General features: G+C 35.7%; 2 protein-coding genes, 4 long non-coding RNA genes and 1 pseudogene across 6 annotated transcripts; 1 reads left to right on the top strand and 6 right to left on the bottom strand.

Annotated features, from left to right (window-relative positions):
• The first annotated feature begins 15,642 nt into the window (after nucleotides 1-15,642).
• On the top strand, nucleotides 15,643-80,565 carry LOC144350432 (A.superbus venom factor 1-like). The gene is made up of 37 exons (XM_085506023.1): nucleotides 15,643-15,662; nucleotides 16,252-16,412; nucleotides 16,723-16,917; nucleotides 17,459-17,511; nucleotides 20,955-21,104; nucleotides 21,564-21,606; nucleotides 23,399-23,483; nucleotides 24,670-24,769; nucleotides 26,126-26,368; nucleotides 26,928-27,113; nucleotides 28,031-28,141; nucleotides 31,715-31,909; nucleotides 33,145-33,294; nucleotides 34,790-34,864; nucleotides 44,894-44,948; nucleotides 45,302-45,334; nucleotides 46,266-46,419; nucleotides 48,066-48,294; nucleotides 48,992-49,201; nucleotides 49,477-49,597; nucleotides 50,727-50,828; nucleotides 51,091-51,282; nucleotides 51,569-51,647; nucleotides 52,106-52,262; nucleotides 52,587-52,673; nucleotides 53,936-54,101; nucleotides 65,026-65,240; nucleotides 73,311-73,478; nucleotides 73,574-73,773; nucleotides 74,504-74,591; nucleotides 74,833-74,904; nucleotides 76,030-76,135; nucleotides 76,299-76,388; nucleotides 76,728-76,820; nucleotides 77,281-77,364; nucleotides 79,943-80,084; nucleotides 80,439-80,565. The coding sequence occupies exons 1-37, from the start codon at nucleotides 15,643-15,645 to the stop codon at nucleotides 80,563-80,565; spliced, it is 4,737 nt and encodes a 1,578-aa protein (XP_085362149.1).
• LOC144356151 (uncharacterized) lies at nucleotides 54,756-55,890 on the bottom strand. Its single transcript, XR_013421395.2, has 2 exons — nucleotides 55,114-55,890; nucleotides 54,756-54,807 (listed from the first exon to the last, which is right to left on the bottom strand). It is a non-coding gene; the product is annotated as an uncharacterized LOC144356151 (long non-coding RNA).
• Nucleotides 62,089-62,581, bottom strand: LOC144356152 (uncharacterized). The gene is made up of 2 exons (XR_013421396.2): nucleotides 62,447-62,581; nucleotides 62,089-62,140 (listed from the first exon to the last, which is right to left on the bottom strand). It is a non-coding gene; the product is annotated as an uncharacterized LOC144356152 (long non-coding RNA).
• Nucleotides 80,566-84,567: 4,002 nt separating the features above from the next.
• On the bottom strand, nucleotides 84,568-97,695 carry LOC146735708 (folylpolyglutamate synthase, mitochondrial-like). The gene is made up of 9 exons (XM_085506024.1): nucleotides 97,646-97,695; nucleotides 95,259-95,325; nucleotides 94,175-94,294; nucleotides 93,312-93,390; nucleotides 93,116-93,150; nucleotides 92,387-92,551; nucleotides 92,072-92,149; nucleotides 91,635-91,721; nucleotides 84,568-84,780 (listed from the first exon to the last, which is right to left on the bottom strand). Exons 1-9 carry the CDS (start codon nucleotides 97,693-97,695, stop codon nucleotides 84,568-84,570), a joined length of 894 nt encoding a protein of 297 aa, XP_085362150.1.
• A 5,387-nt stretch (nucleotides 97,696-103,082) lies between these two features.
• LOC146735709 (uncharacterized) lies at nucleotides 103,083-105,350 on the bottom strand. The gene is made up of 3 exons (XR_014931188.1): nucleotides 105,295-105,350; nucleotides 104,324-104,386; nucleotides 103,083-103,185 (listed from the first exon to the last, which is right to left on the bottom strand). It is a non-coding gene; the product is annotated as an uncharacterized LOC146735709 (long non-coding RNA).
• Nucleotides 105,351-107,017: 1,667 nt separating this feature from the next.
• Nucleotides 107,018-110,363, bottom strand: LOC146735710 (uncharacterized; annotated as a pseudogene).
• Nucleotides 110,364-125,874: 15,511 nt separating this feature from the next.
• Nucleotides 125,875-126,468, bottom strand: LOC146735711 (uncharacterized). The gene is made up of 2 exons (XR_014931189.1): nucleotides 126,414-126,468; nucleotides 125,875-125,934 (listed from the first exon to the last, which is right to left on the bottom strand). It is a non-coding gene; the product is annotated as an uncharacterized LOC146735711 (long non-coding RNA).
• Between the last annotated feature and the right edge of the window lie 17,711 nt (nucleotides 126,469-144,179).

Genomic DNA, 144,179 nt, shown 5'->3' on the forward strand with positions numbered 1-144,179 from the left:
ACGAATTTTTTCAACATGGAGATGTTGAGTGATATTCCCTGTCTGTTAATTCACTCACAAGCTGTCTGTCGACAGCGTTCTGTTTCATATGGCACACTTTGAATAAAATGGCGAGATTGTCCACTCTTAGTGAGGTTACTGTTAAATAATGTCATTTCAGGAATTCAAGTACTTGTATTAACAATTTCATTTGATGAAAGAAGTAAGGGTGTGGCAATTGGGTGCATTCTTCGTATTATATATACATATATATATATATATATATATATATATATATATATATATATATATATATATATAACTAATTGCACACGCTTTACAGTTGAACGAAGTCCGATATAGACTGTTTAATGTATTCAAAAGTCGTTGATGACCACTCGTGATCGCGAACCTTTATGTTCGAAAGTTTGTGCCCAAGATATTCAAAATAAGTATAATCGTTTCGGACAAAAAAAAGTTTCACCCACATTATTTTACACATAATATATGTACATAATAATGGAAGGGACTGAAAGTATGAATGTTAATTATGCAGCCAAGACACTTCCACCTTTATTTATTTATTTTAATTAAAAACTTAATCAATTCGCTTTTCTAATAGATGCACTGATTAAGTGTATCAAATCCCGATTGCTACGTGATACATGTTGTAACCAAGTATACTAAAGGTTAAACATAACTCAAGCGTGTTAGTCAACAATCTAGCCTATCCTAATGACTTTCCTAGTGAATTACAAGGTTCGTGTCTCATGAACTATGTACGGGTAACTCTGAAGTGTACTGTGGCCCAGTTGTAAAGCCAGACAGACTAAACAAACCCATGTCTGAGTGTAGTTAGAGTTATATGTATTTTGATTACAAGAAAGCAAACACTATTGGGCAAATGTAATTAAACTTAACTATACTGAATATGTTGAACTAGTGCAAAATGAATCTTCGAAACTTTAGTAATAGCTGTAACCAAATTGCATCAACAATTTTAATTATTGCCGCTACTCTTGCAAAATCCAGTGTACATTGCTTCCGTTTTTTCCGAGTCAGTATTACTGCTAGAAACAAGTAGAAATTTCACTGATTGTATAAAATGCTTTTTGTTTAAATAAATGTCGACTGTGAGTCACCCGGGTATCGTACTCTGAACAACAGCATACGAAATGTATGCGAAGTTATGTGTCTTTTAACTACAACGAGCCTATATTCTAAGACGGTAAGGCATCTCAAAATAAGGTTCATCTTCGGTGATTTCCTGTTAAAATCATATCGCACACACTTCTATGGTGAGCTTGATGAGTGTGGCATCCGTACGCGATTCAGAATGTGTTATTTGTGTCATACCTCGGATACCCGTTTTGTATCCTCGTAATGAGGTTAGGATGCTATGGATGGCTTGTGTTGTTGAGTTATTCCGAGTCAGGAGAAAAGAGCAATGAACCCAAAGTCAACTAAAAATTCCTTAAGGTAGCGAGAAGGGAAATTTTCACTTTTTTCTTGATTCTTTATAAATTGATAAAACGTTCACTTTAGACCTTGATACATCATCCCAGGTTTACAAAAGATCGAAATTGCGAAATAACGTCGCTCAAATCAGTGTTTTAAAACGCTAGCAGAAAAGACTACAACTGCTGTTTCGTGGATATTTGCATATTGTTTATCTTTGAAAGGGTTTAAATGATAACATCTTATCTGTATACTCTGTTGTTGACGATTCTGATATAACGGGTGATAAGCTTCCAGTCGCAAACAATGCGTGTTTATCTAACGTTCATTGTCAGCATTATTGTCAGTCGAGACTTCGTCTTAGAAACATGGTCATACAGTACCCATTTCGCCCAACCTTCCGCTTTTACATCGACCGCTTAACGCTTAATTTCCGACCATGCGGTCTTGTCCGACCGGAAACCGACCGCATTTTAATCGCGTTTTTTTTTCCAAAATTAACGATACCGAATCCACGTCGGTCCATGTCTGGTAAAATTTGACATTCAATTTTTAAAATTAAGTCACGATCATTGAATGACTTCGGTCTAAACCGTATACGTATACGTAAAACTGTTCCCACAAAAATATTTTAGACTAAAAACGGCCACATGCCCTGAAAAAATCGAACAGAGCTTGACATGTATGAATAATTTATTGGGCTTAAAAATTTAGTTATAGCCATAAATATTTGGTGGCCTGTCGATGAACAATTTCGAAACTCAAGATTCACATGGCTGCGAAAGTAGAACATTCCGGAGGCGGTGAAACGGAAGAGCCAAACTTAACGCATAAAAATAGAACGCGTATTTTGACCTCTGTGTGGCCAACCAATGGCTGGATACGAAAACGTTTGCGGTCGTTGCCAAAGAACCCCGCGTCCATCGCCTGGCGATGCTCTTCGCCCCCTCCGGAATGTTCTACTTTCGCAGCCTAATCGCAGGTTTTTCGAAAAACGTCGAAAAAACACAAGAATTAGTAGAAATGTTCCTATTTTGGGCGGATTATTGATAGAAAAAAATGTCTTTATTACAAAAATGCTGAAAAACCGTGAGTTTTTGCTTCAGTTATTTTTTATCGGCGAAAAACTGCGAACTCGGCAAATTTGGTTGCACAACTTCCCTCTATCCACAGTGGAGGGACTGTGCTCTATCATATACACCCAGCGACACCAATGCCAGCTGACTGTGGGAGAAACCAACGGGGATCGACATTCCAAACAAATTATTGGGACACGGTCGACAGACATTCCAAACAATCGAAATTATCAACGAAAGACAAGGTTTTATTTTAGGCTTAGAAATATATTCTTTTAGTCAGCCCATGCATGAAACTGCCATTTAGCTTCATGGTCCTTCAGCTTGTCTTCGCCTCGGAGGAAAACAATAATAATAATACAAAACACATTGCGAAGACTCAATAATCAGGAAAGAAAACCCAGACAACCATGTCGTACTTGTGTTGAAATACATTTTGTAATTCACTTCAGAATATTGTTTAAAATAAAATATTCAGTCCAAGCCAAATCGAGGCCAAAGGGTCAGGTTGCGTGCATATAATTATAGATAGTTAAAACAGAAAGTATTTGAACTTTTGTCAGCTGTTCAACATCTATAAAAACCATAAAGACAATTATAAGACAATGTAAACCTCGGAAATGTTTCAGTTAGTCCGAATTTTAAATGTGTGCGAGCGAGTGGTGATATTTCGGGGTTTGCGCGGTCGAAAATAAAGCGGAAATTGTCCGGTCAAATTCAACAAGCGATCAAAAAAGCGAGAAAAAAGGTGATTGGAAAGCGGGAGCGGGCGGGAGGTAGTGCGAAATGAGTACTGTAAATTTGCGCAACTTTCTTTTAAATCGTTTTATTTTTCAAGTCAATATTCTATTTTACTAATACCATGTTTTCTAAAGAAAGAAAGCGTTGACAGATGAGGCAAAGAAAAATCTGCCACTCAGTGTCGCACTCTGACACAGCAATTTTTTTTTCACACATCGGCCATTTTGTTTCACCATGAAAACCGTTTTATTAGTTGTCTTATCAGAGACACTTGAAGGATTAGCTTGTTTGTAAACTGTCAGCGTGTACAGTGGAACAGTAATGTTTGTCAGAGGATTATCCCTCGTTGTTCGTTTGCATAACAATGGAAACCCGAACGTTCCTGGAGTACGGACTCAAATGCCAGCAGTTTTCTTCATTTTTCACGCTCCAGCTTGAAATTATTCATTATCTGACACTCTTTATGAGCTCTATGATATCAGTGGTTAATATTTTTGGCCATTTTTAGTGTATATTTATAATAATGCAGCAAATCTACAGTGTTTTATTAACCAAAACTGTTTTTCGCGTTTTTCTCGAAATGAAGTTTCGATTGAGTACGACTCATTGGGACCGCCGCCAAATCAAGTGCTTTCGGACTAGGACATTCAAACTCGCAGTTATCGTTCAAAAGATAATGATGGTGCGAAATATGTCTGGGTTTTTAAAGAAAATGCTTGGTCACAGAATAATAGTCTGTTAAAGGTGCCAAGTATGAAATAATTTGAGGACAAAAAAACAAACCTGCATAGAAATCGGAATAATAGGTCTTTTGATTATCGGAGACGCATTTCAATGGACTTGATTACGGACAATGTATGACGTAAATTTCACCAGGAAACTCCGCAGTGTGCTCTCGCAATCGAGGACTTAGTCATTTTTACAAGATTCGCCATTGTTGATGTCACATGATAATTATGTAAACAATGTCTGTCAAGTTTGTGCGAACTTGTACCTCTATACTTAGTCTTTTGAAATATTTAAACTAAATTACTCTTCTGAACAAGACAACAGACAGAGAATGTTTTATTCGAAAACGTCACAAAACCCTTCTCGCTACCTTAAGACATTCCTAATTCAAATATACTAATAAAACTCATACTTTATTATAACTGTCATTATATATTTGTGAGTCTATATATAATAACATATTGAGACCATGTGTTTTTTGCGGTTTCCGTACGTTTGTATACAAGTCGTGACCCCATTAGCAGGCACCGCCAGGTCAAACGAATCTCTATACTGGGTATGTGTAACAGGAAACGTTGCCAATTGAACTATAAAAGATGAGATTGAAGTCCTATAATATGAGATTAATTAAGTTATCCAAAACAATCTTTCCGGAGTAAAAAACACAAAATTTCTTTTAGTTTAAAATGCAGTCATATTGAGTTAATGACACAAATTCATTGATATGCACCAGTACTAAATGTTCTACGATTATACCAATGATCAGTGTACAGTGTACGAAATGTCTCAGTAAGTAGTTCATAAGAAATGCCATCCATCTAATCCCGAGAACTGGTAATTCTTATACCATTTCGATTGCAGGGATAAAATGACAGTTTTCACGTTGTTCAAAGAAGGAATAATTAATCTCATCTAATTAATATTCCGTCAAGTAGAGTACACATTGCAAGATAATGGGAATTCAAGTTCAAACCACAAGTGTCGTTAATTTGTGTTCCATCAATGTTTCCGTAAGGATGCAACACTGTGATGTTATTTATTGTTGCGAAATGACTAGCATGTACTAAATAGAGTTATCCGCTGTGTATATTTGGCATCGTGACTGAACAGTGGTATTCAGGTTTTGTTAATTACAGTAGTCCTGATAACTAAAAACACTGGCTACTCCCCGGGTAATTGGAGCTGTGTAAGTGTTTGTAAATTTGTCCTTTGTTGAAAGCTTTATTTTTATAGATGAATATCTGCCTGAATAGTAGAATTATTTCAATTCATTTCAAACCAATGGAAAGCCGTTCGGACCGATTGTCCATTCAAGGGCCCATAGAGGAACGTACAAACATTTACTTATATTTCAACTAAGGTATTTCCGAAGGTTAAATTTGTTTCTTATTATCATTGGAATTATCTGCTATTATGTTATATAAGACCGACATATATGAACATCTCGGGCGTAGTATGACACGTATAAATACTCGTTTAATAAAAGATTATACTAACTTCAAACGTTTCAGTACTGAATGAATTGTTGACATCGATACTATAGTTGTAATCATAGCTTAGCCTTGTATTTACGTAGCTCAAATTACGCGAGCCGGTTTAATAATATCAATCCTCTTTAGTACTATCGGAAAATCGCTGATAGTGAGCATTTATCTCTGTGAACGACCGAATGTCTTTAGTATCGAATATATAGACTGAATTGTTACTATTACTATCGGAAACACGACGACCAAGTTTTGTTATGAACCTCGAAGAAGCGGAGTGAATATTTTATATTACCATCGGAAACGCAGTCTCCTGTTTTGTTATTAGTGTCCTTGTTGTCGCCATCATTAATGCAGCATTTTTTCCCAGTTGTCACCAACGCACACTGAGCAAAAGCTCACGCATGTTCATATATACCAAGCAAATCACAATTGTAACCATCGCAGACTTTATGTTGTATGTATGTTTTATCGACTTTAGAAAGGTTTTCGGCAGTGTTTGTCATAATGGGCTATAATTGAAATTAATAAAATCTGGCATTTCTAGACAATGTATTACATGTATAGTTAAGTCCAATACAAAGCTAACCCATGAATCACTCCCAAATACAGGAGTTAATCAACGATGCTGGGCCCCAAGTGGTTCCCGACTAACGTTACCGCAACTTCTTTAATCCATCTGCAAATTAACGCAGAGAATTAAAAATGTCGACACGTGCTGAGATCCTGTAACGCGAACGTAGAAATTGTTCATGTCCCAGCTTGGGGCGGAAGCTCTCGATTAGTCTTTCAAAAAGATTTATTTGTTTGTGTGTTGTGAAACCATACAACAATATAAGACAAAGATAGTCGTTGGAAGGATTTTTGATGAAGCTTTTTGCAACACCATCGGATAAACTTATAACATTAGTAAGAGGACAGCCGTCAAACCGGTGGTTAGAAGATTATATCTGATACGTTGTCAATCGACACAACAACATAGGTGTACTATTATTTTTGCACTTGTGACAGTCTGCGGTTTCCGATATCGCAATAGTGTAAGTTTGACTATAATTATTACTACGCAGGTCATAGTTCATTTTAAATGAAATCAGTTCAATTACGCAGATATTGTTATACATGTATTATTTATACTATGTGAATTGATATCCGTTATATAAGTTTCGTTTTATTATTAAGGGCGCAGCAAAAAAGGGAGATAACGAAAACAGGAATGTGGCAACAAAACCAATTGAATATCTACTGAAGTCGTTCTACTGAGATCGTGTGTAGTCTTCTCAGTTGCCATGGCGTTACAATGATATTTTTAAAGCTGATGTATACAAAAACCGTCCCAGAGTCAAAATGATGTATATATCACAGCGTGTTCTCACTAGGCCAGACCGAAAACCATTGTTAACACTTGGATTCAAAGTCGTAATAAACAGACTCAAATAAACAAGACTACCTCAATTGTTTAAAGAATTTGGTGAAATTCCACAGCTTGTCAGATGAAGTCACTCATTGTCATACGTAGAGTCACCGGACCGACTGACTACTGTGATTCGATGCTCATTGTCCCAAAGAAAAAGGGTGTTAAGTGTCCGGAATTCACCAAAATAAATTAGTCTGTGAAACATGGACGACATCAACGTCCCACTATAGATTACGTTCTTGGACATATGACAGGAGCAAATGTATTTTCTAAGCTCGTGTTTACCATCAAAATCTTGCTTATAAGGGGCAATTACCTATCTAGTCATTACAATCAACTCAACTACGAAAAATTATCAAAACCAAATAATTATTGTGTTGTAGGCCATATATTCAAGGGCAAACTGACGGTGTGTGGTCTTCAAATAGCTGTCATATTTACGTTGAAGGCGTCTCCACTCGAGTTCATGACAAACGAAACACATTCCATAGATTGTGATAGAGGGCGCTGTAGCGACATTTCTAGATTTACCATTGAATTTACCTATGACGCTTACCACGGTTGTGCATGCGCATTTTGCTTTGTTGTGCTCGGGTGTCTATCGTGTACTGCTACTCTTGTTTTTCACTTTCTTTGTAAAGCCAAGCCAAACAACGTTGTCGATATCATCAGTATCCTAGACAATTCAAAATTGTTTTTCAAATAAGTCATCTTTGACACATGTGTCTTAGCTTCTAAAATGTTATCTCTGCTGTTTAAAACAAAAAACTTTCTCACAATCGCCTAGAATACAATAATAAATCAGGTAATCTCTAAACGTGGGTTATTGTGTGGTGTTTTATCTAGATTTTTCTAGATTTGATGTCAAAACGTGACCCAGATATTAATTTGAGTTTCCACCAAGCGTTTCTCAAACACTTCCACCCATGTGTTAGTAAGACAATAGTATATGATAGGGGGGTTGTCAGCGTTACACTATATCAGCAGCATGACTAACAGCATTATTTGCATGTATTTCGCCGCCATTGTGCAGTAAGTAATAGGTCATAACGAACAATCAGCAATAATAGCATTATATTTTCACACGTATGGATATTATAGTATAGAAGTATAGATAGTCTAATTATTCAATATGGCTGCTTGAAAAAAACATGATTTGATTGAATGCCATACCAATGCGAGTTTTGAAAACTTTAGCAGTATGAATGACTGAAAATGGAATGATATTGAGAATTTATGACACCAGGCAAATACTATGGGAAAAGCTCAAGTCAAATCTATATATGCCAAATTGGTAACAATGATTTGCTGTCACTGAAACACGTTTTAAAATATTTGCCTAATTTCAGGTAGTTTAGTCACATCCCCGAATCTTTTAATTTCAGATATCACATGTTGATATTGTATTGTTATTTGATATTTAGTGATATTTTAATGTGAAAGAGTAATTAGAAAAAAAACTAACATTTCATTTAAATACCAAATGCTGACTTAGGTAGGGGGATATGCGCAAAATTATCATGTATTATAATTCACATTCCGGTCTCCACACATATGAAAATTTGTGCTTACAACTGGTTTTTAATCCGTGTCGAAAACGTGCACAGAATGGTCGTTTTGTGCACGTTTTCGACACGGCTTATCAGCTACCTCAAGTGCCAAATCCATGAAATAAACAACCAATGTCAATAGAGTAGCCTAGGTGTTAAAAATGGATTAAGTACTGGCAAACCAACTTCTGCATAGGTATGTTTCTAAACGCTTGCTTTTTAGCTGATTTAGTCATCATTTTTGAACTCAGAAGCCCGCAAAACCTAGTATTACATGTGAGAACGAAACAAATCCGTCGAGATTTCACGTTTTCCCGTAAAAGGGATGCTGGCTGTTCCTTCTTTGGACTCCCTCCCCGCGTATACTAGTACTGGTACTACCATGGATTAGTACCTTCCATGGTACTACCATGGAGGTTGGTGACGCATGTCAAGCTATAAATGGGCATCAATACTCATTTCGCCCAATATTTCGCTTTTATAACATTTTATAACATATCACTTAATTTCCGACCGGAAATACGACCATGTTTTTATCCCTTTTTTTCTCACTCGCTTATTAAAAACACTGACCGCTTGTTCAAACACTGAACACTGGCACACGAGTTGTCGAAATGGTTGTTTTAGTGCTAAAGTTTGAGGATTCAATGAGCATTAACCATTATTTAATTGCGAACGACACTTCCAAACCATCATACTTTGTTTCGTTCGCGAACGTACAGCGGGACTGTGTTCCGTTTGAATCCAGGGCTGCTATATTGTTTCAACAACATGATTATCGAGACAATTACGTTATACATGCAATGCTAACTCCTTAGGGCAGAGAGCAGATATACCAGGAACATATTGATGCCACGGCCGTGTATTTAAAATGCGAGCATGCAGACGGGCGATATTTCTGGGTTCGCGCGGTCAAAAAAATAAGCGAAAGTTATTCAACAGGCGGTTGCGAAAGCGATTAAAAATGATAATCGAAAAGCAGAAGCGAGCAGGAGGTTGGGTGAAATTTGTGTTGTACATTCAGGTCCTTTGTAAAAATACGATCGGCCAAGATCTATATCATTCTGAGGCACGCTAGAGACGGACAAAATGCAGTTTTAAATATTGACACCGTTCGTATTTTTTAAATGAGTCAAAAAATAAATAAATTGTATGCTGCTTAAGCGATGATGGATCGAAACAGACTTGTTTTGCAAGTTTTAACGGCTACGTTCTGCTGAAGATATAAGACTTCACTTTCGAAGTTATTACCGAAGATAATGTACAACAGCAAAAAACAACAACATTTGGTTATGTGAAATAGAGTAGCATTCATGTAGGTCCAATCAGTACTGTTGTATCGTCCATTTCGTCAACCGAACGTTACTACCCAGACCTGCTCGTCGATTATTATTGCAAATGTCATTTTTTTCCAAAATCAATTGGGTATAAGTACGTTATTTTAGAATGATTTTCATTTGGTTTCAACAAAGACAATTGTCTTTGGTTTCACGTGATAGTTAATCTGATTTATCATATAGCATTACAAAGAGGAAGTCCTCGACATGGGTCAGAGTACTAGTATACCCCAGACCACTCGTTTTGATGAATGGTCTGGGTGTGGCTTGTGGGTAAGAATAGAAAATGAATTTCGGTGAGGTTGTGATTATTTGGATTTTTGAGAACGGATTTTTACTATTGAAATGAAATTATCACGTCTAGGGGTGAATTGTTAATAGGTGAAGTGATGTTAAAAACATAAGTAGTTCATCTTCTTGCGTACACCGCAACAACAAAGGTTTATTTTCTAACACAGATCTCCAGTCGTTTGGCGTTTGGACGTAACCCCGGAGTTAAACCATAGACAATATAGTAGGAAGGACAAGCGACTCCAGCGATTCTATTGTAGCAGGGTAGGCTGGAATGAAGATAAGCTGATTTAAACTAACCGTTAACATAAACTAAATATTTATTTCGATTTCTCGTTAAGGTAGAGATGCCTGACAGGTATTTTAATTAGTTAATTAGGCAACCAAGATGACCTCCCTTGTCCACAAAATACAGCCAAAACAAAGTCAGCTTGGACATTCAGTTGTGAGACATGACAAAATAAACACAGCCAGTGATAGATTTCGAGTATGAAAGAACAAAATAAACGCAATCAAAGGCGCCGACCACGCGCGTTCGAAATATATAGAAATGACGAGAAATTTCGCCTGCATCTTTCACTCACGCAAACGCACACACATGCTATTTCCGTATATTGAATACGTTGGTAACGGAAGGGACAAGTTTAAATCATCTTTGTATTAACACAACTTGAAAGCAACAGTCTCACACTGAATATATGTTTATAAATTATCAAACTAAACAATCAATGAAGCGGACTGCGTAATTTCGTTGATGAGAGTCGCCTACGGTATTCCATGGGTATTCTAAATGACCGTTGCTGATCACGAGTTCCCGTGTGTAGATGATTTGCTCGATGTTTTTTTTTTCGGATTTTGATGACGGTGGAAATGATAGTGAAGAAGATCCAAACGCAGTAGACACAGCAATTCATGTTAACAACTCTGTGTGTGTGATTCAGAGCCCGGGCATCAACATCGAAAATAGCGAAGATTTGCGTTTTCTTGATCGTCACGTAAAAGAAACCCTTTGAAACGCTAGCAAAAAACAGAAAATAGTGAAAATAAAACAATAAAGACAATCGTGCCTCATTTATTCACAAGTATTCGAGTTATTTTGTTGAAATTATTAATAAAAACAGAGTATAACGTAGGTAGACGTGCATTCAGGCTGAAAGACTGGACGTGTAGTCAAGATGGCGACAAACGTGAAAACGGAAAAAGGAATGAAAGTCTATTAAAAAAATGCGAGACAGACAACAACAAAAAACAAGTGTAGTCAGTGAAAATAACAATATTGGACGATTCATGCATCATGAAAACAATAATATTCGTGTATTTTGTCGAATACGGGGTACAAACTTACACATGCATTCCGTTTGAAAGAGTGTGAATAAGTAGTCAAAATGACGACAGACATGAAAACGAACGGATTGAAAGTTAATTTCAAAATAAGTGCAAGACAGAGAACAACAAAAAACGAGCACAGTCGGTGGAAAATAACATAATAAGAAGATTCATGCATCATGAAAACTAAAATATTCGAGTATTTTGTCGAAAACGGGGTACAACCTTAGACATGAATTCCCGTTGAAAGAGTGTGAGCTATTGTCAAGATGGTGACAGACGAGAGAACATACGGATTCAAAGTCTGTTTGAAAAAAAAAATGCGTGGCAGAGAAAAATAAAAAACGAGCATAGTCGGTAAACAATAACATAATAAGATTCATGCACCATGAAAACAAAAATATTCAAATATTTTGTCGAAAATGGGGTACAGACTGAATATAACATGTACGGAAACATTACTGCCGTCTGAAATTAACTTTTAATTTTATTCAATTAATTAGTGACATCGCATGGAAGTAAATATGACGTCATTGTTTACTTGCTCATCATAATATTCCAGCCCTGCTTACGTTGGGCATACGGCGTTTGACATTGGTATTACTATACTACTATACTGTCTATGGTTAAACAGTGCCCAAATTGATAGGGAGTAAAACACGGAAGTGGAAGAGCTGTCCATGCATTGACCAATCACACAAGAGCTCACAAACACCAACGAAATATTTGTTGTTGTACTTAACAAAGGGGTTTGGCACTAAAAACAATGGAACGTTTATAGGCTTAACGTTGGATTTAGATCGTGTTATAATCCAAATCCCCTACTAATACTTGTAAGCACCAATTTTCATATGCACATCGCGGACTCTATATAAAAAGCCGGAGAAAAACAACATATATGTCAATGTTGCCATCTCCGTGATCTATGATTCAAGATGTGGTTCGTTTGAGAATGTAGAAATTGCACGTAATTTTGAAAACAATCATTTCTCAAGCTTGTGCTTCAGATTACTGATCGACTTTTGACTGTTTTGTATTCTGTTATCATTGACAACTTGACACTTGTGGTTATGATATTTTATAGTATAATGCAAACCCCCACAGTGCATTGGGGGAAGTAGGAAGTGTAAATTTCAATGCCAATAGGGCTATATCTTTATTGCCATTGACACGTACAAGTATATCAACTCAACATTGCCTAGTCACCATAGGAAAATTCACTACTCGGTCCTACAAAACTTTCCACAAACCATGTTTTATATGATTAAGTAATAACTTAAACATTAATGTCATTGTTTTTATAGAAGACGTACTAACTTCTTCATAAACTTTCCCCCTTTCAGGCTATACACTATTGATACAATCTGAACTCTGGTAACCCTTCCTACAAACTTTTCATTTAAAACAATTTTGTCATTTTATTGTCTAGGTTGACTAAAATTCATATCAGTTGATTCTATCATGGCGAGTAAATACTTTTTTTATACATTAAATATATAACAAGAAACTCAGGAAAAAAAGAAAGCCTATAGGAACCAGTAAGTGAAAAAACATACGACTTTCAAGTTACTCAGTTAACAGTTGGGATGAGATCTATCGCTTCTAGACAAAAAATCACTAAATAGAAAAAGCTTTGCAGACAACAAATCGATACAAAAATAACATTAAATATTCTAGTTGACCCTGTACTGTACTGTAATGAAAATCGATATTGCATCAATGACGCGTGTACATAAAAATAGTGGCCGGATAAGCGGAGGTACATAAGTGCCATATTTTGCATGATAATAAGTATTCAATGTAAATAAACAGGGATCAATGTCACCGGTTCACGAGAAGTTTGAACATGTTTTGTACCTATCGTAATGAGGTGTTCATCTGTTTATTGCTTGTTGTTTCGTATTTATATGTTTTTTTTTTGTTTTGTTTTTTTGTAATGTTGTACCATTTTTTTCAACTATATAAAACATTACAAAACACAAAAGAATAAAAACACAAGATACACAGCTATTTGACGTCAGATAAAGAGAAGTAACCAATAACTTGGTGTAAGCATATTTAATATCTTCTTAAGAGGTATGTACTGTAGACTTTTGAGTTTCAATTTTAATCAACAACAATTTGCATACTTAATTTCAATTTTTTGCTAATATCCAGGTAAATATTCCTTCAAATGATATCAAAGTTGTTCTCAACCGTAACTTATGAAATTTGCACTATGTAATGAAGTTTTTTTAACCATATAAACAATACAAAACACAAGGTCAAAAGAATGAAGTAGATATCTTATTGGCAGATAAAGAAAAATTACATTTAAGAAAATAATCAGATTTCTATAAATTCAAATTTAAATTAGTGTGCAATTTTAAAATACAATAAAGCTTTCTTCCATTTATCTATAAACTCTCTATATTTTTGGGTTTTTTTTTGCCATACGTTTCTCCAGGTCTATTATTTGTTTTATACACTCAATATAAGTATTAAAATTTGGTTTGAGATTGTTAAATCTTACTCTGTACAATACATATTTTCCAAGTGCTTCCACAAGGCCTTTGATTGAAGTCCCTCTATCTTATTGAGAATAACATCTTTCTTTCCAAATGCAATGTCTATAAACGTGATTTTTGTCCATGAAGTTTTGAAAGAGTCCCAAAATGTTCTACTCTCTTTACATTCCCACAACAAATGTTTTTAAAATCCTCTGTTTGGTCACAGTGATTACATTTATCATCATCAATCTTTTGGTTGAGTTTCAGAAATGAATTTGTTGCGACAATACGATGGAGTATTTTATATTGAAAATTGCGCAATTTTTCTTGAACAGTTATTTGTTTCACGTTTAACCAAATTGCCCGCCAGTCAACGTGTCCAACATATCCCCTTTGTGTTTAAAGTGTCTATGACAGATGCTTTTTCAAATTTAATAGGTTTCAAATCGTTATAAAAATGTTTATTACATTTATATTTTGACAGTTTAAAGGTCACATTCTTTTTCTGTCTGTGATCCGCTTACTTAATGAAAGCGCCTGATTCTCATGGATAATATATGGCAAGGCATTTGCGATTCTATTAGCCATACAACGACTTGCTAGTTTATAATCTGTGTTTAATAATGAGATCGGCCTACAGTTATTAATCTGAAGTAGACCTTTTTCAGGTTTTGGTAGTAGGGTTACCACGGCCTGTATTTGTGTAACTGAGAGAGAGCCATTATTATATGCATAGTTTAACGAATTTAGGATCGAGTCGCCAAGATCTTCCCAAAAGAAAAGTTAGAACTCTGGTGGAATACCATCACTGCCAGGAGTTTTATATTTTGGGGTATTTTTTAAAGCCTTCAACAATTCCGTTTTAGTGATTTCACCTTCACACAGATTCAGTTCCTCAGTATTAAGAGTCGGAATAAAAGATACATTTAGGAAGTTATCATAACTGTCTAAATTAACTTCTGAATTCGATGAATAAGGCTTCACGTAAAAATCGCGCAAAATGGTTATGATTTGTCTGGGATCTGTGATTTCTTTACCTTCATGATTAAGTTTTGAAACAGATTTCTTATTATAATTTCGTTTTTCTAGATTCAGAAAAAAATGTATTACTATTTTCGCCTTGTTGGTAGCAATTAACGCGCGAACGAATTATAGACTCATTTACCTGTTGAGAGATTAGCTTCTCTAGATAATTTTTTACACCTTCGTACTGTGCCAAAATATTCTCGTCCAGAGTTTCATCGATCTGCTCTTCTAGTAGGAGAAGTTTTTGTTCAGATCATTTTCCAAAGTGAGGAGCTGTTTTTTTCATTTTCTTACTATAAAGTATTGTTTTTTCTCTAATTTTATATTTCAAATATTCAAAATTTTGCTGAGCATTATATGCTAAACTTTGGCTCTTTTTCAGTACATCAGATATCAGGGCTCACATTTCTTCAACAAAGTTTTCATCAGTCAGAAGGCTGCAGTTAAATGTCCAAAAACCGGGCCCTCTTGAGGTGTCGGGGGTATCACATGTAATTGTAACCATACTATGATCTGTACGTTAAAATCACCTGCAATGATTACATTGGAGTGGAGGAATTCTGGTTCAGTATATAATTGAAAGACGTGTAGAACATTTTTTGTTCTCTAGTACCGTTTGGGGCACATCCATTAGCGATGACAAATGAATAATTAATTACCTTTACAAAGTTCTAAAATAACATATCTACTTTGCACGTCTTTAACCAGTCTACCGATCTTCAGATCATCATTCTTTTTAAGCATGATAGCTGTACCAACACTGTGGGTTGTACCATGTGATAGAAATAGTTCTCCCTCCCAATCAGATTTCAATCTATTTTCGATACACTGATTAAATTACGTTTCCTGTAATAAGATATTATCTGCTTTTTGCCTACGCACATATTTAAAAACTTCTTTTCTTTTTTTGTTTTTCTCTAATACCTCGTACATTGAGTGATATAATTTTGACCTTTGACATTTAAAACACGATATACAAAAAAATGGGTACAACAAAAACAATTAAACACAAAAAAAAACTCGTTTAGTTTTTACAAGTTGCAAAAAAATGCAGCAGGTGTGCTCAAGATAATATGTGAATATGGATATAGATATTAATAAATATAATAAATATAATTGTTTCAATGGTCCCCCAAAAAGCGTGTTCTTATATATATTAAAGAGTTTTTATATGTTAATGTTAATAAACTATTTTATCACTACGACTGTTGTCATTGTTGAATTTACGGATGTTATCCAGTTCGTCATGATAGGATAATACGTATAAACATTCTAAATGATGTTATATAAAAGTGAAGTATGATGATTGGGTGATCTAATATTGACACATCCATGTATTTCTTGTTTTCAGATCAAATTATTTTATTGCTGCACCTAATGTCTTTAGGGTTGGCGTAGAAGAAACTGTATCCGTCACCATCTTCAATGCTGATAAAATAGAAGTCGAGTTGTATTTACAAAATTCTGGTGAGAATACGAGATTTTCTATGACGAAGGGTGTTTTTACTAAAGGTAAACAAACTATTGTTAACAAAAAAATGTTTGAACTAATAATATATTTATATGATAATCACAACCGTATGTTTCTATTGGTGGAGTTCTCCAAAAAGCAAATCATTTAGTCGATGCTATTTGCACAAAAACAGTTTCATAATCCGACACAAAAACAAGATAACTTCACGATTTTTGATATTGTTTGGAACGTAGTTGTCTAAGCTATTTTGACGAATAATAGAAAGTCAACCCAAGGATCACGATGCAACAATGAATGTTATCACGGTCGACGGTGAACTCATAGTTATATTGTGTGCCATATTTATAGATGAACCAGGAAAGTTGACAGTGCGAATAGATCAAGAAGACCTTCCTGAACCAACGAAAGTGAATCAATATGTGTATTTGGTAGCAAAATCTGATAAACTTGGATTAGAATATACAACTGCTGTATTGGTTAGTCAAAGAAGTGGACATATCTTCATTCAGACAGATAAACCCATTTATAATCCGGGGCAAGACGGTAATATATCAAGTTTAACTAATTTATTATTACATATGCACTGCAGTTTATCGTTTTGCACCCTTAGAAAATATACTGTAAATATGCGAATGAGCAAAAAATCAACAACAACATTATCCCGTTTGTTAATTTGGTGTTTGTGTAGTATTGCAAATCGCATGAACCGAAATTTTAGATGCCAGATGTTTGAAATACTCGGGATGCGGTGTATCCATGGTGCACTGTCACTCAAATCTCTCATAGAAATGCGACCGCAATATACGCCCATTCTTTCACAAATGTCGGGAACGACCATGGGGGTTTTGTCATAATATGTTTTATATTAAGTCATGAAATCAGGGGAAATAAATGTGCCTGTGTTAAACATAAAATGTCTGAAAATGTCGTGTCCAACGCAATATGTTGCTAATTGTAGTTGATAATGAGATACTTGTATATGCTTGGGATAACTCAAATGAATTGTACAATTCACATATTCCCTGCTGCCAATTAAAATAAGATGGCTCTAACTTATTCGTATTTTTTTTTTTTTACATTTAAGTGAAAGTACGAATCTTCCCACTTGATCATCGCATGAGACCTTCTAATATAACGGTAACGAACGAATAATCTTATATTTGTAAACTATTGTTTAAACCGTTTTTTTGTGGTCAAACTAGTGATGAGTGTGTTGCGCATTGTTAACTACACAGTCCCCGTTGCAATTATGGAAAAAGTTATCATGCCTAAGATAAAGTAATATGGCCAAAAAACAGGTTGGCTGGATGTTTGTCGCCTTTTATCTGAACACAAACTGAATTTCTGTGAACATTATTGCTACATGCATAATATATGCAATAACATTGGATATTCATTAACATTAACATTACATGCATAGTCGTAATTACGGACGTACTAAAATGAATCCTGCAAGAAATCTTATCATTTATGAATTGATGTGCCCCAGACTCATTCATGTTATCTCAAATGATCTATGTACATTTATTTATAATTATTATTTTAATTGTTTGATTTAATACAAGCATTTAAGGTAGAGATGCAGGTTCGTGGGCACAGACAGTCTTGGCTAGATCGTGTTGCAATTTCGGAGCATTGTCAATTTTGGAACATTATTAAAAATCAATTTTAAAATATAGGGAACGGAGGCACGCGTATGTGATTAAAAGTCCCGAAAGTTTGTTTGCGTTGCTCTTTGATTGACAAGTCACTGTTGATGTTATATGCAAATGATTGCTGGCCCAGTTACGGAGCAGCGGAGTGCGACTACCTGTCCTGTCTCTCTGCCACATTTTTTTTTGTTTTCTTGGTGCATAGATTTTAAGCTTTTCACATTGTGGGGAAAACTAAAAAATGTTTCCACAAACGGCATTTTAATAGTGAAGTAAAAATTTTTCGTTTCGCAGTAACGATTACCGTCCTGATAGAATTGTGATGCAATTGACAAACAACACAGCTGTTGCTGTCATCAATAACTAACCTTTCAGTGTCAAAATACACAAACGTAAAATGCTCGGTTAATTAAAAATAAATAAAATACCCTGGAAATTACAGAAAAATCTGCAACGAGATGCTGTTTTTAAACACCGCGAAATAATCATGCATTTTGCGATGCCATCTTGGTTACCTTAATCGGAAACCCCCTTGTCAGCTAGCACGCATCGGTAGCGATGTCGCAAACTACGTTGTTTGGCCGTGATCGGCGACCTCTGGTACTAAGGCATTGAGGTATTTCCAGAGGTCAGGGTTCGTTTACTTTTCAACGACCCGTTTCGTCTGTAGTGGAATGAAACCTGCCTCAATTTACAATAGTTCCCCTTCCAATGTGACCTCATTTCGAATTTGTTTCAACGGCATTTGAGTGATTGAGTAGTAAAAACTGCAATTAGCCGTTGTGTAGCAAAATATTACGGCCCATTTCAACCTAGTCGTCTAACTTCATTTCACCGGGGAACGCGGAAACGGCGTTTGGAGAAGGTTAATTTGGTCTCGATCCACCCAATGGCAATCGCTATGTTTATATAACTGTATGAATATTTCATTGGCTTTACGTAACCCATTGTGCCCTCCTTCAGTGGTAATGATAACACGACGCCATTACAGTTTTCACGCAAGGTTGTGACTTCGCGGACGATTGTTCGTTGTATGGTGTATTTCTATGAGTTTCTTTTACACATATGAAGCGATTGATTAGTTTTTTTTTGTCGCATACGACTTATGTACCACTTCCGTGTCACTGAGAATGTTCTAGAACCGTACTGTGTCTAGGTGGAATATTCTAGAATTTGTTTAGACACTGGTTGAATAGGTAATAGAACACTGTAGGAGGTAATAGAATGGTAATGGAACATTCTAGAAATTTATAGTAAATTCCAGACTCATTATGTATGCTGATGTAATGGTCTATTTATAGACAGTGTGGGTATATATAGGAGAGTTGTTAAGCACTGAGTTCTGATGGGAGATCTCGTTGAATTGTATTGGAGTTTAAGTATTTAGTTATTGGAGTAGTGGAGTTTTACCGCGTTATTGTACTTGATGTTTGCAGAGTGTAATAATACCAGTACCAGTTGAAACCTCATCTGTTGGCTCCGTGTTCGTATTTTATCATCGCCGCCAGGGAAGTCTTTCTGTTACTGTTGCCATTTTGGTATTTGAACCATCACACCTGTACTATACCAATTACGGTAATATTACGTTGCGTGTGACATTTTTACAAAATGACGATTATTTCAGTTTCATTTTTTACTCAACATTTCAAATTTAAAACTATTTAACTTCTAGACGGTTAATTTGTTTTTAATGAAATTTTCAGAGGTGATTATTCAGGTCTCTCTTAAGGTAATGGCTTCGTATGGTTTCACTCTCTTCACTGAAAATAAACAATAGTAGAGCTACCATTTAGCGGCTCTGTTAATTGTGAACGATTTGTAAAATGTGAATGTTTCAAAGTGCACATGACTGTGTAAAAACTTTTCAACGGACACACTAATAAATAAGCCATTATGTTCCTAGTAATCAGACATTTTAAATAAATGTTTCTAAATCAAAATATGGGTATGCATTCAAAAGTTAAATAGTTTTAAGTGCACTGTCATCTAAAATGCATGATTTTAACCCAAAAATCCAAACCACTTAATATGGTATCATAGTACATTATTGTAAAACATGAAACTCGAAAGTTTAAATAAAGGTCTTTCAAATGATATATAACTTAATTGGTAACAAATATTTTTGTACTCGTGCAATTACAGTAATTAGAGCCAATTAAAAATATAGTCTCCCAACCTGCATCTCTACCTTAATACAATCTGTAGAAGATTTTTCTACAACTAAAAATTGGCTCGTATTATAATGCAATGCTTTAACCGTTAGACACATCCCTGGTAATCATGTGATCGTGCCAACGACTGCAGCGATTGACTGATCGCATGATGAGATTTATGAAAGAGTTTGTAAGATTTATAAGAGGAAGAAAAGGAGAATTGGGCAGCGAGGGTTACCTCAGCTGACCGTTTGGATGAATAAAGCCAGACTATCTGTAATGAACTAACGTGTATATATTCCTTTGGGTCGAATCTTGTATCTCTACGTGTAAGGGTTATAAGTTAAGTGAGTCAAGTTCCCTGAACACAACCCTGGTGTTCACAAACGACAGATGGATGGAGATCGAAGTATCGGTATCTAAAGGACAAATAAATAAACTGAATGTGGATAGTTCTTTTCAACATTGTAGTGCACATTGTCATACAATTTTGTGGATTTCACTGCAGATATCAGAATGGATATAATTATGAAAAGAAATTGTCTACTAATGAGGGTGTGGAGTTATGGTGTATACCATTAGAAATAAAATAATTACCCTATACTACTGTATTGCCAGCTTTCATTTTTATTTACTATAATTTATAAATAAAATGAATGAGTATGAGAGAAAACGCCTGGAAAATTTGTGTAACTGTACTCGCCACTTCCTTAGGTACATAATTATTGATTTTGATTACAATATGTTACACATTTATGTAAATTATTCCTTACAGGTTCGAATGGAGATATTAAACCCACAAGGAGTTATTGTAGAACGCAGAGATGATCTAGGCAACAATACTGGGATTTTAGTCCAACATTTTCATTTTCCTATATTACCAATGTTTGGCCGATGGTCGGTTGTCGTTAGGTATGGGCCAAGGGTGAGTGTCTATTTCATTCATCAATGAAAAGTTTTTAAATGGTATTGATAAAAAGTGGCACAAGTGTTTCAGGCAAAATTAAAAAGCAAATCCAGAAAGCTTATGAAATGTACATGTAAATGAAGTAGACTAGCTGAGCTGCGAATGATAGTGGTGTAGCATAACATGTGTAGTTAAGTTGTTTATGTGGTACTGTACATTTGCACAGTTCTATTTCAAGATTACATCTGTTACCTGGGATAATAAATCGATGATTGCTGCTCGAAATAAAATAAATTAAAAATTTAATTAGATAGGCAATTTTGGATTCACTTGGCAAACCTCCAAGCAACTAAATACACAGTGACATACACAGTGAAAAGTGTTACCCGATGAATTAAATGAAATGCTTTCTACGACATACTTTATTTATACAATGTCAGTGAACGAATGTATAATATACCTGTTATATCGTTTTAGTATGTGTTGAACTCATCTGTGCAATTTGCAGTGAAGGAATATGGTAAGTCACATTTGAGTCATCGAGCATTTTACAGTGTCTTTGCTGTAACCTATCAGCAGTAGTGCTCTATCCACAAGCTACACTCCCTTCTGATAAGCTTAAAACTGGTATATTTGTAGAAAGTAAATGGAAGAATCTAGTTCATTTTACCTTGATTCTTAGCCATGTAGAGTTGATCGACCCAACAATGTTGTACTGATTGACATTACTTTTTAAGTCATTACTGCGTGGCAAAGATTGCAAGACATACACCCTAGTTCTTTGTTCTCAGTAGAATGGCAAATACATTGAATAGAGTCATGGTAATCCATGCTGAGTTTTGTCATCCAATATCATTGAACTCGCGTAAGTGATGGTGTTGAGGATCTCCATAATGTACCATAATGTTGCATCATGTAATGTCTCATACTGTGTAACCCAGGGGATCATTCTTGTTGAAAGGGTACTTACTGTGAAGGGAAGTTTTTCACCCATTTTGAGATAGGTGGCAATCACAAAATTGTCGCATTTTCGACTATTCTGCTAGGATTCGGTGGCAAAAAGTCTCTAGGTTGAGCAAATCCCTAATGATACACACATTTGCTCTTTCATTATTCCTGCTGAAAGGGTACTTATTGTGAAGGGAAGTTTTTCACCCATTTCGAGATAGGTGACAATCACGAAATTGTCGCATTTTCGTCTATTCTGCTACGATACGGTGGCAAAAAGTCTCTAGGTTGAGCAAATCCCTAATGATACACTATTTGCTCTTGGATATTGACTGCCATCGATATTCATAGAGGCAGTTATCGTACAAACTAACGGATTGGATGGACGGAACCTTAATCAGTCACTGGTTGGCTGCCCAAGTGGTACATTTGTGAAACATTTTTCAGGACCAGTGCCACTAGAAAATCGTTCGAAACTATCTTATAAAATGATCTGACATCTTGAACATCTTGGATCAATATCGTCACCAGCCTGAATTCGCCTATTGCCTTTCGTATTAGAAATACCTGTACTTAAAAACCAGGATTAGAGCCTGTGTAAATGAAAATTGCACTCAAACTACCAGGGTCACAATCTCCGTTTATAATACCCATGCCTTTTTTGAACAATTGACCATATTTCGTTGTCAAGCGAAGTGAAAGTTTACGAACATGGTATAGTTGTTATCAATCACGAATAATGCAAGTGTAACCATGTACTATGCATATTAGACATAGTTCTACTGAATTAGTGGAGGCTGGGCAAAATAGCTACGAGAGCAAAATCCCAATAAGTATTGTTGGCGGTGGTAATTGTGTCATGGTACATTAGTTTCAAGGTGTGTCTGGTCCTGGATTGAATGTTTGTGTTGGGTGTGATAACAAAAGAATCTGTATGGAGTGCATAGAATATTTATTTACCGAACAAGTTTCAGGTAAATAACCAGTATGGAGTTTGCAAACTACTGTCAGTAGCTAACAAACAATACTCAATCAAAGTTACCACATCGAATAGTGAGTGTAAATGTGCAAACTAACCTCAAGAAGAAACAAACAAATTACGTAAAAGGCAACTGGTGCATAAACATATACTTGACACAGACCTGTTGTATAGAAAGCTTGAACTAAAGGCAGAACAGCTATACAGTTTTTTATATCTGATTCTCATATTTTTCTCATTTAGACAATATCTTAAAATTGCAAAATTATTGGTTGTACTTAGTAACAATGACACACACCCTAACTGATTTTATCAGGCAGGTTTTTATTTAGCAGGTACAACAGTGTTCATTGCATTAAATTAAATTATTTTCTTATTTTCGTAGTGTTACGAACTTATTCAGTGGAAATCGAATCACCGAAGCACATTTTGCCTCAAAGCACTAGTATTGAAGGAAAAGTTAAAGCCAAGTAAGTATATGTATATATATATATATTTTCTATTTTTATAGAAGAACCTTTCCAAATAAAAGAAATTCTAATATTTAAAAAAATAAGAGTTTGTCACTAAACCATGTACTTTCACACTCAAGCAAAAGAAAAGACATGTTGGTTAACTGGCCTTGCACTGTTAATGTTTTATTTTTGAAGTCTTTAAAATACCAGTTTTTTCACAAATAAAAATAAATAAAAGAACTGCAGACCTCACATCTTTATATTTCCACATACAAAAATACACATAAAGCTGCATCTCCATCTACCAAAACAAATTTTAGCCATAATTGAACAACCAAGAAAGCAACAAATATCAGGCTGCATCCTGAAAACGAGATAGCACATTACAACCAGTCATTACAAACATGAAATCCTCCACCCCTACCAATACAGCATTAATGATTCCTATACTCATTTGCATATATGTACAAGCTTAGCCAATAGATGCACCTGACTCATCAAACTTTGGACCAACCACTCATTCTAATTATTGGTGAGTGATGGCGCTATTTACTAATGAGAGGAATCTTTTGAAAGAATTAAACAGATTTAACTTGTTTTTTTTCGGTATTGTCATGGTTGCCAAGAGTGAAACATTGATTTGCCTCAGAAAACATATACTGTACCCAAACTGTAGGGATATGGACCGATACGTAAAGATGTGATTTCATAGTGATCAAAACAATATTACATATATACAACATATATATGTAGGTGCACTGGGCAAACCTGTAATACAATAGTTTATTTAGAAGTTTAAATTTTCTATAAATATAAATTTTATTATTTCTAGTCAACTACTCATTACAATGCTTTTCCCATGGAATTTTTACTGATGCCATCATTGAATAAACATGGATTTTTATTTCACGGCCGCCTTGTAATTAACACAAATACAGTTATTAACATTTTTTTTTAAATTTAAACTGTAAAATTCGAGATTCTAACCAATTTCGAATAAGAATTTTTTTAAATCACTAACAGATGCATCACTTTTAAGGGACTTTTCTTATACTGGTATGCACTCTTATTTTTACTTACTTACTCCCGTGAATACATAACACAAGTCGTTGCATGTTGAGTACCTTTTTGATATCAAACTAAAAAAACATAATGTAATTTTCACAATCCTGATTGCTGTTTTCTTTTTCTTTTTTTATAGTTATGTGTATGGGAAACCTGTATCCGGAAATCTTTTCATGAAATTCAGTGTTGATCAAGGTCATGGTAAACTGGTAGATGTCAGTACGCATCATGGGTTGGTAAGCTGAAGATATTTGTATTATATAAACCATTCTATACATTAAAATGTAAACAATGCAACTAAGATTTTCTTGTTTTGGAAATGCAGATTTTATTCTACTATATTGTTATAAAAAATAGTGTCGAATTTTAAACGAAATGTTAGCTTGTTTTCTTTATGCACATGAACGTTTCATGGTCTTATTCAATTGACCCTTAATGTTAATCAAGAGAACGGAATATGAGGGGAAAATGCCTGTCTCGTTATAAACGTTGTCGGCGTGTTCTTCCCCTGTCACTAACTCTTGTGGTTTCTTATGGTTACAATAACTCATGCAATTTTCAATCATCTACTTCCATATGGGAATACAGAATGATAGTAAGTTTAATGTGTGTGATCCACTATGAGCTTTTGTACAGACAACATTGATGTAAATATAGTTAAGAAGTAGAACATTATTTTAGTGTTCGGTAATGTTCCATAGTGTCCATTTATTCTGATTTAGCCCCACTTGAAAATATATCTTCATAATTTTGCAAAGAATACATACAATGATAAATGAAAAATTTTCAAACATTAAATTATTCGTTTATATTTATTTTCAGTATACTGACGTGTAGAGACAACAAAAGTAATATTATCCATAGTGTCCCACTTCTTGAAATATTAAGAATCGTGATTTTTTTTCGTTTGTTTAAATGTTTAGATGTTTAGATTTTTTATTTATGCGACGTGGGTGTCCGTGTAGATTCGTTTTTCCACTCAGATATACTTTGTAATGTCTTTTTTATCATAAGATTTTAATCTATATTACAAAGCTGATGACACTTCCCCAGTAGCAGAGTTCTGTTTATATTTGCATATTGGTCTTTGTAGTATAATTTACTAATGGGGCTATTTTAGATTTATATACTAGTACGGTGGTTGTAAAGTGTTTTCATGGATGTTGTAGTATTAACACTATTGTCAATACTATTATTTTCTGTGCTATTGTGAACAATAATTTAACTTTGATAAATATCACTGTTTCTTTACGTACAACGAGTTGCTATATGACAAAAATGCTCTGAGTTGGTCTCTGTACAACAACTGTATAGCAGCTAGTCATTCTTCAATTTATACAAAAAGTAATCAAAATGGGCAGGCTGTTCTTACATTATGTTTTTAAATTATTACATAAATTTATCAATTTCTGTATTTGGTTGAATATATTTCTGTCTAGATAATGCAAAATTTCGATTGATCATATGGTGATAATTATGGTTTACATTACCCACGTGAGTCTATTTTATTGAAATTACAAATTTTTGACATGATTATATTTATGTACTTATATGGCCGTTTTGATTTTGCCTTAATTCTTATTTATTTGCAGGTGAGTGATGGAATTGCAGCATTTACTGTTCCAATTGATGAATTTAAAAAATCACTTGGAGTAGACTGGTTCGACGAAAATGAAGGGAAAAGGTTGCTCATCGAAGCTTCAGTGACGGAAGAAGCTACTGGGTCAATTGAGAACACGACAGACAACACAGCCGTGTTTGCAAGATCTCCATATAAAATTATATTTAACCAAACTGTGAAATATTTTAAACCTGGATTGTCTTATGACTTGAAGGTAAGCAATACAATTTCAAATTGAAACTCTGACACGGGAATATGCATTACTATCCACATAACCACATGTCAGTGTCGGTCAAACTTTGTCTATGTAATATAATAACCTTACTTATTTATAATATAATTTGCCTTTTTATATGATAAAATTGACTTATTTTTTTGTAACATAAATATGTTGTATACGTAATTTTATTACCTTATTTGTTTCATTAAATCACGAGTAAGACATTGTTTGCATAACAATTTATCCAAGTCTTGTTCATACCATAGCGAATGATTTCTGTCTTAATTACACACTATTGTCAATGTTAAAATTAATAACAAGCAAAAATTTAAAGCTATATGGTTTCAATATTCTCAGCTATGGTTTGTCTTAAATTTAATGTCACGTTTCTAATGTATTGTTGGTATGTCATTATTGTTAGTGGGTACTGTGTGAACAATGTTTAAATAAAGTATAATCTGAGATGCGAAACGTTATTGTCCATGACAAAACTGTTTTAAAATATATTAATATATACTTCTTTTTACGTTCTTTTTTATTCATATTTTAATAGTTAGCTGTTACACATGTCGATAATCGACCAGCAGGTGACATTCCTGTCATAATGAAACTGCAAGCCATCGATGAAAAAGGAGTTACGATTGACCTGAATGATGACATAAATGTAATTAGCGATGCATTTGGCGATGTTTATCTCACTATTGATGTACCACAACATACAAAGAAAGTCAATATTAGTGTGAGTATGTTGAAACACATATTGGTAATAATTTTCATTTAGCCATACATAAAGGAATTTACTTTTTTTATTTGCAGCGCAATAACAATCTGTAACAAAAAACAATTACACAACCGAATTTGTGTTATTGTTTTTAATTTGTTTACTATTGATTTTCTGTCAACACGAAAACTCAAACAGTACTAAACGAATGTTCATGTTTGATGGATCAGGTTGTCATGGAAAAATGGATTTCTTTATTTAGCAGAAGGGTAACGTTATGAACGAATGTTTGATTAAATAGTTTAGCAGGATTTGCTATTTAGATATAAGTTATATTGTAGCACTAAAAGTCATTTATTGATATTGAGAGCTCACACTTGACAGGGGTTCTTTCACTGCCAGAATGGAGTAGACAAGAGAATAGTACTGGAAATGAAATACACACACACCAACAGTTAAAGAACCTGGCTTCAATACTTAGTAGTGATTAAAATAGTGATTAGAAACACAACACAGAATAATAAAATAGGAGATTGTATAGGGAAGTATGCATCGGTAATAAGTCACAGTTCAAGGCGATGTTAATCTGGATATTCTGATACAAGTCTCACAGAATGATGATTTAAGCCCGTTTCAGAATATCACAGCAACAGAACACATGATGGTCCACAAATGTCCTCAATCTAGCCTATTTTAGAGCATATTCACGTATGAAAGTCAGTAGATCGTATGCATTCCTTGTCCTTGTAAAGTTTAAACAAGTCTGATCTGTCAATCACTTTTATGACAATTATCACACGGTAATACATACCGTTTATTCCCATGATTATATGCACACTTCTATTTGTAAGTTTTGAGGTAATATATACAGACACACAGTGCCAGCCATTGTATTATCTACGTGACGGTATTCATGCATTGATTCTATTTTACAGGTTAGAACAAATAAACAAGATATTTCACCGGAAGAGAACAAAAAGGAAACATTTACTGTCCATTCTTATGAATCATCTAGCGGAGGTTACTTGCTTGTGAGAGTGCAGAGTGTAAGTAAACATGTTGTGTAAAATATCTATAGATACACATTGCATATATGGCATTTTCAGTAGATAAAAATAAATTAAGATACGTGTTATATAAACAATACTTAATACATGTATGATTTTATAAGCAACGCTTCCACTGATATCTTGTTGTCACTCTCACTGCCTATCATTTGCGGTAGTAAATATTAAAATCTTCTAATCTTTGTGTTGGGAAATCACCTAGGGAACCTTTATTTCACAGTCTTGTTGTTAATGGATGTACATTATTGTGAGTCAATATACTCTGCTCAAGTGGATATAAAAAAAGTATGGATTTTTTGGCACCTTGGGTGGGTGGCTCAAATCCAACTAATGGGCTAATTAACAAAGTGGAATAGCAAATATACATATGTTACTATATATGCATATGTTACATATGTAAACTAATTATTTGTTCTAGATTAGATTGGATTGAACACGGGCAAACGATTTATAAATCTATTCTACAGTTAGAAATATCTAATGCTAAGTAAAATACAAATGAAATCGAAGATAGTGATAGGAAAACGGTTCATTCTTCAAAACGATAAACCAATAAATTACCCCCCCCCCCTCAGTAATATCTATTAGTAAAATTTATCCGTTTTGTAGGGGGAAATCGGGGATGATGAATTTACGTGAAGGTAATGTTAGTATTGTCGGCAAAGTAGCGGTTAGGTCGTTTCCAGCTAATACATCCCCTGAGAATATTGGTCTAAATTATTTAAACCTGGCGGCTCAACTGAACATTTTTTTTTTATTTTGGAAAACGCAAATAAGACAAGTAATAAGTTATACTTTGTAGCTCCATGGCTTTGTAAGCACATTAGTCGGGCAGTAAAGAAATTGATGCGTAACTTGGGTTGTCCGAGACGTTTTTATAGAGGTTTATAGAGGAAATTCATATAACTTTTGGGTTTTGGACAGAATAAGTGCTTTATCCCTTACATGGAATTATGCAAGACTTTCAATTTGCCTCATTTTTATGCCCTGCTTTACTTTTTATACAAATACGTTCATTCTTAAGTAAGCTGTTCATATATAACTTTAATCAATTGTAGCTCGGGTATTTCTCGCACCAAGTCCACCGCGAGATATTTCGTTTTACGCACAATGGGGAATGTGGATAACCGGATTTGGGCTTCGGTGCGAATCTCCAGATTTCACAAAAAATAATCTAATCGTATTCGTATCTTGGAATAACCAATTTGGCGTGGTGAGGAGCATACAGGCATTTATACCACCTTGGTTAACGACTAACTTGTCGAATAGAGATAAATAAAATACAAATTTAATATTTAAACTAGTAATTCACTCAATATAAGGATGCCATGGCAACAACATGTCTAACAACGGCAATTTCTGAACATTACAAAATATGTGCTTCACAGAAAAATAAACAAGAGGAGAGCTGAGTTTGTGTTGTGCCCCCGCCCGAGAAATGCTAGCGTCCAAACGTACCGCTATCCATTTTTACATTTACAGCGAGAATATATTGGTTTTAGCGCTTCTCATTATATGATACACACTACAATAATAAATTTATGTAAAAAAATATGTTGCGATGTCAAAAATCGCCAACCAGTTCACAACCTTCTGTACCACTGACCACGAGGCAAGTACAATTAGCGATGACGCAATGGTGTCGCCATAGAACACGGCCACTGTCAGAGAATTACAGCTACTTCCGCAGACTCTAGGCTCCACGGAGTGGCGGATCGTGGGTGGGGGCATGCCCCCCCCCCAAAAAAAAAAACAACGCACGTCATTCATATCATCCGGATTACGCATAGCTTCTCAGCGATTCACGCTCCGTAAATTTTAAGCGAAGTTTGGACCCCCCCCACCACCACCCCACCCGAATTGATGCTTTCTAAAACGCGTTCATGTTCACATTTCCAACACAATCCTGCTTTAAGCTCCTACCATCTTTTTCTCTGTCTTGCACCTTCTTCTGTTGCGCGTGAAGTGGCGTGACATTGTGGAACGCACCAATCACTGCAGCGCGTCTGAACGGGCGTCAATCATGAAGCCAAAACTTTTCCATGACGTCACAAATACGGGTTACCCTAATAACAACGCACGGGCCCGTAATAACAAGGAATGTAAAGAAAACTACATAGATTTAAAGAAACAGTAAAATTACCCTGGTTTCACAAAATTCGTGTAATATTCATTTGAGTAAATGTGCAAAGACCTCTTTAATCCTACGGGCATTATCTGTTTAAAGAATTAACCTTCTAAATCATGCTCCGTATTTATATATTCGATAGATTTAGAAGGGTATTTATATTTTTGACTAATCTTAGATTTGTTCAATTCTCTAATTTTGATGATTATTTTTATAAAACGTTATAGTTTCGACTTCTTGTTGAAAACAGCATATTCGATTACTGTGATATTTAACATATCGGTACTTCAAGTGGCCAGGTCTTAGATTTTTTCATTTCCTGATGTACAATTCTCTAGAAATGTAGAGCTACCTCAGCCGAGGGGCTGTTTGTTTGTAAATCAACTTAATGTATTCCACAGTTACTCCACCCTCCATACTACTCCAATGGGATAGATGATGAGTTTGAAATATCTGTTCTGTCTACACTTTACGACTAAGCAGAAACGTATCTCATAACATATCTAGGGCAAATTGCAGATAATATAACTGTTACTGTGCATAATATTATATCAGAATATTTATCAGATTATGTTTGCTAATGCAGATTCATCGTCATATTTTGGCTGAAATATTAGTAACTCGAGAGAGTGAAGTTAGTAAACTCACCTATTATGTAAGTATACATTATTGTTTGTCTGGTTACATAAGCTGAGGATATGACAAAGACATAGTGAAGACAAAATAAAGATACGTCATATAAATGTACCAGTGTCGAGCATCATGGTTAATCTATTTCAAAACACTTAGAAGTAGGCAAGGTTTTAAAATTATCTTTCACATGAAGTACCCCTGAGGAGAGTGTGATCTCGCTAAATTTGATGCTTAGTATGGAAGCGTGTTTGTGAATGTAAGATAGATAGGTGGGAGGGAAGACGACATGACTTCAAGTTCAAACAGACAAACATCCAAGTCAAGCAGTCATAGTTGAATTACGTTTGTAGAAAGTATCTAGTATAAGCTAGTCAAACACTCCAATCGTAGCTTAACTTTTTCCTTGGTGCGTAAGTAGCCATACTCAAACACGAACTATTTCTGAAATAATAGCGAATAAAAATAAATCATCTTGATTGCAAATTTCATGCAAAAGCCATTTCTACCATGAGCGGCAATTTCGTGATTTTTGCTCAAATTTTCTGTCATTTTTTTTCTTTGGCGGGGCTGAAACATAAGCACACATGAACTTTTCAAAGTCAAACACTGTTACCACAATCTGTAATTATTGGCCGAATAAAAACACAAAGCTACAGATAACCCTCAGGCAGCGCGTACAGTGAAAAAAAAAACTTTGGTGAACAATTTTCTATCTACACAGTGTGGTGATGGTAAAACCACATAAAAACACGATCATTTATATTAACATTCAGTAATACTTGTTTTCGCAGGTTGTTGCTCGAGGCCAAATTGTGCATCATGCTACGGTTGTAGGGAAAATTGAAAATAGTGTAACTAATGTGTTTTTTAAAGTTATTCCCGAAATGTCGCCATCATCTCGTCTGATTGTATATTATATAACTGATGCAGGTGATGTTGTGTCTGATTCAATTTGGTTGGACATCACAGATGAATGTGTGAAAAGTGTAAGTTAACCATGATTCGCACGCACGTAAATGTATTACCGTTGTTGTGATGACATTGGATTAACTTCTAATGTAGTTACGTTATTGTGATAGGTATTTTTGATGGTTAAAAACCTTTCACTTAGGTAACCGGGATTCGGTCGTCTCCACGCTAGGCTGACAAAAACACACACAAGCTTCGTTCATGTTCCCCAACGATTCTCTGCCAAGTCCCTGGTTTTCACCCGAGATAGCATTAAATCACTCTTTATTTCTTGTCACTCCTTAACCAATTACAATCAGTATAAGAGACTCCAAGGCCTTGCCTTCAAACAAACAACCAATCACATGAAAGTTTTACACATCATAATCAATTAATTACTCGTCAAACTATCTAGTAAAAACACTACTATATATTGTCAACACTAACTAATATTGATGGGGTAATAGTCTTGCACTAACATTCCACAAAGATACCGCCTTAGTTAGAATCGCAAACAAAATTGGTTTAGGATTACAGCTACTGTATTGTATCTTAAAAACTGCAGAGTCATAAGATGTTTTTGGTTGATTTCGACCAGCTCGCCATCTGGTCTTGTCATTAACCTTTATCAGTATATGTCATGGCAACCACTGTCAAACTGACTGAAATATAAATCATGATATTATGTTCGGATTAAAAGGAGATTCTATATAAGTTAGCATATTAATTGAAGTTTAATTAAACGTAATTTAATTACATTGCAATTTAATGTCGAATTGCGTTTTAATTCAGGTTTAATTAAATAAAAATGTAACAAAGTAGAAATCTCAAACATCCTGTGACTTAACATAAAAATGTTTGCGAACCTTATGGTTGACTTAAATTACGTATTGAATCTTAGTTCACATCTGTATTATCAAAGTCAAAACTATCGTTGCAGTGGCGAATATATTTGACATAATGTATATTATACACGTATATGATGAAATATCGTAATATGAAAACATGTGTTTACATGTAATATGAAACCATTTAATCGACTAAGCCCATATAAGTGAAGATATGTGTATAAGTAAAACTTGTGTATAAGAATATAATGTTTAACATTTTGACTCAAATGATATGCATAGCTTACGGTTGAAAAAATGTGGGGTATAGTTTGTAAATATAATGCCCTAAACACGAAACGTGGAGCGATATTCCAATTATTTCAAGTAGATGTCGCATATCTGCACGTGTATACGACTTTTCTTGTATCATTCTCATTTTCCAGTTAAGTGTACAGGCGGGCAGTAATGAATATGAGCCAGATAGTGAAGCAGTGATTACCGTAACTGGAGATCCTGGTACTCGTATAGGTGTATTAGCAGTTGATAAGGCTGTATACTTACTCAACGATGCGCATAAACTGACAGCACAAAAGGTATGTTGTGGTTATCACATTCATATGTTGAAACACAAGTCTTTTTCAGCTATTTTTAATAAATAATAACGGGACAAACCACTCTGTTTACAACCTTAGTTAACAGTGGTGGCTGATTTATATAACAAAAGGTTTACAAGTATACAACTTTAAAAAACATAGGATTACTTCAATTTTTCATTTCGTAATATATTCTAAGGATAATGATTTATTAAATCGGGCCACATTTGGCGCAGGAAAACAAAAAATGCGTCCAAACGACTCTCCCATTTCGATCGTATGGTGGCGCTTTCGACGTAGTAATTTATTCCCTAGAGGGGTCCCACAAAACGCCAGAAAACTTCATTGAATTTTGGAATTTGTCGGAACCCTGGTTGGGTACATGGACTGCCATGGACAGAAAACTCCGGCGATAGAATCAGTAGCTTTAGAAAATGCTGCTGTTCCAGCAGACACGCAAAATGCCGATGGTATTGAGTCTGGTAACGTAGCTGTGACTGTGGAGAGTGTCACTAATAAAAGCCAAGGAACATTGACGATTTAAACAAAGTTGGTTAACAACTCGTCCGTGGTTGAAATACAGGGGTGATGAAGATTTGTACTGTAGATTGTGTGTATTTTCAAAAAATAATAATTCTATGTCACGGGGAAGTTGTAATTTAAAAACTAATAGTAATGGAATAAACGTATGTTAAACTAATGTGTGTGATGATTTTATGATTATTTATAAACGTTAACTCAATAAGGGCTGCAATTTCACCTTGACCCAATTTTATTTACCCAATAATCGTTACACCATGGAAATTGTCATCCTTTGACATAACTAACTAAAACAGCATCAAAATCCATTCAGACCACTTCTAGTGGTGAATACTGGCTTCAAGTAACCGCTTGTCAATAACTAGACACCATATCATAAGGTGAGAAACAATGATCACAGACAAACTGTCATCAATTATGTAATGAAGCGATTTGTCTTGAATACAAGGACATTGGAAGAGTCAGAAATGTGTGTCGTAACATGCGGGTACATCGCATCACCTTCACTCATTTACTTGCTCAATCCCATCTTTACGGGTAGTTACCGTTCTGATTGCCTCTATAACACAGCTGGTAGTCAATCTTCCTTATAAAAATAGCAACTGCAATAATTTTGCAGAGTTCCTGTCATCATGGTCAGTTATATTAAGGAATTGTTTACCTCTCGTACGCTATATAATTAGTTATGTCAGCTGCGTCACAATTTTTTTTTTTTATAATTTCCAGTGAGTACTGCAAATAGATATACATAGATAAATGAAGACACATAAAGTACAAAATTGTACAATACCAGTTTATACAACTATTTTTTGCCACAATGTTTAAATCAAAATGTCCAGTATTGATTATTACTATTATCATCAGCTGCCATAAATTAATTGTTCTTGAGAACAAGATCTCAGTGGAAAAGATATTGTATAAAAATGTTGCTTAACAACTTTCTTTTTTGTTTTAGATGTTCCAAAGAATGGACACATTTGATCTTGGTTGTGGACCAGGTGGTGGCAAAAATGCAAAGCAGGTGTTTGAGGTAAAATGTTTAAAAATATATATTGTGGTTTAGAAATAATCAAGATTGAGATAATATTTTAAAGATGCAGTTACCAGATCGTAATTTACGCTAGTAAACCGACGAAAAGCCACCAATTGCATATATTCGCTGAATGAGTGAGTGAATGAGTGGGTGATCGTCCAGTGTAAAGCCTGCTTATTGCTATTGAGAGGGACACATGCATACTTCAAACTGCACAGGTGTACAGGTGTTCACTGCTGGTATGGGTAAAAAAGACAATAGTACTGGAAATGAAATACGACATGTTTGTCAGATATCTTGCTTCTCATCAAGACATTTTAAAACTAACTAATTGCGCAATACTATGTACATGCAAACTTTAGACTCATTGCGTCCAACATGACCCAAGAAAGAGGGGCTAGTCTGATATCATCAATATGTATAACTGTAATATCTCAAGCATTAGAGAGATGCAACCTGTGCAATTACGGATGCATTTGACAAGAAAACTAATTAATATGCATAACTGTCATATCTGAAACACTGTCACAGACTTGTAAATGAGCAATAAATATGTTCATATGTTCAATATATATTTAGAAAATTATATCTCGATCAACAAACTAGATAATTCCAAGAATCAACTGCATTTTAACCTTGGTTACATTAACACAGAACAATAACGGTCAATGGTATAACTCCCCCTACAATGCAATCCACACATTCATCCATACATTATACATAATAAGCTCATCAAAAATTCTGCAAAAAACGCATAACAACGCTAATATCACATTTACAACTATTGTAAGACATCGTCAAACACTCCATGTAGTTTCATGTGTCTACTTGTCTCTGTTACATCATATGCAGCTGTGCCCATCAGCTCATCATCATCAGCTGCGATTATTTTAAAGCAGGTAATGCTGAGATCTGTGTATTCCCTGTTACGTCATATCTTGTATGTGTGTCTCTTTCTGTAACCTTCTACATTGTTGGTTTCTTGATTCTAGCTTCATTATCTGAAAATAAACGTTGCCCGTCAGTTGGCAGAGTTTCTCATTCAGGCTACATGTTACTTTCAGTGAGTGAATCTGTAAAATGCAACACATAAGGTTCAACAGTATCAATCTCAGTTTCATCATCTATAGTTTATGTTGCTGAAGCTGTTGACGTATTAAAGGATTAACCCACTGATGACTTCTGTGTCATGTCTTGAAACCAGTCAAATCAAGTAACATGTGTCATATTATTCATACTCTTTGAATACTTGTTTCTTAACATGAATAATCGGTTGTGTGTGTTCTTGGATTTCTTTGAATGATGTTTGAGTAAGATTCAGACATAGATTCTGCGCAAGAAAATGTCGCACATTGAGCCCTGGCATTTCATTGCCTTGAGGTTGGAACTCCAATAGGTGGTCTGATTGGATTTTCATACGACAGTGAGGCATCAATCGATGTGGGCAGATTAAGATGGATGGTGCATTCAACTGGAAATATTAGCATAGATTATTTTCACTACTATTAGCCAATTTATTTTTACCTTAGATTTTCACATTTCGGATCAAGATTCAGTCTCCAATTTCCAGTTCAAATCACTTACTGGTTTTTTTTAGTCATAATGTACCTTGCTTTTTTACCCACTATCAGCTAATCTTTCCCCGGTGACTTTTATAAGTAGCATATAAGCTGTTTTTCCATTGCTCTACATACCCGTTCACGCTTTAACTTCATGACTCCAGTTTGACTTTTTATCTGGTCAAGATGACTAACACGTTGGCCAACATCTGGTTAAACTTTTAGGCAATGCTCTCGCTGTGTCTTTGTGTAATATGGACTGATCCTGGATTTCTTAACGGTCATATTATATCTTCTTAGACACCCAAATACAGTCATGAATGTAACACTTTGGCAATCATTGTGGACTGTCTACCATTTCGATTATACTTTGTAAATATACAAGTATCTGATCTACGTGGACTGTTACATCGTGAAAAAATTGGTTGTTCCTTAAAAAGTGACAGTGATAAATTGAACAAGATGGCCTACCGCGCAATTAATTTATTCAAGTCTCTTTGTTATGTTGAACAGCGTCAACAGTACAATGGGTTCTCTAAACACAGGGCGGGCCATCATGACACCATATATTTACTAACGGGATATACATGTCTGCAAGTACAGATATGTTTACTTTATGCTTATGGAGAGTGTACCGTTATCGGATTTGTTGTAATCAATTAGCTCCAAGTCAGCACTAGATAGTTGTTTTCCTACCGATGAAAAACGAAATGATGGTCATAGTCACAGCGAACCACGAGCGGGATGGTGTTGAAGAGTCTACTAGAGTGCAGTACTCATTTCGCCCAACCTCTCGCCCGCTCCCGCTTTCCAATCTCTTTTTTCGTTCGCTTTTGCGACCGCTTGTTGGATTCGACCGGAAAATTTCCTCTTTGCTTTCGACCGCGCAAAACCGCTCGCCCTTATTTAAAATTCGAACTCTCAAACATTTTCTTATAATTGTCTTTCTGGTTTTCATAGATGTTGAACAACCGTCAAAAGTTCAAATATTTGTTGTTGTTACTATCTATAATTATATGCACGCAATCTGATCCTTTGACTTCGATTTGGCTGGGATTGAAGATTTTATTTTAAACAATATTCTGACGTGAAATACAAAATGTATTTCAACACAAGTAGGACATGGTTGTCTGGATTTTCTTTCCTGTTTGTTGAGGCAATGTGTTTACGATTTGTATATCAAAACAATGTCCACTCTTTTTCGACGCCGGAAAAATGCCAGTCGCGGAGTTGCATTTTTGACTTGTGCACTCATAGTAAAAATGGCTCCCCCAGCCATGTCGAATGTTTGTGTTTTTTTCGAAGACGACATTCCCCTTTTTACACACCAATATGTCACTGCCAATTCTGTTTACAGACTGTAACTCTACCATGGTGAGTGAACCAGCGTCTGTACCCAAGATTTCCATCTTGTTGTCGTCTGAACTTTCGGTGTCACAATCACTCAGGACAATATTTTGCACAGAACTTTCGTTGTTACTGTCGATAGGCTCGTATTCAAACCAATCTGCGGGCTGACTGTATTATGAGCACAGGTCACTTTCATTTAGATATCTTTCAACGGCGTCGGACATTTTTCGGCGTCCAGTTTTAAATGATATATATGATATATTAGGTTTAAAAAAAACCAGAGAAAAGCTTGAAATATTATAGCGTAATGTTTATCTGTACTTCGATCGCGTAACGGACACTACTTATAAATTACACAAGATAGAATAAAGATAGATAGTCAACAAATCAGTATGCAAATTAAATCGTTTTTCTTCAGTCTTTCACTCAAGATGATATGTAAATGCATGAAGGGCTCGTTAACTCACAACTAGAGTTCCGGGAATAAACTGAAATTACGCAGCAAATGCATCGCGCGCTGTAAATTTGGACCAAAGATTAAGAAAGTATAGAATATAATGTTTCATGATTCGAAATTTTTTGAAAAATGTTTTTTCTAGTTGTTCCCCTCTCGCTACCTTAATGGGGGTAAGTTGATTAATGGGGTAATGGTCTGGTTACTTATCACTGTTGTGCCTTTTGAAACAGATGTTTAGCAGAAATTTATGTGATGAAATTAAAGTGATATATATATATATATTTATAATATTTAAGAAACATAAGTCACCAAACCGTGTACCGTGTACACACTCAAGCAAGAGAAGAGACATGTTGGTGAACTAGCCTATCACTGTGAGTGTTTGCAGTCTTTAAAATACCAGTTTTTTCACAAATAAAACAATTTAAAAAAAAAATCCAAAGAACTGCAGACCTCACATCTTTATATTTTTGAGTGGGCCAGCCAAGTTTCCACATACAAAAATACATATAATATTTCTATTTAATTTATTTTATAATATTTTCACTGAATTCGTTATAATAAATTTACCATATACAAATTAATTTGTTGGACATCATTTCATCGTAATATTTTACATTATTATACATCTGTCACCGTAACGCCATACGTTACAGCGTGCCATAATTTTGCGGTATTTTACGGGGCATCGGTCGATACTGCCGCTGTACTGTCTTCGTGCATATTTTGAGGTATCATCGTAATAATTTTTTAATCAATATCCTTATATTTGAATCTGTTTCAAGACATTTGAAAAAAAATATTTTAGAAGTATAATAATACAGTAACTAGATTTGGTGTCTCAGTTTGCTTCCAAATTATATTGGAATATTGCCAGCATTAATTAATAAAGCTTGTTCAGAATACCATTTATTCTCAACATTATACTCAGTGGCTAGTTCTCGGGATCTACTATTGTAATAAATAAACAGAAATCATATTGATGTCATGTTTTTAGAAGAAATCGCCATATAACATTTTGATTTGGACCATACCATTTCAAGCTGCAGGGTCTCAAAACATTGACTCAACAAACAATAAATACATCTTCCACCCACCACACAAATTTTAGTCTTGATTGAACAACCAAGAAAGCAACAAATATCAGGCTGCATCCTGTAAACAATGGGATAGCACATTACAACCAGTCATTACAAACATTAAATCCTCCACCCTCCCAATACATCCTACAGCATTAATGGTTCCTATACTCATTTGCATATATACAACACGCTTAGTCAATACATGTACCTGATTCATTACCAAACGCTTCAGCGTGGTATAAAGAGTTTGTTTTCAGGGGTGGGTGATACCAAGGTGGGAAATGGATGCACATATGGGGTTAATTCCTTGAATTGCAATATAGAGGGTTCAGGCTGAAATACAATATATAGTGTTTTCATGTTTCGTCTGATATTTCTGTGGTATTCTGCTGCTGTAAATAATGCACGATTTGTTTCGAAATTCAGTATATTGTGTGTATTCCAGGGTTATTCGTTTTTTGCTGAAAACACCCCTATTTTTTAGTGGCAGAGTCGAATAGTCTCACTCCCACTGGGAAATCTGCATTGTTGCTTGAATGTGAGTTAATTAAACACATTTTCCAGACCGGCGAAAGAGTATGCAACAGCCAATTTTAACAGCCTGTCACATGATTTTAGTCTGAATGTCAACATGAAAGAGGCTAGTCCATTTTACGCAGGAGTAATTGGGAGTAGAATATGTGAGGGATAGTATCAACAGAGATGTGTATAGTGAAAAGTAATATCTATCCTTCATTTGCATCTCTGAGCATTTCTGTTTTAGTATATTGGTTTGAAAATGTTGAACTTGCATGATTTGCAATGTGTGTTTTTTTTACTGGGACTCCCCTATTGATCGAATCCCGGGTTTGAACGAGAACGGCACACCACGTGATTCGTTTGAATACAATGCTGATGGCAAACATGCCGTGTTACTGCGGTACTCCACTGACGGGATGACTTACTAGTACCACAGGGAGCCCAGGAACTATGATCAACTGTACGCACTCCCTATGAGCGCGGGGGGGGGGGTATCGGCTGGTATCTAGTGTAAGAAATAGACAAGGGATGAAGGCTCCAGCCAGCTAACATTTTTTAAACTCGAAAAAACAGACGAAAAGAATGAAAAATAAAATCTAAAAAAAATACCAGGTTGAAGAATATTAGTTGCTCCTTCAAATTTCAGATCGAGGTCACGACTTGGTTAACCTTGCTCAACTGGTTCGTAACCAGTCTTGTGATTGGTTGTTGACAAATGCTGAACAGGCCACGCCTCCAACTGTGCCGTGCGTTCGGGCAAACCGTTAGGAAATCCTAAATGGAGTCAATTTGTGTAGTTTTCTTAATTTATTCTGCAGATATCGGTAAAATGTAGGTAGGGCTTTGGCGAAATTTGAAGAAGCAACTAATATTCTTCAACCTGGTATTTTTTTTTATATTTTATTTTTCATTCTTTTCGTCTGTTTTTTCGAGTTTAAAAAATGTGAGCTGGCTGGAGCCTTCATCCCTTGTCTATTTCTTACACTAGATACCAGCCGATACCCTCCCCCCCCCTCATAGAGACTGCGTATTACAGTTGATTATTATAGTTCCTGGGCTCCCTGTGGTGTTACTCAGTTCCAAATAAAGATTACCAACGCCAAATTAGCAAAATTTAACCGGTAACCAAGACTCAGTCTATCCACGACCAGCAAGCAACATCACAAACGAGGTTGTAGTGTGCAGCTCACGAGTCAGCGACGACCGATTTCAACGAAAGTCATTCCGTCAGTGGTGTACCGCAGTTGCACGGCATGTTCGCCAATGCACAGATCTGTGGAGGAACTTTTAACTTCAACATCTACCGTGTATCGTAGTCGCCCAGTTTAAGTTCTGGTTCTGTCGTGGTCCCAACTAAAGGGCGACAGTCGTCGTGTCGCGTCCTGTTCGATATGGGACTCATAGCGACGTATACAACGCGTGTAAAATACATTGTTTATTTACATGAAATTCGAACACGCGCTGCGCTACGACCACCGCGCTTAAACATCCACGAGTTATTTATTCGGACAATGACTCAAATTAGACGTCTGATTATGTTATTTTCACAAGTACAGCGACATGCGTTCTACACTGACAAGCGTTGCTAGGTCGCAGCACTGTCTTGGAGCATATTAAAGGGCAATTGGGTTCCCCGATCTAAATTTCTATCCCGGTTTGTTGCACGTTCTTTTTTTAATATGAAATACCCGGTAATCAAATATGGGACATATGTATAATAACAGAACCCCACACCCTCCCCGTGGCTTCGCTCGTGAATGTACGGCAGCAGGATACACCGCATCACTCGTGAAAATAACTTCCATACGCAATGAAAGCCACGGGGAGGGTATCTGTCATAATACTTCATTATCACTGAAAACATTTTTCCCCTGAAATAAATTCCAGTGAATATGCCATTTCCCTCATACTCTATTGAGACACAGCGCAGTGGAAATTGGATTCACATGTAATGCTTGAAAACATGTCAGCAAAAATAAATTAAGTGAAATTCTACATGACTTCATAATAGTTGGAAATGAACACATTACACCCGACCCTGCCACTCCATATACAATGTAAACTACACCCCAAAACATCCTTTCACCCACAGTTACTACCGTGTTTCACCAGTGTATTCTATTTGACGTCAGGAGAAATTGAAATAAACAAATTAATTATAATTTCAGCCTCTATTTGACCACTGATTAAATAAACTACCTCGTCTTTATGTCAACTTGCAGTTATTTGTTGCCTACATCAGTGACTTCAAAATATATGTTTCAATCCCAGGAATTTCACTCGCTGTTAATTGCATGCGGGAGTGCCAGTCTTTAATGAATTTCTATTGTCATGTCAATTTCTTGCGATTACTCGGAACATTAAGCTGTAACCACATACCGCCTAGGAGCTGTAATTAAATCCTGGTGTAAGCACCATATGAACTATGAACAATGCATGTGAAGCCAGCTGTGGGGTATATTCAATCCTATAGATTTCTCATTGTTTGGTAACTATTTGCTGCAAATGCAACAAAAATCGATATAAAAAATATTACCCACACAGTATTCTACAGGTTACTTGTTCTAATTAGTGTTGAGTGTGGCGCTATTTACTAATGTAAGGGATCTTTTAAAAGAATTAAACATATATATATATATATATATATATATATATATATATATATGTAAGTTCTTTTAATTAAAATTATGGCATTTTAGGTCAGAGCGCCCTCTAGTATTTGTGGGGAATCATGTTTATTTGGAATGCTCTGATTGGATGAAAGTTTGAGCCTAGAAAGTTGTGATAGAATTGGCCTGTTATGTTCAGATTCAAATACGCATGAACCACTAATTTGACAGGGTAGTGATACTTATAATGCAGCAAGCTGTTTTAATTGCTGTTGTGGTAGAGTTTTTATATTTCCTTGTCAAATGCATTTATCGGTCCACTGAAAAATCAAAATAATGTCACTTAGACTCTTATTGATCAAAGCATTTTTAAAAATCATGGATGTTAACTCCCTCAAGTTATGACCCGTTGTCGCCCATAAAATAATGGTTGCATCTAATATTAAAATAAAGATGGCGGACTATAACGTTGATTCATCTCGTTCTACTTTGGATTACTTGGAGCAAATAAAGCTCCTAGAACGTTAGTATTTATATGCCTGTGTGTTTTTGTTACTGTCTTTGACTTTCCCAATATGTTTGTTGCTATTGACAACAATTCAGTTCTTTGCAATGCTTCAGTCAATGTTTTCTTCACTACCCACCCAGCTCCTTGTTGGGCACAGTCAGGATACGCCAATGCAGATGGATGGGAGAACCACTCAACTAATGTGTCGAAGGCTGGCTGACATTCTGCCATACAATTGAAAACTGTAATTTTTTAACTTTCTAGATTACAGATACTGTAATTTATAAAATACTTTAGTAGCAATCTTCAAAAAAACCCTTGACACACTGGTGGTAATATCCGATCATGCCACTTAGTACAGGCCAGTTATTGATTGCTTTGGTTTTGTCTGGATTGGTTAAAATATTCATTTCCAGCACAATGTAACTGAGGTAGTATGAAATATGTTCATATTTGGAAGCTTTAGCCTTAAATTTATGTAATTCTAATGTTTTCAATATTTGTTCTACTAGTCAGTGTTCCTCAAATGTGCTCGTTTTTCAGTGGCTCATATAATACTATGCAGTTCAGCATAATTTCTTGGTCCAAGTCGATGATCTCGAACTTGAAGTGGGATATGTAGGATTTGTTATATGCTTCACTATCACACAATTTCCTGAAATACAAAAACACAACAGAATTGAGGCGAGGCAAGTTGGCATCTTGGTTGGTAACATTTTAAGTTTAATGATAAATAAACAATCATCGTCTGATTTGATTATCAATCTGTTGGGAATGACACCATGGTTTCAATACATTAGTGTCGAGAGTAATGGGAACTCAGATGATGCATTCATTGTCTGGTATAATAATCAGCAGTGGATACATTTCATGTGGGATACCGTACATCGATGTAGGAATCTATCCACCTCCACCTCTCTTTATCCATTAATCCCCCCAATCAGCGATTCTGCCAATGACGGAGAGATAGAATCTAGGTTATGACCCCAAGATTGTTTGAGTGCGGTGGTTGGGGGACCCAGAGTCTATGATCTATGGGTATGAACTATGTGAATAGGTGGGTTCGGAGAACTCTCTGCCTAAATTCACTACTTTCAATTACCCACCAGAGACTCCGGTCAGTCAAAATGACTATTTTGAACTGTAGGCAGAGTCAGACGCCGATAGGTGGCGGGTTTTCAGAGCAAACAGAAGATGATGAAGTCCCTTTTTGCCAGTGCGGGATGATACATTCTACAACCATCACTCATCACCTAGTTAAGACCCAAGAGAGGGTCGTGTCTTACCTTGCCTGTGCTGTCCCCGGAGCAAAAAGCCAAAAAATCTGCTACAGTGACAGGGGTCGGTGTGCCTGAGAAAGCTAGAACCAAAACCAAATCTGGGGGTAGTATGCTTTCAAAGTAAAGACCAAAACAGTTCTGCGTGAGGACATAGGCCAATAAGCGAGACCTGGAAACTTTCAAGGAGTGCTGATGGTAGAGAAATCTGTCTGCAAAAAATGCTGAGACCGACATATCGCCTATGTGCAGGGAACCTTGTGTTCGTTCTGGCTGGGTCAGCAAACAGAGTCTGACCCACTACGACGGGACCCAGCCTAAAATAGGCCCTCCTCAATGGATTAAGTGTCTCTTAGGTAGTAGTTGATGAAGATGTTTGCGTTCTCCAGAACCGTATAATATATTTAGCATGGAGAATTTGTTGGGGTTGGTCAAGTTTTTTTATTGTAATATTGGATTTCTTTTAAATGGTAATAAGTTTTACTTAGTTGTCGTATTTTTCGAAATGTTGCATCTCTCACTATAAACTACATTTTTGAAAAGAATGATTTAGTTTGAATATAGATGTGAATATTGCCGACCAATATCTAGATGTTTATGGCTTGATTGTGTTAATAGCTGATTATAGCTTGTTACATGACTAGTATATATTTTGTGTCCTACAGGATGCTGGCATGTTAGTTATAACCGATGCTAGTTTGAAAACAGAAAAAAGAAAAAGTAAGTCAAAACATTATTGGGGCAACTAATCCAAACACGTGTTCACATTCATACATCTTTACACACACATACACCCACGAGCACATACACACAGTTTTGATAACCTCTGTATGCGACAAAAAAGTGTTTTATGTTTCTAATACAATGTGCTAGATGATATCGCCTTTGTATAAGTTTGGTATTGTTTGTATAACTTGTTTGTTTATTTATTTATTTATTTATTTATTTATTTAAACTATCAAAACATCGTTTAATTACATTTCTAATCTATTTCTTTAATACATTATCCGTCTAATCTAATAACAATTCAACCTTCAGAAAATGTATGAGACGATATTTTTATTCATTGACAGGTTATGGATGTAGTACCGCTCTGAGCGCAAAAGGTTTGTTTTGATGAATATCACTGAACATGGTAGTATGATTCATTTTAGGATTGCGTAAAGGAAATGTTTTTACATCAGTATATTTACGGAGCAAGTGGCAGTATAGACCGAACCCCGTCAACTAACGTATGATATGAGCCCCTACTTCCGATAACAGAAGAATGACACACAATAAGAATTACAAAACTAGTCCATAAACAGCACAGACAGTAATAACAGACAGGCATAGATGAGATTGATAAATATTTATTATACATAACAAAATCATTTGATCAAGTGCAACCAAAAACTTCTAAAATACGGCTGTGCTGCGCGTAATTTTATCACAATTTAAATTACAGTAACTATTTGGCAAGGAAATTTAAATATTACCTTTCCCCTACACCATATTACAAAAAAATACATGTACTAAGAAGTATCAACGTATGGAAACGCCAAAATGATAAACAGGCCTATTGTGATTAATGTTGTGAATTTTCTTAGCTATAACCATATCATTAACATTTGAGCAGAACATATATGATGGACATTATGGCGGTGCAACAACATTATGATTTTGCTCCACAAGTTAAAATATCTTCATAACTGTAATAATTGATAGGCAATACTTATTTCTAAGACGTTTGAATCATTTTTTTGTTTCCAATTCTTTTAAGGAAAGGTGTTTTTTTTTTAAATTTCATTGCAATAGTATTTTATTTAAATGTTTATTTTATCGTTCGATACTATGATATCAAACTCGCTGAAAAATAAAACGTTACTTATTTGAAATTGATACTAAATACTACAAAATGCTTTTGGTATTCAATAATAAATTACGACACTTATTCTACATTTAGTGCAAGTGAATAACTGTCGATTGCTGTTGTGCGTGGCGAGGCAATACCGCAAAACAACGAACGTTTTGAAACATTTCTTGATTGCTGTTTAGGTGTCCCGGAGCCAGCAATTCAAGGTCGCATTGGTGGTGAATTTCAAGACGTTGGATTTACAGAAGACGAGACTATTGACGAAGAAGTCGAATTAGAGTTGCCAGTAAGATCTGATTTTCCAGAGACATGGATGTTTTCAGATGACTTTCTAGAGTAAGGCGGTATACTTTGTTATTACATAATTCACGGCAACCATAATGAGTTCAAGCACACTTTGTGCTCCTTATATGTCGCACAAAGTTGGCTTTCGCCCATCATGGGTTGGCGGGTCGTTCATTATTGTTTAAAAACAAGACCACTTATATTAATAAGTTATAACGTTTGCTTTTTGTTGTGCATTTATGACTTTAAACTGATGATGGTGACCAATCATGTCACATTCAGGAACATTCCTTACCCTTCTCCCTATACAAATATATATCTAACCTTTCTCCCATAAATAGGTCTTTCAATTTTGATTGAGGCCCTCTATAGTTGAGATAAGTTTCTTTGTTTCTGTTTAGTTTTTGATGCCGAGGACGCTCTTATGAAATTCATGGACAGTGATTAACCTGTATTCTAATGTGTGTATTCGAATGAAGTCTGTTTGAAGCTGTCTGATGCGTTATGCAGAATCAAAACAGTCTTATGACTTGTTTTTTACAGCCACTTAATGTGTGGCTCACATCTTGATATTTGTGACAGGACAGTCACTATGTGATTGTGCGTGCTGATCTGTGCCGCTTTGTTCAAACATTTGTGATTTCATTGTTCCTGGTTTGGATATGTGAATAGATTTCTTATCTCTGTTCACTGTTGTATGGTAAATTTCACGTGGTATATCTTACATATGCTACTCTAATGTTAAACTTTTGGTTTATTAAATAATTTTAGAATTGATTTCATTATGTATATAGTGTACCGAAAAGTCAATGTCATACTGGCCGATGGTTAAGTAGAATGATCAGAATTTCAGTTTCAATAGATGGACTAATGTTTTAAAATTTGTTAGACCTTTTGCAAAGTACCAGAACCAGTCTTTATATTAGAACCGTTTCTCAAGATTATTCAAAATATTGTTTATATATATGCTGCCGTCCATTTTAATCGTTTTCATCATGCGGGTCAGGCCTACTATTCATAGGAAATAGTAAGTGTATCAGAGGATATCGGTTTGATATAATGCAAGGCTTTACGGCGTTACAATATCAAGCAATAACTGGCTGTTATTTTTATTATTTTTTAACTTGTTATTGCGGATTAGCACATTTTGGTAGATAAAGTGTGTATCACAACATGGCGGCATCCTATGTAGTGATGTATTGATGTTTCAAAAAATAGTTTTTACTGTGAGAGAGCTAGCTCACACAATATTTCCAAACCATGCTTTGCATGCATGCTGGCATGTACTTGTAAATTATATTATCATTCAAACTGTGACCATATACCGTGACTTATTAAAATAGAAATAACAATCATATAACATAACAATCATCTAATACCCAAATCATATGTTGGGGGAAAGTGGACAAAAAAGCTCCACATGCTCCATATGCCCGCCATACACCAATCAAAGTTGTATTCAGGTAGTGGTCTTATTCCTGATAACAACATATCGATCATCATGGGAAGCCCCATCACATCAATACTTTGTCGTTCAATAATTGTCAGATATATCGCTCTATGTGTCGTTCACCTTTAACCATTATGTCGAGATTTTTCAGTTGAATGCTTGAAATTTATTGACGATAGAAGGGTAAATTTATTTCATTGTGTAAATGGATATTGGTGTATTGAATACTTACTTTATTTCGTTTCAGTGAAAATGGTCAGATGACATTGCCCGTGACTGTACCAAGTAGCCTAACTCAGTGGATTGTACAGGCGGTTGGAGTAAACCGTGATACAGGCATGTGTGTTGCACAGCCATTTGAGTTACTTGCATTCAAACAATTTTTTATTCAGCTTAGTCTACCATATTCTGTTATAATGAGAGAGCAGATTGAAATCAGAGCGACTGTATTCAACTATGGTGCACGGGATCTAGCTGTAAGTATCACAACTGCCACGGAATTCTTAACACATTATCACCCAAATATGTAATAGTGCTAAATCAATCCTTTATGATTTATACAAACACGGACGTCACTGTATAACATATGCATACCTTGTTTACCACGCAAAATGTTATAATGCTACTGAACATGACTAACAACAAATCAATGAAGATTAAAACACATTTCCAGATGAATATGTATGAAGAATTATTCCGATGAATACTGGAAAATATATTGATACTTTTTAATAACTAATTAAATGATCAAGCACAATAATTTATTTTATCTCATAGCAACAACTAACACAGATTCCAATATGTGCATGATAATGCAATACAAACCATCCCCAGACCGATGACATACAGACGTAACAATGCTAGTCTAAAAGATATGCACAATTTATGGTTTGAACAAACGTTAAATAACTAATGCTTCTTTCATTTGAGAATTATTATTTCTGTTAACAGTTCGCAAAACACGTACACGTAAATCTGGATTTATTTTACCACAAAACACTTAATAGTACACTTTGATAGTTTCTATTTTGCAGTGTGTAAGAAAAAGCTATATTGGTGGCCGTGTATAAGAACTGCAACGCTATGACCGTAAGAAAGTATGTGGGAAGCAACCCCTAATGATACATCATTTTTAGTGTAGTGATTTTTAACAAATTGTATCTTTCTTGTTAGGTACGTGCTTACATGTACGGTGTAGAAGGCATCTGTTCTGATGCCAAACCTGGGGAAAGAAGTGAGCGAAAAAGGTTCATCGTGAAGGCTAAGGACGCAACATCGTTTACATTTACAGTTATTCCACTGAAAGTTGGTGACTTTCCAATAAAAATCGTAGCATTCAGTCCAATTGGTGGTGATATTGTGGAAAGGATATTGAAAGTGGAAGTACGTAATATTATTGCTATCATTATCATATGACAAAACAACACTATAATTGGTTATACTAGCACATATGAAGTAAGTTGACACGAAACATAATGCAGTATATAACAAAATTAAAATAGGGAATATTGGGATTGCGCCAACTGGAGGTGTATATAGCATGTGTTAATCGTCATGAACATCAATACGTAGCAACACAACATACCCATTTCAGCGAAAATTTATTCCCACGGGAACTGTCATAGTTGCCATTAAGCATTTTATTCATTTCAATACAGCCTGCTGGTGTACAACGTTCCTTTGAACATTCAGTGTTGCTCGACCCTTCCGGTTTGCTGAGTAACAGAGTAGAAGTCGATAATACAGAAAATACTGACCAAGGACCAATTATGAACATTGGTAAGACCTTATGTTTCGATTTTTTTGGAAATGCATGTATGCGGTATGTAGTAATGAATAGCAACATTCCCATCAAATCAAATAATCAAATTACGATATTTCAAAAGGGAGTAATTCAATCTAAAATTTAATATTTGCATTCTACAGAACATCAAAACCATTAATAATTGGAATATTTTGACAATGTAGATCCTATAATTTCAAATTAAATCCCTAAAAACACACTACGCCCCCACATACATGAATCCTAATAATAAATCACCCATCAAACCATAATGCAGCAATTATAGATAATCAGGAACATATTCCAAATATGATATGAGCTAATATAAATACAATAGTCCCCACATACAATTAAAACTATAAGTTTATTATTGAAATTAAACGATACAATTTTATTTTTGCAGAGCTTGTTTCAAAAAATGACAGATCATATAATTACAAATTGCATAATTAAATCTTTAAAACACAAACTACACACACATATATATATCCTAATAACTACTCACCACCCATAATGCAGAAATTGTACATAATGATGATATCCCAGCTTTGTGAGGATATAGGAAAATGCCCTTCAATGCAGTCAACACCGTATTGCAAATTACATTTCAAACACTATATTGAGATTGAAATCCAGGTCATTCTAAATAGCATTCGGTCAATGTGACAGTGGTTCGTCGGTACAATATATACATAATAAACAGACAAGATGTCTAAAATCAATTATTTAATAAATCAGTTTGACAGTAATGTTACATATCAGCTCTTACCGAAATCACTGAAATACGATTTTGACCATACAACAGGACACAGAGACTAGAAATCAATTTGCATATTCAAACCCAGATTCAATAAAGCCATACTTGTTTGTTCACAGTGGCACAGATAAGTACCCAAATCCACTTAGTGGCTGTGCCACCGAAAATACCAAAGAGTGAGCAAAACATATTTTAAAAATATGTCATAGAAGTATTTTGATCTGTTATAGAATGTTGATTAGCCAAACCCAAGCGATATCACTCCCTAATCTTCTTTATACAATATCCAATATCCAATTCAAAGAACAGTAAATAGGTAAAGAATATGATTATGGTACTCGCATATATCATTTTTTATCTTTTTTCAGAGCATAAATATGTTGTGAAACATCGTCAATCTAATGTACTAGACATTAGGATGCCTGTTGATGTGATTCCAGATTCTCCGGAATGTCGTGTTAACATAGGTGGTGAGTATTTCAAATCAGTTCATTGTGCACAATTTACAAGTATTTCAAATAATGGACAAATAAAAATATGTACTATTACATCATATTAATCAAGATGCTCATGTGTTATAAACATGTAATGTTCCATATATGGCATCAATTATATGACATTTACATTGGATATATAATACGCATGCCTAGAATAAAAACACACGTACTCTAATATTATTAAATGTAACTTATCTACAATTGTTAACGTATACTTTGTATTATTCCGTTTAAGGTAATTTAATGGGTTCTACAGTAAGTGCAGTAATTAGTGATAATATACAAGATTTGATAAGAAAACCAAGAGGTTGTGGAGAGCAAACACTGATTCGCACAGCACCAAACTTATATACGTTAATGTATCTGAGTGCAGTAAACAGACTCACCCCGGATATTGAGCAAACGTTAAAAAGCCACATTAGAGACGGTGAGTATTATTTATAAGCATAAACTAATGTTTCATCTGTAATTCATATATGAGCTCGGTGTTATTGTAAATGCCCAGGTATAGTTTTGTTCTTGTAATTTAGTGGTCTGGTGTCCGTCTTTATATTTCTGTCGATTTTTTTATTGTATAAATGTGTTTAATACATCGTCCAATTACTCTCTGTAAAATAGTAAATATTATTCTTTAAGTAATGCATAAGACAACAGAATGATAATTGAGTTTTATCTTCCCCATAATTGATGCAGATGTGATGTTTATTTTACAGGATATAATCATGAACTTAGTTACTATAAGAAGGAGTTAGGATGTTTCTCTATCTGGACGCATAAACCATGCAGTACATGGTATGTGTGGTATTATCTTATTACAAGTAAGCTCAATCAAGTGATGCAGCTATCATATACCCAAAAAAATGCCTGTTCTGTTACACTCGACAAAAATCCCTGTTTCTCCCGTTCTAAAACGATTATTTTGAAACACACCAATGTTGAACATTTCAACGACGTTAGTTTTGAAGCCGTGATATGTCAGGACAAAAATATGTTTATCTCTTCGTCATAGCAAGTGAATTTGTGATTGCGTCAGCTTCTAATGATGTCGAAAGTCGTTCACAGACTTGATTTGTTTCGAAGTAAACATAATTATTTTATAATAGCTATATATTGCTGACATGTTAGTCTACTTCTTTGTGCTCCCGACACGAGCATGGCTGGCTTAGTTGGATGCATATGAAAAACAGCGGCTATACTATATGTAATTGATTAACAAGCTACTCGTGCATTGGCTTATTATACAATTCTAGGTTGACCGCTTTTGCAATGAAGGTGTTCTGCCAAGCGAGTAAATTCATATTTATTGAGCCGACTGTCTTATGTGACACCGCAAGCTGGTTGTTAACAATGCAAAATGACGATGGCTATTTCAGGGAAAACTATAGGGTGTATCACAAGGAAATGAGTGTGAGTTGTTTTTTTCCATTATCTTCTTCACAATTTATTATTTACACTTAATTATGATTTGGGTATTGAAAATAAATGAAATACATTCTCAAGGTACTAGTGATTCAGTCATGACTGAATATCTCATAAATACTTTGTTTCTCTGAAGGGAAATGTGTTTATAATTATTATTGAAATAACTAAAGATTGACTTAACTGGGTAATCAGTTGTTGCGAATATTCAGAATTCACTTTATATAACAATAATTTGTCAGTGAGTTAAATAATGAGGTTGAAGAAAGTGTACGTACTATGCACGTTGTTTACGTAGCATTGTATTTTCAGGGTGGCGTACATGGCGATGCCACTTTTACAGCATATGTGTTGATTTCTCTGTTAGAATGTGATGTACTCGCACAATCCAATTGTCAAGTAAGTACAACTCACAAATTTATTTTTTTATTTTTATTGTTGTTCATGACTTTTGAACTTATATTACTGATAATGTGAGCCATTGTCATGGTTATACTGTTAGTATAGCTAATTGTACATGTGACTGTAAACGACACAGTTGTGATCAGCATCTTGTAAATGTAGGAAAGCCGAGCGGAAAGTGGAAAGCCGAGTGGATTTTAAGATGATGACTAAGATTTTTAAATTTATAATTAAAAAAAATCAGCAATCAGTTGCGCTGCCCATGAATTTGCATAGAACCTCAAACGGAATCTTCAATTAAGCAGTCGGCGGGAGCTGCATGCTATTATTGATGTAGTCTAGCATAGACTTCCATTTTTCATTAGAAGAAATGTAGCACCTTGTGGTCTCTGGATGTTGAACCTTGACTGAGGCTGCATTGTCGTAACCAGGTGCAAGGTAATATGTTCAATACCGGTTTACAAATTGCATATATTGGGTTGAGCAACAACAAGTCTTGCGAATTCAAGAGAGTAATCGTACAACCATACAATTAGGACAGAGTGGTTTAAATCGTGCTATACAACACTTTGCCCCATCTCTATTGCTCTATTGTTCCCAGAATCTGTATATTTCATTCCAGACAACTTTCGAGGTTCACAAGTGAAAAATATAGTTTCTTTATTGCAAATTATCCGAGTTCACGGATTGTTTAAATGGATTCGAAACAAGATTTCTCACATGTGAAAAACGTGTGAGTGTATGATCATTTCGACTTTTAGCGATTTTCTAGAGGTATAACTTTCTTTTATCAGATCCGCATAGTCGTTGAGTAGTCACTATACTGTCTGAAATAAAATTGTTGAAGAGAACGCAATGTTTAACCAACAACACAGCCCTCCATGATTTGTATCCTTGGACACTGATTTCTCTAAAACTTGTTTTGGTTTGAGAGCCTATAAAATTCCCAAGAACTCTATTATATTTGTTTTTCAAAATTGTATTTTGTGTCTGGTGAGGGACAATTTAGAGATGTTCTAACAATGATGTTCCTGTCATTATATAGATTATAAAAGGCTATGACAGTATACATACCGTGATTGCTTGGAATAACTGTATATAACTTGTAAACCAGCATTACAAATTACATTTCGCACCGTCATGTAATCCAATAGCCCCTCTTTGTATTCGTTTAACTATAAACTATCTACAGTGTCTATAATGTGTGTATTATGTGGTGTAGAATTTATCGTATTTGTAAATTGTTTTCGTACCAACAGAAAAGCGGCCCACTTTCTGAGTCAATTCCGTATCTGGAGGGGAGAATTAAAGATATTAATAGACCATATGCTGTGGCTATAATAACGTATGCATTGGTCTTGGCTAACAGTGTAAAAAAACATGAGGCAAATGAACAATTGAGGGCGCTTGCTACATATGATGAAGGTAATGCTATTTTATAATAATGTTATAGTAATTATTATTATTAGTATGGTTTTATTTCAAACATAGTTCATATATAAAGAAAAAGATACAAACAAATATGTAATAATATAAAATTACAAACCATACAGATTTGAAAACTATAGTAAACTAAGTAGACTACCTTTGTCCAATGCTGCACTAAAGTAGATTTCCATCTCACATCACTATTGAGCAAGGCACACACAAGCGTATTGTTTGATGTTCGTAATCGAACCATAAAAGCATAAATTAGCTTTCTGTATTAACTGGTAAATGTGTTTGTACGATTTTCAACGAACATAGTGCTTGCGCTACAGCCACGTGCGTACCCCAACAGTTTACGAAAAGCATTATTATAACTGACCCGAAGGGCATTAACAGTAGATTTTCTATACATACACCATAATTGGCAGCAATACAAACTAGAACAAAATGTTTTAAATAGCAAAAGTTCTGACAATCAATGTCCGCATCGTCTTTCAGGTCACGAGCTATTTTATGTCCTGGATAATTAAGCTGGTCAACAAAGTCAACATTATTATTATTGTAGGACGCAAACAAAAAGGCTAATGATCGGTCCCTTGTTGGATTATTGGGAGTTGTCAATGCGCTCTCCAAAAATATTAGAAACAAATGTCCGAACATAAACTTGACACTTTATTCCTTTCCACCACTGAGAAACGATTGACTGAAAGGTATACAGAGAAATAAAGCACATAAGTAAACAATACATTTCACGTAATCGATTGATATGCATAGTATACATGTACATTTTGTACAGTAATATTACTATCATCACAGTTAGCGACTACCTCACAAAAGGTAAAGATATCACAACACATCTTAGAAATACATGGAATTACACGCAGTAGATCGTAAAGCGTAAAGACTAGCGTAATCGGTAAACACGAGTCACATGTATACGAAGCAATGACCTCAAACAAACGTCGCAAAAGTCAGCAGTTCGTAACAAAGAAATCATATTTATGCTCACCGTAATATTAGACCCCAACAACCAACAACCTAAACTTCGCTTAGTGTAGTTCACTCGACTGCTGTAATTCATGCAAATGCGTCAAAACACCAGCAAGACATGATGCGATCCGCCATTTCTCTCTGCTTTTTCCCGGTGCTATAAATAGCCACCTTACCAAATCTCAACTACAGAGGGCGATGGACTGTACAATAGCAAATTAGTATAACGTTATTTGGCCATAACATCCCGGCCTCCTAATTGTGTAAATACTTGAAACAATTACAAATAAGAAAGAAGGACAAATAAATCAACATGAATACGATGAGTCCATCGCATGTAACAACATGTGTTGATGCCAAAAAAGGAACGCTGCGAGCAAAAACGGGTACATAGTGCACACAACGCAAACAACGCAAACAACACAAACAGCGCGCAAAACACACACAGCCAGGATAGCCCACACAGCAATCCGACCCACAGGCTCCCAGATCTCCAAACCGGATATCCTGAAACAGTCATCCTGGAAAGTCAGAAAGTCAAGTACCACCACAGACAACATCAGCTTCCAAAATTATGCACAACTTGTCAATAGGACGTTCAAGGACATTTGAGCTTGTTTTCACTTTGGCTACTCTGACCAAGTCATTGCGGTCCCTCATAACTTCAATAACTCTTCCCATCGGCCAGGAGTTCCTTGGTGATGAGTTGTCTACCACCAGAACTATATCATCTACTGCCAGGTTTCTCCGAGGTTTTAACCACTTCTGGCGCTCTTGAAGCATTGGTAGATACTCTCTTAACCATCGTTTCCAAAACATGTCTGCGAGATATTGGATCTGGCGCCACCTACGACGTACATAATTATCATGACTTTGGAACACTCCTGGTGGTAAACTCTGATTGGACTGAAGAAGTAGCAAATGATTTGGCGTAAGTGGTTCTAAGTCATTCGGGTCATCGGAAAGCTGTGTTATTGGCCGACTATTTATAATGTTTTCCACTTCACAGAACAATGTAGCAAGACCCTCGTCATCCAAGTGAATGACTTGTTCTTTCAACAATCCAAATAGAACCTTCCGCACCGTTCTGACTTGTCGCTCCCACACTCCACCGAAATGGGACCCAGCTGGAGGGTTAAACTCCCATCTAATATTGCTTTGTTGTAATGTTCCAGAGATTCTACTATGGTTCCACCTATTTATTTCATCACGTAACTCATGATTGGCTCCAACCAAATTTGTTCCATTATCCGACCGCACAATCTTGACCTGACCTCTTCGTGCCATGAATCTGCGCAATGCATTAATGCATGAGTCAGTAGTAAGCGAATGAGCCACTTCTAAGTGTATAGCTCTGGTTGCCGAGCACGTGAAAACAACACCGTATCTCTTGATAACACTCCGAGCACGTTTAACTAATATAGGTCCAAAATAATCCACACCACTACGTGTGAAAGGGGGTTCATCTGGTGTTAAACGGTCCACAGGCAAACTTGCCATCTTTTGCTCACCAGCTTTGGCTCGATATCTGCGGCATATAACACATTTCGAGATAATTCTCCGAATGATTGTATTTGCACAAAGGATCCAAAAGTGTTGCCTTAGCTTAGCTAACATCGAATTCCTTCCTAGGTGCCCAACAGTTTTGTGTACGTCTTGCAAAATTAGATTTGCTACAGGAGAATCCTTAGGTATAATAATTGGATGCTTCTCATCATCTGACAGTGCTGCACGATGCAGGCGTCCACCAACTCTGATAAGACCATCTTCCAGAATTGGATCAAGTTTATAGACACGGCTTGTCTTCTTAACAGTCATTCTAGTCTCATTATGAAGACCTTTGAGAAGTATATCCAACTCATCTTGGAAGTGACTTCTGTGTACATAAGTCACAATGCATCTTTCTGCCTCTTGTAGTATGTCGATATCAAGAGATGCAGACTTGAGGTTTACTCTGGACCTCATTTTTCTCATCTTGTCATCAACAAGCTGCTCTTGTTTTTTAGGATCTACATCTGCAGAGATACTTTTTCGCACTTGTTTTCGCAGATTGGCCCAATGTTGAATATTTCTCTTACCAGTTAAGATCCATCCAACTGTCCGCTTCAGTGACATCCAGCTTGAAAAACGAGAAATGAGACTACTCATGAAGCTAGATTGCTCATCTATCAGAACAACATTTGAGAGCTTTTTCACTTCAGGATCCTCATCATGAATCCTCTCTAAGACTACTTGATTCTCTGGCCATTTCGATTCTGGAGACCACAGAAAATCAGGACCAGTAACCCATCTCTTGCATTTTATGAAGTCAGTTATTATCAAACCCCTTGAAGCATCATCTGCTGGGTTTAATTTCGTATTTATGTACCTCCACTGAGACACTTCTGATCCCTCACGAATTGTAGACACACGGTTAGAGACAAACGTATGGAAGCGTGTAGTCTCATTAGTGATGTATCTCAGCACTGACATGCTATCTGTCCAAAAATAGGACTTGTCAATGTTGTAATCCAACTCTCTCTTCAGTTTCTCATTCATTCGTACTGAAAGCGTTGCTGCAGTCAGTTCCATGCGGGGTATCGTCACCTTTTTAAGGGGTGCAACCCTAGATTTTCCCAGAAGTATGGAGCAATGAATTTCTCCTCTCTTATTGACCAGACGCAGATACGATACCATCCCATATCCTTGTTCACTGGCATCACTGAAATTATGTACTTGACATGAAAGTACTTCGCCAAAATGTTTAGGTTTATAACACCTCGCAACTGAGAATGACTCCAATTTTGGCAAGCCAGACAGCCATTTATGCCACACCTGAAGACCAGCCCCTTCAATAGGCCTATCCCATCCACTGCCTTGCTGCCACAAGCTTTGTAAAAGTATTCTTGCTGGGAGTATAAATGGTGACACAAGGCCGAGAGGATCATAGATGGAACTGACGATGGACAATATTCCCCTCCTAGTGGTTGGTCGGTCTTGCACAATAATTTTGAAGCCAAGCATGTCTGGTTCAACCAACCAAAACACCCCTAAAGCACGCTCAACAGGAAGATCATCATAGTCGAGGTTAAGGTGCTTAACTTCCTTAGAACGCTCTTCAGTCTGAATCGATTCTAAGACAACGCGACTGTTACTCATCCATTTTGTTAGGTTAAACCCACCTCGTTGACACAGATCTCTCAGGTCATGTACCAAACTTATAGCCTTAGTTTCAGATTCTACAGACTTTAAACAGTTATCAACATAGAAGTTTCTGAGGACTGTATTCACGACATCTGCACCAAAGAAGTTTTTGTTGTCTTCAGCGGTTCTTTGAAGTGCAGTATTGGCACAGCTGGGGGAAGATACCGCCCCAAACAAATGAACTGTCATGGCATATACTTCCGGTTGTCTGTCTAAGTCACCATTAGGCCACCACAAAAACCGCAGACAGTCACAGTCACCTTTTGGGATCCATACCTGATGAAACATTGCTTCAATGTCAGCCATCAAAGCGACGGGCACTTGTCTAAAGCGTAGCAACACACCAAGTAAGTTGTTTGTTAAATCTGGCCCTTGTAACAGATGATCATTCAATGCTGTTCCCTGGAACCTGGCTGCACAGTCAAAAACAACACGTATCTTCCCTGGTTTTCGTGGGTGGTAAACACCGTGATGAGGAACATACCAAACTTTACCATCACTTCTACCAAGTTTATCTTCATGAACTTTCACTGCATATCCTTTACTAATAATACTTTCCATGAAGGCTGTGTAATCCATGTAGAATTCAGGATACTTTCTCAACTTCTTCTCAATACCTTTAAGTCGTTTGGTAGCATATTCTTTGTTGTTTGGCAGCTTCACATCATCATCTCGAAACGGTAAACTTATCTGATAATGTCCATTAACATGACTGATGGATTCATTCACTTTCATTGTGAACATCTTGTCTTCCTGGGAGGGCTCCCTCTTGTCGTCAACTGCACGCTCAGGAAAATCAAAATTGATAGAGCTTCTTACCATGAGGTCCAACTGCTTCAGCTCTTCTGATTCCTGTACAGCAATAATATCAGCTCTGTTAACTGTGTAGCTACCTTGCTCTCTGTTATCTTCACCGCGAACTACATTCCACAAAGTCCACCCAAGACGAGTTCTGGAGGCATGAGGACTACCTTGTGGGCCGGTGACTATTTCCAGAGGCGTGTATGCATCTGGTATCGCATTCCCAATCAACAAACCCACATCAGCGTTAATCTGGGGGACATGAACTCCCTGAAGATGGGACCAATGAGAAATATCATCCTGGGTTGGAATGTAATGTCGAGACACTGGCATCTTATCCTTTGTGTAAACCTTTGGAAGATCAATAGCATTTTTACATTGGAGATCACACACTTCAAGACCATGAACAATATAGGTGTTCATGACATGTGGTACTCCCATAGTGTCAAGTGTAATCTTCACTTTTCTTCCGCTCAAACCAAGTTTCCTTACTAAACTTTCAGTACAGAAATTGATGCTGCTCCCAGGGTCGAGAAATGCGTAAGTTTCAATTGCCCGGCTACTATGCTTAACTCGTATTTTCACAGGAACAATTGTCATGGTACATTCACCATTTCCGGCCCCCATATAACACTGTTCCTTTGAAGCCATACTTGCCCAGGCACTCACAGGTCCAGGCTCAACCTTTGAGTTACCACCATTTCGTCTATCACCATTCTGAGATTTATCTTTTTCTTTAATATGTAAAAGTGTGGGATGCAGTCTTTTGCAATGTACACACGTCTCTTTAAACCGACAGTACTTCTTCTGGTGACCTATTTTGAGACATCCAAAGCAGAGTCCCTTGGACTTCAGGAAACTGATTCTGTCATCATGTGATTGTGCTGCCAACAGGCGACAGGCTTCCATAGCATGACTTGTACCATCACAATATATACATGGCTTGTCTTGAGGCTTCCTTGCTTGCTGAACATCAGTAGCACTCTTCTCATTCTCTTTATAACAAGAAGTTTCCTTTGGGTCTTGTTTCTGAGTATTTTGTTGTGCATCTGTAACCGTAGCAAAACTTGCCTTAGATGCTCTAGATTGTTGTCGTCTTTGGTTGCCGTCCTTGTTTTTGCCCTCTTCATGGTCAGTCCTGAGTGCATCTTTGCCATATATAGGGTCATTTACCTTTTTGGCTTCTTTCTTAATGAACTTTACAAGGACTCCAAACTCAACAATATCACCCCTTTCTTTAATGCCCTGCACAACACCTCTCCACTTCTCCTGCAGACTGGATGGTAACTTCTTAACTAGACTTGCCATGTTTTGGGGAAATTGTATTATTTTCACTGCATCAATACTTTGAACAGCATATTCGCATTCTTGTAGAAAAATGGAAAACGCATCCAATGCCTTCACATCATGAGCCTTTATGCTTGGCCAGCGTAAAGCTTCTTCCACATATGAGTTGGCAATCACCTCATTATCACCATACCTTTCTTCCAGTTCCCTGCGGGCAGCTGGATATCCCTGTTCTGGACTCAGATTACCATACCCAGTTACAATCTTATTTGCTTCTCCCACTGTGTATAATTCTAAATAATTCATCAGCTCCTCTGCGTTACTTGTGTTAGCTACAACTCTGGAAGTGAACTGACGCATAAACTTTCTATATTGCATAGGGTTACCACTAAATTTGTTGATGTCGGATTGGGGTTTCTTTAATTCCCGCACAACTGCCAAAATGACTTCATCAGATGATTTGTGATTAGAGACAAGGGAACCGGAATCACAATCACTCCGAAGACCACCCACGCGGCGCATGTCATGCACACTGCCCGCAAAGCCAGGGCCGCAATTATTGTGCACACTATCACCCCGCGCATAATGCATAGAATTCGCGCTGCGCTCATCAACACGCCTGTCACATGAAATGAACTCACCTCTATCCAGTGGTGGTGCCTTCACAACCGGTGGTGACTCATCATGTTTCCAATCTTTGGCAGGCTGTTCATCAATGCAAACATTATCTTGACATCTTGAATCATATTGTTCTTGTTTTATCACTTGATGTCTGTATGGTATATAGTCTCTACTCTGCTGATCATATCCACTTAATTCAAATTTATCGAGAACTTTGGTCTTTGCCTCTGCGATGGCCATCTCTGTTTCCAAGGCTAATTTTTCCTCTCGCAACTTTAAAGCTATTTTTGCTTCCTCTTGTTGAATTCTTTCAATCTCCAGTTTCTTGCGCTGGTCTAATGCAGCAACCCTAGCCAACAGTTCTGCTTTACGCTGTTCTTCCTTCAATCTAGCAGCAGATAGTGAACTGGATCGAGAAGAGGCTACACTACTTTGATATCTTCCTAATCTATTTCGTGTATAAGTACCAACACTGGAAACGCTGTCTTCTGGACTTATTCCGTGTGTCTTCCTTGATTGAGAATCTTGTTTACTAATCCAGTCACTCACTTTACGGTTAAAGCCTTGAAACGCCCTTTCATGCTTTTCAAACCAACTTGACTGAAATTCCCACTGCTCTTGGCCGGACAGGTATTTGACATATGCATCATGGGTATCCAGAAATTCTTCATATACTTCCATCCACGCTGTATATTTTTCTCTCACAACGTTTACATCTGTGGGTGTTTCCATTTGACCCAGTATTTGTTCTGTCATGGCATGCAGCTGCGTGCACAGTGACTTCAGTTTCTTTCTATTAATTTCCATTGCATATTCAAAACCCTTATCAGTGGGTATTTTTATCCGGGTACTGCGACGGACATCTGAATGATCACTACTCACGTGACTTCCCTTTCTGGCGGACCCTTGTGCACCAAGTGTTTCTTTGATGAAACTACGCATACTCAAATTTGGGTCAGTATATCGATGATCCATGTTCAAGACAACAACTTGCCTATTACGTCAATAGAATGTAGGACGCAAACAAAAAGGCTAATGATCGGTCCCTTGTTGGATTATTGGGAGTTGTCAATGCGCTCTCCAAAAATATAAGAAACAAATGTCCGAACATAAACTTGACACTTTATTCCTTTCCACCACTGAGAAACGATTGACTGAAAGGTATACAGAGAAATAAAGCACATAAGTAAACAATACATTTCACGTAATCGATTGATATGCATAGTATACATGTACATTTTGTACAGTAATATTACTATCATCACAGTTAGCGACTACCTCACAAAAGGTAAAGTTATCACAACACATCTTAGAAATACATGGAATTACACGCAGTAGATCGTAAAGCGTAAAGAATAGCGTAATCGGTAAACACGAGTCACATGTATACGAAGCAATGACCTCAAACAAACGTCGCAAAAGTCAGCAGTTCGTAACAAAGAAATCATATTTATGCTCACCGTAATATTAGACCCCAACAACCAACAACCTAAACTTCGCTTAGTGTAGTTCACTCGACTGCTGTAATTCATGCAAATGCGTCAAAACACCAGCAAGACATGATGCGATCCGCCATTTCTCTCTGCTTTTTCCCGGTGCTATAAATAGCCACATTACCAAATCTCAACTACAGAGGGCGATGGACTGTACAATAGCAAATTAGTATAACGTTATTTGGCCATAACAATTATATAAATACAATGGTGGGCAAATGTCCATGCAATTACGACCATAGAAATGCATAGATTTAGACTTGGTTGAGTTGTTAGTAATGTCATTTTGCGCAAACCTTTAATAGAGGGCGCAATTATACACATATCATCTGCGTAGCTCAAATTGTTTATAACTTTATCGCCAATAAGACAGCCACACGGCATGCTATTGAGTGATACACTGAGATTATCCATATAAATACTAAACAGCGCTGGAGACATTACTCCTCCCTGTCGAACTCCATTGGAAACATTAAAAAATGGTGACATGGTACTTACCCCATCTAACACAGTACAACTGGTTGCAATACCAATTTACAAGAACACGAATGATATACGCTGGAACATTACGTTCAATACACTTGTTAAATAACGTTCAATGGTTAACTCTGTCGAAAGCCTTGGACGCGTCAAGAAAACACACAAATACACTGCTACCAAGGCTATTATACTGGCGAATGGTTTCTTTTATGAGCAGAATACAGAGATCTGTGGAATGTTTCTTTTTAAAACCAAACTGGTAGTCTGTAGTGTCAAAAACCTTATCACACGTTTTGAGTAATATATGTTCAAAAACTTTTGACAAAAAAATGTTATTGCAATAGGACGATAATTGTCTGTACTGGTAATATCTCCAGTTTTATTTTTCAAGAGTGGCACTATAACAACTTCCATCATAGAGCGAGGGAGTGTGCCGTGCACACAGAATGACAACATACACATTGACAAATGCGTACTAACACTGGGAGCCGCATACTTCAAGTGTTCTGCACATAAACCATCCAGACCATTATATTTCTCTAGCGGCAGGTTTTTAATAATCCCATAAATTTCCACAGAGGACACATGATGACTATTTTCGTTAATTTCAGTAATATTATTTAGCATTTTAGACTTATATGTTATTCGATGATATGATTCAAAATATTTCGCCCACATTTTTGTAATGTCCGTCTCCCCAGACGCATTCCCAACAAAAGATTGAATAAAAGTGGCGTATGATTTCGTGACTTCCTTCCAGAACGAACGTTCGTCTTTATTTAAAAGGTGAGTGGCTAATTTGTCTGCAGTCATACGAAAATATGCAGATTTGCAGTTGGGCAGTGTAAGTTTGAATTTGGTCCTCGTCGACCTCATCGTGTCATGAACAGCGCCCTCTCTTGGTTTGCCAGCAAGACGCCACAACTAAAAGCACTCACGTGCAAAGCTATGCTCATCCTTAGCAATGTCATTCCATCCGGGGACAGGTTTGAAAGACGCAAAGGCCTTCTTGCGCACGAATGTTAAGTCTGTCGCTTTTTTAAGAGAGTTGACAATATTCTCGTAATAATCATGAATATTTCTTTTATGGTCAGTATTCTGACAGTTAACATGCGTACAACCAAAGGCGTCCACTGGTAAAACAATGTTATGCAGGCCAATATCCGTGTTGTGAGCGTATTGGTTCATTTGTTCCGTCGTGATATTGGACCAGTCAAGACGTATTGTTCGCTCCTTACAATTCCCAATTATTAAGTCGCATGATTTCATGCTACTACGCTGGAAGGCAATGATCATAGGCACATGATCTGATGTAACATAGTCATACATAATGTTAATATCAATTATTGCACAATATGCAGTATTATAAGCAATGCAGTGATCCAATATCTGGGAAGTAATAATATGCGAGAAGTTAATATTAAAAAAATTGTGCCAAAAGTGCCACCAGTGTTTGTCACTAGTGTTTTCATTAATTCTGTGGTTTTCACAAATTTTCTGCAACCATCCTCAAAGTTCTAGGGAAGACATCATTTTAGCTTATGTTCTTAATATTTGTTGGGGTAATGTTGACATTCGGTTCCGTTTGATCTTTGCCAAAATGCCAAAGCTAAACATTTTCATCTATGTTTGGCACTTGACTTTATTGTCGTTCATATTTTTCAAATATGTTATAAATTGTATATTCCAAGTGGGAATAAAACACTCAAACGTATGAATATTATTTACGACTGAAAAACAAACAAAACAAACCTTGTCGTGTACATGAAATAGTGTCAACGGATTCGAACAGAATTGGCGCATTCTGCTCCACATTCGGATTTATAGTCATTTATCTATTCATATTTTTCGTACGTGTATTGCAGACAAAATATTGCTATGAATAATATGAACTTGAATTATATTTGTTAGTCAACATTGTGTTTACATGTGCAAAAAAGACAGGGCAGTATGTCATTATCATCAAAACTCTTTTTCTATGATTATACATTATTTCTAAGATGTTTGAAGATTGAAGTTGTCTTGAGGTATGGTTCAAACTGAACAACTATGTTTTCTCAACACAGAAACAAATTCTCGACACTGGACAACAGACGCAGCAATCTTTGGTGATGGAAATAAACCATATTGGTACACCCACAATCCATCAGCAATTGAAGTAGAAACAACTGCGTATGCCTTATTAACACAAGTGGAACTTGATGATATTGCATATAGCAATGCAATAGTCGTTTGGTTAACATCGCAGAGAAATTCACATGGGGGATTCATTTCTACACAAGTAAGTATGAATTTTAAAAAGTTATGGTTAAACACTGACCGGCCAAACCCTTTTCACTACAACAATGTTCTTAACTATTGTTGTTGCTCAACCGGTAGTTTATATCTTCTCAATTGTTCTCTGTCAGCTACGAACAGGAATAGGTTTGTGATATTGCAGGTGATAAAAAAAGATTAAATATTATAAGACTAAACCCCGAACCAGGAGGTCAAAGGTTACTGGCATGTAAGCAAGATCTTTGACTGGCCTGCTCCGTGGGCTCCGGTGAAGTTTTACAGGTAATAAGTACAGGACAATCAAGCGAATCACTTTATCTGGGATGTAAAATTCTGGTCGCCGGATGGAAGTGAGTTTTTGTTGAAATTATGCCGCCGAAGACCGTGAAAAGCAAGGTTTCCAAAACGAAACAACAAAATGTCTTACAGGGTTTTGCGACCCAAACATCACGTGACCAAGTTTCGGGAAAAATCGGAACACGAGAGCAAGGTGAAAGCGATGGTGAATCTCCCAATATGCATGACGAGGTCGATCCGGACTTCCAATCGTATATAAAAAACGCTCTTAGCAGAATTGAGAAGAAGGTGGACGCGCTTAATGAGGAACAACACGCTATAACTGAAAGATTTGAGAATATGGAGAGGAAGCAGGCGGATTTCGAGAGAGCGTTAACTGCGTCATCAGATGAAATGACCACATTGCGCAATAGCCATGAGGCGGTAGAAGGCAGACTCGGTGAATTCGATAGAAAGATCAAGGAGTTGGAAGCCAAGACCAGGGAAAATGAGGAAGAGGCGTTTCGGCTTGCTAGATACTCAAGAGCTTTCAACCTTAGGTTTGGTGGATTCCAGATACAGCAGGGCGAGAACTGCATGGAAATAATTGCGGATTTATTAAAGGAGAAGTTGGGGTTCGAGAGCGCAGCCGCCATGATCGAAAATGCACATCGAGTTGGGATAAATGGTCGCCGGAGCGGTGCGAGGCCTGCACCTCATATAATCGTTACATTCATGAGGAGACCGGACCGCATCGCTGTTCTACGAAAAGCCAAAAGTTTATTAAAGCAAGGTGAAATATTTGCAACTGAAGATTATACGCAAGCTGATTACAAAAGGAAATGTGAGCTGCGTCCAGTCATGCAGAAAGCGTTTGAACAAGGTAAACGTCCACGTTTTGCCGACGGTAGACTTTTCATTGATGGGAAATTATTTAAGGACTGAAGATATTTCGGCTGACAGGCAGTGTCCCAGATTTGGATGATTTAATGAACGCGGTAGGCTATTCTCGCTTGTCGTGGTGTACGGGGCAGTAGGAAACTTTCGTACGAACTGTTGTTTCTGTACTGTTATTTTGAACTGTTGAACGGAAATATGGTTGGTGAATGGTGAGTTTTGATTTTTTGAACAGTAATGTTATTTTTGATAAATGTTAACCTGAACTTGTAAAGTTATGCGGTTTGAGTGTTGTTGTTGTTGTTTTGTTTTTGTTTGTGAAAAGCGTTTGTTTCTTTTAAAGTTGTTTGAGAGCTCGCGGGGCGGGTGTTTTTTCATGATGCAACAATCCATTGGCTTTATTCAGATGTGGATGCATCCGATATGGGGAAATTTGGGAACTTTTGTGGCCCACCTTTTACAGGCAAGTTTTTGGTCTGGGGGGCAGATTCCTTTGTTTTGTTTTTTGTTGGATTTTTATGAGAAAAGAGTCAAATTTTATTATAAGTGGTGTACCAGGGAGTATGTTACAATTCAACTGCCATGTTTTCTGAACTTAAAATTTTGCCATTAAATGTGAGGGGATTGGGTCGTTGCAAGAAAAGGAAAAATGTGTTTAGGTGGGTTAATAATCAAGGCTCTAGTATTGCTTTTTTGCAAGAAACGCAAAGCAGTACAGATGTGGTTAAATTTTGGAGTAAGCAGTGTAGGGGAAAGATGTTTTTTAGCCATGGTGTTTCCAACAGTAAGGGGGTGTTGACTATCTTTCGAAACATCGACTATGAGGTTTTAAATACAATATGTGACCCAGGCGGCAGGTATTTAATTCATGATGTTATGCTATATGGGAAACATTTTCTTTTGGTTAATTCATATGCCCCAAATGAAGAAAAACTGTACATAAATTTTCTGAAGAATTTACTCAGTGAGATCAGGGGGAGCATGTCAGACCCAGATATCCAAATTGTGTGTGGGGGGGGGGGGGCGATCACAACATTGTATTGGACATGGTTAAAGATAGGAAAGGTGGTAACCCCCAGAAATGGGTTCGTGTTTCGGAAATGTTTCATGGCTTTTTGGAGGCGGTTGATCTGGTAGATGTATGGAGAATTGTACATCCGGAGAAAAGTAGCTTTACATGGAAACGCTTTAATCCTGTATTGATCCAAAGTAGACTAGACTATTTTCTGGTAAGCCAGTCACTTATTAGTGATGTAGTTCAAACAGAAATTGTTCCCTGTGTGCTGTCTGATCATTCGGCGGTCGTCATTAGCTTGAAATATGACGAAACTGTACGTGGTCCCTCATATTGGAAATTGAATACTAGCTTATTGAGAGACACTGATTATATTGAGCTTATTGAAACCCAGTTCCCTAGTTGGCTAAAAGAAGGCGAGGATATTGAGGACCCGCGTATGGTATGGGACTGGCTTAAATATTGTATTAAGAAAACCTCAATAACTTTTAGTAAAGAAAAAAAGAAAAAACAAACAGTAAAAATAGAAAATCTGGAGCGAAAATTAAAAATTCTAGATGATCAAATTTGCCTAAACCCTACTGCTGAAGTATTACATGAATTTAGTCAAATAAAACAATCATTACAACAGGAATACGACGAAATAGCAGAGGGGCAGATTGTTAGAGCGAGGGCCAACTGGCATGAGTTAGGTGAGAAAAATACTAAGTATTTTTTGCAATTAGAAAAAATGAACGCTAGGAGATCTCAAATAAACAAACTTACTAGAGCAAATGGGTTAGAGGTGAGGTCCCAGAAGGAAATAAATAATGAAATTAAAATGTATTATGAAAATTTGTATGCCTCTAAACTTGACCAAAATGAAAGGGCGAGGAAGGAAAATGCTTACTTTTTTGATAATCCAGACATTCCAAAACTCACTGAAGATCAGGCAAACATTTGTGAAGGCCTCATCTCTGTCGAAGAAGCCTGGGAGGTGATTAAAACTTTTGTACCAAATAAAACTCCAGGTAATGACGGTCTGCCAGCAGATTTTTATAAAAAATTTTGGCCATTGGTTAAAAAATTTATGGTGAAGGCTCTAAATACGTCCTTTGAGAAAGGCAGGCTATCCACATCTCAACGACAAGCTGTAATAATATTGCTGGAGAAAAAAGGAAGGGATAATAGCAAGATCCAAAATTGGCGGCCTATATCACTCCTCAATTCAGATTATAAGATTGGTACAAAATGTATAGCTAAAAGATTAGAAAAAGTCCTTCCACAGTTAATACATATAACCCAATCGGCTTTTGTCAAAAATAGATTTATAGGAGATGTTGTGAGATTGGTTGACTGTGTAATGGAGTACATGGACGAGGAGGACATCCCTGATTTGTTACTAACAGTAGACTTTGAAAAAGCTTTTGATACTGTGGAGTGGCCTTTCCTCTTTAGAGCATTGGAGACTTATAATTTTGGCCCAAGTTTTATAAAATGGATAAAAGTATTTTACTCTGACATCTCCAGTTGTGTTATGAACAAAGGCATCAGTACAGGATATTTCTCTCTGGGGCGAGGAGTTAGGCAGGGGGATCCAATTTCTCCCCTGTTGTTCATTTTGGGGTTGGAGATATTTCTGTGCTCACTGCGGTCCAGTCAGGATATTGAAGGGGTTGTGGTTCCGGGTTTTGGTTCTTTTAAAAGTGCAGCGTTTGCAGATGATCTGACATGCTTCCTTAGTGACCTCCCCTCATGTAGAAAACTGTTTGAAATATTGGGCAATTTCAAAAAATATCTGGGTTAGCAATTAACCAGGATAAGTGCGAAGCAATGTGGATTGGAAACAAAAGCAAATGTAAAGAGAAACCCCTTGCGGTAAAATGGCCAAATATGATTCAAATTGTTGGTGTTTACTTTTCAAATGACAGAAAAATGGCAACGGATAGAAATGTCACAATCCCCATAGAGAAACTAAAAGTATCTTTACACTTCTGGAAAATGAGAGACCTAACACTGCTTGGCAGAATCCAAATTATTAAAGCTATGGGTATTTCAAGAGTTCAGTATGTTCTTAGTCTCTCAGATTGCCCTAATAGATACCTGAAAGAAATAAACAAAATGCTATTTGCATTTCTTTGGAAAGGGAAAGATAAGGTGGCCAGGAAAACAATGATAGGGGACATTTGTGTAGGTGGCCTAAAAGTACCGGATATTTTTGCAATAGTGAAGGCTCAACGAATAGATTGGCTACGTCGTCTGTTTGACAATGATATAGTCCACCCTTGGAAATGGATTTTGCAGAAGAAACTGTCTCGACTTGGGGGAATAGAAACTCTTTTAAAGAGTAATTTTTAATATTAGTGTTCTTCCCATTACTGTGAGGGGTTTCTTTCGTAGTATGTTAGAGTCGTGGCTAGCAGTCACGGGTCCGCCAGATGGTGAAAAGCATCCCCTAAATCAAAGTATTTGGAACAACAAACATATTTTACAAGGAGGCAGAAGTATATTTTGGGGAGATTTCAGTGAGGCTGGTTTCCACTATGTTGGAAATCTTTTTGATAATAAGGGCCAACTTCTTCAGTGGGGTGAAGTGGAAAAAAGGGGAATACCTCGCAAGAGATTTTTGGATCGGTTTGGAATTGTGGCCGCACTACCACGAGAATGGAAAAGGGAAGTAGATATAAACAAATTTGCTAACCCTGAGGATGATATGTTGGGTATCAGATTTGTGGGCGTTCAAATTCATTTGAAACAATGTAAAACTAAGTTGGTGACCCCTGAAGTGATAAAGCAATATTTTATTTCGCCAAGATCTGAAATTTATCATGTTAAAACATTAAACTCCAATATTACTGAATGGGAAAGTATTTACTTAGCACCATTTAGACTTACAATAGAGTCAAAGCTCAGGGAATTTCAATGGAAAATCAGCCACAATATCCTGGTAACCAACTCTGTTCTTTGTAAGATGACCCCACCAAAGATTGAATCAGGAGCCTGTACGTTCTGTAAGGGGCCTGATGAAAATCTGCTTCATCTTTTCTATGAATGTCCAGTAGTAAAATTATTTTGGGATACATTCTTTGAGATATGGGGGACAAAACTGAGTTTCCCTCGGGTGAACGACCCAGAATGCTTCTTGTTTGGTGATAGTCTTCTCCCCCTCCTGTTAAACTTTTTGCTTTTGGTAGCCAGGAGGTTTATTTATATTTGCAGATGTCGGGGTAACAAACCAAAATTTGAGGAATTTAAAGACTTCGTGCAGAGGGTACAGAAAACTGAGTACTTGATTGCAAACAGAAAAGGTATATTGGGAAAACATTTAAAAAAATGGGGAAAATTTATGAAAATTGTAGCAACGACCCAGCATATCAGCATGAATTCCTGAAAAAATTGTAATATTTTTGTGAAGACTTTGTACTTTGTTGTGCAATGTAATTGTTTGGTACACATACATGTAACTACGTAAAGTGCTTATGTAAATTGACTCAATAAAAAATGTTTTAAATACAAAAAAACCCGAACCAAAGTAAATAAGATGTTATATATTTCTGTCCATGAAATGGGCAATTATGGTGTTCAAGTAAAAAATAATGCAGCCTTGTTGAAGTCGAAGTTTAGGTAAATCAAAATAACCATTTTACCGTGGTTAGACTGTTTATCATAACATACAATCTATAAGATAATCTAGCATCTAGACATGAAATATGTTTCCCAAAATCTCTATTCACTATTTATTTACAACATACTAAACGTAGTAGTCACTAAATTGACTAAAATTCACATCATTCTTTACATATGAATAAACAGCATCCACTGCGACTCAATTATGATTGAATCACTAATATGTACTTGTCTTGTTTTGATAATATAACAAGATTACACAAAGATGATGAACACTATGATAAAGATATTCCGTTTTCGACATTGTGAAATGTTTTCCTCTTGGGGACAACCGAAAAACAAATGATTTTGTAAATTTAGAATTATATTTTAAACGTGTTCCATGAACACACCATAGTTTAAATCGTAGTCTAAATTATCCCTGTTACCCGAATTGTGTGATTTTTAACCCGCACATGAGTTGGTAAAGGTATGGAGGCAGCCATGTTTGTTTTTATTATTAGGCGATGCTTACGCGCGTAGTCATTCCATATTTGGAATTTGTTTTTCCTAATATGGTAGAATGAAAATACCCAGTGCAATATCGCAAAATTACGGCACGCTGTAACTTATAGCGTTACGGTGACAGATGTGTAATAATAATTATTATTGGGACACCCTTTTTCCTTCATTATGCCGATTCATAAGTAGTATATTGCAAGGTAACACAATAGCATGTTTTGTCTTGAGATTTGATTAAATTTGTCGAATAGTGGCCATTTTGTCCAGAAAATGAAAAGTATCATTCTGTAACATGTCCGGAACTGTTTATTGGAGATGAACAGGGCGATTTAAATCAAACTTTGTATATTTTTTTTTCGAAAGCTGAACCAAAATGGCCGACTCACAGTACCACAACAACATGTTTTGTCCTGATATTTTATCAAATTTGTACAATTCAGTTCAAAGTTTCCATATAGGTATTATTCTGACAGTAACACAATATATAATCTGTGTTAGTGTTAAAAAAACATCTTTCATTTCTACATGTCACTTGTACTGAACATTTACATCGACTACAGCTAATGGGGACTATGCATTATCAATGTTTGTTAGTTTGGGGTCAAAATCCATGCATATTAATTGTCTAATTTGCATAATGATTATGCAGTGGTTTTTACACTGATATCTCGAGTACTAATCATCACAACTTCACATATATGGCACCGACATTGTAGGGTTATATACGTGCATATTAATTTCCTGGTCTGTATAATTTTCCGCCTTTACTAATCATTACTTTTCAATGAAACTGGGCACATAGATACTCTAGGAAATGTACAGACCTGAATTTGTTGGGGTTAAAATATTTGCATATTATTTACCTAATTTGCATAATTAGCCAATTTTCAGCATTCACACTAATATCACAAATATATATTATTCCATGTCAATGAAACTTAGTACATAGATGCTGTAGAATAATGCATAGACCTGCTTAGCTTTGGGTTGAAATGAGATAATATTAATTACTTAATTTGTATAATAATTCATAAGTGTTTTGTTCTAATCAAATTTCAATAAAACTTATGTACCATAGATTGCATCTCAAATCGCAGACAAATATGCCAAGCTTATCGTTTGAAAGGCAAATCTTGAATTATTTTTTCTAAGCTTTCTCTGATCTGAATTAAAACGAAAGAATTTCACAATGTTGAATACATAAATTTGTTTTAGTATTGCTGATGGTATGCAATCATTCTTAAAGAATAGCTTTAATAATTAGGAGATGTGACAATGTACACCATCCCACAACTCTTAGTGAATGGTGGAAGATGTTGGTGATGAACATAAACCAATTATTATAAACCATTTTCAACAAGTGTCTGGGAGCAATACTGGATTGAAATTGCCTAATTTGCCTAATCATCAAATTTATTTGGTTCCTGCATGCTCATGGGGATTTCCACAGACGTGATTTATTTAATAATAATAATAAACATGCATATTGTTTATCTAATTATTATTAGCCAATTTCTGATATCTCAAAAAACAGATTTACATTGAACTTGTGGCAAAGATGTAAAATGTACTCCAATACTGTGGATAACACTGTTTTTTTGGGGGGAAGTACATCTCAAATAGCAAACAAATATTAGCTCTTTCTAAGCTTTCTTTAAATAAAAAATCATGAATTGGTATCTAATAATCAATGAAAAGCCATTTCTTTGATAATACTGTCATACTATTTCAAAGTCATGCATAATATACTCCATCCAATATAATTTTAATATATTATAGGACACAATTATTGCTCTAGATGCCCTGGTTAAGTATTCAGCAGCAGCTAGAAATGTGATTGAGACACCGGTACACATGAATTGCACAATAACAAAAGAAGCTGATGATGCCTATAACGAAGTAATTCCTTTAAATGATGAAGGATCCATGGTACAGTACATTAGAGAGGTACATAATATTGTTATCATCTTTCAAATTAGTGTAGCCGTACACACAAGTGATAAGCTTTCCGCAAACTTCAATTCCAAAATTGCATCTATTAGGTACCTGTCGGTGGCAAGCTGTATGTTGAAACTACTGGAAAGGGTATTGGAAATCTACAAGTGAAAGTTAAGTATAACACGCAGGCACTTTATGCAGAAACGTGTGCATTTAACATCACCGTGAATGTGGTAGAACCACGCCCACGTAGAAGAGAAAACACACTCAGTAATTCGGTCATCCAATTGACTGTTTCTGTAAGGTAATTGCATTTTATTTTATCACTGTAACAATTATATAATGACAAACTCTGTGTTAATCACATAATCTCAAATTATTTATCAATTACAATGTATATTACAAAATTCGTTATTTGTCGTTTTGACTATCAAACAAATAAGAAATAATACAAATATGAATTTATGTGTTTATGTACCGGTTTTCCTGTTTTACATTGACTTTATTGCGTTAGGGGGTTGTCGCTAAGCATAATGCAATTAACACAAACCTCTTTTTATTCATTTGGCATGGAATGTAGTAACGTGGTTCAGTGACCCTAATCTGAAGTTTTTATTTTATTCCTCCAAAGTAAATCATTTGGTTTTATTTAACCTGTTTTAAAATAGACTCTAAAATGGTTAAATTATTTTGTTCATTGAGTTACCTGAAAAGATACTATTAAAAGTTTAGAAGAATGTGGAGAATGTGCTGATCCCATGATGTGTGGGAAATACACCTTATCAATGGGAAATTGTTCAATCAGATCATGGACGAACTATGAAATATAGGTTTACGGGGTCAGCGAACTATGAGATATATATTATGATTATTGATTTGTATAATTAGTGTTCTATACTCATATGTATATATAGATACAAATTTTGTTATTTGACATTGTAAATAAATGAAACAATTCACAGAAATCAGTATTTAAAATATAAAACAAAAAGCTATTTTATTATTTTTCAAATTGTTATTTTATTATTTTTCAGGTACAACAAACCTGGCAGTACAGGAATGGCAATTATCGATGTTGGACTGTTTTCAGGATTTGAGCCAATCAAAACGCATTTGGAGAAGGTGAATGAATTTTGAATGTCTGATAATATGTAATCGTGAACAACCTTAAAAGTCAATTTTTACATATTGTTTCATTGTGCAATTAAAGATGGCCAAATGGTTATTCGAAAGTCATATCTCTGGCATGGCTTGACTGTGACGTGGAAACACTCACACAATATTTGTTTCATACTTTGGTTCGACAAGTCTGATTCTGAAATAATACAACTAGTTTTATTAACACTTTTATGTTTGTTTACAGATGAAAGATAATGAGGCGCCATTCCAAAGTTACGACATCAACAAACGTTCGGTTATATTCTACATTGATCAGGTAATACATTCTTGTTTAGTAATCTTCGTCTGTCCGTACCTGGAGACTAAAGATTGGGTTTCGTCTGTTTAGCCACTCAAAGTCATTGTCAAATATGAATGGCAAACTATTTGAAATAATATATAGTATATATTTCATAAATCAAAATCTGGCGGCTAATTTAAATTAACAAAAATGTACCCTGGACAAACAATATACAACCTGTAATGGCGTATTGGTGTGTGTCAGTGATATCAGTTTTTTAAGTCATCCTTAGTTATTACCAATTATATAGAGATCGGCAGAATTAGTGTTTCTTGAAAATGTTTATCAGTTCTCCTTTGTTAATACAATAATTTTTATGGATGTAAGTAAAATATAGTGTTGCAGGCTGGGTCGGCGTTTGTCCAACATGGCTGCTTTTTAAAGTTGGCATTAGTGCGCAAACCGTTAGTGTGGGATTACAGGCCAAGGTGGCCAAGGTTTTTAACGATAGCTTTTGCTTGGTATCTGAGCTGTGAGTTCCAGGCCATGCGGAATACTTTCATTCATCTATTGAATATCTATTATAAGAGTATTAATTTTCAGCGATAATGATTGGTTGAATAAACACACACCATGCTTGTTTATTTGTAAACATAAATCATAATGAGAGCAATTTGTAAGGCACTAGTCTCTAAATAAGGAGGGGTTCACGTCTGAATGTAAGTCTGACACAGTCCATTGTTCGAACTATATATGTCTTGTTTGTAACTATATATGTCTTAAGTTTATAGAACTCTGACATGAGTTTTTATACTTGGTAATACAACCTAGATTTTACTTGCCACCCACACCCCCACCCCGTCTTTCTTTTCGAATTATGGCAATAAGTTTGGGGAAAAAGCCATGTATAATTGGAACATGGGCTGATGCCCTCGTCATCCATTTGCACATGCCGCGGGACAAGTTCAATGTTCAAAAATGCGTTCGACTAAATGTGCCTTGTTCTATTCAATGGTTACATTTGGCAACACTGGTAATAGACGACATCATTGTCAATTGAAACCATTTGATTGTGACTAAGAATATGTGGCGGATGCTACATATGGGGCAGAGTGTGTAATAGTTTAGTTTAACGTCTTTCTCTCGTTAATTTATTTTTAGATAACAAACCAGACCGATGTTACAATTGAATTTGACATCAAGCAAGTATATAATGTAGGGAAGATTCAACCAGTTGCGGTCAAGGTATATGACTATTATTCACCAGGTAAGTTGAGCTATGTATGGTAAATGTTGATTCACAATTGTGCATTTTTTTGTATTCACACGGTGAAAAGAGAATTGAGAATGTAATAATGTCATGGTGTTTATGTTTTATAAATTTGCATTATCTAGGTTATTTCATTTTCAGTCTGTTATTATATTTCCAGATGTACAATGCACCAAGTTCTATCAGGCTGAAGAAGGAAGTGCACTACTTGACACTTTGTGTGAAGGTTACATATGTGTTTGTGCTGAAGGTTCGTACCATACATCATAGTGTATATGCTCTCAAACATAAATAGAAGGAACAGGACAGTTTATTTTCAATACTTTGTCAATGTTTTTGATACCATAATAATTTATTACTGGTAAAATAATTGCATTCATTTCCAGCTCATACGAAATGATTGATGTCACAATTTACAATGACAATACTGCATCCCCTGAACAAATCGAATCTCAGATTTTCTTTGGCTATTCATTGTCAATCTGCTTCGTGTACTTGCTTTTCAACGTATAATAGTTCAAAAAGAATGAATTTGTGTATAACCACGTGACCTCACCTAATATATTATATTCATATGTATATATGGCAGGGAAATGTGGTAAATGCTTAGATAAACAACCTATTGAAACATTGGAGAATAAAGGCGATTTAGTCGAAAAGGCATGTCACGACATGGGCTATGGTGAGTTGATTAACATACATGATGTTTTTAAATGACAAAACATATTTCTCCACTTCGCCATCCACTCAAGCAACCAATTAATAGATTGAAAGACGCGCTATGACAGGTAGCTGGCCAATTCGGTACTGTACGTGTTCGCCAGTTTGAGTCACATACGCAGACATGTTTACTTTGATTTCACCCTCAATTTGCCCAGTCAAGTATATTGTGTTATTAACCTAATCAACCATTTGTCCTTTAATGAGTATGCAAGTATTTAAATTCGGTTGAAATATTTACATTAAAGCTTACAATAGAGCACGCACAAGTTGATTTGTAAATCGAATCTAAAATGCTGGCCTCGTAGACTAAATGAAGTTATTTAGATTAGTTACTTCTTGTTCTGGAAATTAATTGTTTTTGTAATTGTTTCATACATACAACAATATAACAACATAACAGAATAATGTTTACTTTCCAGCATTTAAAATATATGTATTGAGTGTGAAGTTTGAAAACGGATGGGAACATATCACTGCCATGATTGAAGTCATAGCTAAACACGGTATGTTTGTCTCTTAAGCACAATAGTTTAAGTTGTACAAACGTTACGTGTGCTTGCAAGTATGTCACGTGTGGTCTGAGGAGATTTTGAGGACAAAGATTACAGTTCACAAATATGCAAACATGACGCCTAAAGATGTTGTGTGTATATTAATATTAAAGAAATCTAGCGCTGGTACTGTCAATTTGTTTGATTTATAATTCAAAAAAAAAATATTAAATATATAACACATGCCATATATAATTATGCTGTAGATAGTTTGTAGTAAGCTAGGTACCGACAACCACTACTTGCAATGGAATGGAATTTTAAAGTTGCATTCTAATTAATCTAATATATGAGGTACTATCCCATGACTATTATATACACCATCAAATGCTACAACTTATGGAGAATATTTACAATGTAGTGGCAAGTGAGGAATAATACTTTGTATCTTGTTTTGACAAATGTTGATCAAAATTGAAATGTTTTGAATCCATGCATACAACTGGCATTTTTTTTAACAATTTCAAAGCAGTATCATAAATGAAGCTTACGTATAACTGTGCCTGCGATTGATGATATAATCATAAAATTTGAAGAAATTCATTTCTATAAGGATTTGTTTAACCTCAATTTTGGAGCCGTCTACTCTAGATATTCATTTCCCCCACAATAAGGCACAATGTTTATGTTAATTATGACAGTACAAATAATTGTTCTCAATTAATGTTCTGAATTTTAATTATAATAAAATAAAAAACGTGTTAATAAATCGAGTTATAATATTTATTTGCTTATTACAGTCAGCAATTGAATTTTGTGATCTGGATTGCGAATTTGTTTTGAAATTGTCATGTTTATTGCACAATTCACAGGATATTGTTCAATAATCGTGATCGCCTTCTATAAATGAATCTGTGTCCGAAGTTAGCCGGACTTGTGTCCCAGCAAAAACTATTTATTTCCCCCAAAATAATATGACAGAACCCCACACCCTCCCCGTGGCTTTCTTAGCGTATGGAAGTTATTTTCATGAGTGATGCTGTGTATCCTGCGGCCGTACTTTCACGAGCGAAGCGAGTGGAAGTACAGCAGAATGCACCGCATCTCGAGTTGGTAATTTTTATTTGGAACTGAGTAACGCCGCAACGCCGCCAGCAGAAACCTGGTATCTCGATGCTGATGGTTGTGGCTGCATAGTAATCGCTGAGTTTACTGCTGGTGGATCTTCTGAGAGCCCTTCAAGGTTTATAAAACTCAGTTTCCAGGTGGTCAACATACATTAAGTTCTCCCAATCGTAGTATTCCATGTGATGTACACCTAACACGCCAACAATGTTGACGATTTGAACCGGACAAAAATAGCAGACGAAAATGCGTTTACAAAATAAAAATAGTTCGGTAGCCGAAGGTAATACCATGTTCATTTGCATATCGACCGTGAAAATACCGAAAACATTATTGCATAGGTGATATGCAAATTAGTTTTTGTCAAAATAAGTAACTGGCTAAAGGTACTATTACTGTTGTTCAAATTTCATTTCACTCGACAAGTATATTCATGTACCCCAAGAGAAAAATATCCTCAGCGAATACTATGCAGCCGCAACCATCAGCATCGAGATACCAGGTTTCTGCTGGTGGCGTTGCGGCGTTACTCAGTTCCAAATAAAAATTGCCAACGCCAAAAGAGCAACATTTTAACCGGTAATCAAGACTCAGTCAATCCACGACCAGCAAGCAACATCACACACGAAGTTGTAGCGTGCAGCTCAGTGACAACCGCTGTCGACGAAAGTCATCCCGTCAGTGGAGTACCCGGCGCAGTTGCACGGCATGTTTGCCAATGCACAATTCTGTGGCGAAACTTTTAACTTCAACATAAACTGTGCATCATAGTCGTCCAGTTCAAGTTCTGTCGTGGTCCAAACTAAACGTATACAAGTTATTTATTCTGACTATTTTAATTTCAAACAAACAGTGACACGCGTTCTCCGGGCGCGTTCTACACTGACACGCGCTTCTAGGGCGTAACACTTATATTGGAACATATTAATGGGCAATGGGGTTCCCCGACCTAAATTCAATCCCGGTTTGCACTTTCTTTCTTTAATGCGAAATAATCAAATATGGAACATATGTAATAATAACAGAACCCCACACCCTCCCCGTGGCTTTCGTCGCGTATGAAAGTTATTTTCACTCGAGATGCGGTGTATTCTGCTGTACTTTCACTCGCTTCGTTCGTGAAAGTACGGCCGCAGGATACACCACATCACTCGTGAAAATAATTCCACACGCAACGAAAGCCACGGGGAGGGTGTGGGGTTCTGTCATATTGTTTTCAAACTTGCATATATTTCTAAGTCAAAAGCAACCGAATTCGTATGCTCGTAGGTTTAAACAAAACATTGCAGATTCTTGATTTCAAACAGTGCAAATTACCGTACCCTTAAACGGTTTAGATTGTCATATAAGATCGGAAACTTATTGCATTATTTATTGCGTTATCAGTGAAAATGATCAACTTTATAATAATAAATTTATATTGTAATTGTAAAAATAAAAGTGAATACAATTTCATTATTGATAGGCATCGAAGATGTGTCCATTAATGATCAAATACATATCTGGAAGAGTTCCACCTGTGATTGTCCTAAAATCGAACCAGACGTCAAATATTTCATTATGGGAAGAGATCCTGTATCATTTGTAGATGAAAATGGCTTTGAAAGGTTGGTAATTCGTTATTGATTACACAGCTCAAATTAAATAATGTGTTACTATGTCACCGTAACGCCATAAGTTACAGCGTCCCGTAATTTTGCGGTATTTTACTGTGTATTTTCATTCTACTTTACAAGGAAATACGAATTCCAAATAATAATAATAAAAAACAAACATGGCTGCCACCAGGGTTTGGCTGGTCTCCACACAAAGAAGTTTGCTGATTCTGTTCTAAACATTTCGGCATTCCCTTGATGTATTCTTCGAAGTATAAAATGTATAATAATAAGGTTATTACGAAGATACCTCACTTCGAGGTATTGTGATGGGTTAAATTTGATGTCTTTAAACCCTTCACTTAGGTACCCGGGATTCGGATATTCTCCACGTTGGACTAACAAAACACCAGAAGCTGAATTCGTGTCACCTTCAATTCTCCAACTGCCTCGTGGCCCGTTCGCCAAGACAGCTTCAAACCAGTTTTATTAACCTCTGAACTCTTAGCCAATTACAAGGGAGTATAAAGACTATAATGCGTAGCCTTCAATCATACGGCCAATCACACAAAGTTTTTAACACGTCATAACACAATTGATTAATCGTTACTATATTAGGAAAACTACTACCATACTGCCAGCCAGCCGTAATCAGTGATTGTCATGGCAACTACTAACAAGCAGAAATATAAATCATGACAGTATCTTCGTAATAACCTCATATTATTATTACCTTTTACACACAATAGATAAAAGTGTGTGATTTTAGAAACATCAACACGTGTGAATAATAAAATGTATTCCCACTGGTTGATGTGTGACTTATCAACCAATATTTTATTTCACGTGGCTTTAGCGAGGTATAATGTATCATTTATATTTTTTGTCGATTTCAATAAATTGACCTCCCACCTAGATAATTAAATCGTAATCAAATGTAATACATTGAGTATAATAACGCCTTGACCTTTCAATGCACACATGCATTCCCCATGTTTCATGCGAGTCTCGTCCCTTCACTCAAATGGGTAAACGGACATACAAGCATAATTGGCCAATGAATACATGGCTTGGGGTGAAAGCACCCCTTGAATTGTCTCATTTACATATTTACTGGAACCATCCCTGTCCACAGTACACGGTCCCGAAAAGTGAATGAGAAATTGTAGCTGCTACAATTGTTTTAAAAATATGTATTCCACCACAAATGTGCAATTAATTATTAATGGAATTATAACTGAAACCTTAAACTTCTCTGTCAAATATAGAATTTTTTTTGGAAACCCGTTTTCTTTAGTAGAAGTAATCGCTTTGCATAAAAACAACCACTATAATGTGATCTTCCCAAATGTTGTGAAATTTAGATTGACCATAGACTTATGAGGAACATATGGATGTCTTTGGCAAATTATAAGAATTCGAAGGTATATCTCAGGTCAATATGTGTTCAATAATGTTAAAGGTAGACCTCGTCGAGATCGCCAAATATTTCAAAAACGAGTTAGACATTTAAAATAACCAGATACAAATAATTCTGGTTAATTTTGGTTAAACATTCTTTGACACTTAAGTACATGTCCAGCGACACTTGCTTCATAAGCTATATACATCTCATCTAACCCTATATTTAATAATAGTAGGTGACTCAAACCGACGCTTTAATATTTTACAACAGTATCTCTGGTGCCACTTGATGTGTAGGCTGCTTACTAAATTCTTAACCGTTACCACAGTAAGCCTTTGACATCACCAATCATATGTTTTTGACTTCTTCTCGAGACCTCAGCTTAAAGTGTTAACTGAACTGTCTTTACTACATTTTTTTCACGCGTGACACAGATTTTGGCTACAGATTCGTGATTTACTAATTGTTGTTTTTTCTACCTTGTAGTTACAAATACCTGATTGATGAAACAAGCTACATTGAAGCATTTCCAGCAGGGGGACGTCGGCATAAAACTCTTCAACGTGTAGTGAACAGTTTGACTGGCAGGGCTTGCACTGTCTGACGTTACAGTTTGTAATTACAAGGAAACTTATCCATAACACATTGTCAGTTTCCTTTCTGTTTTAATTTCGTATGTTAAAGGTTAATATGAATAACATTAATTATATAATGTAAATTAGTGTAGGTTTTAGTTGGGAGTTAATATGTTAATGTTACATTCCCATCTTAACGCTCAGGTAGATTAATACGGTATGTATTGAAAATTACAATATTTTGCTTTTTCTTTTCTTCAACAATCAATAACATTATCGTCTGAACACGCCAACTTATTTTATTAAAATGCACAGAAACAATTGTTCTTTGTACACGGTATTCTACGAAGTTGTAGGGGTTTTGACATTTATGGATATGCATTTCGGGGGCGTTTCATAAAGCATGTATGGATTCACATTGCACAAAGGAATATGCTATAAACGTACTGGGACTGTTATTATGCAATGCGTGAATGCAGTGCCAGAACTTGATCTTCGAAATTTGTAGTCATTTTTCTTATAAAATAAAAATTGTTTGTCTTATTGCCAGTCTGTCAAGGTATACAAACAAATATTAAAATATATGCAATTCACACTAACGAGTAGTATATTTCTGTTATCAGTAATTTATTTCAACGGTTTAGTCGGAAATCACAAGTTTCACAAGTTCATTGCCGATCGTCACACAAAAACACTGCGCACAAAAATATTCATCTAAACACAGTCTAAATAATGTAATGTAGGAAAGGAAACATTTATAATGTATTTAGAAAAATACAAACATGAAAACTGGGCTTGTGATTGGGGTAATAATATTCCCTTCGCCAAGGAGTTCATGTTTTCGATAGTATTGGTAAAGTGTTCGCTTATTAATTTGTTGCAATTTATCATAGTTCCTCGTAAATGTATAAAGAGGTTTTTTTCTTGACACCAGGACGAACCCATTACACCTTGGTCAAGATGCGGGTACTATGAAGACAGCAATTTCTGAAGTGATTTTTCATTTATAACTTAAAAATACAGGCTGATTTTTATTAAATTGACATGAGAGTTTGCCGTCGACTCTAATATCATTAAATATTGGCTATACTACCACGGATTCTGAACTTTCTATATCAGCAGCTACTATGAGTTTACAATAATTTCTCAATGCGTATTTACTGTTATAATACTAGTACAGACAGATCAGAGAATCGTTGCCAAAATGTTTGCTTTGTGTCGGTTCGAGTCACCTACTAACACATATACTATATATTTATGAGGTGGAAAAATATATTTAACACAGCTGCTTAAGGTATACACTATTGTGGAGGAAAGTATCTTTGAGACTTATCCGGGGAAATAATGGCATGAGAAAGATGCAAACCACAGTTAATTGACGTAAGGACAGCTATGCGACATTTTATCTTTACATTAAATATGAAATCTATATAAGGGTTTCACTATTAGCAACAAGCACAAACAGTGGTAAATAAAACAAATAATTACTGTAAAAATGTACCAAAGCTATTCACCATTTCACTCTGGAATACAATATCACTAACTTTCAACAAGGCATTGTTGACATTATTTATTTTATGACTGAACAATGTTATAACAAAATGAACTGTTACTATTTTATTTGAAATTTACATAGCAGTGAACGAGAGAACAATTGTCAATGATACGACTGCAATGTAAATGATTGTGTTTGCCTTTATTACACTCCTTTTCGTCTTAAACAACTCGTCCTACTCTCAACATTAACATACATAGTTGGAAACCCGTTTTTATAAAACGATACATCTATTCTTGATCTCCGAAGATAAAGTACTGTCATAATACCCTGATCTGATACCAGTCCATCAAACATTTCAACTTCTTACACTAATCAACAAACCTGACTTATGAACACGCTCAATATAATTTTGTTTTCTTTTCTTGAAATCAAACTCATGAGTATGTTATAAACTGGAGTAAGAAGATGTTTTCCTAGAAACAACACTGTCATTCGCAGACACACATCAATAGTACTGTATTGGATCGGTTTGTCAGTTTAAAATTTGCATTTAATAACACAAAAACGTGTATTTTCAAAACCATAATTCACTATAGTACCTAGAGATAATAAATAGAAAATATAGTGACGCTTTTGGTAGCCCTATTTAATCCAAATATACATTTCAGTTAGTATAACCATGATTGTATAGAAAACATTCTGATGTCATTTGTTGCTTACCCCAGTTTCTATTCCATCTCAGGGGTTTTATGATTGTATTCATGAGTGAGTTTGTAACTATATGTATGATGGGGGTAAATGGAAAATGGTAGTTTTACATATCCTATTTATTTCTGTATTTATTACGAAATGAAGACACACATCATAGAAATACGTCACCAATTACGTCTTTGAACTGAAATATTTAACTACATTATTTATTTTGTTTTGTTCATAGCTACACATTCAATTAAATGTTTAAAATAATTGTATTTTGACTATCTTCTAAATTAAAATCTAAATAGGTAAGTTCAACAGTTAATTAATGCACTGCTCAACGTGTTTCATATCCCCATCATGTGAATCGCCGTGTTCAGCGATATCCAGACCAAGAATTTCACTAACACAAGCAACTAAATATAGGCTTCCAGTAACCAGAACCTGTATATGATCGGCTTCCATCATGATTTGTGGTGGTGTTGGATCCTGGGCTCTTGGGTTTGCTATGCACGAGTTCTTCCCACAAGATACCTACTGTAGAGCGTGAAGAACATATTCCAAATTCAAAGATATGGTTTTGTGTGAAGTTGCAGTATTCCCTTTTTCTAATGACTGAAACGTGTCAATGCACACTTCACTCAGTGCACGGCTTTTCTCTTTATTCAGCATTGTTTCTACTGTGCCTGGTAAAATACAAAAACTGCATAATTTTGGCGGATAACGGTGAGTCAATGCCGAGGAAACGGGTTCGGGCGCACACATGAACAGACTTCAAATTATTAGTTGAGATAAAATGATAGTCATAAATTGCACTGACGTCATGTTATTAAACAAACAAACATAATGGTCAATCCACAGTTGAAAGGCTATGATCGCGTGTGTGAATTTCATGTAAACTAACAATGTATTTTACACGCGTCGTGTACGTCGCTATGGACGCGGCAGTACTGGAGTATATATTAAACGGATCATTTCTAAAAATTTGTACTACCATTGGTCGTTCAAGTATGTGTAGTTGTCACATAACCCAGGGTTACTTTGGATACAACTTTAGGTCACGGCAGTGGGTATCTATGTAGCGCTATACTTGTTAACACACACACCTTTAAATTATATAAGTTAGATCTATTTTTAGAAATTACTCAATGGCCTGATGTTAATTGTTACATACACAAAGCCAGGTTCTTAATAGATTAGGATTAGTAATGAATTTATTTGCCAAAACTACCTAAATAATGTTTTCGAAGGGATAGATAAATACCAAAAATGAAGCTTACGATAAAAAAATACACTTAGCAGGTTGAATTAAAGCAATCGAGTAAATACGTTTACAATTAAACGACAGATAATAATAGTCAAAATATAAAACAATAAAATTTTGGCCATTTTGTATTTCTAAAAAAAAATCACAAAGGCCAATAGTTTGAACCCATCTGAATATTTAATAGCATATTGTAGTGAACACATTATTGTGTTGGCAATCTGTCTATATAGCATGATTTCAAGTCTGATTGATTGATGTCACACACACTAGTGTAAGTCAGCCTCAGCGTACATTATACGACATAACCGAACAAACAGTCACGTCAAAACATGGAACAGATAAATCAAATAAATATTTTTTTTCTGGGGAAAATTAATAAACCTCAAAGAAACAAAACTCAAGTAACATTTTTACCTAGTGCGATAAAACGCATTGCAATTTTAATATTTATATATTGTAGTCGATTAATGTTAATCCAAATTTTAAAATTTCAATGACGAAAAGTAGTACTATGTAGAATGTTGTTCTAACCGTAATTCATAACTGTTCTGTGCCAGTAAAAATGCTTTTCTTTATGTGTCGCGTGCGACTCTTGTTAGAAGGTGTTGATTCTATTCCCAGGTATCATTGAAACTTCAAGAATACTAATATCATTTTTGAAGTGACACTTGAAACCACGGTAAGAATACAGTGTATCACTGCGACGGTCAACAACCAGACCAAAACAACATCCTGAAAATATCGTTTTGTGGTGGTCGAATTTCAAAACAAAACAATATCAGGTTTCTGATTCAATAGAAACTTTACTTTTCAGAAAAAATATACTAGTATTCACATTGTGTGCGAAGTTATTGATCAATTGCAAATTTCAGACCATAGATCGACTATTACACGAGATACAATGAAGTAGCGTGCATGCCAGAAACAACAATATTGCGGTTATTGCAAAACACCAAAACAAATATTGCATTGTGGGGGAAACCAAAACAAATTCAGACAAATTTAAAAAACTATGCTCGAATATATATGTATTCACACATGTTCAGTCAACAATATCTACAGGCAAATGTAATGACAGCCAGACAGCCAAATAAACCGTGATACAGAAATGGGTCCCACAGATACAGTCGGATTGAACTATTGATAAACCAGAAATCCGTACTACGTCACCATTGTAAAAATAAACCAAAGTAGAAGAAATTGACAAGAAGTACAAATTATACTTCAATCGCGATAATTCTGTTCGAGTCTTATCTAACTGATGCCAGGTGATATCATTATCATTAAAACAGAAGGCGACAAACAATAGACCGAACCTGCAAATGATGTAAACACTAGACAACCTGCATTGAATTCCAAATACAGTATATATTTAATATTCAAAGAAAGAGATTTTTACCAGGAATTCTCACACCAAAACATTTTATGTGAGTAGACACCACCAGCATTAGTTCAACTTAAAACCTTGCACGCCGCATCGATTTGTTTAAAGCGTCAAATAATGATCCAATAATGGAAACGCAACGGACAATTGTCCGGCTCAGTAACCTGTGTATATGTACATACCAAACAGTTAACAAATATATTAGTTTGTTCCTTAAAATGGTCATTATCTTTTTAATTAGCTTTGATTGCATGTTGTATCATCTTAAGCATGAATTGATTACTATATACTCACTATTATCCAAGATGATTGGACAAAAAACAGCGGCAGAGAAGTTACAATCAATAAGATTTTCTAGGAATACTCTAGGATCACGATCATGGGTAACATTGAATAGCAAAATACTGGCACAATTACCCCTGCAATAAATGAGTGGCAAGACAGTGTTAGTGACACAAGCGATACTTGGTAAAAAATTGAAATCTAATTCATATAGAAAAACTCCAATGAATTGTCTATGAAAAAAATGGCACCAGCCATACCAATATAAAACTTATACAAAGAACGTATTGTCAATATTCACAAAATAGTTTTATATACTTAATAACACAAAATAAAACATAACAGACAGTTTGTAGGGTATATTGATTAACAAAATCATTGGATAATTTGCCAGAATTATATCTGATCGACTGTGGGTAGTCCAAAGTGAACCACTGGCAGTCGAAATTCACGAGGCTGAGGTTTCTCAGATTACTATTGCCAGTTTAACCGTATAAGACTGAGGCTCCTTGGCTAACATTGCCAGTCAAAGCTTATGAGGTTACGGCTTCTCAGACTAGCATTGCAAGTCAAAACCTATGTGACTAAGGCTTCTCAAGTATCATTGCCAGTCAAAATACAGAAAATAATAAAGTAGTATATTTTATTGTCTTGTTCAGGATGTGCTTTGAAAGATGATGTGAAAAGTATGTCTAGATTGTATTATTAAATATAGAAACTAATCTGTGATGCACTTCTAGCTTGTAAGTAATTTTATTACAATTATTAAAAAAGCAATGGATCTAGTCTATTCTATGAAGTTCTGTGCATTTGGGTTTTTGTTTGCAAAAGTGGCGCCGGACGAAGAACATTAATAAATAAAATGATAATTACAACAGTTGGGAATAAACCCTGATAAGATAACCTAAGAGCTGAAGTGAAATACGCACTAAAAACATTAGCAAATGTCACAGACCCAGCCCAAAATAATCATCATAACAAATTTTGTTTGGCCTGGAAAAAATTATCTTGCACCAAGAACATGGGTAAATGACAGATAAAGTTATGAGGCATTTGCGAACTAAATTATTCAAGACCCTCCGGGTCCACGAGGCGCTGTCCACGACAATGGGACACAGGGTGCGCATGAAGAGATATTCCTTCAAATAACTGATGGTTAAGTCAATTCGCAGTGCCAGAAGCTTGTAGACAGAATTTAATCTATTGGGTCTTTAGCAGAGAAACAAGTATAGTAGTCCATTGCTGTGCCTGTATGAGGGTAAGGTCATAAACAAAACAATTTGAAGACCAAGCAGTGCATCTATGAAGGCTTCGTTGATTTTTTAAGGAGGTTAGGACTACAAAAAGCGACTGTGATGGCTATTGCAACTGAAAGGTTTTCAACTTATCATTGGTTATGTACTTAATGCTTGTGCATAGAAAACAAATGTATTGATTAATGTACACTTGATACAGTTTAAGTAAGATACGGTATAGCGTAAAGGAATAAGAGTCACTGAAACTGGGTTGCATAGTGGTATTCAAGGTGACCGGTAAACAATTATTCCTTGATGAAAATAATATTGAATTTTGATTTTAAGAAATACATTCACTCTTTAACGAAATATTTCTGGCGTTTTTCTACAGAAATGGGTTTGGAGTGTAATAGAACCTTTACACTTATAACATCATTTGGGTTTATTAATAATTAAGAATATATTAAATTTTATTATTTATCAGATGTTTGAATAATTCAGTTAAATTATATGATACACTTGTGGAAGTACAAGCAATTTTTGAAAGGGGTATTCCACTATTAATAACATACATGTTTTACAATCGCCTAAAATACCTAAAACATATGAATAGCATATACTTAATTTAGTTGACAAAATAGAGTCGTGATGTAATAATCTATTACAATCTCCCAATGTAAATTCTTTGGTCGAGAAAGGTATCTAGCTATAATTGACAATTCCTCTTGTCGAATTTCAGTCAACAAATTAAGTATTTAGGCGGATAGTCATCTCCACAAAATAGATCCGAGAAAATATGTATTTATTACAACGAAGCTGAATTTCATTATTTGCCTAATTTGTCAGAAGCAACATATTCATCAAGTTTCCAACATTTGATAAATTTATATCCTTATTTAATATAACAATCCATAATGAGAATCCTTTCTATATTTATTTACCATGATATAAATAAACGTGCTGCTGTGGCCTAAAACATGTAATTATATTTTTTTATATATTCAGCGCTATAGTAAAGGTACATCATTTATCCAGTTATCTATATTGTATTATTTTTCAATAATATATATATTATCTTACAATACATACCCCAGTACAAATTCTTCTTTTACTGACTCTTGTTGGAAACATTTAACACAAGCTTGAATACTCAGTCGTGTATGCGCTCCATCAATATAATATGTAACTTTATCACGTTTTATAGTCTGCGAACGCCCTGGCCAAGAACAGTTTTTAAGTCCTGTGAAATTAGGATTAAGTGATAACTGACCAACACAACGAATTAAATATCGATGGAAGGTCAGCATTCCACTTGACTTTCGTCTACAGATTTTTGTCAGATTTGAAAGTATATAATCTGAATACTCTGAATAATAGTTATGGTAATGTGTGATATAAAAATGTTATCCCAGCGATGTTTTGTAATTTACTAATACATTCAGAAGCCACAAATCACTCCAATAACAAGAACCCCAACGTACACGAGTTAAATGTGTTGATTATAAAAGTCTGCAACTACTGTTTGAGAATATTTATTTATTTAATATAAAACCGAAGGAAGGTTAACAAAAACATTAGATATAAATAAATGTATATTAGATATAAATAAGTATTAATGGAAGTTTAATGTGGTTGTCATTGATACAATATATTACAATCCAAAATTTGATTCAAATAAATTCAAATAATATAGTTTATTATTATATAATTGATCTGTGTACATCAAACAAATCAATGACGATGAATGTGACATCTTCAACAAATGAAACTCAATAAAGATAGATGTGAATTTCACATTTGACATTTTCCACATATTAAGTCCATGAATGGTATTATTTTTCTGTTGGTTTCTGTTTATAGACATGACTTATATATTAGCCATCTTTGATTTGGAAATAATTGACCTCCAACATCAGTGTACTAGTGTGTGGGATCGCGATCTTTATATCACAACTGTTAAATCTTTCCTGTGATACTTTCTATGGCTATATGGTATTTTCTGTCTGTTCGGAGAGATATAACAGTCAACAAATCTAGCAATGATTTATATAGCTGGTATCAAATATACAATTTGCTGTGCCTCGTTGCTCATTTCATGGCGACAATTTTATTGGTTATTACATTAGCATGCTTAGCTACCCTTGTAGAATGTCTGAATCAGAAATCATAAAAAAAATACAGGTTAACAAGTTTTCTGCCGTAAGCGATTCAAAATTATACTACTTACTATAATTGTTTTGCGACTACATAATTCATGTTTAAAAAGATAATTTCCAACTAGAAAACCGTCCCCTGGCTTAGCGACATTATTTATACATTTTCCATTTGCCAGAATATGAGATATATGCTTACCATATATGAAAGTGTCTGGTAACTTGAATGCTGGAGCTGTCCGGATATTTCCATGCATAACGTCCTCATGTATACTTTCAAAATCAGTTTTCTCACCACTTATGCCTAACAGTGTGGTGACATGAAGAATTGTTTCCACTTCGTGCATCATACATGTCGCAATATTTGTTTAACAAGTACGTACGCACATGCACTGTATAAAATGTGTTTCACCATTGCGTACTATATTCGTGGTAAGACACTGAGAATACAATGTTACACATCATATCCTCCAGTGTCTCATCAATCAGGGTATGACAATATACAGGTATATATCATGGTAGCATGACAGGGTGAATACTCGGTTAAATCATAATATGCGGTGTATTGTTTACATGTTATATGCATGTTATGGTTTACTACAACATTTTTATGATAATCACATGACTGAATTGAAATGTTTTTAGTAACTTTTCACTATATGGATATGCGATATAGACAGTAACACCAAGTTGCAATACCATGTTCAAGAAAATAATAATATTAAATAGCATGAAATACATATTCTCTGGCACGGTTTCAAAATGTTCAGAATACCTTTGCAGACACGTCAATTCTTTTTAACAAAATTATATTAAGTGTAGGTATCTGAAATGCCATATCTCATTTCACTATGCCAAACATTAAAAATGTTCAATAGCAAACCTATTTGAGTTCAAATTTCACAAAATAGTAACATAATGTAAAGTGTGAATTTCAATCAAAAGGTGAATAGATATGTACATCTTTTAACTCCATTATCATTAAAGATAGGAATACAAGATTTTCTTACGTGCTTTACGTTCTTTTATCCACTGACTACATAATTGTATTGCTAAACACGCATTACTTTTCTGATGATCCCCTGCTTTCCAAGTTCCATAGGTTCTCCCTGCCAATCGTAGTCCTTCAAGTCAGATACAAGCTCAAGTTGTGCCTGTACAGATATTTAAGTATGAAACACCATTTTATTGATCAGTGAACGTTTTGAACACCTCAACAATACATTAATAATTGTGAAATGAAAAACAAATGTATCTCATATATCTCAATGTTGGGTTGTTCAATCCGTGTCAATATTCACAACACAATCTCTCACAGGCCTTGATATTCTATGGTAGATAAGATATGGTTATTTACTCATCTCGTTACTCAGTAATTTCAATTCCTACTGATTATGTCATATTGTATTGGTGCATAAGTAATATCGATCGGACACCAATACACATTTTTAATTGTGTGTAATATTGCCACTCGCATTAATACGTATTATAAGTGCACACATACGTGTATTTCATTGGCTCTAGTAACCACGGTCTCCATGGCTATCTTTGCTTGTTGAATTGTTAAAGCTGGTCGACCAGGCTGAAAAAAATACAGATATTTGTTGCAAATTGTACTCATTTTGTTCTGTGTGTGATATAGTGAACAAGAATACGGATGGTTCTGTGAAGTACGAATACACGTATGTAAAGATAGTTGTCAATAATAATTTCATTTACATGATAAATTGCATATTAAAAAACAAATATGTTCGTAAAATATATCTCCAAAAAGGTTATATATCAACGGATTTTCTTGGATTGTAATTTATGTTTCCACCTTAAATATACCAGCTTTATGCCATGCTATTTTATCGAGCGTATCTCCCAACAAGTATGTATGATCAATATCCAACAAGCTGATACCGGTCACTGTAGGACATCGCAAGACATTAGTAGCGTCATAAGCACCACCAGCGCCTACTTCAAGAATAAGAACATCGACCTACAAGAGAAGTTGAAGTGTACCTTTTATATACCGTTATTTACACTGTATATTGTTATATTTCAACGAAAACAAGGTTCTATCAAATGTGGTGAACTGAGAAGAAGACAAATGACATTCACAATTAAGCTACATTTATTTTCTTATCGTGGGATATGCATACGTTTTCCGATATATTATCATCACAATACTACATTATCATACATTTCGTGCATAAATAAAATAAACATGGACAACATAATTCCATTTTGAAAAAATAAAGTGTTGGACCTGAATCTTATATCTTTTAATATATTGATGATTTACGTCAATGTGCGTTTGTTTTAGTTATGCATTTATAGGCCTTCTTTGATAGGAGCTCATTTGTTTATCTGGTAGCCCGTTATAATATTTGATTTGTGGGTATGAACAAAATAAAATAAGTCTGTCGAACCAACATGACGTAATAATTAAACATTGTATTCAACGTGTAATTAAGTGAAAATATTACACTATCATAAGCAATTACAGAAAAACTGATGTCGCTGGAGATTTGATATTTGTGACACATAATCCGTCACTCACTTTTCCTAGCTTTAAACCATGTTTCATGTCATGGCCTGTTTTTATACATGACAAAATTATTCCTAAATATTTGTTAACAATACAATTCAATGTGTGTGCAATTTTAACACATTAAGCATTGACGTGTGGGATTAACATGCTATCAACCAGACTCACCTGAGCAATCCAGTTTTAAATTCATTTGCACGTAATATACTTTCACAGAAAGCAGCTACATACCCTTTGCCCTTTGTACCAGCGATATGAATAATATTCAGTCTATCGATATCGTCAAGCTGAAAACAACATAACACGTATATTTCAATAGAAAGGTAGATGGAGTGATTACATCGGCATGCCAGGTGTAGTATACGTCTTCATATTAGACAGATAGGTTATTTAATTCTCAAAACACAAGGTTCTAATAAAATGACTCCCTTCAATATGTGGAAAAAGTCATGCATTTGTTGATTAAATTAGAAGGTTTCTGTTTTAGTGCTCCTACTCAGAAACCTTTTGAATATAATCTAAAATGATATATGGACGATGCCATTTGTCCAGCTCGCTTTGTCAAACAACTGACATATTGTTTATTTACATGTTTTGTAATGTTTATGTACTTCAGTTTTAGTTGTTTTGAATTCACTATACAAAAATTATTTGCAATACTGTGCAAAATATGACTCCTTTTCTAATATTCAAATTGCACCTTTATTAAAGGTAACTGTTTAATGAAAACAGTTGACATATATTGTAATATAAATCAGTTTGCATGTCATTCAAATATATGATGAGTACTTGAAGGTGAAAATGATGCATAGTCCGACAGTTGTAAACCTACCATTACTGCTTGCAGCTATATTCAAGAGTGTTTAACCGTGTTTAATTCACATGATATATGCATTATTATGATAGGTCTATACACACTCTCGTTCATCCAATATTATTACGTTATCAAACAAAATGGTCAATAACGTATGTGAGTGTGTGTAAGAATGGCATTAATACTGATAATATAACTTGAAATAGTTGTCATGTTTGTAATCATCATGAGTGACTTTCATGTAAACGTTAACTCACAGAAATATTAATTCTTCGCAAGTATTCTCTGAATTCGGGCAGACCCTTATTATTATACCATGATTTATCATCAGATAGATGATTATATTGCATACATTTGTTCAGTATTTCCTCAACTTCCTGTTAAACAAAAATATGCTACAAATATTATAATGTACAGACAAGAGAGGCGGCTAATAGACTAACCTTGTGCCCAAGGCGCGTCCTTCCTAGGGAGTCTGAAGCATGCTCCCCTTTAACATTTTTAAAATAAAGATCCTCTGAAACGCTATTTCCTGCATTTTGAGGAGCAAATTTTGCTGTCACAAAGGGTTTCAGCTTGATTTTGGAGGGGCGACCGAACAAATAACGCAAGTTTAGTCTCGGGAATGTAGTCATTTCAAACTGTGTCCTTGTTTTGGTGTTCATTATTCGAAACCATTTTTTGAGTTGAATACATGTTAATATATTGTGTATAATCCCACTCGCCCGTCACACCGAACAAGGATAGCAGATTAAGGTGAACATTTCGCTGATAAAGACATGTTTGAGTAGAAATAATGGAGAGTTCGATATCAGAGTAATTTATTTCAGACCAGGTCACCCCGTGATACAACGCACCTCAGGTAACTCATAGTAATAAAGACTGTAATGTACGCACAAATCGACTGCTGGCAAACATTTGACATTTGTAGTGGTCGGTCTAAAATGTACACAATCACAAATCGGTGGCATAAATTGCAGTGACCAGTCTGAAATAGTCATAATCACAGAATGACTACGTATGCACATTATATTTGCAGTAGGCAGTCGTATACATATTGCATATTGCAGTGAACAATAGGAAATGTACAAAACCACTGAGTGATGACAAACACTTTACTGATTTGACTGGCATGCTATGAACAATTACTTGACAATGCTCATGACTTATGGAGTGTTTGGTAACCTAAATAAAGCCGTAAAACCTAAATATCTCTGACGCATTTCCTACAAGTGTGTAACATGATAATATTTATATTCAAAAGTATTCAAAAAACGTCAACGGATTATGCCAGCACGGAACTGTTTAAATATGCACATTTCATCAACAACAATATACTACCTGAGACATTTCTTCAAGTATAAGATGTGAATCTGCTCTGTATCCGACGTTACTAGTTGGGAAATTCCTGCAAAAACATTAAAATAAGTTTTAACATGAGAAATGATGCAAATATTACGTTCTACTACATAGCTACCCACTATGTCGCAACATATATTGCCTTGAACACTACGTTTGTTCACGCGATGTAGGGAACTCGCCTCGCTCGCTACACTTACACTGCAGAGGTTTCTCACAGTAGTTCAGTTTTATTACTAATGAACCTTCTGTCTCTATCGTCGGGTTGCCTATACGTTCAATCAACAACCACTCGTCTCTGGTCGTGTTGCCAACTAACTTATATTCCTTTATATTTCGACCCAAAATACAATTATTATGACGGCGGGCAAAACCATTGACCAATAGACATTAATTATACAGAATATATATATATGTTCTATTTTATAGAAGAACCTTCCCAAATAAAAAAAAATTCTAAAATTTAAAAATATGAGAGGTAGTCACTAAACCATGTACTTTCACACTCAAGCAAGAGAATAGACATGTTGGTGAACTAGCCTTGCATTGTGAGTGTTTTATTGTTTACACTAAAGTTTTTTTTCACAAATAAAAAAATTAAAAAAAAAGAACTGCAGACCACACTTCTTTATATTTATTAGTGGGCAAGCCATGTTTCCACATACAAAAATACACATAATATATTTCTATTTAATTTATTTTATTTAAAAAAAATATTTTAGAGGCATAACAATACAACGACTAGATTTGGTGTCACAGTTTGCTCCCAATTCATACTGGAATATTGCCAGCAATAATTAATAAAGCTTGTTCAGAAAACCATTTATTCCCGACATCATATTCAATGGCTAGTTCTCAGGATCTACAACAGTAAATAAATAAACAGAAATCATTTTGATGCGTGGTTTTTAGACGACACTGCCATATCGCACAGATATTCAACACCACCATATCGAATTTGGATTTGGCCATACCATTTCAAGCTGCAGGGTATCTAAACAATGACTCAACAAACAATAAATACATCTCCCACCCACCACACAAATTTTAGCCGCAATTGAACAACCAAGAAAGCAACAAATATCAGGCTGCATCTTGAAAACAACGAGATACCACATTACAACCAGTCATTACAAACATGAAATCCTCCACCCCTCCCAGTACACCCTACAGCATTAATGGTTTCTATACTCATTTGCATCTATGTACAACAAGCTTAGCCAATAGATGCACCTGACTCATCAAACTTTTGACCAACCACTCATTCTAAATATTGTGGAGTGAGGGCGCTATTTACTAATGAGAGGAATCTTTTAAACGAAATAAACAGATATATATATATATATATATAGAATATATGATTATAATACGGTTTAATATACGCCTAAACATGCTGACTTTTGATAACCTTAGAAATTCTGAAAATGAAAGTATTTTAAATTTGAATCAAACTGTTACCAGCGTGACTTATGTAACACAAAGCCGTTCTAGTGTAAGTAGTCTAGATCCCTTTATATGGAAGTAATTGTTAAAACGATCACTGAAAGAATTCCTATTGTACTGCTTTTTATAAACAGTGATTTATTAACATGAAAGCAGAAGACATATATGTCTGAATCTTTTATTAAAAATTAGTATATATTGGTCATACACATTACGGAATTCATTGCTTTGTTATCTACTGATATAAGATATGTAACGTACATCAATAAACTAATGTAACGTACATTTCAAAGGTTAACAAAATTAAGCTATAATAAAAAAAAGTAAATGACGCAATGCTAAACATGTATGTCGGCCAAATTAACAAATTAACATGGAGCATAGTTAACTGGATATTAATCATAATATGTACATTATAGACGGGATTTTGTGCAATATATAATTTAGTACTGGCTAAGGCTTCTCACGTACTTTGGTTAAGACTTAATATGCAAGCATTAAGGAACACTGGCATTTGCACGAAATAAATTTTACGGGGTTCCAGTGACTGTAAAATCCACTTGCATTTGTTCGGGATTTTGCTATTGGACTAAATCTCCTGCTGTTTATTTGTAATTGGTGCGAAATTGAGGGATGATTCAATCGATCAGCCAAGAAAGGTGGCGGTCTAGTAATCCTAGGTTACCCCAGTTATTGTTGGGCTCCTCTGAAAGACTCGCCGTAGAGCCACGATACCCAAGTCAAATCGGGCAGCCCGAGGCTAGTTCAATCTGGTCACACGTATATTATTCTGCTCAGGGATAGATAGCATTGTAATGGCGGGCCCACTTCGAAGATCTCACTCCGATCCAGACAGCCTGCATACGGTTTGAGTTTCATATAATTTGTCAGTACACTAAGTGAGAAATATCTACTTCCGCTATTACTTCTTATAAAGGGGTTCCAGTGCCAAAAATTTTTCAGATGTTTTCGTCATCTGCGGAAAATCTAACAAACACTACTGCATAACACCCGAGCAGTTCATATCTGGCATACAAAGGCCTATCACTCTATGATATTCAAATAGAATGTCTCATAATCATTATACTATGAGGCTTAGTGAAATTAGCCAAAATATTGGGTAAAAATCAGGTGCGAACAATTCTGGACAAAAAAACAATAAAGTCATCATATTTATATAAAAAAGATAATTTAATAATTATGTTCCTCAAATAATGACACATGTTATTAATTTCAATGTTTCGTCTAGAATAATATAGCATGATTTCTATAAATATTTCCAATATATATATAAGCAAAATAAAATACTAGCCAGATTTGGACAAAAACACAGAATTGTCGTTTATTTATACTGATAATGAAAACAACATACCGGTTAACAGAATTTAACTGAATGTATATACTTGCCAAATCATTGTAAGCACACTTAAGCAAACATCAAGTTCTCATTATCAACTTGGTTGGTATTCCATAGCAATTGGTAAGATAAAGAATGTCGTCATATAAACTTTGGTATTTATATGTTTTTCAAAACACTGTTTGAGGGAATGTTACTTGCAAAAATGTAAGAAATTGATAACTGAAATCATCATACAGCTTAGTGTGTGAACCATTAGATTTAATTTGGAGGAACATATCAATGTATCGATCTGAATCTGTTATCTGTTGTATCTTTGATGGCAAGTTTTTCAAGATTAATCAAGTGAAAACAAATTCTTGTTATTTAAAGCGTGGTGGTCGTCGCGCAGCGCGTGTTCGAATTTCATGTAAATAAACAATGTATTTTACACGCGTTGTATACGTCGCTATGAATTCCATATCGAACAGGACGCGGCACGGCGACTGCCGCCCTTCAAACTAAAGAGGTCATCACAATGTATCTATCAATGATGTTGCAGCCTTTAGCAAGCTTTTCTTTGACTCATCATTTCATAAATTCAGCCTCATACGAATTCAAGAATAATTCTGCTGGAAGTGGTCCACAATTCGTGCCCATTAGAATGCCAATGGTCTGTCTAAAAACTAATCAATCGAACAAATCAATCAACTTCAACGTCAGTAAATTTATGTTTTGTTATGTGTTATGACAATTTATGTATTTGCGTATCATTTTTGTAATAGAAGCTTAACCATTGAAGCTAGTCTAGATTTAAGTTTAGTGTGTGGTATATATGAATGTAAAATAACGATAAAAAATAAGTAATATTATTGAAATCATTAATACTTTGTTCAAAAATAGTATCCATCAAATGTTTGGAATTTGCATTAATCCAAACTAGATCCAACTAGTTTCACAGCCAATTTCACGTAATTTAAATTACATCAAGAGCATTCCTAATAGTATGAGGTTATTACGAGGAAATATGGAAAGCCGTAACTGTCTTAGATGCACTATAACTATTATATTCTGATCACTTGCCTTTATATTCTGATCAAACGTTATCATATTCTGATCAAATGTTATTATATTCTGATCAAACGTTATTATATTCTGATCAAACGTTGTTATATTCTGATCAAATGTTATTATGTGCTGATCAAACGTTATTATACTCTGATCAAACGTTATTAAGTGCTGATCAAACGTTATTGTATTCTGATCAAATGTTATTATGTGCTGATCAAACGTTATTATATTCTGATCAAACGTTATTATGTGCTGATCAAACGTTATTATATTCTGATCAAACGTCATTATGTGCTGATCAAACGTTATTGTATTCTGATCAAACGTTAGTATGTGCTGATCAAACGTTATTATTTTCTGATCAAACGTCATTATATTCTGATCAAACGTTATATTCTGATCAAACATCATTATATTCTGATCAAACGTCATTATGTGCTGATCAAACGTTATTATATTCTGATCAAACGTTATTATGTGCTGATCAAACGTTATTGTATTCTGATCAAACGTTATTATGTGCTGATCAAACGTTATTATGTGCTGATCAAACGTTATATTCTGATCAAATGTTATTATATTCTGATCAAACGTCATTATGTGCTGATCAAACATTATTGTATTCTGATCAAACGTTATTATGTGCTGATCAAATGTTATTATATTCTGATCAAATGTTACTATGTGCTGATTAAACATTCATTTTAAACTGTACAAAACAAATTATGATTATTCTTCTGAATTATATCCCAGAATGCATGCATGCATGCCATGTGTTAAGTGGACGTATTGGAAATCTAGAATCATGAATTCGGAAATGTCAACCGTTTTGGAACATCTGAACCTTGGAAATCTGAGTGAGTGTTTTGAAAGAGAAAGAATTTCTTCTGATTTAGTATGTAAACTTACAACAGTGGATTTAGAAAAACTAGGAGTTCAGAGCAGAAGTGACATGATGTCCATACGCATGGCTTGCATCACCCATGGTGGAACTGCACCAGTTAAAATTTATTCTGACAGCAGCAGAGTTCCTGAATTTTTCATCCCATATATAGTATTGGAAAGTTTTATTGATCAAGGATTTACAGTTAAGGAAATATCATCAATTCTATCTGTTTCTGAGAGTACCATTTACAGGAGAATGCGTACGTATGGTCTAAGCAAAATAGATTTTGGATGCACATGTACAAAAGCTAACAACTGATTTTTCTTATTGTGGGGAAAAATTGTTGAAAGAACTGTTATAAGGAATGGAAATTATTACCAGGTGCACAGTGTATCAGTTATTACCAGGTACACAGTGTATCAGTTATTACCAGGTGCACAGAGTATCAGTTATTACCAGGTGCACAGTGTATCAGTTATTACCAGGTGCACAGAGTATCAGTTATTACCAGGTGCACATTGTATCAGTTATTACCAGGTGCACATTGTATCAGTTATTACCAGGTACACAGTGTATCAGTTATTACCAGGTGCACATTGTATCAGTTATTACCAGGTGCACATTGTATCAGTTATTACCAGGTACACAGTGTATCAGTTATTACCAGGTGCACATTGTATCAGTTATTACCAGGTGCACAGTGTATCAGTTATTACCAGGTACACAGTGTATCAGTTATTACCAGGTGCACAGTGTATCAGTTATTACCAGGTGCACATTGTATCAGTTATTACCAGGTGCACATTGTATCAGTTATTACCAGGTACACAGTGTATCAGTTATTACCAGGTGCACATTGTATCAGTTATTACCAGGTGCACATTGTATCAGTTATTACCAGGTACACAGTGTATCAGTTATTACCAGGTGCACAGAGTATCAGTTATTACCAGGTGCACAGAGTATCAGTTATTACCAGGTGCACATTGTATCAGTTATTACCAGGTGCACATTGTATCAGTTATTACCAGGTACACAGTGTATCAGTTATTACCAGGTGCACAGAGTATCAGTTATTACCAGGTGCACAGCGTATCAGTTATTACCAGGTGCACAGAGTATCAGTTATTACCAGGTACACAGTGTATCAGTTATTACCAGGTACACAGTGTATCAGTTATTACCAGGTGCACATTGTATCAGTTATTACCAGGTGCACATTGTATCAGTTATTACCAGGTGCACATTGTATCAGTTATTACCAGGTACACAGTGTATCAGTTATTACCAGGTGCACATTGTATCAGTTATTACCAGGTGCACAGTGTATCAGTTATTACCAGGTACACAGTGTATCAGTTATTACCAGGTGCACAGTGTATCAGTTATTACCAGGTGCACATTGTATCAGTTATTACCAGGTGCACATTGTATCAGTTATTACCAGGTACACAGTGTATCAGTTATTACCAGGTGCACATTGTATCAGTTATTACCAGGTGCACATTGTATCAGTTATTACCAGGTACACAGTGTATCAGTTATTACCAGGTGCACAGAGTATCAGTTATTACCAGGTGCACAGAGTATCAGTTATTACCAGGTGCACATTGTATCAGTTATTACCAGGTGCACATTGTATCAGTTATTACCAGGTACACAGTGTATCAGTTATTACCAGGTGCACAGAGTATCAGTTATTACCAGGTGCACAGCGTATCAGTTATTACCAGGTGCACAGAGTATCAGTTATTACCAGGTACACAGTGTATCAGTTATTACCATGTGCATAGTGTATCAATTATTACCAGGTGCACAGTGTATCAGTTATTACCAGGTGCACAGTGTATCAGTAATTACCAGGTGCACAGTGTATCAGTAATAACCAGGTGCACAGAGTATCAGTTATTACCAGGTGCACAGTGTATCAGTTATTACCAGGTACACAGTGTATCAGTTATTACCAGGTGCACAGTGTATCAGTAATAACCAGGTGCACAGAGTATCAGTAATTACCAGGTGCACAGTGTATCAGTTATTACCATGTGCATAGTGTATCAGTTATTACCAGGTGCACAGTGTATCAGTTATTACCAGGTGCACAGTGTATCAGTTATTACCAGGTGCACAGAGTATCAGTTATTACCAGGTGCACAGAGTATCAGTTATTACCAGGTGCAGAGTATCAGTTATTACCAGGTGCAGAGTATCAGTTATTACCAGGTGCAGAGTACCAGTTATTACCAGGTGCACAGTGTATCAGTTATTACCAGGTGCACAGAGTATCAGTTATTACCAGGTGCACATTGTATCAGTTATTACCAGGTGCACAGTGTATTAGTTATTACCAGGTGCACAGTGTATCAGTTATTACCAGGTGCAGAGTATCAGTTATTATTGTAATCACTACTGAACTAAAATGACAGTATCGGGTATTGTTTTGTTTTTTGTTTAACAAGTTAAGATTGATTGTCTAATTCATGGAAAAATGTTACACGCCTTTGATAAACGAGCTGAAGATAAATCATTATTATCTATTTGTACTACACATGCAAACTTGTATATTTCCAAAATACATCAAAATCAGACAAATATTTTAAATATTCTGTAAGAATATTAAAATAACTACTCGTTTAAGTAAATACAATATCAGAAGTCACCTTTTGGATATCAACAATAAACTGTATTGTTAATTACCAAAGTTTTTCAAAGACTCTAGATTTATATTTAGAGAAAGATAATTAAAGCTAAAACATGCAGCAGCAAGGACTTAATGCTTAATAGACAATATGGTAATATTTTCTGGCATAATTCGAACAGGAAACTGGTGAAACATTTATATTTTAAAACACTGTTAACATCAAAGAAAACATTAAAACAAAATATAAATGATTTCTACTGTATGCATGGCACAATTTAAACAATGCCAAAGTATTTATGCTTGAATGCTAAGTCATACAAATCATATAACTCTTCAGGTGGTGGCAAAGGCCTCTGAAAAATTGATCTTGGTAGGATTAGCCGATTGCAGCATGTATTACTCATGGGGATGAAGGTACTTGTAACTTTAATAAACTCTATGGTTGGCTGTAGTCCAAACCCCAAGATAGGTTCTTCTTCCGCTCCTGTTATGAATTGCAATATATCTGTCAGTGAAACACATCTTCTGCCACCTAAAAAAATGGTAAAATAACATTTAATTACACTAAAGGTATACACGACTACATTAACAGTTAAACCACTTGAAATCAGCATGGGTAGATAACTATTATATCAAACAAGTCATGACATCACAGTCTAAGTGTCCCTTGATATATATTATACAAACTGTATTATACAATTCTGTGACCCATTTGCATGAATTGGTTAAAATGGTACTCGAAATGGTTGAAGTGCTTGAATTTTATGCATTTTAAAAAAACATGCTTGCCTGATGGGTACTAGCACATGTGTGTTATTTTTTGTGCAAAATTGGTTAAAGACTCGGATATGCAGGTGTTCTGGAAGGATACATGGTAAAGGTTTTGGGAAAAAACCAATGGAAATATTTTATGACACATCAGTATTACCCATGGTACATTGGTACCACCCACAACACATCAATATTACCCATGGTACATCAGTATTGCAAATGCATCTAATAGCAGGCCATCATCTTGTAACAACAACCATAAGTGGTCGGGGTGTATGTGAATAGACCAGAACGTAGACAACCAATTTGGGCTTGTAGCAGGCCATATGGCCAGCGGCCGACTCTGATTTCCCATAATACATCATAATAAGTATTATAGATATGTGGTATTTATCCATTTAGGTAATACCAAAAATGTTGTATGTTACGCTTGACAAGGCCCACAAAAATTGTATGGTTTCTATAATTTTACCCTATACCCTATTTTTTACTACTGAACATAAGTTTTTTTTGGCCACAAATAGTGGCTTTTAACATGATTTTCTTGGAATTAAAAACTTTGCAAAACTGGGTATGTGAACTTTTACATGACACTCACATCTTCAAATACAGTTCTTATGTGAAAGAAAAAAATGAAACACAGTTGTAACAACGAAAAGAAAAGAAATATAATACTACTTTCCTTTTTTACGCATAGGAACCACTTAACTTTTTTTTATTTGGTCGAACACATTTCCAGATATACATAGACAGACAGACAGACAGACAGACAGACAGACAGACAGACAGACAGACAGACAGACAGACAGACAGACAGACAGACAGACAGACAGACAGACAGACAGACAGACAGACAGACAGACAGACAGACAGACAGACAGACAGACAGACAGACAGACCTCATCTCCATTAACAGTCTCATGAGATTCAACTTCAGGATGAATATCTGCATTGGGCGTAATCTGTTAACAAAAATTAATATATTCCGTATAAACACTAGAAATTACATAATACATATTTTTTTAGTTAGTAGCAGATAAAATTTAGCCATGCACGTGTTAGTATTAGTATATGTATACGTGTTATAATTAGTATATGCCTGGTTGACTGAAAAATGTTGGCAAAGAGTGGGTAATTCCACCTTAAAATATCATAACCGTATTGGTATGTTTTGATGTAAACATGTTAAGCTGATTTATCACTTCTGTGTTGACTGGTAACAATAAACAGCTCACTTAAGCTTGTGCTACTAATCTGGTCTTTCATGATTTAGTAATTTAACTAATAACTATGTCCAAACCTTAATTATAAACCTTGACATCCTTCATATTTGTTTGATGTAGTGGAGTGTCATTTATAACAAGCATTGTTATTATTTATTTACTTATTTTTATTAATATTTCATCGTCTTCATCATTGCAGTACATTCATATAGGTGTGCATGTAGCTAACATACTAGCACTTTCTTTTAACTTTCTTTCATCTACTCTTCCTCATTACTGAAAAACTGTTTTTTTTCCGCACCTTACCCAGCAGCGTGCGAAATATTCCGTTCAGTGGGTTCAATTTTTATCTGCCGAAAAAATAAAATTACCTGTTCTTGCATGCTTTTGCTTTTTCATTGGAGCCTTATCAGATTGGTGTTAGTGAACTTGAACTTGACAAACAACATTCAAGAACAACTTCTGAGACTTATGTGGATTGATTTTGTTATTTTCAACTACACACACTCTGAAGCAAGTTAGCCAAAATTTAATAGCTTTTCTACAGACATAAATTCAGCATGGTACCTTTTGGTATTATCTTTTGTTTGACAGGTTGATGGATTTTAATAATCCAATCTTGTAACATTTACAAACATACAACTCACCAGCATTTGTTCAGGGATTTGGTTATTTCCAGGTTCTTCACTGGCAGGAACCTTGAATTAAATAAAAACTCTATGAATTGCCATTGTCCAAATCAATTTGATATCTGAATATCCACTAGAAATAAGTAACATTAAATCAGTCAAACAGCCTTAATTATTAAACTTGTACATGCATTAATTAGAAATAGGTTAAATAACAGTTGACAGTGTTGAATTTTCAGTACCAAAATGGCAAAAGAGTCAAAGAATCAAAAGGGTAATAATCATAAAATATTTTCAGTTTATATTTGCTACCTCAAGGTGACACAAATAATCAGAAATCAAATCATAAATTTGGAATTTTAAAACAGCAAAACAAGATAATTTGGGCCATGGAAGTTGGCTAAGAATTTAAATATGACAAATATATAAAATGTATGTGCCTGAGTGACTTCATTAGTTTCCATATTGTTAGATTCTGTATTGACCTCCAAGTCAGAGTCGTAAGCTGGCATACATGTCCACATATGACCTCGCAATTGACGAATATCAATTTCGCTGTTACAACCGCTACATTTTTCTTTTATAACAGGCCCAGTGTTTATTGTAGGGAGTGGACTCGTTGCTAAACTCTTCTATATTGGTCTTAGGTAAATCCAACTTTGAGACCCAACATTTGCCTTCAAATATTTAACAGTCCAGGGGCACTCTAAAACAGACAATTGTCTGGAATTTCTTTGGCAGTGTAGAAATTCAAAACCGCCACAGTTCTTAAGCTGCGGAAACCCAAAAACAGAATTCGAAGCAGACGACGATGAGACATCCTCCAGAACGTCATCAGAGGTTAACCTTTCGATCAAACCGCGTTCGTCACAATCGCTTTCTACTTGGATTTTTTTAAAACCAAGTTCAGCTTTGTTTTTTCTGTTGCTGACGGAACCTTTGTACTGCACCTGTCCGCTACGCCAGTATGGACACAGACCTGTTGTATACAGAGCTTGGACTACAACCAGACACTTCAGTTGGAGCGCTAACGAGCGAGTAACTCCGTTTATTTCTCAACGGGAAAACAGAACCAACATGGCGGGGAAAACACAACGAGAGAACAGAGCATGCGTAGCAAAATGTAAAGCGAACACAAGAGGGCATTAACATGATTGTAAATACAATAAACACACAATGTGGCGTAACCACTTATTGTCTTTAACTTACATCATTTTCGAAAAGACTAAAGTAAACGCATGAGGAAAAATGACAGGCAACATGATAATTCAAAATTGTTGTTGGAAAGACACAAAAAATAATCTAAACTGAATACAGACTTAAAAGTCCATGACATAGTCTTTTAGATGTTCCGGAAGCCGGCGGTTACGGCTTGATCGTCTATGTTGAACGGGCTGCATGACTTTTGGATTATCATCAGCCAGGGATGTTGGTGTCTGGTCTCCAGGAGTCAACAATATTGGGTTTATTGAGCCAATACTTTGCGACTCAGTTTCTAAGGGAGTGTCAGTGCAACCTGTTGCCGGTGTTAGATCGGAAGGTATACTTGGTGGTATTGGTGGATGTGTTGGAGATAGTGGAGTGTCGTCTTCGTCCAGATGATATGACATAGGGTTTTGATCGATGTCTTTCGGAGAAGGTACGATATAACATTCTGACTCTTTGACACGGTATGACGTTTGCCTGAGTTGACTACCGCGGAACTTGCGGATGTTGCGCCATTGGCCATCGATACCCGTCACTAAGTAGCGATCGCGGGCACTAGACTTATTTGGTCACAGTGCAGATAGACGAGGTCCCCAACTTCAAGTTTGGGTGCACCGGTGGTTTTTACTGTAGGGGCTTTTGACTTCTCGCTAGCTTTATGGTTAGCCAAACGTTTCGTGTGTTGGTCTAAAATAAGTTTACGGTCGCTAATAGGAAGCTGGTAATTGGTAAATTGGTCTCTTTGGGTCCACATTTCACGTGCCGATAAGCCACTTGAACGTATGCGAGAGTTAACATGAGCGATTGCTATGGAGAGGGAGAGTGGCGTAATAGTTGCGCACAGTGGATCCTGGCGGAGAATCTCATCCTCAACTTCCTGTATTGCTCTATCTGCGACAGGGTTTTTGTTGCGATTCTTGATGCGGCCGACCTCAATATTCAGACGGTATTTTCAAAGAAGGCTGTCTTTTGATAGGGCTACAAAACCTGGAGCTGGGTCTGTTCGTATAACTGCGGGTGGACCATCAAGGGGGCTCAGGTCAATGCAAAGTCGCAGTAAGGCGTTGCGCAATGTTTCACTGCGTTCGTCTTCTATGAGGCACGCTGTGGTGTATGACGTGACGCATTCTCTGATGACTAGGACTAATTGTCTTTCACGTTTAATTACATCTGCTGCATATAAACTGCCCACAGATTCTGGTGGATCTAAAGTTGATTGCTTAACAATTGTGTGAGGTACTTTGTTAAGTGAGGCACACTGGTGACAAGAGGTGGATACGTGTTGGATTGCCTTGTCCATGTCCAGTGCGAAAAAATAACGATGGAGGACCTGCTTCATTTGGTAACAAGACGGGTGACTGAGACGAATATGAATTGCTGTCAGGAGGCCATCTAACACCTGTCGAGGTACAACAATGCACTCGCGAGGTGGAGCGAATGCATCAGTACGCTTGACTACAAGTAGACCATCTTGGCAATAGTGACGATGTTGAGGTAGCGTTTGACGTCTTTGATGTTAGTTAGCTTTTTAGATGGACGAGTCCCCTGGGTGAGATGAGAATGTGTGCGTCTTAAATCAGGGCATTCCAACTGGATAGTTTGCCACGCTGCCCTATTGGTGAATGGTAGGCGTTTATTTCCTGATGATATGTCTTCAACGGATGTGTTCATGACAACCGAGTCTTCCACACATTCTACAAACGAACATATCTGACAGGTAGGGGTGGTACACTCTGCGGCATTGCGGCTGGCAAAGTCTGATGGAATATTGTCCTTGCCCGCCAGGTGGCGCATGTTGGCCTGGTAACGACTAACAGAAGAGAGGAATGTTGTGGGCTTGCTGAGAACTCACACCGACAAAGTTTTTCGTACGCTTGCACACATGGCTTACTGTCGGTAAGAATACACGGTTTATGGTGGGACTGAATGATGTATGGCCCAAAGTGCCTTGTTGCGATGGCAATAGAAAGGGCCTCAATTTCACATGGAAGCCATGTTGCCTGACGGCCTCGAAGCTTGGCACTGAAGAAACCTGCGAGGAGGAGCTTGTCACCACTCGAGACATACATGGTGGACCCAACACTGTGTTTTTTAATGGCTGCATCAGTGACGATCCATATCTGATCTGTGCGTCTGGGGAGTGTGATCGTGTGATTCGATGATAATGCTGCCTGAGCAACACGAAAGGAATCGCGAAGCTCATCCGACCATTGAATTTTATCTTGGGATTGTTGTCCAATAGTCGCATCTTCTAGTGGAGCAACAAGAGAAGCACAGCCTGGTAGCACTCTAGCTAGGACCTTATATGCGCCTATAAATGATCATAGGTTGCGTATCTTTTCCGGTGGAGAACATGACGACAACGTAGAGATACGGTGTTGGCTTGCGCGGATGGTTCCCTCATTCCATACCCAACCGAGAATTGTGACTGTTGCCAGGCAGATGACAGTTTTCGATGGTGACAGTCTTAAGTCATTGGCTGCTAACTTACACAGGAGACGTCTCCAGTTTACAAGAAGGTCCTCGATTGTATTTGCACCGCAGTACAGATCATCTGCGAGTTTGGCAATGCTACCATCCTCAAGCATGTCACCAAGTACGCGACACATTAACTCCTCCAACGCTGTCTCAGAGCCTGGCATTCCCATGGCTGAACGCACGTATACGCGGACACCTTTGAATGGGGTTACAACGCCACAGTATTTTTGTGACTCATGTGACAGGGGAATCTGGTAGAAGGCCTTAGTGAGATCGGTGGTGATGATATACTTCCATTGTGCAATTTGGCGTAGTGTGCTGTCGATGTCTGGCATGAGGGCGGGTTGTGGCTTACTGTAGCGGCCAATGTCTGCAAAAGCGGTGACAAGACGGAATTCACCGTTTGGTTTTTTGACTAAGAATGAGGGGTTCACATATTCTACAATGACATGTACGTTCTCCGGGCGAGCAAAAACACCGAGCTCTTCAAGTTCATCAAACTTTTGTTGTAACTCAGCCAACTTGTCACGGGAGTATTGGGGAACACAGCCCTTGCGCTGCGGTGGTTGAACAGGACCCATGTTGATGACTGCTTGAAATGGGCCAGAAGCACCGTTATAACCCTTGATTGCAGTGTTGAAGACATCATTATATTCACGGTGTAATGTTGCGAACCTTGCTCGGTGAGACGGAGAGAGGAGTTGGTCCGGGTCAATTTTAACTGAATCTGAGTAGTTCTTTTCTGGAAGAACTGATTTGTGTGGTGATGTTACATGAAGTGTAGTGTCTATGCTGTCTTTGTTTGTTGGTGGTACGAAGACAGGACATATTTGGCAAAAATGTTCATTGCGTTTCAAATTTTGGGGTGTGTTGGTCTGGTTCGGAATCCGAATTTTACCCGATATAGTTGAATAAATGTTTGGAGCAGGCCATGGCTTGTCAGATGATAGGACTGAGAGCGAGCGAGATTCTACTCATGGTTCAAGTGCAAATGCCTCGCTTGAGTCTTTGATTTCTGTAGGCAAGTCAAGTTCAATGAAATCACCGGGCCAAATTGTTGTTGACTTTGGTGGTGCGCGTAGTATGAGTGTCCGGCGAATGCGATGACTGCCCTTTGGCGATGAACCGTATGTATATGTAGTGTTGTCTCCCACAGTGACTTGGTGCTTGGCTGGACGAACACTTATATCATTGGCCTCCATGAAAGGGGTACCTGCGAGTATTTCAACATCGAGATTCTCGACAACAAGGCCTTCAAACTTGAAATTCGTATCATCGCGACTCACTGCGAATTTGGTCTCACCCACAACTTTTAGGGGAGATGAACCATCTGCTTGACATGCTGATTGAGAACTAGACTTTATTGGGACGCCGAGACGTTTTGCGGTGGCCAGTAGAATCATATTGCCAGTGGCACCACTGTCGATGGTAAGACGTGTAACCTGGTGGCCATAAAATGTATCAATATATGGTGACTGACGAACCTGTATTCTAAGGGCAGTAGGGACGTCCGCAGTGTCAGAGTCACTGAGATCATCATCGCCCTGTTGAGTGTCCTGGGGAACGTCATCGAGTATATTAACAATCTGTCTGGCCTTGGTCATGAATTTACGATCTTGGTCCGGCAGGAAGTCACACTCGCTGAGGAAATGGTTGTCTGGACGGCTGGCCTGCTTACATAATGGGCATGAGAGGCTTTTGCGTTCCCTGGGCCGAGCCTTTTGATATCTCACTGGTTTTGGTGTGATGCGTCCCCTCTGAGGCCTTGAAGAAGCAGAGAGCATGACAGTGGCGTCCTCAGTCATGTGGATTTCATCTAAAAGTGAGCTCAATGCTTGCGAGATCTCGGGCTTTATAGAAGCTAGAGTCTGTGTCCGCAGCTCAGTCCCATACCGCTGTTTAACCAGTTTGGGGAGGTCACTATGAATTAGTTGTAACCAAGTGAGTACAATGTAGTTCTCAAGTGAAGGGGAAATTTCCTCATCGTCAGTTATTGTTTCACCGTGGTGTGAAATACCATTGTCGCTGCGTAACAGGTTATCATCAACAAATGCTGTTAAGCGTTGGAAGAGATCTTCTGGGCGTTCATCTGGTTCAAGGTGTATATTACAAAAATCTAGCAGGTGTGCACCAGTGGACTGGAATCCAAAATGAAGACGGATTACCTGCCAAATATTGCTCATGAATGTAGAATTTTTGACTATCATGTTGCGAGATATGATTGGACAGAAGTTGGCTATTTGCCCCAACATTAGTTCTAGGGCACTGACCTTCTGCTGGGCAGTTTGTCGTCTGCCGGCCTGGATGTCTTCTCCATCATCTGTGAAACCTCTCAGCGGTGTAGCCTTGGTTCGCTTTGTCCACTGTACGCCCTCACCGAGGAACTGTGCAAAATTTGAGTCTAATGAGAGTGTGTAGACCAGGTTCTGACGCCAGCTTTCAAACGAAGTAATTGTTTCTGATTTTGACAGACACCACTGCTTGGGCGCCCGTTGTTGGTTGGCCATAATGATTAGTATTGCTTAACGAAATCAACGTCGATATTATCCAGTCGATATATTGACTGACTGGCTGTACACAATATGCGTGTGTAAAGTTCGTACGTGTATAGCAGGCTTGTGAGTTAACGATGTCCGTATTACCTTTCAATGATGTGAGATCCAAAGGACGCTGCCACCACGCCAGTATGGACACAGACCTGTTGTATACAGAGCTTGGACTACAACCAGACACTTCAGTTGGAGCGCTAACGAGCGAGTAACTCCGTTTATTTCTCAACGGGAAAACAGAACCAACATGGCGGGGAAAACACAACGAGAGAACAGAGCATGCGTAGCAAAATGTAAAGCGAACACAAGAGGGCATTAACATGATTGTGATAAGCAAATGAAGTGGCCAGTCCAAGTACGTTTCTTGCTCGTTAGATTTCCTCGGCTACGACCTCGTCCCCTTGATCGCGATGCTCGCCCGGGCATGAACAATGCATTTCTCTCTGAAGAAATACTTCGAGCAAGACTTGACGCAGAAGCCCGCCCCGAGCCAGGCGGGTCATCGTGATCACGCTCATGTTCACCATGTTCCTGACACAGTTGTCATAGGCGAACTCGATCACCCATTGTGGTTATCCCTAGTCTTGTTAACTCTCCTTCAGTCATGCACTGTACGATTGGCGGCTCTATTCTCCCATCCCTGAAACGTTGAATCAGGTTGCCAAGTTCCAATTTTCTCAAAATAGCTTCCATACTCGAATATATTCAACAGGCTCGTCCCGCCGAGAATCAACATGCGTGCGCATCCGTGCGCATAACGGATGTGTCCAAGCGCGCCCTCTCTCGACAACAAATGGCCAGACAATATAATAACAACTGAGCTCATAAACGTTTGTTCAGCACATAATGGCGTTTGATCAGAATATAATAACGTTTGATCAGAATATAATAACGTTTGATCAGAATATAATAACATTTGATCAGAATATAATAACGTTTGATTAGAATATAATAACGTTTGATCAGAATATAATAACGTTTGATCAGAATATAATAACATTTGATCAGAATATAATAACGTTTGATTAGAATATAATAACGTTTGATCAGCATATAATAACATTTGATCAGAATATAATAAAGTTTTATTAGAATATAATAACATTTGATCAGAATATAACAACGTTTGATCAGAATATAATAACGTTTGATCAGAATATAATAACGTTTGATCAGAATATAATAACATTTGATCAGAATATAATAACGTTTGATTAGAATATAATAACGTTTGATCAGCATATAATAACATTTGGTCAGAATATAATAAAGTTTTATTAGAATATAATAACGTTTGATCAGAATATAATAACATTAGATCAGAATATAATACCATTTGATCAGAATATAATAACGTTTGATCAGAATATAATAACGTTTGATCAGAATATAATAACGTTTGATCAGAATATAATAACATTTGATCAGCATATAATAACATTTGATCAGCATATAATAACATTTGATCAGAATATAATAAAGTTTTATTAGAATATAATAACGATTGATCAGAATATAATAACATTTGATCAGAATATAATGACGTTTGATCAGAATATAATAACATTTGATCAGAATATAATAACGTTTGATCAGAATATAATAACATTTGATCAGAATATAATAATGTTTGATCAGAATATAATAATGTTTGATCAGAATATAATAATGTTTGATCAGAATATAATAACGTTTGATCAGAATACAATGACGTTTGATCAGAATATAATAAAGTTTTATCGGAATATAAAGGCAAGTGATCAGAATACAATAGTTATAGTGCATCTAAGACAGATACGGCTTTCCATAAGGATACATCAGTACAGCAAAAGTATCGGTCGACGCGCAGCGGAGGTCGATGGGACGTGTACTGTTTGAGTGCATACTTTTCGGTGTCCTCGTAATAACGTTATTATTATCCATCTTTTCCTCCCAGGGATACATCATAGGAATGCCAAAATCAGACAAGTTTAGAACAGATTTAGTGAACATTTTGTATGAAGCCCGGTGATGGTGAATATCCGGAAGTGAGCAGGCGTCTTGGTGATTTGACTGATCATGATCTTGGATCAATAAATGCTACATGGCACAGAAAATGTTACCAGAACACAGTGCACGTACAGTTAACCAAGAGAGCTAAGGAAAAATTTGAAAAGCAGATGGCAGCAAGAGGCAGTAGAGCACCGGATAGTTCCTCCTCAGACAGCAGTAGCACCTTCACACGTTCCCAGTCTGTTCCGTTTGAGAAAGATGCATGCTTCTTCTGTGAACAAGGAGCATTATATAATAAGCCTCTACATAAAGTTGTTACTGGCAATGCAGGCCAAGCTCTCAAACATGCAGTAGAGAAGAGTAGAAATGAGAAGTTTCGAGTCAAACTCAGCACTGCAATAAATCCTGAAGATGCACACGCTATTGACATCAGGTATCATAAGCATTGCTGGGCCATTCATGTGACACATGTGCTACGTCGATCTGAAGAAACAACTAGTCAGCACAGTGCCTTTAATGATTATGCTGCAGAAGTGGAGTTTCTAAGTCTTGTTCAAGGGGAGCTTCTTGATGGTCATATCATCAACATGGCAACACTTCAAGATGCATATATTAAAATTCGCACAGAAAATAATGTGATGAATCCCATGTTCAGTCGCAAGATGCTGAAGAAACTTCTGCAGAGGGAAATAATGGAAATAGAATTCCACAGACCAAAGCGAGTGAATGAGTCTGAACGTGTAAGCATAAAGTGTGGAAGGGATGCAACTATTCATCTTGCAGAAGATGACACAGAAGAAGGCGATGTAGACATGAAGTGCCTATTTACTGCTGCATCAATTCTCAGAAAAGCAATAAGCAAGGCCAGACCATGGACATTTGCTGGGTCGCTAAGTGATGTCGAGAAGGAGAATATACCAACCCAGCTATACAGTTTCTATCGTTGGATAATCCAAGGACCAAAGACATCACTCTCTACTGAGTCCAAATCAACAGCTGTAAACAGGAATGCCATGAGTCTTGCACAAAGTACAATGTCCATGTTCTTGTCCAAGCATCAGGTTAACAGGAAAGAGACACAGAGTCTAAGAGCAGTCAGAGAAATGCTGCAGCAGTTGGTTATTGGCTTAGCCATTCGCCAGGCCATCAGAAGCAAGAAAGTTATCAACATTTTGCATGGTCTGGGTGTATCAGTTGAGTATAATAGACTTCTAAGGATAGAATCACAGATAGCCAACAGTGTTCTTCATACCATGTTGGAAAATGACATGGTCTACCTGCCTCCTGATGTCATTAAGGGAAGATTTATCTTCTTTGCCATTGACAATGTTGACTTTGCAGAGGACACAGCTGATGGGAAGCACACACTCCATGCCACTGCAATGGCCAGCTACCAAAGATGTCAACCAGGTGATGAGGCCAGAAAATTGAAGCTATTGCAGTCAACCACCTATCGCTCAATGAGTGAATTCCCAGACACTCCTTTACTTGAATGTTCTAAGCCACTGAGTCAAACGTCAAGTCCCACATATCCTACATTCACACTTGCTGAAGATCAGGTACAAGAAACATGCTCCCCAGATGCTGCCTGGCTTATGGGACGAATAATTGTAGGATTTCAGTCAAGGCTAACTGAAATCACTGACAATCAACCAGATGACTCCTCAAACTCTGAAGAGAATGGAAGTCACGACAACATTCCTTCCTGGTCAGGTTATAACTCACTGGTGAGCAAACAGTTACCCGCGACAAGAGTGGGTGCACCACCACTACTTCCTGCACCTGCCCATGAATGGACAACTCTGTTGACTATCTTAAAGCAAGCTCAGCATATAAATGCAAAAGTTGTGGGTCCTGATCGAAAAACAGTTATTTCTTTAGATATGGGGTATACAAACCAGCCAAGCAGCTTCAGATGGCTCGTGATGATATGGATCATCTAGTACTTCGCACAGGTGAGCTGCATTTTGTTATGGCACAGCTGGGTACTCTTGGAGCATATATTGAAAACAGTGGATTGGACTTCTGCTGGACAGAAGCTGATATGTATGGACCAGCCACTGTAAAACAGATCCTGGAAGGAAGACATGTGAGGAGAGGAGTTGAGGCACATCTGCTGACATTACAAGCCCTGTCCATCATGTACCATGAGGCATTTTTTGAACAGCACCCAGAATATGGTAGAAGGTCTCACAAGAGCTGCTCAAAACCTCAGACAAGCATGTCATGATGACAATGATATACAACAAGCACATGACAACATGATTACAGAGATGCAGTCACTAAATGTACTAGAGAAAATGAGTGAGTTTGACAAACAGAATGACAAATTACCTCTTTTCATTGTCATGCGTCAGTACATGAAGATGGTGATGGAAATGTTGCAATATATAAGGTCAGTCAGAACTGGCGATTGGAATCTCCACCTCGCATCCAGCACATCATTTGTCAAGTACTTCTTTGCACATAGTATGTTGAACTATGCACGGATGATGCCAGTCTACCTTGCAGACATGGAATCACTCAAGCAGACTGATGCCGATATAAATGATGAGTTCCTCAAAGGCAACTGGGTTGTGAATAAAAATCCCCACATTCCATTCTGTGCTATAGGTGCAGATCATGCATTGGAACATGTCAACCGTTCTATGAAAGTTTCAGGAGGCCTGATAGGAATCACTTTGAATCCAAGTGCTCGAACAAAGTTCTTTCTTATTGCACCCGAACTGGCACGTCTTGCTGGAGAAGCTGAAGATATGGCTGGCTATGCCTCAAATACCAAACTGAGTCACCATACTACTTCAGCTCTAGCTGAAAGAAGACAATCAGTGATCATTACTGCACTGGCTCAAACTATCAAGAGATTCACCAATCCATTTACTGAAGACAGTGAAGACCTCTACAACTTGGTGACAAAGGCAATTATGCCAGAAAAGGTCACCCTTGATCTCTGCACTCAAAGTCAAATTGGCAGCAAGCTTCTTGATGAATTTGTGAGCAACCGCATCAAGACAAATAAGATCAATATATGGGCTCCAATGAAGAAGTGTAAACTCCAGACATGGAAAAGCACAGGAAAACAGGTGAAGCTCAAGGTAAATGAGAAGTTGGTAGAGCTTAAAAAAGACAGGAGTCTCTTTGCTCGCTTGCTGTTAGTGGCCAAGTCAAGACCAAATATCAACTTAGAGAAAGCTGTTGGTAAACATGAACTGTCAGTTGTACCAAGATCCATGTTTGCTGCTGATGGACAGATGCTACATTGTTCAGCAAAGAGCAACCTCATGTCTATCATTGTCAGTCTGCTTCAAGAGAGTAATGTTGAAACTGAAGCAGGTGATCTGGATTTGGCTAGGGAGGGCACTAATCGAGTTGCCCTCATTGATGGAATGGCAGAAGTGCAAGCACTGTCCAAACCTGACCATATCAAGAGCTGCTCAGACCTAGGTGACCACTTTTTATCTCATATTCAAGCAAAGTACAGCTCCATGGATGAAATACGCATTATTTTTGATCGGTACGATGTCCAACATTCACTGAAGATGACAACTCGGAGCAGGAGACAAGGGACTCAAGTTCCAGTAGCCTATCACATAACTGACACCACTAACATAGCTAAAGTGTCAATGAAGAAGTTACTATCACATCAGCAGACTAAAATGGAGCTGACTGGTTATCTAGGTGAGAAGATACTGGAGCATGCTTCAGCAAATAAAGACCATGTTATTGTTGCTTGGGGGACCCAATGCAGGGCAACATTCACAGATAAGAGCTACATAAGCAGTGATCAAGACGAGGCTGACACAAAGCTTATCCTGCATGCTGCTGATGCAACTACATGTGGTGCAACACGCATTGATATCTGCTCCCCTGACACAGATGTTTTCATCCTAGCTATACGTCGATATCCTGATTTGTGCAAAAACACAAACTTTGTTACTGGACCACGGAAGAACTGCCGAACAATCAAGCTCGGTCAGATATATAATGTACTTGGTCCATCAAGAGCAGCAGCACTGCCAGGTCTCCATGCTCTGAGTGGCAGTGATAATACTGGTAGCTTCATTGGAAAGGGGAAACAAAGTTTTTGAAAAGCATTTGAAGCTGCAAGTGATGCTACTGTTTCCGCACTGGCCTCCCTTGGTACAACCACAGGACTCAGTGACAACACCTACTCAGCAATTGAAGAATTTATCTGCAAAGTATATGTCCAGCAAACACCCATCTCAAAAGTTGAGCAGCTGAGATGGTGGATGTTCAAAAAGAAGCAAGCAGAATCAGAAAAGCTACCACCCACTCCAGCAGCACTACATCAAGCAATTCTGCGCTGCCACCATCAGTCTATTGTTTGGAACCAGGATACAGTTGCATGCCCAGATATCCCATCTCCAGAAGATTATGGATGGAAACACAATGAAGGAGGGTGGACACCCGTCATGACAACTGAGCTCCCAGCACCCCAGTCAGTGCTTCACTTAGTCAAGTGTGGTTGCAAGACACAATGTCACTCAGGAAGATGTTCTTGCCAGAAAGCAGGGCTCTACTGTACTGATCTTTGCTCATGTACAGATGAAGAACAGCCATGTGAGAATATAGGAGATGACGACGATGACGCGGAAGACGAAGAAGCGGAGGAAGAATCTGATGAAGATCAATTTTAATAAAAGTCATTATGGTCAACTAAATACACCCTAAGAGTTATTGATTGAACGAAAGTTGCATTCGGCAACCTATATGTGGAAGTATCTTATGAACAAGTCTATGGAATCCACTCATAAAACAAAACTGACTTTGACAGACGTTGTTGGTAAAACAATTTAGCACATAAGTGGAGAAAAATATACGGTAATCATCTATAACAGGTATAACCCATGTTTACATTGCATAATAGCTGATATTATTTAATTTGTTGAATTTCGTTAAAGTCATCGCCTAGTACAATATTGTTGTTTTTGTTATATCTATTAAAAAATTATATAACACTTATCATGCTTGTCAACATGTGTTTTTATATTGTCTACGGTCCCATTGGCCCATCTAAAGTGGTGGGAGTATTTCACCACAAAAGTCCCACGGACTCACACATGCTCCCTGACTACTAGGCGAAAACGTTCTCGAACCCCTGTGCTGTAACTTGTGGCTTTACGTTGACAGATGTATAATAATTGCTTATATTATTGTTAATAATTGCAATAACTGATTGGTTGTACGTCGACTCAATCCTGCTAAAAATGCTGTTTATAAATTTTAAGTTTTTACAGGAAGTAAAAATGAAAGTTCCATTTACAGTAAAAAAAATACTAGTAGGTTTTTACACTTTACAGATAAAGCAAATTCCTAATTACATTTTCATAATATATTTGATAATTCTGTTTAAGAATCAAAATTGGAATTTGTGTAGGATTTACGACATTTAATCTGGATAATGGAAAATACGCTTACAAAAAAATAATCTTTGTACAAATTACGGACAAATAAAATAGCAGATTACATTTTACAGCTTGTCCAAGTCTACGAATTTACGTTCTTTTTATTCATTTAAATTACATTATAACGAAAATTAAAACAATGTATTACATACAGTTTACGAAAATGTTCCTTGCAGACCCTAAATATATAGCAGAGTATGGAATACATCTGTTTACCCTAAAATTTTGAAAATCGTACACTTCCGGGTAATAAGCGGCGCCATTTTGTTTTTTCACATTATGCAAAGAGAAATAGCTCATTCATGATAAAGCATCATGTTGTTAAATGGTAAGTAAATTGTTTTCTGGCAATGGAATGAAAATAATACATTGAATGATGGTAACACATAAATGTGCGTGTGGCGTTGTCTTGAATCACGCTCAATTCACACATAAACTAATAACTTCCCACAATTCATTTGCTTCAACATGTTATGGTTACGCATTTCTATATTCAGTAAATCAATAAACTATTCGAACGCGCCTTCTCACCAGGTACTGCCTTCTGCATATTATATTATCCAAATTTGAAAGAATTCAATAACAAAACCCATTACAAGCACAAGCGACCTTGCGGTCGGTAGAGCTCCACTATAATTGCAGAGAGCAGTGGCAGTTACTAGGTGAGTGGAAGAAGTGGAATCTATGACAGTTTTATTAATTGTGGCAATGTTAACTGGGTGGGTGTACACGGGAATTGAAGCTGAAACATGGAGTTGTTTTCACTATTACCAGAATTTATTTTTGTATTGTCTGGTTTAACTGTAACTGTGACTGAATTGGGAATGAAAGTTAAACAATAAGATAAAATGACTTGTGATATTGAGATGGCCTTGACCTGGCCTTGAAGATTTTGGGGAGGGTTTTGGGTTTTATTCTTATTACCTCCATGGTCTCTCCCACCCTCACTGTTCAGTATCACCCATATAAAGCAGCAAACATATAATCCTTAAAATGACCATGACCTTGACCTTGGCCCAACAAGTTCATTTTCCAAGACAATTTTGTACTGAGAAAACCTAGCTTCCAACAGATACAATTGTGTACTGGAGTCCATGCATTATACTTAGCCATATATATCATATGGGAAAGTGAAACAAATCCAAAAAAAATCTTAACTTGGAGATATCTTCACCAAACTAACAAACTTGAGAGAGAACCAGTCAATGTGTCTACATGAATTTCATGAATTTCAAAGCAATGTGGCAGGCAGTTTCGCAGAAGAAGTTGAAAATGTGCAAAAATTAGCAAAAAAAATATGCAATAAAAATAAACACTTGCTTATGGTGCTATGAAAATAATAAGCCTGAGTTTAATCCATGTCAACAACATTCATGCTAAATTTCAAAGCAATCTGACAAGCTGTAGTGGAAAAAATCATTTTTAACCATAAGTGACAAAAATATTCCCAAAAAGAGAGGTTTACATGTGATATCATGAAATGAACAAGTCTGACAGAGGAACATCCCAGATAGGTGCAGTATGAATAGCGAGGCAATCCAGCTGAGAGGTTTGGAGAAGAAGTCATTTGAATGAAAAAAGTTGATGTACGACACATGGCGTACAACGAACAGACGATAACAGGCGTGTCAAACCATGATTCCTGCTTGGTCATCTTCAATGACAGTAGAGCTAAACATAGTTGAACTCTGGTGACCTTGCACTTTGCTATATAATATTATTCTTATTATCATAGTTTGTTTCAATATGAATATGCATTGTCATAATTAATTTTGAATACAAACAAGTTTTGGGGTTGAAACAACAGTGGGAAATCAGTTTACCGAATGTCCTTGATAGATGTAAATATCTTACAAAAACATTGGTGCCTTATTTGTTTAATTATTTTAAGGGACATAATTTCAAGCTTTATTCAAAGTAATTCAGATATCTTAGTATAAAAACAAATGTTTCATCTCAGTGCATTTAGACGTGAATAGATTCATAAAACATGCAAGATAATAGGAAATCTTAGCTGGCTATTGTCCAAGTATTTTCTACAGGTACTGAGACAAATATGAACTGCCTTATTGTATTCATTGTGTGACTACTGTATTATTTGAAAAGTAAAAAATAGGCCGAAGGCCTGTTGCTCAACGGCTATTGTACAAAAGATTAGTGCTGTATATGTCACAACTTTTCGTTTAAATTTGTACTTTTAAATGAAATATCGCCAAACAACCACACAAAGTTGTCAATGGAATAATAAACACATGTATGCCAAAGCATTGGAAATAGTGGTTCGTTGAAATTCCATTTTTAACCAAAAATGACAAAAATATTTGCCAAAATTAGAGAATTAAAGATATGGCCATGGGATGAACAAATCTAGTAGATGTCAACACAAGGTACATACACACCAAGTATCAAAGCATTCAGGCTACCGGTTTTGAACAAGAAGTCGAAAATAGAATTTTTGACCAACTATGACCATTTTAAAATATTCGCCAAAATTAGGAAATTGAAAATTTCCTTACCAATTTAACAAAACTGATAGATGACAACCCAAGGCGCATGCACTATCAATATCAGCACTGTAGACCACTTAGTGTCATAGTAGTGTAAGCTACACACACAGTAACGGTAGGATACAAGTAATATATCGGGGCAGTGGGCTAAATGTTGAGCCAAAAAACGCCCTCTATGAATAGCTATCATGTTGAGGGCTCTGCTTTGTAAGCAAATCAACTTAAATTGTTTGTTGGTGTCCATTAGAGAGAGAAGTCAACAGTACTGTTACCTCCCGACAATCTACATCTTCAAACACTGCAATCTTTGTTTTTGAAGTGTGTCTTTAAATTAGTATTATAAAAACTCTATCATTCTGTTCTAATAGTCAACACATTTCTGTGAATTTTCATTTGTCGAATGAACTATTTGTCAAATACAGGATACATATTTTTGAGTACAATTTTCTTTACAAAATGTGGATGCAACATTTTGCTTTTCATGTATTTGTTATGTATTGCATGTTTTTGATTTGATAACTTTGAACTAAACAGATTTTCTATTGGCTTCAGATCTTGATCAAAGTTTGGCACGCAATTCATAGGAGTGTTTATATTGATTATTTGACTTCTTGTTTTCTGTGAAGATTTTATTGGTAGGTTTGCAAATGTGTATCAGACTGTGCAAAAACTTTCTCTATGAGTTGGTTTTGAAACCTAGTCGAGTATTTCCATGGGATTTGGGAAATACATTACGGAGGATATTATTACAAGATAAATGAGTTGCTTCATTGAACACATATAACAATGCATATTTCCACTGAGATCAGTGACTTTTGAATGTCTATCACCTGTGATCAGTCAAGTGGAAACAGTCAAAATATTTTATCAGATTTTCTCAATATTAGCATGATATTTTCATGCAGGACAACTGTTGTTCATACTCAGGGAAGACTTTATATTGATGAATATAAAGGTGACCAAGTTTGATAAAGTTTGGAATAAAATTGGTAAAGTTATTGTGCACACAATAACAATTATTAATGGCAACAACAACAACGACGACGACAACAACAACAACGCCGGACAAAAATCTTTCCCTTAAATATACCTTTCCCTTCCATCTTTGATGGCATGGACAAGGTAAAAATGCTAGTGTAATTAAAGTATGAGCAACAGGAGGCTGATATGGGGTAGCATAACCATGAGGATGATAACAATAACCACCTTTGTCTTATATCATGTCAACCAGTTCTACGAAGAAGATTCACAGATAATTCTATCATGATTACACATTTGCTTGAATTGAAAGAGAATAAATTTATTAAGAGTAATTTTTTCAGTGAATGAAAATTAATATTTAGGTGTAAAATCAATAAACATATTCCAATTCTAAATATGTCATGATTAATCTGTATAGTGACAGTTCAATGAATTTTAAAATATCATAATTATTAAATTCTGAAAGAAGTCATTTAATAGTGATACACTGGTTTAGACTACGTATGAAGTAGTCATGGTTACCTGATATATAGTCATTGACCATCACTATAGAAACTGTACAATATGATTCATATCAAGGTTTGAGGAGATAAGGACAGGCAACAGATGTGATATCAGAAAATTTGAAGACATACGTTTATAGCAATATTAAAGCAGGGGAGTCATCCCCTGCACATGCGTCAGATGACCATAGTGTGACATTATTGATAAAAAAGGGTCTACACCCATGAGCCCATTTTTAGCACGAGTTATCGTTCACGTACACAGGTGACGACTCCTCCGCTTTAATGCAAATGTGCAAGTCTTAATGATCTGCTGAGATTTTTTCTGTTTTTGTAATGTTATTGTAATATTATGCCTTTATAGTGATAATCATGTTAATTTCTGTTAACACAATTGAATCATTTTATCTGTCCACTGCATTCTGTCATATAATTGGTGAGAACCGTGTTCAATTGCATGCACTTACGTGGAACGAGATATCATCACTTATCACCATAAATGGATATCTCATTTGCATACCCTTATCTTAAATCATGGATCATATTTATATATATATATATATATATATATATATATATATATATATATATATATATATATATATATATATATATATATATATATATATATATATACAATACACAAACACTAACTGATAAGTAAGATTATATTGTCAGCAAAATATATTGAAAGCCCTTTCAATTTTGAGTACTTTGGCCAAAAAACAAATCAGAAAGTTGACTTCTGGTTTGTACTATCAAACAATTTATCAAATGACTTATTTATTGTCTTAACTACAACAAATCCCATCATGCATTGCTGTTTGAATTCTGCTTTGGGAGCATACTAAACTCAACTATAGTGTAAAATGTTTGTTGTTCATTTGGACGTTGTCATGACATCAGTGATATGGTTGTCATATTAACACGAAGGGACATAATGAATATTCAGTATACAACTCGTATTGTTTTGTACAGTAGTTGAAAATGCTTTAAATTGAATATTGACTTTGCAGTAAAGTTTCTTTTATTGTTGAACAGAGAATGATAAATTATTTGTTTAAAATATTAAAAAAAGTTCGACTTCAATAAAACCCATATATACATCTATGTGTGATCAAATAAAGTCGACGGTGACAGACTACAAAATGTACATACTTAACTAATTCAAAATAGGTCAGATCAACGACACTACAAAATACAGAGATCAAAAATATTCTCTGATGTAATGTCTTTTGGGTTCTGAATGAAACAATGAATGTACAAAATGAGAAATTAACGTCAAATATTCTTAGTGAAGTTACACATGTATCCCACATAAAACAATATTTATGATTGTGTTAATTTTTTGCTGAAATAATTTCACAACAGAAACAACCCTATTTTAACACATGCTGTAAAAAGTTATAGTCTTTGATATAACATGTTTCTGAAAAATGTATACTTTTAGAGGATTTAGGTTGAGAGTCAAAGAAAAAATGACATACTACAAATGGGAAATTAAATGATAACATGATTTTAATATTTTTTGTATTAAGATTATTTAATACCACAACAAGATAAACATGTATGTTCGATGTTTACCATTTATTGCATGTTTTTGAACATATGCATTAAAGGGTGCTACTTGAAAAAAAAAACATTCTCTGAAACAGAAAACATTTCCCAATTTTCACTTTAATTATTGGCAAAATTGTACAAAAAATGTGCAAAACACAGGTTACAAACTTACATGTGCAATGACAAGAATCAAAACCTACTTTATTTTCTTTAAGAATAGTTGAATTCAAACTAGCATGATTAAATATATGTGATAGAGAAAATAAATTACATTGTCTACAATTTTCTTAAGTCATTAGGTTGAAAAAATATATATCAAAATTTGAAAACCATTCAGGATTAGCAAGATTGTACATAATAAATAAAAAAATTAACCGCGCTGACATTGTGTACTGGTGACAATTCGTCATAATTCATCTTACAATGCATGCATGTCCTACATCTGCATTTAATAAAAGAATGGCTTTTTAATTGTTATCAGGCCAAATGAAACAAGTTTTGCGTTTACGGTAAAGATCTTAAAAAAATCCAGCAGCATGTTTTAATTTTACTTTTATTTGAACATCATGTTTTAACTAAAGATGTGAAAAATGAAATCCAAGACACTTTCAGAATATATCTTCATTTACTACTTAGAACAAAGTACATAAACACACAAAATATACCGGTAACAGACCTGATTTGCATTTAAAAAAATAATTTGGAACTCATTTGCATTTTCAAAAAAATGGGGATGTGGGGTAACTGGAAACACAGAATTTAATTTAATTTGGCCTATGGTTGGATCAGTGACATTCTGTGTAGTTGAAATTCACCAATGTTTGTTTTACAATATACAACAATACATACTTATTCATGCAAGACACACCAACACAAAACTTGAAGAATGGAAGGTAACTAATAGTATAATAAACATTCACTAAATATGACTTGACATATTAATGACAAGAATGACAAAATGGTTTTCACTCTTATTATTTATGCATGTACCAAACACAGAAACATTCCGTCTATAATTTACACCCTGAACATCAGAGGTACGAAAATAAATTTATCAGTAATACTATCTTTAATATCCCACTACATTATTAATAAACCATATCTAAAATACTAAGAGTACATTAATTTAAAAAAATGTTTAAATGAAATAGTATTTTTAAAATGTACAGTTTTGAAACATCAAAATTGTTGTAGTAATTTTTAAAAAAAATCTCCTCAATAATAGTTTAAAAGTATATTTCCTAGTTTATTTTTAAAAATATACATCAATGGTGTACATTTGTGAGTAAAAACCACCACAAATTTACACTGATTTACAATTTCTTCCTGACAAGAATCAAGATGATTTTAATACTGGCAACAATGTACAGTGATCACGTTTTATTTCATCTTTCACTTTTGTGGGGACGTCAGGGATGAGGTAATCAATGAACCACTTCAAGAAAAACACAACATGCTGCAAAAAATAGAGAATAAATGGTAACAATAAGCATGCACATTGTCAGAGTTCCTTGATTGAAATGTGACGTTGAGTTGAGTAAGTCATTAGGAAACATTACTGGAAAAAAAGACATGAATGTCACAGTCCCTGTTATTTAATTATAAAATACTCATGTTAAAATAATACATGGAACATCTGCAAACAATTGAATTAATATGTACTCTAAACTATGAGTACAACTCATCATAAAGTTATTTTCCTTAATCTGAAAAAGGGGGGTTGACGGAAAAAAATAAGGCTACGCCTGTAATCACACGATGTCATTCAGCATATAAATCATATCAAATATGGACAATATGCGCAGATAATTTGCCTCACCATTTGCATTACTTTGCTGAAGCTTTTCAGTGATTTATTGTGAATTTCAAGGAAGTTCATTCCCTGAATGAAGACGCCTATGCTAACACGACAATTACAAAACTTAGAATTCTCACCTCAAAGACGACAACAAAAGCCAGCCTTGCAGCTAAGACATGCCAATGTTGTAAATTACGTGCATATGGCTCCATACCCCATGGTGGTTGCCGATAATCTTTATATCTGAAAACAGATAAAAATTACATTGAGGAACAGATATATGATATGAACTAATCCACATCATTAAAATCTGGTTGTGCGGAATATTACTGTATCTCTCATACCATTCATATTCATATTTCCAACACAATTCCATATTTCTCTATTGCTGGTGCATGTGCTAACAAACATATGTGTGTAAATTATAGATACATGTACTGGAAAATCTAAATTAGAAGCCGCATCGTTAATAAAAGCCCTACCATTTTTTTTTTAATTTACATTCAAAAATTCACCATTTCTTTGTAGATGCTCTAATATAAACCGCATTTATTTATTTATTTATTTATTTATTTATTTATTTATTTATTTATTTATTTATTTATTTATTTATTTATTTATTTATTTATTTATTTATTTATTTATTTATTTATTTATTTATTTGAAAAGACCTACAAGCACAAGTCCCATTTACAGGCTCCTCACTCACACATCCATCAAAATACAATAAATAACATACACAAATAAACGATAAAATACATCTACATTTATAATATCTGAATTTTACTTTCAAGAATTAACTGATGTACCTTAGATTTAAAACAGATCAAATTTCTAGAAATATCAAGTTCTGAACCATTTTGCAATAAATTATTGAAATTGTTCATGCATCTCACAAGTGGAGAATATTTAAAAATATCAATACGACAGTGAGGTAGTCAAAATAGATGGGTAAAACGTAAACTATGATTTGGGACATAACAATTTAACACTGATAAAATACCAGATGAGTCGTATAAGCTGTTAACACATTTGTATAAAAATAACATATCTATGATAAACGACGCTGACTCAAAGTTAAAACCCAAAATGGACACACAAAGCTGAGTATTTATCAGTATCATATTGAAGGTGTGATCAAGATGCGCTTATAGAACAGACATGGTAAAAATGTTCACATGAACAGTCAAATCAGTATTACATACCTCCGTGCGTGCGTGCGTGCGTCTGTGCGTGCGTCCGGACCTGTATCTTAGAAATGCCTGGACCAATCACAATCAAACTTCACACATACATTATACATGATATTATACATATGCACGTCAATTTGTTTCACGATCTGATTCAAGATGGCAGAATCGAGCATTTCTCGGCTGTTTACAGATGGATTTTGTTCACACTTGGTATATACATTAGACATTATGAGACCTTGATGCAAATAATTTTGTTTTTCAGATAAGATTCAAAATGGCCGACTGGTGGCCATTTTGTATTAATGAATGTAATTCTCGTTATGCATCATGTCATGGATAGACAGATATATTGGTTTGATGATCCTATTCAAAATGGCTAAATGGTGGCCTTTTTTGTGCTAAACAATCATCAAATATCAAGCATTTCTGGCATTTATGGATGGATTTCGTTCAAACTTGGTACATACATTAGACATTATGGGTTCCTGATGCTCGTCATTTTATTTTTCAGATTGGATTCAAAATGTCTGACTGGCAGCCATTTTGTTTTAATGATTGGGCTTCTAGAGCCATATCTCTTAAATGCTTTGACCTTATTATATTTAAATTTTATATATTTAATATACATCATGTTATATATATATACATGTATTCAAAATGGCTGATTTTGAATGCTGTTCCAGAGCAATATCTCTCAATATGGACAAGTACTTGTTTGACGATCAGATACAAATGTCAATCATTTTAATGTTAAAAAATCATATTCCTGACATGGTTATATTCCAGCTATATTACCATAAACAAAACTATATATCTTAAATTTGATAACTAACTGAGACTGTGCCATGCGTGGCTTGTTTTCAAGATTTTTATTTAAAATTACCTCTCACTGACAGAGCAACTGAGCATGCTCAGAATAATTGATTCTGTTAAATTCAGATTCAGATTCCTGAATTCCTGATTACTGATTCACAAGTTTAACCTAATATATTCGAACCTAACTATATGAAACAGAAACTCAGTTTGCATTATACATAACAAATACAGAGCTGTCACTAAGAAACCAAAAACAATAATCCTAAGTGGGTCTTTTTCAAGATTTTCATCCAAAATTACCTCTCCCAACTGCACTGACAGAGCCAAGTGATCATGCTCAGGATATGTGTACTTTCTATTCATCATGCTCTGAATCTCGTATCCATTTGTTTTACCAATGTCAATGCCCCCAAGATTTTTGGGAATGTACATACTTGAAGGAGGGTAAGCTTAGCCTGAGGGCATTCCTGAATGCACAACAAATCATTCTTGGGGATGAAAACTTCACATGTTTAGTTAACTTCCTCTTTCTGATAGCAAAAAAATATATTTACTTGTGTGGACATAAAAATCAAAAGCCAGAATTCTTGGCATACAAAAGATATGTAAAATAATACTGGAGATAGAGTACTTCATTGCTGTCTGACGGAATAGGTTGACTTCTCATACGAAGAAACGGGGAAATTTTATGAAAAATATTTCCCAGTCCATTTCACGTTATGTAGATTAATTGTAATTTGTAATGTACAAACCAGGTATGTAAGATGACCTTGATCTGAATCAGTGACAAATGGGTTGTACTATAGCAATCTCAGCAGGAAATGTTGAGGGGTGTCAGGGCTAAATTTTGATGGGAATTATAGTGGTGATAATGAAACAAACCTAGGTCCTGGTAATATACAAAGACCTGAATTAACAAAGAAGTTGTTATTAAAGGTACATCAAGGTTTACCCAAATTTATGAGTGCAGTTTCTTGAGCATTTATGAGACATAATTTGGTTGCACATCTCTACTCTGAAATTTTGGATGGGGTCAATGAAAGTTTTCAGTTACCAGATCAAGTGAAATCACTTTATGATGCACCCACATAGAGTACATATTAATTCAATGCTTTGCAGATGTTCCATGTATTAATTTAACATGAGTATTTTATAATTAAATAATGGGGACTGTGACATTTATGTTTTGTTCAGCTTAAGTACTGTATATAAACTTGGTGTTTAAAGCAATATCAAAGATTTAAATTTCTATTGACTTATCTGTCTTTTAGAATCTTAACAGTCTGCCTGCAGAAGTTTTAACGATGATAGTCCGCTATGCCTGTAATGATGAAGACGATGCTAGAAAACTGAAATGTGTGTGCAAACAACGGAATGTATTAATTACATCAGCATTTATGGATGATATGCATATGAAAGCACTTAGCAGTAAGTATTCAGATGTATGCCATATAATATTCACAAGGGCAAATCTAAGCTGATGTAATGCACATAGTATGTTGTTCCCATTAATTGTTGAATTGATTTGAGTACTAATTTAGTTAAATTTTATACATTCATTTTTTTAGAACCATTGGCACACATTGCCAAGTTACTCAGTAATAGCAGTCATCTGAAAAAGAAGGATGATGTGAATTACTATGATTTCACTGATAGTGATAAAACATATTTCACATTAGAAGAAGCTGCATCATTTTATCTGAGTGAGCAGAAATGGAAATGGTAGGTGACACCCTATTTACTAATTGTGTAGATCTACAGTTGGCATTTCTAGATTTAAAATATGTGCATATAGTTCCCCTTCTGAAAAGGCACAGCCTGAAAAGGGGCCTAAATTTAGGCTTCATCTGTGCATCGACATCATTTTCTCAGAAGTTCGGCAGCAAATAGAGATTTTCTGTGTACGAATGCCATATCCGGTATTCCTTATCTGGCATAATATTATGATATAATATCACGTCATTATGTTCGGCTAGCTTCTTGCCCCTGGTAACATATATAATCATCTTTTCCTGGTATTTCTCCTAGCCGAATTGTCTTTAGATTGAGAAAATCATTTTTTTTTTCACAACAAAGCCCAGGTTTTCTACACTATCTATGCTATGTCACAGTTTCCTATGAGCAACCTGTAAGCCTACAAAAAGAGTTTCTGTGGTTGCCTGTTGCTCTAGCAATATTTGAATGCAAGATTCCTGTTGTTTTTCGCAAGATTCCAATGAATAATAATAAATCAAAGAATGAAATAAAACAAATTGAAATAGCTTAAAATAAGATTTTAATGTTTGATCAGATTTGTGTCTGTCCAGTCTTCTACAATTTCATCTATAATATACCGTCTTCATTAACCTACAAGCATATCTTTGCGTATTAACCTGAAGCATAATAGGAAAATGTACTCTATTATTATTTAAAAAATATCAACTGAAATTAATTTTATTTCACAGATTCTCTCAATATTGACACTGAGAAATGAGAAAAAAACTTTGTTCCACATTAAACTGCATGGTGATTTTGATTACATTCAAAACATTAGTGAATTCCTGTTAGCTCCAGGTTTATACAACAATAATTAATTCAATGATAGAACATTCTAACAAGTAACAAGATTAAAGTGTATAATTAGTCAGTTTGCTTATACAATGTAAGACTGCATTGGGCCATTCCAGTTTATATCTGCACCTTCCCCTGTTGATGAGCTTGTGTGTTTGCTTCATACAGGGTATAATTTCCATGGGTGTATACGTCATACAAAGTTTTATTTCCAAATCATCATTCACCATACAGTAATGACAATCCAAAACTATAGTTCCTACTTATGGTGTTGATGAGTTCCATTGTGCCACCATACAGAGTAGGATTTCCAAAGATAACTCTCATCATATGCTAATTTGCCAAGTTCAAAATTTTATATTTGATAATGGAAATCCAAACTAGTCCTGATTCACGGTGCTTACCATATACAGTCAGAATTCCAAGTTTTTTTAGTCATTCTGTTGGAAATCCAACCTCATCAACCGGTATGTGGCGAGATAAACTAGGCCATATTTTATTTAGTAGCCATAACTGCCTGGATTTCCAGGAATTTGTTTTCCATACTCGCCTGGATTTTAGATTTTGTTTCTCCATATACAGTTGGAATTTTCCCCATCATACATTGCTGGAAATCCGACCACATCAACAGGGGGTGCAGATATAAACTGGAATGGCCCATTATGGTGTTATTTTTTTATTATTTTATACAATGTAACAATTCTTTCTTTACCTTACAGCCTGAAACTGGTGCTGGTGGTGCAGACACTCAGAGATCAATTTTGATTATAGATTGTGCCAGTATTTGTTTTGTATATTTTCTGCACCTTAAAGGAATACATATTCCTCTAGATAACACAAGAGAATTTTTCATTGTTCCTGAAAAGCTTATGAGAGTTTATGACGAATTTAGAAAATTTAAGTTTCCATATTTGTTCAATACACGACTTGTGAGAACTTTTTGACAGAATTCTCACCAGAATATCAGCATAACAGAAACAATATAATATTGTCTGATGATGGTTATGAACAATATAAAGAGTTGGTGCATTTTTTAGAGAGGCTGTAAATTAAGTAGTCTTTGCGTTCTTAGTAAAAGTAAATGTATGTTTGAGTTTAAGTAAACCACAAAGATTTAGAGTCTCATATTATATTCACATATTTATTTTTATTGTTAACAAGTAAATTAAAGTATTTTTTGCAAACAAAGTTGAAATTCAGTGTCTTAGTTTTTTCATGGAACGAGTCACAATCTTTTTTGCTGGAATCTGTGTTGGAACTTTATGATTCTTTGCTGTTGAACCTTCAGGAATTTCAAATATAAAAAAAATGTTACAAAAGGGATATTTTACATTAATGACATACAGTTTACCCAAGTTATGGCATTTCATTCATTGAGAGCACAAAATTATAGGACCCATGTCTACAAATTATGGCATCTCATTCAATGAGACCACACAATTATAGGACCCATGTCTACAAATTATGGCATCTCATTCATTGAGACCACACAATTATAGGACCAATATCTAAAAATTATGGCATCTCATTCATTGAGACCACACAATTATAGGACCCATGTATACAAATTATGGCATCTCATTCATTGAGACCACACAATTATAGAACCTATATCTACAAATTATGGCATCTCATTCATTGAGACTACAAATTATAGGACCTACATCTACAAATTATGGCATCTCATTTATTGAGACAACACAATTATAGCACCTATATCTACAAATTATGGCATCTCATTCATTGAGACTACAAATTATAGGACCTACATCTACAAATTATGGCATCTCATTCATTGAGACCACACAATTATAGGACCTATATCTACAAATTATGGTATATCATTCATTGAGACCACACAATTATAGGACCTATATCTACAAATTATGGCATCTCATTCATTGAGACCACAAATTATGGCATCTCATTCATTGAGACCACACAATCATAGGACCTATATCTACAAAATAATGGAATCTCATTCATTGAGACCACACAATTATAGGACCAATATCTAAAAATTATGGCATCTCATTCATTGAGACCACAGATTATGGCATCTCATTCATTGAGACCACAAATTATGGCATCTCATTCATTGAGACCACACAATTATAGGACCTATATCTACAAATTATGGCATCTCATTCATTGAGACTACAAATTATGGCATCTCATTCATTGAGACCACAAATTATGGCATCTCATTCATTGAGACCACACAATTATAGGACTTATATCTACAAATTATGGCATCTCATTCATTGAGACCACACAATTATAGGACCTATATCTACAAAATAATGGCATCTCATTCATTGAGGCCACACAATTATAGGACCTATATCTACAAAATAATGGCATCTCATTCGTTGAGACCACAAAATAATAGAACCAATATCTACAAATTATGGCATTTCATTCATTGAGACCACACAATTATAGGACCTATATCTACAAAATAATGGCATCTCATTCGTTGAGACCACAAAATATGGCATCTCATTCATTGAGACCACAAATTATGGCATCTCATTCATTGAGACCACAAATTATGGCATCTCATTCATTGAGACCACACAATTATAGGACCTATATCTACAAATTATGGCATCTCATTCATTGAGCCTACAAATTATGGCATCTCATTCATTGAGACCACAAAATAATGGCATCTCATTCATTGAGACCACACAATTATAGGACCAATATCTAAAAATTATGGCATCTCATTCATTGAGACCACATATTATGGCATCTCATTCATTGAGACCACAAATTATGGCATCTCATTCATTGAGACCACACAATTATAGGACCTGTACCTACAAATTATGGCATCTCATTCGTTGAGACCACAAAATAATAGAACCAATATCTACAAATTATGGCATTTCATTCATTGAGAGCACACAATTATAGGACCTATATCTACAAAATAATGACATTTCATTCATTGAGACCACACAATTATAGGACCTATATCTACAAAATAATGGCATCTCATTCGTTGAGACCACACAATAATAGGACCCATGTCTACAAAATTATGGCATCTCATTCATTGAGACCACAACATAATAGAACCTGTAAGTTACAAAAGTAAACTAATAAAATACTAACCATTGCTCTGGATACTTTTTCTGGATATACGGCGATTACATTGCGGACATAGAACACCGCATAGTCTGCACTCGATGTCTTCATTTAATAATTTAGGCACCATATCTGTTTTTGATAAAACACCTCAGACATAGCGCTTTCTACACAGCTCGATTGTAGGCACAAAGTTACTATTTGAATTTTTGATATCTTTCTTCATTACCGAGAAATTTGACCCCAAATTTGGGGTAACTGTTCACCAGGAATGGTATTTTAACTCTTCTGTGAGTTTTTTGGCTGGGGCGGATTTGGTTCAAACTTGACAGACAAGTCACACCTTGACTCTAGTTAGGTTTATTACCTCCTACCAGTCTTGTAACGATCATGCGTTTTATTTTGGCTACGTTGCGCACTTGTATGAGATCACCAGCGCCGACATTGTTACACTATATCAACGTAATACCAACGCAACGTTGAACTTTGAATGAACTGTAAATGCTGCCTTCATTTTAGAAAATAATATGTATAAAAGTTTAAGCAGTATTAACATTCTAGCCTTGACAACAGCCGTTGCTAGGATAAGCACAGTGTCTTTCAGCACAGTTCAGTAAATCCAGAATCCAAGTACAGCAAAGAAGAACAGCATCCAATATCTCTTCCTGTGCCATTAACCATTAAACCAATACTGCTTAATTAGCTAATGTAACATCAGAATACGTCCTAGTAATAAAGTAAAGTGACTTCTAAAAGACTGAATGTTTTTTTGCGAACTTCGTATACAGGGCCCATTATTTCCGATCATTTTGCGATTGTATTTTCCAGATTCATTGATTGAACGCAAAATTTAAAGTTTATTCAAAATTCAAAGTTGGCTTGGAATTACGTTGATACAGTGTTACAATGTTGGGGCCGGTGATTTTTGTCAGTGCCAACTTAGCCAAAACAAAAAGCATGATGATTTGAATACTGTTATTGCAAGACCAAAGTTTGACTTTCACGTTTTGATTTCCACGTTTTAGCCATGAATGTTTAGGCATCAATGACTTAAATTGCAATTAAAATTAAATCGACAATTAAAATATATCGCATCACACTTTATCTGATTGACTCTTTTCATTCATGCCAAAATATACTATTGTTTAAATAAGGTGGGTGTGTACACCACAATCGTAAAAAGATTTCAGCTTGAACCATTAAGAGCTTCATGTACAAATGCTCTACGTGAATGGCGATACACACTTGTCAAAATTAATTATTCCATTAAATCATGAATGGTATGTGTTAAGTTTGTTTTTCAGCTTCTGATAAGTGTACATGTATAATTTTATATGATAGAAACCTTTGCTTATTTACATATAGAGCATGGAAGCAAAACAAAAACTTGAACTAAATATTATTGCTACTTTAATCAACTTGAGAGGAAAAAGTACGATGTTCAGTGTAATGTAACTTAGGATCCACTCAAATTGCTTGGGCGTTCAACTGTATTGTACATATGTGTACATCAATAATAGTAAATAGAGGGAGTTTTATGATGTCTGTAAATAACATAATTATGAGAATTCATACAGTAATTTTTACTAAGTGATAAATCAATGATGCACTGCAGAACTAAGCCATGTTGTAGCCTAATTGTCTTTCAAAACAAAGGGAACGGTAAGGCCGAGCATTGCCTGTGTTACTATACTCGATGTCTAATGGAGTTCTCTCTTCCGTGAAGTAAGTAATGAGAAGAAACACCAGGAACATGGTATCTCAAGATGTTAGCTGGCTCAGATAATTATTTACCACATTGATATATATAGTTTATATAATACAAACTATAATCTAACTGTTTTACAACTCTCACTCATAGTTTTTAATGTATCTAAACAAATTGTAAGTGAACGAATAAATGCAAAGTTGGAATGTAGACGTAATTTGCATATCAGATGTGAGTAAGGTTATGTCTTTCGAACTTGTCTAAAACATGGTCACCAAAGCATGTACAATAATAGTCTCATGGCAATTATATCAATCAAATTCACAAAGTTGTGAGTATATAACATAATCCAATATTGATTCAAACCACTTTGTAAATATGCGAGACACAGAAATGATATGGTAAAAGCAAACATTATTTTAATAAAATCATTATGTTATAATAACATGCCAAAAAACTAACAATGCTTCAGTGACAAGGCAAAATTGTGAGTTTTTATTTTACATACTTTGATCTTGTACTTGTGCCACGTGATATTTTTGAGTATGTCCACAGCCAGCCCTACAAAACTCACAGTAATGTCAATGATGTACTTGAAATAAAGATCTCTGGAAGGGAAAATTCACAACACTTATATTGTTTTATTCAGAAGCAATAAACGACACTTCTTACTATGGTTAACATATGTATAATATATATCAGGTAAATACTCTGCCCTCTGAATTTCACATTATTATTTCGTCAACGACTTCTATTGGAGTTAACTTGACACATTTAATGTATACTAAAGAGAAAAAAATATTGTAAAATAACACTCTTACCCATTAATTCTGGGCAACCGTCAAATATAAAAATAATATCGAGGTCTTTTTATAAACCAATGCACACTGAGTTACATTATATAATTATAGTTATATAGTTAACCCTATTTTCATTATTAGCCATTATTAGGCGAAGAAATTATAATGATATTGTTTTGTATAAACGTTATTGAATTAAAAAAGAAATAAAGTGATTGTTGAGTTTTCAATGATATCTATATTTGTCACTACGAGCTATAAGTTTAAGCAGTGCTAACATTCTAGCTTTGACAACAGCCGTTGCTGGGGTATGAAGTTATAAGCACGGTGTCTTTCAGCACAGTTCAGTAAATCCAGAATCCAAGTACAGCAAAAAAGAATAGCATCTAATATATCTTCCTGTGCCATTAACCATTAAACCAATACTGCTTAATTAGCTAAGTGTAATGAAGAGACGTATTAAAACTAAGAAAGTGTGGACATTATAAGTACAACAGGAGTAAAAATAAACAAACAACTTCAAGTGAATCATAAATCAAATAAACCAATCACAGCGGTATATTTAAGGGCAACACAGTTGTTGATATTGAGTAAAATTATTTATGAATAGGGTGGCTGAGATTGAGGAGACTGGTACATATATGTTTCTAAAAAAACGATTTTTATATATAATAAACAATATATTTTATTAATGTATAAATGCCTAAAAATAGTATTCATAAGTGGTTTATAGTTTACTGTATCAAACAATGTGAGTCATCTGACAGAAAAAAAGTGTGCTGTACAATTTCTAAACCGGCGGGGCTCTGAAGAAGTTTGAAAACAAGTTTGGGATCTGACATTTCTAATAAAATGGAGAACGTCCGAAATGTAAACAAGAAGAGATTGAGAAGTAGGGGTGACATTATTTTCATAGATGTAGACGTGGAACCTCTTGAAGATATTGTTGAGATTAATCACCAGTATTAAGATAGGTTGAGTTTGTAACAATCACTGGTTGTGTTCTGAAATTCTGAAATTTAACAAGATCTGGCTGAAAATATATTTTTTTTATAGAAATGTACATCAATCCAAGATGGCTGCCATTTTGAATTATACAAAATGGAAATGTTGTGCAATAATTGTATTACTTGACGAAATTTCAAACTAAGTCTAGTAAAAGTCTTGTCTCTGTAATCCAACTAAAAATTGAATCATCCTATAGGAATGGTAGGTACTATGGGATGTAGAAATCTGAGGTGGGGGGAGGTTACGAAAGTAAAACTTACTTGCAAATTCTAACGTAGCATTATTACTATATGCAGTTCCTAAATAGTTTGTAGCGACACATTGGTACACCCCTGCATCTGGCTTTCTCCGTCCTCCATGGATTGTACTGAATGAATACAGGGATCCACTGGGGAGTAACATCCGATGACTTTGGGGATTTTCGGCCACCGTTTCCACCAATTCGCCATCCTTATACCACTGTAATGAAATTTTGTAAAATTTATCTCCAATAGAAGCCCACATAATCCAAAGTGCATTTATTGTATTTGTATTCAGTGGGTCAAGTACGTTCTACACCAGAAATTATTTGTTTCGCCTAATCTTTTTTTTTATTCATAATTTTTTAGTCTACGTAATTACTGTGGCAAATTGACCGACCATGGTGGTGACAAACAAACGCACATATGGTAAAGATAATAGTTAGTATGCATATGCTATATGTACCTAGACAGCTGGTTTTTGTTCACACAAAATTTATATTCCAGCTGTATATCTGCATTAAATAATGCCACGTCACCATCCTTCAACATTGAGAGATGGTTTCCTACATATAGCTGGATTGAGGGCCAGTCCTCCACGTGTAGTTGGTAACATACTATTATATGGCCAAGTTGTCCTAATATTCATTTTGTAGTAGTATATCCAGACTTCATGTTGATGCAAGAACTAGAATTGTTTTGTAGAAAATTTGCAAAAATATGCTTTTATAATACAGTACAACATATGATTAGACAAAGTTTAACTAACTTTGGAGAGCAAAACATTTGCACAAAGACGTTGATCAAAACAACAAACAGTAAATTACTGTTAGTCTAATTTCTCATTGGATGAAACACAAAATTACCCACATAACACCACTTCTCAGTCGAGGCTTTTAGGAAATGGCGTGTTGATCATACTACCAATTACTATCTGATCTGCTTTTAAACAATTGTAAAACGAGGTACGTTTCATAGATCATCCAATGAGTCTCCTTACGAAAATATGAAAGTCACATAATCATCATCGATTTGAACAATATCCAGGAGAAAATATCGTTTCACCATATGATAATATTTTATTACGTATTAAATCGTTCACCCTTCCCACTAAACTTGAATTATTATTAAAGATTATTATTATAATGTGGAATTTAACGATCTATTACTTGGCATCATAATATTTAATTCTAAAGGGATATTGAGTCGGTTTTAATACTAATAGTGAAAGTATCAAATTATATACTGTCGGTTTTGACGAGTTTACCGTGAAATTAATTACCATAGTAAAAGCACCAAAACACCCAGTGGGAATATAAGATTTAGATACATATATCAAATGTTTATGAAATATACACGAGTTTATGGGCGGTGGTCGTTAGGTATCGTCATGTTCGATATGGGTTTACATGAAATTAGAATGCACGCTGCACGACAGCCACCACCCGTTTAAGGACAATTTATCCTTTTTTTACCAAAATGAAGAACTATTTAAAGTAGGGATATTCTGATGTAGAAAAATTAAATAATTGAGAATGAATTTCACAAACTGAGTAATTTTTTTTTTTCAATCATTTTTTTTTATTTGTAATTTGTTGGACAACATCTCAGAATTATACTTTTACATGTATTACAAAAGTTACTTTGTATTTTATGTACCTATAAATATTGTATTTATTGTATACTGGATAATTAAAATATGATTTATTTTGGACTTAGACATATCTCTGTCATTTATGAAAACAATTTCAACAACAAATCAACAACAACAATTTACATCTGAAATGATATTTTTGTATTACTGGTCATAAGAATTAGTGAAAATACATACAACATTTTTTTTCTGCAAAAATGTAAATAACTTTTTAGTACTATTAGCATATTCGTACAAGTCCTAAAAACATTTTTTTCATGTATGTGCTAATTATTATAATTTTCAAAGCAAGATTTAACTTTGTGTGTCTTCTTCAAATGTTGAAAAACTGAACTTTATTAAACTAAGATGTGAGAGAATTGCAATCAGAAATGTAAATTGTGTTATACTTTTATCCTGGGCGTTGGCTGTCCCTCGGTTTTGCAATCCATTATTGCCAGGTTGTCTTTAGGAACTATTTTGCTGGTTGGATGCTCCGTAATCCGGGGTGCAAAGTCATCAACTGTGAAATAAATAATATCAAGAGTTTAGTAACCAAAATTGCCAAAGTTACCACGCTCCGTTGGGCTAGAGAACGTTTTTTCATTTGAGGCGCCGACTCGATAGACAATATTGTTACATTTTAACTGATACAAACGCCACTCTCAGACGCCAGAGTAAACAATTATTAATATCGGTATTTCGCTATAAAATAAAACGGCGTGCAAGAAAACCAAGGTATATTCTCTCATTAACAAAAATACATTCAACAGTTAACAATAATTCTAAGTAAAGACATTGACCTACGGACGAACAATCGCGAAATAAGGTAAGCAATTAAATTTTCAAATGAAATCCAAGTACATAGCAAGGATAAGACACAACTGGCAAACGAAATAGACGGTGACAGCAAACTTTCCACTCGTTATAAAATCAATATTTCTTTCATTATTCATTATTCTTTTTCATTAAACACCACTTTCAAATACACAAAAACATTATAGTAGTAAACACTTAATCTGCATCTATGAGGTAATGCTAAGGCTGAAAAAAAAAGCTAGAAAATTCCCAAATTTGTTTAGAAAAGTCAGTATTTATTTGCTGTCACCCTGCTCGGTGATGGTGGGCGTGTCGGCGGTGGCGATTTCGGCAACAGTGGCTCGGTTGCTGGAGAGGTTGGTGTATACTGCGGGAATGTAGGCCCACATTATGGAGACTACATCAGACTTGTATATGGATACCATTACTGCCATGGATATTGGTACCAGGCAGACTGTGTTGTATTATTGTCAACACTCGGGACGGTGTGCGGGATACTTGGACTTTGAATACTCATATAGGGCGCTGTGGAAATACTAGAACTTCACGGTTCGGCACTGTACTGGTTGTCTCAGCGGTGTGTAATTCCATGGCGTCGCGAGGAGACTGTGACATGGGAAGTGTGCGCGGCGTAATTATGCTTCTATCACATGGAGAGGTGAAAAGCAAAACTGCCTGCTATCGTGTTGTACGAATCGCCCACTGTGATTGGTCATCATTTTCATCCTTGACATCACAGAACGAACCAAGTTTCATCTTACACGGTTACAATACAGTTTGCAGACATCCCAAATGACCTGTAATAACATTTCCGGTTGTGTTTCTGTTTACCGTGAAATTAATGTTTGGCCATATGAAATAAACGTTTGTCACTGAATAATGCCATCTGGCCATGGGTTTAATACAGTATACAATGCCATGACAACTGGGGTAATTAGGTAGGGTTTTCATTTTATTTTATTTTTAATTTGTCAGAATGCCCATATCTAATTTGCATAAAATAAAAAAAATGCTAATTTGCCTAAAATAAGTGTTTGGCTTTCCTTGAAAATTTGGTTAGGTAGGTTTACCGAAAACTATAGCAATTTTTGTTCTTTTTGCCTTGCGCATTACATATGATTGGGGGGAAAGTTAGGAGTATTTTGAGGCAAACATTGAGGTGGAAATGATGTTTTGCCTCGTATTTGGATATGCATGTACTAACTAAGACAACTTATTTACACATTCAGGTGATGTTTTATGATGATCTGTGCACTTTTAGATGGTATTTATCAGCCACCAAATATTTATTTCAGTCAACAAGAGCGTGAAAATTATGTTTTGCATAAGGATTGTATTAAAAGTTTCCCAATATTGGACAGGGGACTGTAACATTATATTAATACATAAAATGTGTAATTTCAGGCTAAGTATGGATAAAGAAAATAACTAAAGAAGTAGGAGGAAAAAAATAGAAAAACACCACCACGATATGAGTCACAAGCACAGCCAGCACAGATCCAGGTCCCCACTTGCAAGCCATAAAATACAGCTGTAGAAACATAAATATTGTATCTGAGGTTGACCAAAATGGAGAATGTTTTTGACAATATATTCCTCAAATGTACATGTTTGAAAGCCCAATTTATAATCAGATGCACACCTCATTCTGCTCAATAAGAGCTATCACTCAATATGTGATGTATGTGCTAAAGATGACAAAAAATAATATATAGCTGAGTTACGACTGGATGCACAGAAGGTAAATTGTATATGCCGGTTTTTTGACTACCGATAATTCAAATTGGGGACTAACAGAAACAGCAGTACAATCTAGAGTGCTTGATTAGTATGAAGATTGTTCACCCTGATAACATCTGTAATGAAATAAATCATTGTATCTGAAATGCAAAGTTTCTAGTTACTGAGTAATATTAATTAGTACAATAATTAAATGCTTCTATAAAGTGAAGTGAAGAATATTTATGTTATAAAAAATGAAGTGAATTGATTTTGTTTTATAAAATGTGAAGAGTGAAGCTGCAGAAAGTGGGAAGAAGCCATATTATTTTTTACCCATGTGGAGGCCCATAAGAACTATATTCATGAAGACGATTGGGCTTTTGATTGAAGTTGTTAATTATTGTCTGAAAACTCGATAGACAATATTGTTACATTTTAACTGATACAAACGCCACTCTCAGACGCCAGAGTAAACAATTATTAATATCGGTATTTCGCTATAAAATAAAACGGCGTGCAAGAAAACCAAGGTATATTCTCTCATTAACAAAAATACATTCAACAGTTAACAATAATTCTAAGTAAAGACATTGACCTACGGACGAACAATCGCGAAATAAGGTAAGCAATTAAATTTTCAAATGAAATCCAAGTACATAGCAAGGATAAGACACAACTGGCAAACGAAATAGACGGTGACAGCAAACTTTCCACTCGTTATAAAATCAATATTTCTTTCATTATTCATTATTCTTTTTCATTAAACACCACTTTCAAATACACAAAAACATTATAGTAGTAAACACTTAATCTGCATCTATGAGGTAATGCTAAGGCTGAAAAAAAAAGCTAGAAAATTCCCAAATTTGTTTAGAAAAGTCAGTATTTATTTGCTGTCACCCTGCTCGGTGATGGTGGGCGTGTCGGCGGTGGCGATTTCGGCAACAGTGGCTCGGTTGCTGGAGAGGTTGGTGTATACTGCGGGAATGTAGGCCCACATTATGGAGACTACATCAGACTTGTATATGGATACCATTACTGCCATGGATATTGGTACCAGGCAGACTGTGTTGTATTATTGTCAACACTCGGGACGGTGTGCGGGATACTTGGACTTTGAATACTCATATAGGGCGCTGTGGAAATACTAGAACTTCACGGTTCGGCACTGTACTGGTTGTCTCAGCGGTGTGTAATTCCATGGCGTCGCGAGGAGACTGTGACATGGGAAGTGTGCGCGGCGTAATTATGCTTCTATCACATGGAGAGGTGAAAAGCAAAACTGCCTGCTATCGTGTTGTACGAATCGCCCACTGTGATTGGTCATCATTTTCATCCTTGACATCACAGAACGAACCAAGTTTCATCTTACACGGTTACAATACAGTTTGCAGACATCCCAAATGACCTGTAATAACATTTCCGGTTGTGTTTCTGTTTACCGTGAAATTAATGTTTGGCCATATGAAATAAACGTTTGTCACTGAATAATGCCATCTGGCCATGGGTTTAATACAGTATACAATGCCATGACAACTGGGGTAATTAGGTAGGGTTTTCATTTTATTTTATTTTTAATTTGTCAGAATGCCCATATCTAATTTGCATAAAATAAAAAAAATGCTAATTTGCCTAAAATAAGTGTTTGGCTTTCCTTGAAAATTTGGTTAGGTAGGTTTACCGAAAACTATAGCAATTTTTGTTCTTTTTGCCTTGCGCATTACATATGATTGGGGGGAAAGTTAGGAGTATTTTGAGGCAAACATTGAGGTGGAAATGATGTTTTGCCTCGTATTTGGATATGCATGTACTAACTAAGACAACTTATTTACACATTCAGGTGATGTTTTATGATGATCTGTGCACTTTTAGATGGTATTTATCAGCCACCAAATATTTATTTCAGTCAACAAGAGCGTGAAAATTATGTTTTGCATAAGGATTGTATTAAAAGTTTCCCAATATTGGACAGGGGACTGTAACATTATATTAATACATAAAATGTGTAATTTCAGGCTAAGTATGGATAAAGAAAATAACTAAAGAAGTAGGAGGAAAAAAATAGAAAAACACCACCACGATATGAGTCACAAGCACAGCCAGCACAGATCCAGGTCCCCACTTGCAAGCCATAAAATACAGCTGTAGAAACATAAATATTGTATCTGAGGTTGACCAAAATGGAGAATGTTTTTGACAATATATTCCTCAAATGTACATGTTTGAAAGCCCAATTTATAATCAGATGCACACCTCATTCTGCTCAATAAGAGCTATCACTCAATATGTGATGTATGTGCTAAAGATGACAAAAAATAA

The sequence above is a fragment of the Saccoglossus kowalevskii genome, chromosome 12 (assembly GCF_978046115.1).
Source record: "Saccoglossus kowalevskii chromosome 12, keSacKowa6.1, whole genome shotgun sequence".
Taxonomy (NCBI): Eukaryota; Metazoa; Hemichordata; class Enteropneusta; family Harrimaniidae; genus Saccoglossus; species Saccoglossus kowalevskii.

Excerpts from the sequence above, each read along its gene's own strand:
- LOC146735708 (XM_085506024.1), bottom strand. The coding sequence starts at position 97,695 with ATGACGAAAACATCTGAAAAATTTTTGGCACTGGAACCCCTTTATAAG. Across the intron at positions 92,552-93,115 it reads ATGGTTTAAAGCTAGGAAAA|GTCGATGTTCTTATTCTTGA; the intron begins GTGAGTGACGGA and ends CTTCTCTTGTAG. Across the intron at positions 92,150-92,386 it reads ATAAAGCTGGTATATTTAAG|CCTGGTCGACCAGCTTTAAC; the intron begins GTGGAAACATAA and ends TATTTTTTTCAG.
- LOC144350432 (XM_085506023.1), top strand. The coding sequence starts at position 15,643 with ATGATAGCTGTACCAACACT. Across the intron at positions 45,335-46,265 it reads TACCGCTCTGAGCGCAAAAG|GTGTCCCGGAGCCAGCAATT; the intron begins GTTTGTTTTGAT and ends ATTGCTGTTTAG. Across the intron at positions 52,674-53,935 it reads TCGCACAATCCAATTGTCAA|AAAAGCGGCCCACTTTCTGA; the intron begins GTAAGTACAACT and ends TCGTACCAACAG.